Genomic DNA, 143,128 nt, shown 5'->3' with positions numbered 1-143,128 from the left:
CTGATGACTGGTCAGTTCATCTACATCCCCTTTTCATGTTGTAATGTTGGATTTTCCATACACTTATGGTTCTTGGTATCATTCTCAGTTTGCGAACATGCATCTTCTGATGATATTTACTAATTGATGCCCTGCATTTGATCTCAGCTGGGGAGAAGACGTTGAAAATGCAAAGGACTACACGTGTACACCGCACGAGATGCTGCTACTAATTAAGCATTTAAGCTGCATATACATACTGTTATGCCGCAATTGGCCATCACTTCAGCTCTCGAAACATCCCTGCTGGCTGCCGGCCTCTGATATCGTGCAAGGCGAAGCTGGAGGGATCCTGAAATTTTGCCGCTGTGAATGGAACATGAATGCATTGATCTTGAGGCTTCAATGTGGCAGAGGCGAGTACACCATTTTGAGATCTCAGAAGGAGTTTACAAGTTAAAATTGTCGGCCCAGATGAAAAATCGGTTCTTGGGGAACACCATTGAATGGAGTGGCTGATCAACCTGATGAGAAGACCTGCAATTTTGAATACAGAATTGCTCTGTTTTCTAGTACTCTATTGTTTTGTAGAGATGGTGCATTACTCTCCATTTGTTGCTGCAACAATGTACTATGTGTTTGTTTGTAAACAGAGAATGATGACTGCATCAGTTTTTTTTTCCCCTAAAAGGAGGATTACACTCGGCCTTTGCATCAAGCAATGAACACAGCCATAAATGATTGCATCTGTTGTTATCCATTGTCCGCCAAATATGCCTGCTATATATACACTGTTAACTCTGATTTTCATTCTGCTATATATTTTTTGAAAAGGTTCATTCTGCTATTTATACTCATGTATTCCTCGCAAAAACAAAAACTGCGATTTTCATTGTATTAGCTTTAAAAACTACTAGTCGACAATCCGTGCATCCACACGGTCTAGCCTATGATTTTTTTTATACTAAATTAGTATACAATGTATTTTTCATAAATTTTAAATATCCATCTAAGTCAAGCTCCTCATTTATTTTGTCAAAGTGCTCCAAAAAAATAAGTTCATTTGATAAAATCTCATCTTATCACATTATTCATGCAAATACCACAACTGGAAAATTTATTGCATTTATCTATCTAGTTATCACATCATTCATGCAAATACCACAACAGCTTGTCAAAGAGTTTTAGATAAAGTATCATAGACATTTGCGATGGCTCTCAAAATGCAACTGTTTATCTAAATTTTAGAGGAAACAAGATTAAGTATAATACATGGCTACTCCTTAGAAGTAATTGCTTGAAATTAGTTGTGCAACTTATTTCTAGAGATGTTGAATTAATTAGAAGATATTCTGTTGCTATACAATCAACCATTTTTTTAAAACGAAGACGCTGGGTGCGTCCGGCTTTAAATTAATAAAGCCCACAACTAGGCAGCGTAACTGACATGGTCTGAGATTACAAACACCAGCACGGAGGCTCCGGCCAAATGGTAGCGCAAAGTCTGAAGAGTTATCGGGCAGGCCAAAAGCAAAAAGCAGCACAGAGCTAGCATAAATGATTACATGGCTCGCAGCCTGAGCTTAGAGCACGCAGGCTCGCTCGTGCGCCGTCCAAAAGGGCCACTTCAAGTCGAAGAAGAGGCGGGTGGCTCCCTAGCCATCAGGTAGACTTGGCGAAGACGTTCTTGTGCATGTTGGAGTTTATCAGCATCCTTGCGCCTCACCAACGGACTCCACTGCTACAGGAAAAGGTTGCATTGTAGATGATATTAGCAGGGTGTGATGGGAAGATGCCCTCGATCGCTAGTTTGTTCCTCGTGAGCCAGAGGGCCCAGGCCAGCGCGCCCACACAGCTCCAAAGAACGCGTTTGTTGCCCCCTTGAACCGAGTCCATAATGGCCACGAGGTCGGCGGATGAGCTCGGGTTCCATGTGGTGTTGGTTGCGGTGCGAACCGCAGGCCAAGCAAAGCGCGCTAACGGACAGCGAAAGAACACATGGTTCGCGTCTTCCGGGACGTTGCAAATTGCACAAAGGCCGGACAACGGGCCATTGCGTTTGGCAACATTAGCCGAGGTAGGCAATCTGTTGCGAAACAGTTGCCAAAAAAACACCTTAATTTTAAGTGGCAGACGCGCATTCCATAGGCCTTTCGGCACTAGGGAGGACTGGCCCTGACAAAGTTTCCGGTACAACGACTTGACGGAAAACTTGCCGGATGAGGTGAGCGACCAAGTTACTGTGTCCTCGTGTGGGGAAAGCGCGACCGGCGCGATTAGATCAAGCAAAACCGTGAGGTGAGCTTGCTCTGTTCCCGTTAGTTCCCGTTTGAAGAAGATCGCGGGAGGGGAGGAGGCAAGTGCCGTGGCAACATGCTGCTCCGGGTTGACCTCCAGGCTATACAGGTCCTGGAAGTCTTGCCATAAAGGCCGAGTTTCAACCCAATGATCTAACCAAAACAGGGCCGAACGCCCATTGCCAATGCCAAACTTGGCCCCCATAGCGAAAGCCGGCCGGACCGCTTGCAGGTCATTCCAGAAAGGAGAGCCCCTCGCCACTCCTTCGAAAAAATTCCCGGAGAGGAAATACTTAGCACGCAACAGGTCTACCCACAGACCCGTCGCCCCCTGCGAGAGTTTCCAAATCCACTTACACATCAGCGCGATGTTGAGGATTCTAGTATTCGTGATCCCTAGCCCTCCCTGGGCTTTGGGCCGGCAGACCACGTCCCACCTCACCATGTGGTACTTGCGTTTGGGTCCCGATCCTTCCCAAAAGAAACGGGACCTGGGTGTATCCATCTTGGCATGCACACCTTCGGCCAGCAGAAACAGTCCCATGGCGAATTGCGGTAGCGAGGAGAGGCTCGCATTCGTGAGCACCAGCCTCGCGGCAGAGGACATGTACTTACCCCTCCACGGACAAACCCGCCCACCTACCTTAGTCTAGAGCGGAGCCCACCCCTCTATCGAGATGCGCTTAGCGTCTAACGGGAGGCCCAAATATGTAAACGGGAGTTTGCCTAGTTTACAGTTCAGGAGATCCACGACGTGGCTCCCGTCCTGCTCGTCCATGCACATGGGCATCACTTCACACTTGTGAAAATTGATTTTAAGTCCCGACATGAGTTCGAAGCTTATAAGCAAGGCTTTAACAGTGGCCACGCTGTGGAGGTCCGGCTGAAAAAGCAATAGCGTATCGTCCGCATATTGCAGATGTGATATCCCCCCTGGGATGAGGTGTCCCAACACCCCTTTGATGTGCCCGGCTTCCACCGCTTTCCGCAGCATTGCTGCCAGCGCATCTGCGACAAAATTGAACAATATCGGTGACATGGGTTCACCTTGGCGTAAGCCACGTTTGTTCCGGAAGAAGTTCCCTACTTCTCCATTTACCGAGACCACAGTTTGGCCCCCCGAGACCAATTGCATGACTCGATGCACCCACGCCAGCGAGAAGCCTCGACTATTAAGGATTTGTCGGAGAAAATCCCAATTAACGCGGTCGTAGGCCTTCTCGAAATCTAACTTGAGAAGGATTGCAGGTTCGTGCGTGCGCTTGAGCTCGTGGAGGGTCTCCTGTAGGGCTAACGGTCCCTCCAAAATATTCCTCCCGCAGATGAATGCCGATTGCGCACGACTAATGGTTCGATGGGCAATCGGCGTGAGTCGAGTAGCGCAACCTTTGGCGCATATTTTGAAGGGAACGTTAATGAGCGCTATTGGTCTGTACTGGCGAATGTGGTCCGCACCAGGTACTTTCGGGATGAGCGACAGCACACCGAAATTGAGTCGCGCTATATCGACGAGACCTGGCATGAAGCCGTTACACACCTCAAAAATGGTTTCACGCAGCAGAGGCCAGAAATGTTTGAACATTGCCACCGGCCACCCGTCCGGCCCTGGGGCCGTGTCGGATTTCATACCCTGGAGTGCTTTGTCAATCTCCTCTGGAAGGAAAGCGAGCTCCAGCCCCTCGTTCTCATTATCGAGCACCCGTTGAGACGGGAGCCAAACATCCGCACGCAATCATGCGCGTTGGGCCTCCTCCGTCCCCATCAGACATATATAAAAGTCGTAGATGTGACGGGAAATCTCCGATTGTTGAAGGAGCCCCTGCTCCATCTGCAACCTGAGTATCGAACATTTCCTGCGCCGGCCATTCGCGTACGCGTGGAAATACTTCGTATTCGCATCACCCTTGAGCGTCCACTTGAGGCCTCCCCTACACCTCCAGTATTCCTCCTCTGCACGTAGCAGAGCTTCGACTTGCCCCTCGAGGGCATATCGCTGCGCCCATTCTTGTTCAGAGAAGGGGCACGTGTCCGCTTGACCGTCGAGAATAGCAATCTCATCAATGAGCCTTGCCCTCAGGATTTTGTCATCGCGACCCTGATTCGCGCCCCACCCCTTAAGGCTTGCACGCAGGCGGCCCCCTACCGCAGTCCAGAACTCCAAAGGGCCACGTTGCTGGCCTGCAAGCTGGACACATTTCTGCCATCTCTCCCTGGAGATGGTGTCAAAGTTCGGTGTCTCGAACCATGCAGTTTCAGAATAGAAACGCGGGCTGCGGCGCACTCTGTCCTCCCCAGAAGACAAGATTAGCGGCACGTGGTCCGACCCAATCCTTGTTTCGGCAAGGAGTGATCACAGAGGGAACAAAATTTCCCAGTCCGGAGACATGAAAGCACAATCCAGCACGGATCGCACTGGGGCTAGCTGCTTGTTAGTCCAAGTGTATCTTTCCCCGGATCTTGTCACTTCCCTAAGTGCCATAGATGCTATCGAATTGTTGAACATGGCCACCCTTGGCCAGTTGATATTGTCATTGTTTTTGTCCGCCCTCGAACGGATAAGATTTAAATCTCCCCCCACCATAAGCGGGATCTGAGTAGCCGCAAAGGCCATCACCTTGGCTTCGAGTTCGCCTAGGAACTCAGCCGAACGTGAGTGATCTGCAGGTCCGTAGACTTGCACGATCGCGACGACGCTCGCACGCGGAACTTGGCCGCGATGAAGAAGGTGCCACTCTCCCAGTGCAGCACCTCGTACGTGGCAGTGCTTAGGCCTAGCAACAAGCCACCGGAGTGACCGTTGGCCGGAGTATGATGCCACGCGAAACGCTCTAAGGGATCTATGGCTAAGCGATCTTGATGTCTGAACTCAGACTTGATCATTTCCTGGAGCCCAATGATATCTATCGCTTCTTTCCTAATGTACTCCCTTAGATGGGTGCGACGACCCGAGTGGCCGAAGCCACGTATATTCCATAGGAGTGCACGCATCTAAACGACACGGTTACGCATGCGCACCCCCTGGATGTGATCGCCTTGGCCACACGTCTCGCCCTGCCGCGGCGAGGCGAGGGAGGAGCAGCAACCCCTGTTGCTGTCTCCTCATCGGACCGGGTCGTTAGCGCTGTCGAGGCCTCTGCCTCTAGTGCCAAACGATCCGCGTGTTGCACAGCCGCTGCTGTTAGCGCCGCTTGCGCCAATTCCTTTGCGCGAATCAACGAGATAAGCTCGCACATCTCACCTCCTCCCACTGGTTCCACCCCACTCTCCCCCAGAACCACGCTCAAGTGCTCGTCCGAAAAGGAGTCAAGAATCGTAAAGCGGGGTAAGGGATTACCTGAGATTTCCAGATTTTTCTGAGCTTGGAGGAGTTGGGCGCGCTGGAGCGATGGCAAGTTGCCCTTGGCACCCCTAGCACGCGCACTGGCCCGCACGGGGGCCGCCTGCCCTTCCACCACCGCCTTGGAGCGCTTGGCCTTCGGGACCGGCGCCATCAAGGGCGTCTCCAGCGCGACCGTAGCGGAAGCAGTTACGGCCAGCGCCATCACCGCCTGACGCGGCGTCACCGGCGCTCCCAACGTCTCCGCAGCACGCCCAGCCTCCACGTTCACCTTGCGCACCGCCACCTTCTTGATCTGCTTCGTCGCTCCAATCTTGCTGCCGCTGCGACCACCTTGGGCAGGCGAGCGCGAGGGGGAAGTCAAAAGCTTCGGGTCCGCTGACGCCACAGGGAAATTGTCCGTGGGCTCCGCCAGCAGCAAGGAGTCCACCGCGGCCTCCATCCGCACCGGAGGGGATGTGACCGAGCCCAGGTTGGAGCCGTACTGGTTCGGGATGGAGAGCTCCATCTCCGACGTCCCTCCCGCCAGAGAGTTCTCCACCTGGGGCTGTGGCACGCAAGCCCTCGCCCCGCCGATGTCGGTGATGCCCAGCTTCTCCCACCCCGCTATGTCGATGGAGTCGTCCTCCATGCTTGCGTCCGGCTCCTTGTCGCCGTCCTTGTCGCCGTCGTGGCCCTTCCCATCTGGACCCTTGCCGTGGGGAGGAGGGGGTGGTGGAGGGAGGGCAGGCGCCACGGCTTGCTCCGGGGGGAGCTCCGGGTCCACAGAGATGTTGTAGCCCTCATTGTTGAACCAGATTTGGACCGACCCACGAAGCTTGCGCGGATTGCGGCAAGCAAAGTGCATGCGGACCGGCCCTGGGCGGAGCAGAGAGTCCTCATCCACCAGCAGAGGGCGGCCAAGCATGATGGTCGCCGCCATGAGCCTTTCGGAGCAACGATGCTTGGGGGAATCCCACCTAACTTGACCCACACCTCTGGCATTTCCATCCCTTTGGGCGCCTCGAGGACCACATCGCGTATGTCCACCATGAGGTTGTTGAGGGACAGGAAGAGCTTGCCGCTCCTGGTGGCCATCCGGAGCATAGCAGGATCGGGGAAGACCACTGAGAAGGCCCCGCCCTCGAGAGGGGAGATCTGCCAATCCCACTCTCCCTCAAAGAGATGCTGCAGCTCCGCCTCGAGGATCGGAAGGGAGAGCGCGCCGGATGGCATGGAGAGCACCGCCGTGTTGGCCCCCAGCTGGACCGGAGCCTCCTCCCGCGCGTCGACCGGAAACTGAAGGCAGAAGAATCCCTCTCCGGCGATAGCGTGGCCCATGGTCTGGAGAAGCAGAGGCTTGCCACGGGTTGGGCACTGCGCCGAGGTGTGCCCCTCCTTGCTGCACACCACGCAAAGCGGCTGGAAAGTGCACAGGCTTTGGAAATGGCCTGTACGACCGCACTTGAAGCACTCTGGGCCGCCCGCCTCGTCGACGGGGATCGGCTCCGCCTGCGTGCCCTTGGACGAGCCCGACGCCTCAGATCTGGGCGGGAGGGGAGGCTTGGTGGCCGCCGCCCCCGCAGGCTTGGACTTCTGCTTCTTCGCGAGCGAGTCGCTGGCGCGGTCGCCTCCCTGAACTGCCATCTGCCCCTTGCGCTTGAGCTCGAGGCCTTTCTTTCGGTATTCTTCCTTTTTCTTCTTCTTCTGTTCTTGCTCCTTGAGACACCATGCGGGCGGCGGCCCCCAGCCGCCCTCGTCGTCGGCGCGCCCACGGGTGCGGTCCCGTGGCGGCTCCATGGGTGGTTTCTCCCCACGGCGGTTGGGCTTGGAGCCCATGGCCACCACTTCAGCAAAGGAGCGAAGCAAAGGTTGGGGAGGAAGAGTGGGGTGGAGGAAGCGGGCGGAGTGACCGAATCGCCGCACCTCCGACTTGGAGGCAGGAAACCCTAGTGTGATGTCTAGGGTTCCACGGGGGAGCCAAAGCCATTTATATGGCTGCGCGGTGTGGGCCGGCATTGGCAGGCCTAGCGCACCCGGGCTGGACTGGGTCACGGGCGTAGGCAAGGCCCCCCGCTGCCCAGACACACACGAACCCTTTGGCTGGGCCAGCTGGCGTGGCGGCCCCGTGGGCGGCCTGCCAGGCACCTCAGCAGGCCGGCCCAGCCCGCCACGTGACGCGTCGCCCCCAACCCTAACGAGAGGCAACTCCGAATCCGTCGGTGTCGCCACCACCGCGCCGCCGCCGCCGCGACCGCAGGGCATGGGCGGCGTAGGTCTGAGGGACAACCCCGCGGCGTCCGCCCCCGGCCAACCACGCCCTTCGCGCGTCGGAGATGCGCGTGGCGCTCGAGCCGCAGCCTGAGCAAGCCGCCGTGAGCCACGGCCACCGGGCGCAAAAGCACGCCGGCGCCCGGCCTTGAAGGAGCCCCCGAGCTCCTCCGCGCGCGCCACAAACTCCCCAATGGAGCAGGCCGCGCGCGCGCCTACCGCCGGATCCGGCTCAGCGCAAACCTCACCTTCCTCTTCGTCGTCGGAGATCTCATCTGCCAGAGCCCAAAAGCGACTCCCCGACCCCCGAGCCGCACTCAGGGGGGTGCCGGCCGTCCTCCGAGGCTCCGCCGGAGTCGCCCCCGCTCCGTCCCTCTCCGGGGCCAGAGCAAGGCCGCCACAGCCGCCGGAGGCAGAGACGGACACAGAATCGCCGCCCCTGTCGCCCGAGACCGCAGTCCATACAGGAGCCGTTGGGACGCCCATCTTCCTCATGTAACATCCAGAAAAAAAAACTATGAGGGCGCCCTTTTCAAGACAATAACTGGAAGAATGAAATTGGGACGCAGCTTCAACTTGGAAGGGCTGAGCCAAACATGCTTGCTGCGATTCACATGTTTGTGCACACCAAACAGGAGAACAACAAAGTGTACGTGTAGTCGAATACATCAATAATTCTGTAAGTTCTTTTTAGTTTAAAAACTATGTAAAATTAATAACTTGGTCATAATACTTTACTCTAATTCCCATGTGAATCTAGGTTCTGAGTTCTAAGACAACCATGTTGGCCGACAAAAACATGAACTGCTACCTTTTATGGACCGAGAAAAGAGCAAAATTCATGCCGATGATATATAATTTCCTTCTCTTATGGGCGGGGCGGTCATGTATTTCCTCAATGATGGTTGTTTCTTTATTAACAGAATCAAGTTATTCATTGTTTCTTACAATCCATCCGTCATGGTGATTAGAAACACTTTGTTTCGTAATTCTTGTAGTCCTACATGCCTTGTCATGCAATATATTTACTCCAACTACTGCTTGTCCGTTCCTCAACTATTGTGAACGCTGTCATACCCATGCCCTGCCTTGTTTATGCATTCTAGCTACCTTGCATAATGCATATAGTAGTCAATTCCAAGCAACTAATGAGAAGCGAGTCTTTTCTAGCATTTTTGATCTGCTGCTCGGTATGATTATACTACATATTTTGATATTTGTAATCGACTCCTCGGACTCGACACACTGTGACACATGCATGCTGCTCTTCATCATGGATGACTTGAGAGAATGGATGATCAGTGCTTCATATTTTTGATCCAATTGAAACAAATCCTTAGATAATCCAATATTTTTTAGTGCATTGCTCTTGTTTTTTTCCACCTGACTTTAGGTTCTTTCCTATGCTAGCACTTGCTTGTGAGATGCTCCATCAAGACCCTCCTTTCCCAGGATATGGCATGCCAGGTTGGGTCGATCATGCAAGCATGGCTAGCATATGGAAGCAGTGCACCTGATGAAATCTCAAGAGCGAGAGAAGAACCTTGAGAGTATATTGAAGGGGCAGACGTGGGGAAGCCACTGCTTGCCTGCTTGGCACCCCTGGTACCCTATTCCATCCCATTGGTGCTCGCTATTGGTGCTTCCCTTCTCACGTCCGAAACTAAAATCGAAAGTAGCTAAGCCCCTCACCTCAACAAAGGCAGTAAAGGAAGCTAATTGTTTCAGAGTAGGAGGCTTGGATCGTGGTCACCGTCGCCGCTGCGTGCAAGATTTTGCGATGCTTGTGGCCCGCCCAGCTTCGAGCATATGCAACACGGTCGAACTGCTCTCGTGGAACCCGGCCACAGACGACTCTGTGTAGCTCCCACATTGCACACCCACCTACAGCATCAACTGCGTCAGCTGCCACTGGTTTTCTTGGATGAAACTTAGATCTTTGTTGTATTCGAGGAAGAAAAGAGGAGGAGGTACCATGTATTCTGGTTGTGGAAACGTGGCAGGGGCGCACCAGATTGAATCTATACGTCAAAGGAGAGGAACGTGGTTTTTTTTTTTGAGGGAAAGAGAGGAACGTGGTGATGGTCTTCTTTTTAGGAAACGTGCTGATGTTCCTGTCTCTTGTGAGACATGGTCTCTTCTAAGGAAACTATTTTTTTCTGATGCAAATTATGTGCAGGTTGGGTCAGGTTTATGTTCAGATTGGACCTTTTTTCGCGACTGGGGTAACGTACATCGGATGGTTAAGAACTTAAGATAGATCAATCGAACGACCAAGAATGATTAAGATATTTTTAATGATGTGGATTAACATGGAGCTTCGTATGATGCCTCCAATTAATAAATATAAGATAGTTTGTCAGGGAAAACGTCTCCCGGCGGTTTCTTTGGTCGAATATCCCTCAGCTTGCTTTTATTTCCTATGATCCATTTCGTAGGAGAGAAAGAACATACTGTTTGTTTGCTAAAGAAAACCTCCTTCAGTGTTCAGTGTCCACGTGGTACCATTAGTTTTAAAACGTCAGAAATGTTGATACCTAGGAGACACTGGAGCGACACTGCTTGCTAGGTGAGATTTGAGCACGGAGCGTGTCTACCTGAAGTACATCATGTGCCGCCAAGGACAATAGTAATGGAGTGAAGTCGGGAGTCCCTGGATCTTTTTCTGATCCAGGAGAGAGCTAGTTCGTGGTGGCTCACAGTCCAAGCGCCTCTGCAGCGTGTCAAACATGTTCTGTGTATACCTACAAACATGTGATGCTGTTTGAGCTTGAAAGCACATGATACATTTGCTGACGAAGTAAACTGATGCATACTCTGTTTGTGCATTTCAGCTGAAGACGTGGAAGATGAAATGGACTACACCACACCGTATGCTGCTACTAAATGGTGGTGGTCTCTATATGCCACAATGTGGAGCTAGCTGAGACAGACCCAGGCACCCAGCTGTTCCTACACTGCGAATCTCGAATTGTGCATTACTCTTTGGTGGCTCAATAAGAAATGTTTTCTAAGTTTGACCAAGTATATAGAAGAAAACATCAACAACTATAATATCGAATGAATATATTATGAAAATATATCTGGATACATGCAATTTTGTCTGAATACGGATTCACTTCATTTACTAGTACTCTCTGTTTTTTAGATGATTTACTACTATATATCCATTTGTTGCTTTGCTGGCACTATATTTTTGCTTGTTCATGGACAAAGAGTGAGGGTTGTATATGTTTGTTCATGGACAAAGAATGAGGCTAGCCAATCGAAAGAGGGACCACCACGACAACTGGGCCGATACTGTAGGCCCGAGTTGCCCCAAGTACAAGTGAGCCTTCTGGTGTAGTAGGAAAAAAAGCGGGCTATTCAGTTCTGGAAATGTTAATTTGCTCCTCTGCTGTACCTTTGGCTTTCTGAGACGCTTCTTCAGTGATGCAAACTTGCAGAGTTAATTATAAGATGGATTCCTAAGAGCATGTTCTTGGAAAGAGAAGCAGCTGTTATTAAGGTGATGTTGGTAAGTACATACTTGGTAATTCAGACTTTCAGAGTTTAGAGTGCCACACCGAGACAGATATAGGAGCAAACTTGTGTATTTGGTCAGAGTATTGTCAAGTTTTGTCCGTCCATCCATCGGCCCAAATGAATCTAGGTCCAACTATGTATACAAAATTGTTAATTTCAACTTATTTTTTAAAATGAGGGCATTAATACTATGCCTGCAATTTTTCATGTTGTTTTCAGCTTGCAAACACATAATACTTTTGTTGTTCAAGTAAACTCATATTTGTAAAAAATAAGAAGTAAACTCGTGCATGCTCTGTATGTGTATTTTAGATGGCTGGGGAGAAGGCATGGAAAAACAGCAATGCTACATCGACGGGGACGTTCACGGGCTTAATACGGGGTGGATGTGAGGTGGCAAACTGTGATTGGATTAAGGGGGAGGGCTGGGCCCCACCCAGCTGAAATTAGGGGGGCATGCTTAATTAGTTGGAGGGTCGGTTAAACGCCCGTAGTAATCCCGTGCGTCTAGCATTCTTGACGGAAAAATGCAAGGGACTAAACCACACAAGATACTACTGCCAATTAGGTTGCCCTGTTTTTGCAGCAAAGTGAAGCTGAGACTTTGAAGAAAGGGTGAACTATTAGCTTAAAATGGAGCATCAAGAAGATACAAAAGTGAAGCTGAGAAAAAAAATCTGATGTTTGTACATGGCGAATGACAGAGAGATGCATTGCCCTTGTAGTTTACGAGTGGCAACTACTCGCAGAGATGAAAATCAAGTTTTTCGAATACACCAAGGAATGTATCAATCTGGTTGATGCAAATACGTACGGTTGTCAACGCAGACTCACTTTGTTTATTAGTACTCTCGGATCTGTTTTTTTTGTTCTTAATAATGTAACTAATTGATCTCATGTTTGTGCTTGTTTGTAAACGAAGAATGAGGACGCATACCGGCATACGGTGTTGGTATTCAAGTTCAGAAAATTTGAGCGGTTGAAGCATATATGCACCAAAACGATCAACTTTCAGGGTTTGGTAACGCGTGAAAGCTGCAGTTTGTGTACGCACTTCTGCTTCTTCTTGATCTGTTTTTGACCAACATACATATAGCACACAGTGTGCGGTGGCAAATTCCTGCAAAAACAAAGGAAAAGTGTACCGTGGCAAATTAATTCCAGCTGGTAAGTAAAATAAAAAAGGGAGTTAACCCGTCCTGAAGCACATTTATTCATGCTTTTTTGCTTTGCTTTAGACCTTGTCATACATGCATGGATATTTGCCTTGCGTGGTGACGTTGCAAAAGGGGTTCTCCTCTACTGTACTTTAGCTTTCTGGGGTTACCCTCCTTGGTTAAAAGCTGATGCCTTGCCGACCATGTAATCCGTTTGCGTGTGTTGAGCCGAAGCATCTTTTCTTTTCGTGTCGTGCAGTGTCGGCCAGCAGCCCGGCTCGGTACCTGCATGCGTAGCTAGGCTGGTTTTCCAAAGAATATTTAACGAGGTACCAAATATGGCTATATATACACGGCTGAGGGCAACCTGCAAGCTACACCAGCGCCTAACAACCAAATCCGACTCCACAGCTGAGAGCAAAACCGTGCGCGGAGAGAAAATGGCGGAGACGGTGCTGAGCATGGCGAGGTCCATGCTAGAAGGCGCCATCAGCACGGCCGCCTCTGCCGCCGCTGACGAGATGAGCCTCCTCATGGGTGTGAGGAAGGATATCTGGTATGTTTGCATTCACTTTTTTTTTCTTGGAGAAAGGACCTTCACTTGTTTTGTTCGGGTCACAGACTTCGCACAGCGCCTCTTACATATATCGGGAAAATGACACCCAACGTTCTTTTTCTCTTATATTGGATCAATGATGGCTGGATACATTAATGCCTGAGACAGAAACAAAATGTTTTACTCAACTAAAACATAAGAATGGCACCGGGTATTCATGGTAGGCTTGATATCTCTTCATACATGTGCATTTTACTTTATTTTTGCATGTATCGTTGCAGGTCACACGCTGTGGGAATGGCACCCAGAGCGTCGTAATTAAGTTTCTCTCGAACCTTTGTTTTGCAGGTTCATCAAAGATGAGCTAGAGACGATGCAGGCATTCCTGGTGGCCGCTGAAGGAATGAAGGAGAAAGACATGCTACTAAAGGTGTGGGCGAATCAAATAAGGGACCTCTCCTACAATATTGAAGATTGCCTTGCTGAATTCATGGTGCATGTGGCAAGTCAAAGCTTGTCGCGGAAGCTGATGAAGCTCAAAGACCGCCACCGGATAGCCACCCAGATCCGTGACCTCAAATCAAGAGTTGAAGAAGTGAGCAGCAGGAACACACGCTACAATCTGATTGAGAAGAACCAAATCACTAGAGCCATTGATGAGAGGGACTCTTGCATGGAAGATATTCGCAACCAGTCAGCGAGCAACATCGATGAAGCCGAACTTGTGGGGTTCTCCAATCCCAAACAAGAGTTAATAAGGCTTGTAGATGTGAATGCCAACAATGGCCCTGCTCGGGTAATATGTGTGGTTGGCATGGGTGGTCTGGGTAAGACTACTATTGCAAGGAAGGTTTATGAAAGTATGAAAAACTTTTCATGTTATGCTTGGATCACTGTCTCGCAGTCATTTGTTAGGATGGAGCTTCTCAAAGTTATGATCAAAGAACTCTTCGGTGATGAAGCACTCAAGAAGCAACTTGACGGCAAGGTGGTGCGAGAAGAGTATCTCGCGAGCTACCTCAGAAAAGAGCTACTTGAGAAGAGGTACTTTGTTGTTCTTGATGACTTATGGAACATAGATGATTGGAAGTGGATCCAAACTATTGCTTTTCCAAGTAATAACAACAAAGGTAGTCGTATAATGGTAACAACAAGAGATGTTGGCTTAGCTAAGGAGTGTACCTTGGAATCTTCTGGAGCATTTATCTACCACCATCAACCCTTAGAAACAAATGATGCCATAAAATTGCTATTAAGGAAGGTGAGGAAAAGTGAGGAAGACATGGAAAAATATGAGAACATGAGGAACATAGTTACTAAGATAGTAAAAAAGTCTGGCCGGTTACCTCTAGCTATACTCACAATAGGAGGCATGCTTGCCACCAGAGAGGTTAGTGAGTGGCAAAGTATTTATAACCAGATCCCCTTAGAGCTAGAGAGCAACCGAAGCCTTGAAGCAGTGCGGAGGATGGTTACAATGAGTTACAACCACTTGCCCTCCCATCTTAAGTCATGTTTTCTGTATTTAAGCATATTTTCAGAGGATTTTGAAATCAAAAGGAGGTGTATTGTGGAAAGATGGATAGCCGAGGGGTTTATCATTGCCAGGAGTGGGGTGAGTGCTGAGGATGTTGGGAATAGTTACTTTAATGATCTAATCAGCCGGAGCTTGATCCAGCCATCAAGAGTGAACATAGAAGGAACTGTGAAGAGGTGTCGAGTTCATGATATTGTTCGTGATGTCATGGTCTCAATTTCTAGAGATGAAAATTTTGCATGTTCTACATGGGATAATGTAACCGGCATAGCGGGGGGTAACTTTCGTCATGTAGCATACCAAGGCAGTTGGAGCCCAAATAAAGGCTTGGATTGGAACCATGTCCGTTCATTGACTGTGTTTGGTGAGAGACCCATAAAGCCGGCACCTTCAGTTTGTTCGCCTGACTTTAGGATGCTTAGAGTCTTGGATCTACATGATGCCCATTTTGTAATCAAGCAAAAAGATATCAGCACCATAGGGTTGTTACGTCATTTGAAATATGTCCATGTTCGTGGAAGTGAAAATTATATTTACAAGCTCCCAAGAACCGTAGGGAAACTACAAGGCTTGCAGACTTTGGACATGAGAGGTAGTCGAGTTGCATCACTACCAACTGAGATCACTAAACTCCAAAGCCTTCGTAGCCTCCGTTGCAGCAACGATAGTGCAGATGCTATTTTATATTTAGTTTACCCTAAGGCCCGGTCCCTGTCTATATTATGTATGCCTGTTCTGTTCACTGCTGCTTTACTTAGTCGGGATGAGCGTCTAGAAATTATGATGGGCATTCGCTTGGCCTGGACTGGTCGTTTGGCGAACTCTGAAGGTGTGAGGGTGCCTAAAGGGATCAGCAACCTAAAGGAGTTAGAGATACTAGAGATTGTGGACATTGAACGGACTAGTAGGAAAGCAGTTAAAGAGCTCGGGGAGCTTATAAAGCTAAGAAAGTTGAGTGTCGGTGTAGGTGTAAGCAAGCAAAAGAGCAAGATACTCTCTACATCCCTTGAGAAGCTCACTTCCCTCCGCTCTCTTTGTCTCCGTGTGGATGATGGTACATCTGGGAGAAGCGGTGCATCACTCAAGTGGTTGCAGTCTGTTTCCTCCCCTCCCCCTCTCCTGAGGAAGCTGACTTTGGATGGAGATCTTGAGGAGATGCCTATCTGGTTTGGGGATCTGGTACATTTGGTGAGGATTGACTTATGGTCGAGCAATTTGAAGGATGGAGATAAAAGCATGAAACTACTAGCCGCACTGCCCAAGCTCATGCTCCTTCGTCTTGGTGTGGATTCTTATGTTGGGGAGAAACTGGTTTTCAGATCAGAAACATTCCCAAGTCTCAGGAGAATTAATATTTGGGGCCTGACGCAATTGACAGAGTTGACATTTCAGGTGGGAACCTTGCCCCAGTTGGAAAAGATAGAAATCAGAGGATGCAGGTTGGAATCAGGGATTAGTGGTATCAAACACCTTCAAAGACTGAAGGAGATCGATCTGCGAGGTGCTAGAGTTGCCAGGCTTTGTGTGCTGGAAGGTGAAATCATTGCACACCCTAGCCATCCCGTGCTGCGACTTTCTGAGTACCGAAGCTACCATGACCTGGATCAGCACATCGCAGAAGTATCAGGTGTACAATTGGAAGCAACGCGGGAGCGAGAGGGAGAGGGCTCACAACAAGAGGCGGCCATGCCGACGACGAGCGACAGGTCAGCTGCTAATCCCTCTTTTGTTCAAGCAGTAGGTGAAAACTACCAGATGAGATGTACGTGCGTTATACACATGTTTTGATTCATCTCTCTTTTCTTGTCTCTTACAGCGAAGATGACCTGCGCTGATAATCTGATAGTCTCTCGCTCCGGTCGCCGCTTGTAACACCTTGCCTTCATGTAAGTACCTCTAGATCGAATCTCTCCCTTTCATGTAAGCCCTGCTGATTTATCAATCTTTTTTTGCACACCAACTGCTCGTCTCAATATCTGCAAGGGGTTATGTTTGCGCTAGTGCCATAAATTTGACCTGCTTACCTGCCGCTGTTTGAAGATATCAGTTCAATGTTGTGTCACATTCCTGTTTACCTGCTTGACATGTACAAAGTGTCTGATAGTATCAAGTTTCCAAGGCTGAAATCTTCAAGTTAACGCATTTTTTTGTCCATAGTTTTCTGCCTCGATTCTCCTTTCAGATTTTATTTGCTGTGGTAATGTACAAAACAAAAGAAATCACACTTTTCTTTAGACTCGGTATGCATTATAATTTGTTACTTGTCGTCTTCAAACAGAAGTAGTTCTCTTAGACTCTCACCATTACCGGTTGGGCTCCACTAGTTTCTTTTAAATAATTTGAAGCACCCTTGTTGCCAAAATTTACAGGAAGTTGAAATTTGGCAAACCTGGAACAAGGAGCATGGCACAATCACGCACATGATGCAATTGATGCAACTCATGGTGGCGCATTACCTGATTTTCTGCTGAAGGCTGTATAATATCAAGGAGCCAACTAGAGGAAGCCAATACCCATGGAAGTACTTACTAGAGTTGGGCACCGGCTAATGTTCGACAGGTCAGTTGTTCAGATAGTATGCAGCTACCAGCTGAGATGTATGTACCCTATATTATGCGCATGTTTTGATTTATCTTACTTTTTGTCTTACACCAAAGATCTCTGCACAGATGATCTCGTCTTTGTTTCATTCGCTTCTAAGCCCAGATTGGCTGCATATATGTCCTCCATTTTTTTTCCTGTTGTCGAGCCCCCTACTTCGCTTATCCAACGTGATTGCCACCGCCTTCTGAAACCATATAATGTTTGTCTGTAAGAGGTAATGTTTGTGGCTTCGCGTTACTGCCTTTGGATTTTACCTGGTTCCATGTTGTGTCACATTCCTGATTATCTGTTTCATATCAAAATAGTATCTTATAGTATGAAATTTCCATGGCTGCAGTCTGCATGTGACTTCTCTTTTTATCCATGTTCTTCTGCTTACATTGTCCTCTCAGCTTTTATTTCCTCTGCTATTGTACAGAAGAAAAAAAACACTCTTTTTTAACATAAACCTGAATTTCATAGTTGTTACTTGTCCTCTTCACAGTCCACATGTAGGTAGTACTTTTTCATACCAGTTTGATCTTAGTTTTTTAATAATTTGATGAAGCACCATTCATTTCCACACTTCACAGGAAGTTAGAATTTGACAAACCCAGGATTTTCTGCTGAAGGTTAATAGCAAGGAGCCATCTGGAGGAAGCCAAAATCCATGATGCAGTTAATGCGACTTATTTAAGGTGGGCCGAGGTTAAGCTCATATTCCTTCTCTATCTCAGCATATATGCTAGGGAGGAATTAGTGCTTACAATGTGGTACCATTTCCAAATGTCAGGAATCTTGATATTAAGGAGGACCTGGAGCAACTCTGCCAGATGAGAATTGACCTGGACTCATGCCTCTGCAGCTGAAGTAAACAGAACATTCCAGACATCCGGTTCTTGAAAAGGACATTGAATGTTCTGAAGTATGGACTGTGATCACACCGGTAAGTGCTCAATTCATCTACAACTCCTTTTTGTTGTTGTCATGTTAGATTTTCCATATGAATATGTACTAATTTCCATTCTGGGCACCATTTTCAGCTTGCGAACATGCATCTTGTGATGAAATGTACTAAGTAATGCCTTGTTTTTTTATGTCAGCTGAGGAGAAGACGTGGAAAATGCGTCCAGCTCTCCAAGTTCTCTGCTGGCTGGTGGCCTCTGACATGTCTCAGCTGTGAATGGAAGAAGAATGCATTGATCTTGGGGCTTCGGTGTAATGGAGGGGACGACTAGCAAGCCGCACTGCTACTCAGAAGGAGTTTACAAGTTGCAACTGTTGGCCTAGATGAGAAAACGATTCTTGAGGAACACCATGGAATGGAATGGCCGATCAACCGGACGAGAACACCTGCAATTTTGAATACAGAGTTACTTTGTTTTCTAGTACTTTGTTTTTCCAGAGATGTTTAGCTCCTCTATGTTTGTTGCTGCCACTATGCTTGTGCTTGTTCCTAATCATAGAATAAGTATTGCATATGTTATCAAAATTCCGCAAATGTAAGAACATGTTCGAAATCTCTCAACTCTGGAACCGCAGTGAACGCTCCGACTCCACGGGTCGGCAGTGTGGAGCAGAGCAGTCCCGTAATACAAAGTCAACCTGATTTTGAATACAGAATTACTCTGTTTCTAGTACTCTGTTTTCTTGAAGATGATTAATTGCTCTCAAAATATTGCTGCCACTACGTATGTGCTTGTTTGTAAATGAAGAATGATGATTGCATCTGCTGTCATCCATTTTCCGCAAAATTTGAGTTGGTGAAACAATGCGCCTGCTATATATGCCATTAAAGTTGCGATTCTCATCGGTTTGGCCGGAAAAGGCCACGTGGCGGCATACAAAACCCATAGGTTTATTTTGGGAGCAGTCTTTTCCATCTGTAATTTGTGACCATGTTTCCCCATTTCACCTGCCCATAGTTCCATGAACCTGCAGGCTAAATTCAGCAATCAGTAGACTGACTAAGACAAAGACCAGGAGACTGACCGCCGCTCGCCTCACCAACCTCATCACGGGACGCCATGCATGCGCACCTGACTTGGTCCGTTGCACGCTGCTCCGCCGAGCGCAGCAACCGCGCCGCCATGGATGGGCTTCCATGGGCCATTTTATGTTCTAGATTTTTTATTTATTCAGTGCCTTTTTAACAAATTTTGTTTAGTCTATATATATTTTTTGCATTGCTATAAATTCAAAAACATCTAAATTTTGTTTTTGCATGGAAGATGTTTGAGTGCAAGATGTCCGTGCCAATTTTCAGCGTACTAGGACCTCTGGGTAGCTCTAAAAAAACAAAATTGGGGCCTGTGAAAAAGTTTACTACTATTCATGCATAGTTCGGACCGATTTTTTCAGAGCTACTCGGATGTCCGAACGCGCGGACAATTGGCATCGACCTCACACACCAGAACATCTTCCATGCATGAGAAATTAAGAGTTTTTATTTTTTTTCTAGTATTTTTAATTTAACCGTTACCAAAAAAGGCTTTCGCCTCGCTCTATATTATAAAGCAAATCGCCCGAGCCAAACATTCAACAAGGTTCACACACACACACAAGTCTCGCACACAAATAAGGTAGCAAAAGGGTTAATGCAGAGGGCACAACTCAACAAGCCCTGGAAACAAAGCAACACACTCGGACACAGCAACACGTGCAGCATGTCTAATCGGGCTCCGGCAGATAATTTAACTGTTCACCAAAATTTTATGGGTTCGAGTGTAGAAAATGGATATGCGTGTTTCCCACGCCCTCCATCTTACCACGAATGCAAACTACAAATGTTCCCGACTAGCATGTAACAAGACTCTAGCTTCTTCATAGGACATGACATGCTATTTTTTGGAGTTAATTTGCCAAACAAGCCGAAGCTCTGCCATTCATGTAAAAGGTTGAAGTTTTACAACCTAACAAGGATCGAAAGAGGAAAAGTCTTTCCAGAAGAAAGATAGCATTACGCTACTCTCCTGCAAGAATCAGGGGAGCCACACCTCAGTTGCAATCTTGAAAGCCGATGCAATGGGGCTGGAGGCAGGATCTTGGAGATATCCAAGAATTTCACTCCTTCCCCAAAATGCAGATGGCGTGTGAGGTTATAATGGGAGCATGGCTCTTGTATTTTGCACAAGATCCAAATGCACCATCTCCCACAAGAATTGATATTCAGTATTGAGTGTACATGCCAAGGTTAGATGGAGACAATGGAGCAGAGCACACATGTGTTGCGATACCTGTCTAGAGAAAGGGAAATAAAGGTTCGAGTACAACATAGAATCCAAGATTTGGTCATCAATTAGCACACGTGTGTTGCGATACCTGTCTAGAGAAAGGGAAATAAAGGTTCGGGCACAACATAGAATCCAAGATTTGGTCATAAAATTAATTGATGGATAGCTAATGTGCTCAACAACATTTCTCTCTATAAGCATGAGTTACACTTATAAAACGCGGAGTCTCTACTTCTTGTAGCCTCTACCTATGTTATAAGGATTGTACTAGCAGTCAAACAAACATGAACAGAGTCGTAGCGCTAAAGAGGGGACATAGTAGTGAGAATTGTGATGGGTTGCATATGTAATTTGTTGAGAAATATGGATGAGAGGCATATGGAAACACATCTTCTCCAAAAATCATATACCCCCTCCATCCAGCTCAAACGATTGCAGCAATTTAATTGGCTGCATGCACGCTCTTAGCTATAATAGCTTGCATGCCTGGTCGGGTGTATTGACCAGTGCTGCATAATTATATCCTCTGCGTCAAGTCTCATCTACAGATTGCATCACACCATTGAACACAACCACCGCATTTGGAGGGGGAACTTTTACGAAGATCTTTCGGTGGCCACTGTAATCAGCAAATTGTTCGCCGCTCAATTCGGTGTGGTCACCGTTGCCGTCACAGCTAATACAGACTACAAATTAGTACCAAAATTTGGAGTATACATGGAAACCAAAATAACTTACTCACTCATATATTCATATTCATAGTTCATAAGAATCAAGGAAGCTACCCGCAAAAAAAAGGAATCAAGCAAGCTGGATCATTTCAACTCAACTATAAAATGCGGTGGCTTCTCCAACAGATATCTTCCTTGGCTAAACGGAGCCGATCAAAGTTTAACAAGCACCTCAATCATGCGTTCGGTAGTCCCGTGCTGTGAACGGTGGCAGACCGTGTGAACCCAAGGACACTGAAGTAAAGTTGATGTGAAGTGAAGTGAAGTTGAAAGCTAGCCACTACGCTCTGAGCTGAGCCACACGGCTCACGAGTAAAACAGTAAGATTCCCACTAGGCTCAATGCTGCTTTTTTGCCCTGCAGCACATAATTTCGCTTTCCAAAGAATAATATATGTACTACATAGAACTATTTGCAGGAGGAGACAAAGTGACGGCTACAATTTGAGCTTGCAACAAGAAAAGGGGAAAGAGAATGGAAATTGATTTTGGAGGCCGATCTACATGGAGGCCTCCAAATGCAAAATTCTAAATTCATGAAAATTCATATTTTTATATCTTAAAAATATTTTGAAAAAAATAAAGACATACATGAAGGCATAATGCACAAGTGTGTAAATTTTCAGGACGAAATGCGTTGAAATGAGGGCTGTGAAAAAAAAAGCAATTTTGAGTTTTTTTTTTGCATGGCTTTTTAACTGATGATACTATTCATCCATCCAGACCATGAGTTTCTATTTTTTGTACAGGTCACATTTCAATGTATTTCATCCTGAAATTTTACACAAATACACCTCACATCCTTGTTTACTTGTTGATATTTCACACATGGTTAAACTGGTGCGTCCTCTTGTTTCTTTGAACTGCAACCAACATAGCGCTTTTGCAGGTTTCGTTTGAGATGACTTTTGTGGAGTCAGTTCAAGCATGCACCAAAACGATCAACCTTCAGGCTTTAGAACAGTGTAGGATGGCAAATCAATTCCAGCTCGTAATTAAGAATTAGGGAGTCAACCTTGCCTGAAGCATATTCGTTCAAGCTTATTTGCTTTGCTTTATATCCTATGCTCTACTTTTGCTTTGGGGACGCTTTTTCAGTGATGCAAATGGCAACCCCTCACGAGCATCCAGCTTTGTTAAAGGCTTAAAGATGATGCCTTTGCCTTCCATCTTGTCAGTGGAGGATTGCTCTCTACGCTGGGCTGAACATGTACTCATTCTGCGTGTGCGGTGCTCAAGCATCTTTTCTTTTCGTCGCGTGCCTGTGTAGGCCCAGTACCAGTGTAGCTAAGCTGGTTTTCCAAATACTCCCTCCGTCCCAAAATAGATGACTCAACTTATACATGGTTGAGTCATCTATTTTGCAATGGAGGAAGTAATATTTAACGAGGCATCAAAATAGCTATATATACACGGTTGAGGGCAACCTGCAAGCTACACTGGCACGGCCTTGTGATCTAGCCCCCAATAACCAAATCCCACTTATCAGTTGAGAGCAGAACCGGCGGGATATGGGGGAGACGGTGCTGAGCATGGCGCGGTCCATGCTGAACGCCGCCATCAGCAAGGCTGCCTCTGCCGCCGCCGACGAAATGAGCCTCCTCATGGGTGTGAGGAAGGATATCTGGTATGTTGGAATTGACCTTATTTTGTTCAGGTCATAGACTTCCATATAGCCTCTCTTAAATGTATATTGCAAAAATAACATCCGACATCCTTTATTTTTTGGTTATCATGGAAAATCTCTCTTGTCGGATGAACACTGGTTGGTTATATTAATGCCTGAAACAGAAACACGGTTTACTCGACTCACATAAGAATGACACCAAATAGTCATGGTAGGCTTGAAATCACTTCATAGAGGTGCAGATAATTTTTTGCGTCTATCGTTGCGTGTTACAAGCGATGGGAATGACAGTAATCATGTTCTTGATTAAGTTTCTTTTGAACCATTGTTTGGCAGGTTTATCAAAGATGAGCTAGAGACGATGCAGGCATTCCTGGTGGCAGCTGAAGGAATGAAGGAGAAAGACATGCTACTTAAGGTGTGGGCGAAGCAAGTAAGGGACATGTCGTACAATATTGAAGATTGCCTTGGTGAATTCATGGTGCATGTGGCAAGTCAAAGCTTGTCGCGAAAGCTAATGAAGCTCAAGGACCGCCACCGAATCGCGATGCAAATCCGTGATCTCAAATCAAGAGTTGAGGAAGTGAGTAGCAGGAACACCCGGTACAACCTTATTGATAAGAACCATATCACTAGAAACATTGATGAGAGGGATTCTTGCATGGAAGATATTCGCAACCAGTCAGCTAGCAACATCGATGAAGCCGAACTTGTGGGGTTTTCCAATCACAAACAAGAGCTAATAAGGCTTATTGATGACAACGTCAACAATGGCCCTGTTCGGGTAGTATGTGTCATTGGCATGGGTGGTTTGGGTAAGACCACTATTACAAGGAAGGTTTATGAAAGTACAAGAAACTTTTCATGTTGTGCTTGGATCACTGTCTCGCAGTCATTTTTCAGGATGGAGCCTCTCAAAGTTATGATCAAAGAACTCTTCGGTGACGACGAACTCAAGGAGCAACTTGACGGGAAGGTGGTGCGAGAAGAGAATCTTGCTAGCTACCTCAGAGAAAAGCTACTTCAGAAGAGGTACTTTGTTGTTCTTGACGACTTATGGAATATAGATGATTGGAAGTGGATCAAAACTATTGCTTTTCCAAGTAGTAACAACAAAGGTAGTCGGATAATGGTAACAACCAGAGATGTTGGCTTAGCTGAGGAGTGTATCTTGGAATCTTCTGGATCACTTATCTACCACCATCAACCATTAGAAACAAATGATGCCATAAAATTACTATTAAGGAAGGCGAGGAAATGTGAGGAAGACATGAAAAAAGATGAGGACATGAGGGTCATAGTTGCTAAGATAGTAAAAAAGTCTGGACGGTTACCTCTAGCTATACTCACAATAGGAGGCATGCTTGCCACCAGAGAGGTTAGTGAGTGGAAAAGTATATATAACCAGATCCCCTTAGAGCTAGAGAGCAACCGAAGCCTTGAAGCAGTGAGGAGGATGGTTACCATGAGTTACAACCACTTGCCCTCCCATCTTAAGTCATGTTTTTTGTATTTAAGCATATTTCCAGAGGATTTTGAAATAAAAAGGAGGCGTCTGGTAGAAAGATGGATAGCCGAGGGCTTTGTCATTGCTAGAGTTGGGATGAGTGTTGAGGATGTTGGGAATAGTTGCTTTAATGACCTAATCAACCGGAGCTTGATCCAGCCATCAAGAGTGAACATAGAAGGAGTTGTGAAGAGTTGTCGAGTTCATGATATTGTTCGTGATGTCATGGTCTCAATTTGTAGAGATGAAATTTTTGCATGGTCTACATGGGACAATGTAACCGGAATAACAGTGGATAACTTTCGCCATGTAGCATACCAAGGCCGTTGGAGCCCAACTAAAGGCTTGGATTGGAACCATGTCCGATCATTCACTGTGTTTGGTGAGAGACCCAGGAAGCCGGCACCTTCACTATGTTCGCCTGACTTTAGGATGCTTAGAGTCTTAGATCTACATGATGCCAGTTTTGACATCAAACAAAAAGATATCAGCACCATAGGGGCGTTGCATCATTTGAAATATGTCAATGTTGGGTCTTCAAATGGAAGTGAAAACTATATTTACAAGATCCCAAGAACCATAGGGAAACTACAAGGCTTGCAGAGTTTGGACATGAGACATGGTAATATAACATCACTACCAACTGAGATCACTAAACTACAAAGCCTTCGTAGCCTCCGTTGCAGCGGAAATGGAGTATGTGCGAATTTATACTTAGTTTACCCAATGATCTGGTTCACGTCAATATTCTGTATGCCTATTCTGTTCAATCCTTTAGCTCGTCCGATTGATCTTCCATTCCTTATGAGGGGCATTCACAAGGCATGGACTGGTCGCTTGTCCAATTCTGATGGTGTGAGGGTGCCTAGACGGATCAGTAACCTAAAGGAGTTAGAGATACTAGAGATTGTGGATGTTGAACGGACAAGTAGAAAAGCAGTTAAAGAGCTCGGGGAGCTAATAAAGCTCAGAAAATTGAGTGTGAGAGTTGGGGCAAGCAAGCAAAAGAGCAAGATACTCTGTACATCCCTTGAGAAGCTCACTTCCCTCCGCTCTCTTTGTCTCAGTGTGGATGTTAGTACATCTGGGAGAAGCGGTGCATCACTTAAGTGGTTGCAGTCTATTTCCTCACCTCCCCCTCTCCTGAAGAAGCTGAATTTGCGTGGTGATCTTGGGGAGATGCCTGACTGGTTTGGGGATCTGGAACATTTGGTGAAGATTGATTTAATGTTGAACAATTTGAAAGATGGAGATAAAAGCATGAAACTACTAGGCGCACTGCCCAAGCTCATGCTCCTTCGTCTTTCTTGGGATTCTTATGTCGAGGAGAAACTAGTTTTCAGAGCAGAAACATTCACAAATCTGAAGAGACTTAATATTTCATACATGGAGAAATTGACAGAGTTGGTATTTGAGGAGGGCACCTCGCTCCTGTTGGAAAAGATAGAAATCAGAGGGTGCAGTTTGCCATCGGGGATTAGTGGTATCAAACACCTTCCAAGACTCAAGGAGATTGGTCTGGAATATACTAGAGTTGCCAGGCTTGGTGTGCTGGAAGGTGGAGTCAACACACACCCCAACCATCCCGTGCTGCGACTTTCTGAGGATCGACGCTTCCATGACCTAGAAGCTACAGAGGAGTCATCCGTTCAAGGGCCTGCAGCGGGAGAGAGCTCACAAGATGCAGCAATACCGACCACAAGCGACAGGTGAGCTGTTGATTTCCCTTTGTTCAAGCAGTAGCTAGTAGCTACCAGATGAGATGTTTCGGTTCATCTCTCTTTTTATTGTCTCTTACAGCGAAGATGATCTGCGTTGATATATGCTGGCACCAGAGTCTATTTATCGCACCATGCTTCTGCACCCAAATCATCCGCATACATTTCCAAGGCTGCAGCCTGCAGGTGACTGGCTTTTGTACATCCATGGTCTTCTACTTAGATTTTCCTTTCAGCCAATATTTCCCCTCTTTTTGTACACAAGAAGAAAATAACACTCTGTTCTTTAAACATAAACCCCAAATTATTAGGGCATACAATCTGCCATGTAAGTTGTTGCATGTCATCTGCAAACAGAACTACTACTTCTTTTTCAAATGGTCTGTTTGGTCTCGTAGACTCTCACCATTACCAATGGGGCTACCTCCTCTTGTCTTTTATAATTTGAAGCACCCCTTTTGTTTACACACTTTACAGGAAGTTAGGATTTCTCAACCTGGGACAAGCTGGAGCATGGCATGATTAAGCTCATGATGCAATTAATGCGACTTATGGTGGCACATTACCTGATTTTCCGATGAAGGTTGTATAATAGCAAGGTGCCAACTGGAGGAAGGTATAGTCCAATGGAAGTACCAGAGGTGGGCCGTGAGCACCGGCTAACCTCCTTTTCTTTCTGTATTTCAGTTTATAATTGTATATGCTGGGGAGAAATTAGTGCTCTCAATGTGGTAGTATTTCAAAATTTCAGGAATCTTGATATAACGGGGGAGCTGGAGCAACTCTCAGGTATATGAGGTCTGAGCAGGGTGCATGCCTCTGCAGCTGAAGTGAACAAAACATTTTAGCCATCCGGTGCTTGAAAAGGAAACTGAATGTTCTAAAGTGTGAACTGTGAACACACCATAAATGGTCAGTTCAGCTCCTTTTCGTCATTGGCATGTTCACCATAAATGCTGCAATTGACCATCACGTTCAGCACTCCAAGTTCTCTAAGGGCTGCTGGCCTTTGAACTTTGATACGGTGCAAGATGAAGCTGAGAGGGACCTCGACGTTTCTACACTGCGAATGGAAGATGAGTGCATTGATCTTGGGGCTTTAGTGTAACGGAGGGGATTACCAAGTTGTGATGCGATTTTGAGCTCTCAGAAGGTTTACAAGTTGCAATTGTTGGCCCAGATGAAAATTTTGGTTCTTGGGGAACACCATGGAATGGATTAGATGATCAACGTGATGAAAAGACCTTCAATTTTTAATACAGACTTACTTTGCTTTCTAGTACTCTGTTTTTCTAGAGATGATTGATTGCTCTCCATTTGTTGCTGCCACTATGTGTGTGCTTGTTTGTAAACAGAGAATGATGATTGCATCTGTTGTTATCCATTTTCTACAATTTCGAGTTGATGAAACAGTATGCCTGCTGCCCTATGGACTCTGCGATTTTCATCGATTCCGCTTTGCAAAATACAGTTTTGCAGCAAAAAAGGCCTCGAGCGTTGTGACGGTATCCGACATCCACAGTTTTATTTTGGAATGAGCAGTACTATTTTCCATCCATAGTTAATGACCATGTTTGCACACTGTCGGCTGTTTCTTAGACCGCGGGGAGCCTGCAGGCTGAACGGAGTAGTCAGTAGACTGAGTGAGATACATTCTGGGATGTTAGTGCCTATCCGAGGCAATCGCCGGATCATTTATGCGTCCCTCAAGCTCTATCCTCATCAGTATGCCAACAGCATGAACATAAAAGAGCAACAATCAAAATGCTCGAGAATTTCCCAGAACCACTCTTAGGCAGAGATTTGATGGTTTAGAATTTAAAATCGCCCGACGTACAGGCCCTGTCCAATAAGGCGTGCATGCTCATGAGCCAAGTGCCATTAGGGGTTCAGACTTGTGAAGAAAATCAGCAGCTACACGAAAAAGTGGGGACTTGCTGCAGCAGGATAGCTGCAAGCCTGCAACCATGAACATGAGCAATGCCGACCGAGCACTAGCTTAGATTGTTCCCTCAGTTTAAAAAAAGGTCGGTGGGTGAGCGTGCAGACCTCATGCCGAGACCGGCTGCTGGTGCTGCCGCCGAAGCCTTCTCGCTACCGGCGGCCGTGCTCTTCAGTGGCTGTTGCTTCCTCCGGCTATGGAAGCATGCCGCGTCTGTCGCCTCTATTCGTCGCCGGGAATCGCCGCGGCGTTGGTCGATCGATGCGTCCGTCTTCTTTTTTAGGCATCGATGCGTCCGACTTAACCCGGGCCTGGCACAAGTTTTGTCTTTTGAGGGTTGGACCTGGTACAACTTGACATGGGCTTCCCGACTGAAGAAGAGCCACCATACAACCAGGCTGGTACTATAGGCCCAAATTGCTCCTAGTACAGATGAGCCTTTTCAACGATAAACCTCCTCGGTTGCAGAGCAACTAATTGAAGAATGCTCGTTTGGGCTAAGAGCGCATCACTTGGCGCGTTCTCAGCTGTCGCTACGTCTCGCGTTCTGGGCGCTCAGTGGCGGAGCTAGCAAATTGTCGAAGCCTGGGCACGACGCAAACTAAAATTTACTTTGGTCTATCAACACCAGAAGTATCATATATTTAGGTAAACATCATGTGTAATATGCACACCAATATTTCATACATCATATCAATAAATTAAAACATGAGATACAATTTACCAAATAAAATTCCAATCTCCGATGTTCATCCTTGTGCACAGATGAGAATCTACAAGATACAACTCATTATCAAATAATTAAATTTCCATTGAATTGAAGTGCAAAAAAAAAGAGAATCTACAAGATACAACACATTACCAGATTATAGAATTTTCATTGAATTGAAGTGCTGATCATGACGAATACAAGCACCATCCGCCGGAGCCGAAGTGGAATTTACACAAGGGGCTGCCGCTTTGACTTTCGCGCTTAGCCTGATTAGGCCCAGGCGTGCATCATCTCTTGCGGTCTTGCTGACCGCCAGTGCTCCGTCAGTCCACCTCGCCGGTCGCCGCGTTCAACCGCCAGAGTTGCTAGGGCACGTCGTGCGGCGTGGCGCACAGACGAATAGGCGTGCGAGGTAGCCGCCCAGGCGAGGCGAGCGATGAGGCCACCGGCCTCCTCATCGATGGATTCACATGCACGATCTGATTACCTATTATTATGGCCCATGTAGGGAAATTAATGGATGGGCCTTTGACGTGGGTAAGCCCAAGAGGCAAAAATAACATCCAAAGTAGTCCAATTTGTGAACCAGATGTATTTTTAGCGTATATTGTATGTATTCACAGATTGTGAGTCTGGCGCTTGGAAAATTGGCAGCGCTTGAGCCCGGGCACGTGCCCGGGGTGCCCGGACGGTAGAATCGCCCCTGTGGGCGCTACCTCCGGATTTTATTTTTTCTATTTTTTCCGAACGCGTTTTCGGCCTTTCAGATGTTTTTTTTCGGTTTTCACCGGTCTTCCTTAGCTTTTCGACAAAAAATATAAAAAATTGCACGAATTTGTTTTAGAAAACATTTGCGCGAAACAAATGTTCATGTTTTTTTTTAAATGTTCGTTCATGAGTATCAAAAAGTATTCGTTTTTTCAAAAGAAAAATCAAATTTTCAGATATTACTCTTTTCTTCCCATAATGTTCACGGTTTCGAAATTTTTTGCCTTATAAAAACATTCTCCTTTTCATAAATGTGTTTCAAAAAAGTATTGGGCATTTAAAACATGTTTACGTTTTCGAAAAATGCTAGGTCACCTTATTGCGAGATAGTAGCAACTCTCGTCTACACAGTTTGCTTCGGTTGGCCAGCCCAATAATCTGTGTTCAAGGCTCTACGAGTGGGGATCGATTTCACGAACCTTTTGTGTGTGTTTTCTGTGTTGGTTTTTCACCATTTTTGTGTGTGTTTTGTTTTGTCTTTTGTCTTTTTTAAGGTACGTGTGTCTGAGCAAGTTTGGCAAACTGAATATCATTCACATATCTGCTATATACGATGGTTGAATGTTTTCCATGTAACAGACTGTGGGCCTCACCTCCTGTGGTCTTAGGGCCATGGAGGCACGGTGGATCTCAGTTTTTGCCAGCGGGAGGACTTCGTTTTTCGATGCATATTATTATAATAAGTTTGTATTTTGAAAAAAATACACCATTAAAATTATAAAAATCACATGTATACATATAAATATATATTTTTTGGAAAATATTATTGAGCTATATTTTTGGAAATATACCCCTAAAATATCAAAATAAGTCTAAATATTGTTTCAAGAAATTATAAATTTTAGATGTATTTGAGAAATGTTCATCACATATTAAAAAAGTTTTCATCATGTATTTAAAAAATGGCCATCGTGCATCGTGTATTGAAAAATACTTACTTAGAAATGTTGTCATGTATTAGAAACAAATTATTCATGTATTTAGATAATATTCATGCGTACATAAGTATTATATTTACAAAATGAAGTAAAATTGGAAAAGGAAAATAAAAAAGTAAATGTAGAAACGAAGAGGAAAAGTGGAAAATAAATGGTAGGAAATGAGAAAATGTAAAATAAATCCGAAGTGAACTATGGAAAAAAGGAAGAAAAAGAAAGAAACACGTGCTTGAACCGGACTGTGAAGAAACATATTTTTTTATGCAACTGTGAAGAAACAGATGCTATTAGGTTTTGGATTTCCACAAAAACCGGTCTGCCAGTGGTGATGGGCCGGCATGTACAACGCTCACCCTGCGGGGAACGTTTTTTTTTCGATAAAAGGGCCACATGGCCCCCATTTTCATTAAGAAAATAGAAGTCTAGATACAACCACCACACCACTTTTTCCATCAGACCTGATACATCACCTCATCAACTGATAAGCAACCTACATCCTGGACATATAACCATATCTATAGGATGCCAAATCACCCACTACCGGAGAGAGAACAGACTTTTAAACATCTTTTACAAATTGCACATCAGCCAAGACAATAGGCAAATCTAAAACCAGAACATACTACAGAACCGCCCAATTTTAGGTAGACACAAAACCCAGTCTTAGAGCAGAAGGATTCCACCCATATGTTCTTCTGTAGACTTCATTTGCTACCCGAGATAGCCTCTTGGAAACCTCCCTAAGCATTTTTTGCACACCTTTTCTCTGTAGAATCATCCATGAATCCAACAAAGAACACAGGGTAAATATTACATTGATAGGATTTGAAAGGAAAACACGTTGAAAACAGGATTTGTTCCTTGTTTTCCAAATTGTCCATATCAAAGCAGCAGCACCAATAGAAACAATAGCCCTATCCTTTCCAGAATAGGATGGTATCCAGTTTTGACAAAGATCAAAGAAAGATAAAGGTAATTTCGGGTTACCTAGTGTACCACATATCACATTCCATAAAAACCTAGCACAAGAGCACGAAAAGAATACATGATCAATGCTCTCAGAAACGCCACAAAACTCGCAGAAATTTGGTCCTTTCCACCCTCGTCTAGATAAGTTATCCTTGGTTAGGATCCTCCCTTTGATCACTAACCATATAAACGCTTTTACTTTTAGAGGTATTCTCAACCTCCAAAGAAGTTTAAAAGGAAAAGCAACAACTCTAGCTATAAGGTAATGATAAAGCGACTTAACCGAGAAGGATCCAGATTAGGTTAAAAGCCATTTAACTCTGTCAGGCTCCTCCGACAGAGTAACCTGACTACACATATCAAGTAATTCATTCCACATTGTAAGAGTTTCTCCATAAAGACATCTCCTAAATCTAATACAATCAAAATCCTGGTTAAAGACTTTAGCAACAGTAACATGTTGACAGAAAGTTAAATTATACAAGCGGGGGAAAAGTTGACAAAGTGGCTTTCTCCCCAGCCGTGTGTCCTCCCAAAATCTCGTCTTACAACCATCACCCACCACCCTTTGACAGCAAGAATAGAAGATATCCTTTATACTCAACAACCCATTCCAAAAATGGGAATTACCCCGAGATGCTTCACATTGAACCAGAGTTTTCCTACTCAAATATTTGGCTCTAATCATTTCCTGCCAATCCCCTTCCTCATTCTCTAATCTCCATAACCACTTACATAAGAGGCTGATGTTTTTAATCTCCAAATTAGTAATCCCCAGACCCCCCTGGTCTCTAGGTTGGCATACGTCCACCCACTTGACTAAGTGATACTTTCTCACTCCATCCCTTTCTTGCCAAACCATACGAGCACGAACAAAGTCCATTCTCTTGCCTACACCTTTAGGTAGTTTAAAAAAAGAAAGCAAATGGCTAGGAACATTACTCATACAAGTCTCAGCGAGTGTAATCCTATCACCCATTGAAAGCAAACCCCCTTGCCAGGTTGCTGCCTTCTTCTCAATTTTCTCTTCTGCTGGTTTCCAATGCGCATTATGCAACTTTTTAAAATGTAAAGGAAGGCCTAAATAAGTAAAGGGGAAGTCCCCGACCGCACAAGTGAAAATCTGAGCATATTCTTCTTGTTTCAACAAAGCAGCACCAAAGCAATGGATTTCACTTTTTAAGAAATTGATTTTCAAACCCATCAAGTGCTCAAACACGCATAGAATGACTTTAAGGTTTCTAGCCCCTTCTAATTCATCTTCAAAGCAGAAAATCGTATCATCAGCGTATTGTAAGACAGTAAGACCACCCTCGTACAATCTAGGCAGAACTCCTTTAATAAATCCTTGTTCTTGCGCCCTTTGAACCAGGGTAGCAAGAACATCAGCAGCAAGGTTAAACAATAGGGGGGAGAACGGGTCCCCTTGCCTCAATCCTTTCCTAGTAACAAAATAGGGGCCAATCAAGTCATTTAAAGTAATAGCTACTTTCCCATTATGAATAACCGCTTTCGTCCAACGAATAAATTTATCAGGAAACCCCTTCATTTTCAGCGTACTAAGCATAAAGTCCCAATTAATTTTATCATAAGCTTTCTCAAAATCAACCTTAAAAATAACAGCAGCACATTTAGACTTATGTAGTGAGTGAAGCGTCTCATGTAGAACAGCGACATTATCTAAAATATAACGCCCTTTGATAAACGCAGATTGCACCTTAGAAATTGTCTTGTGAGCAGTAGCCATAGCTCTATTGTTTAAGACTTTGGTAAAGATTTTAAACGGGACATTGAGCATGCATATAGGTCTATACATCTGAATCCTATCCGCCCCTTGACCCTTAGCTAACAATGTAACTACCCCATAGTTTAGCCTAGAAATATCAATCATATCATCATAAAAATCTTGAAAGAGACTCAGCAAATCATTGCAAATGAGGTGCCAAAAGGTTTGGAAGAATTCAATAGGCATACCATCGGGACCGGCTGCTCTATTATGCCTCATAGAAAAAACTGTTGTTTTTATCTCATCCAAAGTAAATTTACTAGCCAACTTACTTTTGTCCTCATCGGAAAGCATATCAGTTAGAGGAATGTTTAAGGAGACGGGAAGCAATTCAACAGGCCCAAAGAGCTTCTTATAAAAATCAGTCGCATATTTAAGGAGCTGCTCATCCCCTTGGATGATCCCCTCATCCTGGATGAATCTGAAAATTTTACTCCTACGCTTCCTACCGCTAGCCTTAATCATGAAGTATTTCGTATTACCATCACCCTCCTTAATATCTTTTTCTTTAGACCTCTGGTACCACTTAATCTCCTCTTCCCTAAGGATCTTATTCAAATCATTCTGCAACTTATTTCTCAAAACATAGTCAGCTTCTGAAACTCCAGAGAGCTCACTTTTCTTATCCAAAAAGTCAAGCTTATTGGCAATCTCATCTCTATCTCTCCTATATCTACCCTCTACATTAAGGTTCCACCCTTTAAGGGTTCTCCTTAATTTTCGCATGAAATCCTGCCACCAATCAAGACTACTACCTCTACGTACAGTGGAACTCCAGACTTTATTAACAATATCAGGGAGCTCTTCTCTAGACAGCTAGCATAGCTCAAATTTAAAAGGCTTGCGATTAATAGTAGACTTAATACCTGTATGTAATAGAAGCGCTGCATGGTCAGAAACCCCTCTCACCAAGGTTCTGACAGTTACCAAAGGAAATTGCTGCTCCCAAAGAGAGCTAACTAAAATTCTATCCAACTTAGCAAAAAGCAGATCCTCCTGATTATTCGACCAAGTATAGCTCCTCCCCGACAAATCTAATTCTTTTAAGCCCCAATGCTCAATAATAGAATTAAAATAAAAAGACCATTTTGGAAGCTTTTTAATTTTGTTTCTCTCGTTAATTCTCCTAATTAAGTTAAAATCGCCCCCAAAAACACAAGGCAATTTATTGTACCCCAGAGCTTGAACTAGCTCCACCAGGAACTCCTCCTTATTCCTCACATGAGCAGCTCCATAGACATTGATCAGATTCCACTTGAATCCTGATCTTTTATCCATAATAACCATTCTGGTCATGTATGTCCCTGTAATACAGACGTCTACCTCAAATAGATCTTCCCGAACCCCCATAAGCAGCCCTCCAGAAGCACCTTTAGAGGGCTGCCATAGCCAAATATAATTAAATCTACCACTTACTCCAGCCAACCAAGAGTCATCAAAGTCCTTCTTTTTTGTTTCTTGCACACATATAAACTCTAAACTATGCTCCGAGATAGATTCCCTCAGAAATCTTCTCTTTTCAGGTTCACCCAGCCCTCTTGCATTCCAAAATAGACCCGCCATAAAAACGATCAATTATTTTGTGTAACATTTGTTACATCACATCTAACCCTTAGGCTTAACACTAAATCCCCCAGTGCCAGTCTTTCTATTTCTTGATTTATACAGCGAAGATAATAACACTAATTCATCTCTAAGCTCCTCATCCTCCTCAACATCAGAATCTGAGTCGGATAATAAATTTCTAATATCATCTGGATCAAAACTCTCTAGTTTTGATTCTAAATCCACGTTTCTAGCATTTTCTTTTCTCTTATTAGCAAAGAACAAGTCACTTCTGCTTTTCTCTAAACTCTTGATCATAGAAATAGTACAATCTATTTCCTCAGGAGTTTTACCTAGACTAACACCAATACATCGCGTGATGTGAGAAATGAAACTAGGCATTGTATTTAAAACAGTAGGTGTATTAGTACCTGGTGCCATTTCCAGATTTTTCTTCTTTGCCATTTCAGTAGCCTTGTCCATAGTCTGCCCCTCATCTTTATTCTTATGCCTTTCACTCCTTCTCCTAGCAGCTTCATCAAGCGCCGCCTTGTCTTTTGCTTTCTGAACTCTGGCTTCAGCCTCCCTCATTTTCTACTTGTTGACTACATCGACACCACACAGGTCTTGTAAGGGGTATTGTAAACATACGTCAACTTTGTCAAAGAAGGGAGTTTGCTTCTGATTCACTTCTCTCCCGGGAGCGGTCACGGCCTGAGTGGAGCTAATGAGAGAAGGGCTCCTATTTTCCTTATCTTGTGCTAGTAGCAGATTCTCATTTTCCTCCGCAATCATCTCCCTCTCAACATCGGCATTGATTTCTTTAACTTTTTGAGTGCTAATCCCAAGCCTCCTAGCAAAGTCATCTGGGTCTTGAGTGCAATCAAACTCTTCTTCCTTTTGGCTGTCAGGCACTTCTGTGAAATCTTCCAACATAGCAGCGCTACTAACAAACTCAGCATTAACCTGTTCCACACCAGAGAGAACTCTTTCAGCATCCCGCTTTTTGTCAAGTAATTTTTGTCTCACCTCATTTTCAGCAACCATGTTCTTATCAAGTTCGTATTGACTCGGAATCACAACCTCTGATGAAACTGAAGTGTTTCCTTTATCCGACTTTCCAGCCCCGGTACCATGTTTGGGAGATTTGCTACATCCCACCTCCTCATTGTTACTTTGCTCTCTCGGTCTTTTCTCTGTAGCGTTATGAGATGAATCAGGACCACTAGGATAGCTAACCAAGATACCACCCTCCATAGGACCACCCTCCTCCACTATGTCTTCCAGTTCAAAGTATATGTTGAAGATAAAACCACTTTCATTCAGGGGAGCGCTAGAGGGTATTTTCCTAGGATCCATAACTCCAATCTTAGCCCTGAGAACTCCACATTGCCTATAGAGCTCCATGTCCAGTTCCAAAACTGAACCAATGAGAGAGCCAGCTTCACAAAAACCTTGATAGTGCTCCAGTGTCTCGGGAACCCCTGTTATTCTAACCCAGCAAACATACAGTTTGAAAGATGCAGTTGAAGAGTTGGTCCATCTGTCTACTTTGATATTAGCTGTTGTTCCAATCAGACCAAAGAAATTGTACGCCTTCATTTCATCGATTTTATTCACGGAAGGGAATTTGACTAAAAAGCTGTCTCTGAGGTAAGGCTTAGCCTGCCACTCCCATCCCCACTGGAACATCATGCTGAGAGAGTTAACAAGCTGTAACGCAGTCAGGCTTGCATTTTTCACAGTAACAATAGCTATAGCCTGCTTGTTTTTATCTGGCTCCGGCTTCTTTCCGGTCCTTGCTGAGAACATCTGCAAACCATCAGCAGCACTACCAACCAGACTGGCAACAGGCTTAGGTTGTGACAGGAAAGAGCACTTGCGCGAGAGGTGTGAATCCTTGGTGCAGTTGACGCAAAATAACACAGTCTGACAATCCTTAACAGCATGACCAGTATTCTCACATTTATAGCATGTCATCTGTGATCTGCTCCCAATACTTGCAGGCCCAGCGCTAGTACCAGATTGATTTGAATTGAAACCAGTATAACCATACCCCTGTCCTTGTTGATTAGGTGAGTTGCTAGTTCCAGAATACTGATAACTACCCAAAGCATCATTGCCCATCTGACCAAACTGAACTGCTCCAAACCCAACAGCAGGATGTGTCTGAAAGTTACCTGAAGGAGGAATTGGAGGTTGCTGGTAGAACTGTCCTTGCTGTCCGGAGACAAAACCACCGCTCCCATGTTTCCCAGATCCATGTCCACCACGGCCAGCTAAGTACTCCCCATGACCATGTTGACCACCTCCAAATCCATGCTCCACGCCATAAGCACCCCCAACCAGAGGATTGGGCTGAGTGGAGAAAGTTGGAGGAGTGGGCGGTCTCTGTTGCGTTGGTCCACGCCAACCAGCACCGCCACCACCTGCATCACCTCGCCCTGCCGCCCAGAATCCCCCGCCACCAGCATCTCCGCGGCCCTGCACCCAGGATCCGCGGCCGCCGCCCGAGTTGCCCGGCTTCTGCCCACGCCAATCGCTTCGCCCCGCCATCGAAGTATCAGATCGGATGAAACTAGAGGAGGAAATCCTGCGAGGAACGTTGACAAATAAGCGCGGTATTACCTCAAAAAAAATAAGCACGGTATTTGTCAAGACAAAAAATCAAGCGTGGTGAGCGCCAAATAAAATTCCGCGTGTGAGGAAACAGATGCTATCAGGTTTTGTATTTGCAGACCCCTAAAGAAAAGGTTTAGGATTTGCACAAATTTATTAAAGTTGATACAAACTAAAGGTTCTCGTCCTCCGTGATACTTTTAGCTTTCGGGAAGGTTCTTCAGTGATGCTTTCCTTGGCGATACTCTAGAAGTGATGCTATTGCAATATTTCCATGTGGGACACGCATGCCTCCTTCGTCTATGTAAAATACAGTTTTCTAGATGTATTTGACAACTGTTCATTCCGTATGAAATAATGTTTATCAAGTATTTGAAAAATGGCCATCACACATCGTGCATGGAAAAATCATTAAGAAAACGGTTGGCGTGTATTAAAAAAAGCATCACGTGTTTAATTGATATTCATGTGTACGCTAGGATTATATTTATAAATGAAGTAAAACAAAGAAAAAGAAAAAAACTAAATAAAAAACTAAATGAAAAAAGGAACAAATATAACACGAGGGTACCTAGAGCCAGGGCTCCGCCTCCTCCTCCTCCAAGAAATTAGAAAATGTAAAATAAAATCCGAAGTGAACTATGGAAAAAAGGAAGAAAAATAAAGAAACACGTGCTTGAACCGGACTGTGAAGAAACAGATTTTTTTGTAGGCAACTGTGAAGAAACAGATGCTATTAGGTTTTGGATTTCCACAAAACTGGGCTGCCAGTGGTGATGGGCCGGTTTGTACAACGCTCACCCTGCGGGGAACGTTGACAAATAAGCGCGGTATTTCTCAAAACAAAAAAATCAAGCATGGTGAGCGCCAAATAAAATTCCGCGCGTAAATTTATCAAAAAAAAAAGATTCCGTGTGTGAAAAAGCAGATGCTATCAGGTTTTGGATTTGCAGACCCCTAAAGTGACGCTTTCCTTGGCGATGCCCTAGAAGTGATGCCATTGCAATATTGCCATGTGAGGCACGCATGCCTCCTTCGTTTATGTAAAATACAGTCGTCTAGATGTATTTGACAACTGTTCATCCCATATTAAATAATGTTTATCAAGTATTTGAAAAATGGCCATTCACATCATGCATGGAAAAAAATCATTAAGAAAATGGTTGGCGTGTATTAAAAAAAGCATCACGTATTTAATTGATATTCATGTGTACGCTAGGATTATATTTATAATGAAGTAAAACAAAGAAAAAGAAAAAAAACTAAATGGAAAAAGGAACAAATATAAATGGAAAAGAAATGGATTTTTTAAATGAAATTCCAAAGAAAATGAGGGAAAAGGGATGAAAACCCAAAGAAACACATGCAGTTTGGGATTTGCATAAATGTAAAGTCGATGGAAACTAAATGTTCTTTGGTGCGGTACTTTTAGCTTTGGTAATGCCTCTGTAGTGATGCTTTCCTTGGCGATACAAGAAAAAACTGCAGGCAGGAAAAGCAGTTCGAAGAGCTAGTAATCATATGCACAGATAAACTGTAAGAAGTAAAAATAACCCCTTGTTATAACGTTGGAAATTTGCCTACACTATTTTCATCTCAGAAATTTCTGAAAGATTTAAGGGAATTTGCTTTCGCAAGCTATCCTGAATGAAGTGAATATTTCTCGGCAGCCGATAATGGAGGGAAACCCTGTATCACCATATCCAAGCAACCTAGCATATTTAATCTCTTTTGAGCATGAGAAGATTTTTCCCACTTCTCCTTGCGCCAAAGATCCAGGTTTGTGATTAATGACATAAATGAACAAATATTATTCCAAGTTGAATGTACTCTTGCTGAATAAATCAGGCAAACTTAGTTTTTTTATTAAGAAAGGAGGATTACCCCCGGCCTCTACATCTGGGCAATGCATGCATCCATTTTATTAATTATTCACAAAGACCTTACAAAGTAGTACATCAGGTGGTCTGAAGCCATCATCATAGCAATATCTGTCGCTGCACCTACTTGATGAAGGGTTGCCGATAGTCTGAGCCTAATACATAACAAACATCGCGCAAATGCGTAACATCTAAAACTGAAGGCCCCAACCAAGCCACATACCAGGTTTGGGGCACAAACTGGTCTGATGCAATCTCATGGGTCGCCGCCGCCGTGTTCCACCAATCCATCTTCAAAGGAGGTACTGATGAAACGACCTTGCCAGGCCTGTCGTCAATGCTGCCACGGCACCAAACAGCACCACCGCCCTGCGCTCGTCCATCCAGACACATCTGTCGTCAAGATTCAGCTGCACCATGCCTCCAATACTCGTCGTCGTCGACGCGGTAGATCCAACACCGCTCCTCTTGCCAACCTCCACGCCGTCGCCGCTGCTGGAGCTGCCATGAAGAGCCCACCACCCACAGTAACTTTCCGCCAAACACCCAAGCTTCCCAAGACGGCGCCTCCATGGAGGACAGGATGCGCAGGACGCCACCGCAGCCCAATCCAAGACGGATTTTGGACTTCCCTCCGGGAGTGGGTTAAAGGTGGATAGGAGGGAACCTCGGCTTCGCCTCCAAGGAGGGAAACGGCGCCAAAGCCGGTCGAGCAAGCCGACCAAAGTTTCCTCCAGTCCCCAACCTGTACCGCCAACCTCGGTCTACTCCGGATCTTGCCACGAGGCGAGAAATGAAACCAACGGGAGAAGTAAGCACCATGGGGCTCAACCCACCAAATGGAAGATCGAGGAGAGACTCTGGTGCAGATCCGTCCAGCCGCCAGATCCAAACAATCTGACTTGGGCAACGAAGAGTGCCACCACCCGCACTGGCCATTAGCATCCTAGCGCCAGATTACGAAGGATCTGACCCAAACACGACGACTCATGCAGACACCAACTAGGAATTATACAACTAGGGATTTTCACTTCCCGGATAAACATGGTCCTTAGAATTTGCACTCATATCCAAAACTGAATGTGAGTACAAAGAAACACATTCAGTTTTGGATTTGCATAAATTCAAAGTTGATGCAAACTAAAGGTTTTTAATGGAGTACTTTTAGCTTTGATGATGCCTCTGCAGTGATGCTTTCCTTGGCAAACTAAAGGCTGCACAACCGCATGTCCAACCACTAAACCAAGGCTCTCTTTGCAGGTAAAATTAGTTGAACATTATTGTGCTTAGATCATGTCGTTTTGCGGATATACTCCGTCCGTTCCTAAATATAAGTTTCTTAGAAATGAGAAATGTAATCTGAAGAAAACAAGGGGAAAAGGAAGAATAAACAAAGAAACACATTCAGTTCTGGATTTGCGTAAATTTAAAGTTGATGCAAACTACAGGCTTTTTTCTTTTTTGATGGAGTACTTTTAGCTTTGATGATGCCTCTGCAGTGATGCTTTCCTTGGCGGTAGAACAGATGCCATTGCCATGTGTGCATGCGTGCGTCTTTCGTCTCCGCAAAATGCAAATTGCCCTCGCGAGGACTACTTTCCTTCTTTGCGTCGTTTTATTCTGTTTACAGGCAGAGCAAGCTATGGTGCCATGCCATCCGTGTCTCCTTTTGCTTTGCATCTTTATTTGATCGTGTCATGTCGGCCACCAACCTAGCTATTCTCCTAAGTAAGCAGCCGACCTACCAAAGCTACGAACATCACGCGGCCGGCCTTCTAAGTTGTAACTTAGAGTGGAGAAGGGAAGGAGAAGCGGCCAGAAAGAGCTAGAGATGGCGGAGACGGTGGTGAGCATGGCGAGGTCCATGCTTGGGGGCGCCATCAGCATGGCCGCCTCTGCCGCCGCCACCGAGATGAGTCTTCTCATCGGAGTCCGCAAGGACATCTGGTATATACTTTATGTAGTTCTGAATTCCCCGGCCGGTGCTTCCTTTGTTCAGGTCGATTTAGTTTTACTGGTCCATGACCATGAGAGAGGCATGTTTATATGCATCACAATATGTAGGAGCGGATGGACCGCTAGCTTATTTGTTTTGCACAACAACTTGATTGGGTGAATATTTTAGCCCTCGTAGGATTATACTATAGTTTATCTGTCAAAAATACTTGCCGTTTCCAAATCTAAGTAGGAGTTGTTCCCCTCATGCACTGCACTGTGGCATCCTATATGTGAGCTGTAAAATGGCAGTAAACTCAGTTGTTCTAAGAACCCGTGTTAATTAGGTTCATAAAAGACGAGCTCAAGACGATGCAAGCATTCCTCGTGGCTGCCGAGAAAACAAAGAAGAAAAACATGCTACTGGAGGTGTGGGCAGAGCAAGTAAGAGATCTAGCATATGGTATTGAGGATTGTCTTGATGAATTTATGGTGCATGTGGGAAGCCAGAGCCGTTCTCGACGGCTGCTTAAGCTGAACGATCGGCATCGGATTGCCAGCCAAATCCGTGATCTCAAAGCAAGAGTTGAAGAAGTGAGCAATAGGAATGCACGCTATAACTTGATCAACGCTGATGCCTCCAGCAACATTGACGAGGTGAATGCCAGCATGGAAGATGTTCGTAGCCACTCAGCTGGTAACATTGATGAGGCAGAGCTTGTGGGCTTTGTTAAGCCTAAAGAGGAGTTGATTAAGATGGTGGATGTTAACTCCAGAGATGGTCTTTCCAAGGTGATATGTGTCGTTGGCATGGGCGGTTTAGGCAAGACTACTCTAGCAGGGAAGGCATATGCTAGCAAGGAAGATATTGTGAATAAATTTGCTTGTTGTGCTTGGGTATATGCTAGCAAGGAAGATATTGTGAATAAATTTGCTTGTTGTGCTTGGGTCACAGTCTCACAGTCATTTTCGAAGATAGAGATGCTCAAGGAGATGATAAGTCAACTTTTGGGTACCGAGTCACTGAGGAAATGCTTGAAAGAACTTGAACAGAAGGCAGTGCAAGTAGAGCATCTCGCCAACTACCTCAGAGAAAAGCTAGAGGACAAGAGATACTTTATTGTTCTTGATGACCTGTGGACCATAGATGCTTGGAATTGGATCAAATATATTGCTTTTCCTATTAGAAACAATAAAGGTAGCCGAATAATAGTAACAACACGAGATGTGGGCTTGGCTGCACAGTGCACTTCAGAATCACTTATCTACCACCTTAAGCACCTGCAAATAGAAGATGCCACAAATTTGCTACTAAGAAAGAGTGGGAAAACACGGGAAGACATGAAAAATGATAAGAAAATGATGGCAGTGGTCAACAAAATAGTAAAGAAGTGTGGTGGTCTACCGCTGGCTATACTCACTATAGGAGGCATGCTTGGCAACAAAAAGGCAACAGAGTGGGAAAGTATCTATACACAAATCCCATCAGAGCTTGAGAGCAACCCTAGCCTAGAAGCAATGAGGAGGATAGTTACTCTAAGCTACAACAACTTGCCGTCTCATCTCAAGTCATGTTTTCTTTATCTAAGCATCTTTCCTGAGGATTTTGAAATCAAAAGGAGGCGTTTGGTAGATAGATGGATAACAGAGGGGTTTGTTAGAGCCAGAGGTGGAGTAAACATCGAAGATGTTGGAATAAGTTATTTCACCGAGCTAATCAACCGAAGCATGATTCAGCCCTCAAAAGTGAGCATAGAAGGACATGTTAAGAGTTGTCGAGTCCATGATATCATGCATGATGTGATGGTCTCGATATCCAGGGAAGAAAATTTTGTGTATTTGGCAGGAGATAATGCAACTACTGTATCAGAGGGGAACTTCCGTCATGTAGCATACAATGGTAGTAAGTGCCAAAAATTAGGCATGGATTGTAGCCATGTTCGTTCATTAACCATGTTTGGTGAGAGATCATTGGATCCATCACCTTCAGTTTGTTCATCTGACATGAGAATGCTCCGGGCCTTGGATCTAGAGAATGCACAGTTTCAAGTCACACAAAAGGATATCAGCAACATAGGATTGTTGCGGCACTTGAAGTATGTGAATTTTTCTGATCCTCAAGGATATTCACATATTTACAAACTTCCTAGATCCATAGGGAAATTGCAAGGCTTACGTACTTTGGACATAAGAGGTAGTTATATTACAAAACTGCCAACTGAGATTTGTAAACTCAAGAGTCTACACAGTCTCCGTTTTACCACAAATGGTTCCTACGAATACTTTGACTTGGATGACCCCAAGAATTGCTTGCTGGCCACATCTTGTCTACCCATATTTTTCACACCTTTGTTTGATCCCAGTGATCGTGCTGAGGTAATTGCCGAGCTACACATGGCATGGTGTAGCCATTGGTCAGAGTCAGATGGTGTGAGGGTGCCAAAAGGAATCAGCAAACTGAAAGAGCTGCAAGTACTAGAGGTTGTGGACATCAACCGAACCAGTGGCAAAGCAATTAAAGAGCTAGGTGAGCTTGTGCAGCTGAGAAAACTAAGCGTGGTAACACAAGGGGCCACCAAGCAGAAATGTGAAGTACTCTGTGATGCCATTCAGAAGCTCACTTGCCTCCGCTCCCTTGAAGTGCATGGTTCACTCGAGTGGATGCATGTTGTTTCCTCTCCTCCACCCCTGTTGAGGAGTCTGAAGTTGGAGGGATGCCTCGGAGAGGTTCCTGGCTGGTTTGGCAATCTGATGTATTTGGTAAAGCTTCACTTATGGAGCAGCGAGATAAAGGAAGAAGGTAAAATCATGGAAATACTAGGGCCACTTCCCAACCTCATGCATCTTCGCCTTGAAAAAGGCTCTTATATTGGGAAGAAGTTAGGATTCAAAACGGAAGCATTTCCAAATCTCAAAAAGCTTGATATTTTGTATCTCGAGCAAGTGAGAGAGTTGATATTCGAGGAGGGCACCTCGCCCCAGCTGGGAAAGATAGAAATCACTTTCTGCTGGTTGGAATCAGGGATTAACAGTATCGACAACCTTGCAAGTCTCAAGGAGATTTGGCTTAATTGGTATGCGCAAGTGGCCAGGCTTGGTGTGTTGCAACGTGAACTGGACGCGCACCCCAACAATCCCGTGCTGCGGCTGCAGAAGGAACGGAGCTACCACGACCTGGATGAAGGAACGGAGGGGGAGGAATCATCATATCTCCATCCCGAGCATGCAGCAACGGGGGAAGCCTCCTCCTCGCAGGTGGCGATCGTGACGACGGGGAGCCACAGGTCAGTAGTTATTTTCTCTTTGGTTCACTACTACTCCCTCCGTTCTAAATTACTTGTCTCAGATTTGTCTAGATACGGGTGTATCTAGACTCATTTTAATGCTAGATACATCCATATCTAGAGAAATCTAAGACAAGTAATTCGGAACAGAGGGAGTAGTAGGCAGTAGCAGATTCATATAAGTATGAACTGAACTGATGATGTCCCTTAATTTGTTGTTGGTGTAGCAGGCAAGACCCTGACATAAGGGAGGTCCAAGGCTCTACTTTGGTGGAAGACGATTTCTGGTCCTGCAATTCCGACGACGACGACGCTTGATGATTGGTCGATGCTGCTCCCTTTGTTCAGATCCATTGCTGCTTCTCGAAGACTCCCGTGTGCACAGGCCGACGCCTGCGCTGGTACCCATAGGTGTAGGATTTATGTCTGTTTATTTCTTCCCATATGATCCCTTGACAGTTCCATTGGGTATCTGACGATGTTTGTCTCTCTCCAACAGGAGGTGCTACTACGGATGATTTTCCCTTCGCGTTGCTTCTGAATTTCTGATTGCTCCCGCAGTCTTCTGATGCCATGTTGGTGCAGCTCAAACCTCCTTCGATTTTGTTTGATTCCATCTGATTTCTGGTGATATTTGTCAGACTTTCTTTCGTGCACACCAACCGTTCATCTCAACGTCTGCAAGAGATTATATCTGAATGTAAAACCGATCACAATTATCTTTTAGATGCATAAAATCTGCTTCAGTGCAATGTCTTTACTTCCATTGCTATTTATCTGGAGGACATGTGAAGCTTATATGTTATAGTTCCCTGACTCCAGCCTGCAGGTTGCTGCTTTTATCTTCCTGGTCTCTATTGTTTATCTGGAGTTTTTTTTTTCCTTTGAAAGCTAATCCACTTTGTAGCTGAGATGAAGATCATATTGTTTCTTTGTTTGTTTGTAAAAAGATATATTTCAGTGTTCACTCTTCAGAGTAAAAATAACAGAAGTCTTGATATCTAGGAGGAAATGGAGCAACTCTGCTAGATGAGGAGGAGCAGGGAGCTTCGCAACCATCCTGTGCTGCCAAGGGATACTGAATAATATCAAGCGAAGTCGGAAGTCATGGGATTTCTTTCTGATCCAGGAGGGAGTTAACATGCTCAACACTGGACAGTCCGACTCTGAAGTGTGATAGCTGGTCAATTAAGCAACTAAACAACTCCTTTTCTTTCTTTGTAGTTAGTATCATGCTAAATTTGTTCAGCGTGATTTCTCATGTTGTTTTAGGCTTGAACAAATAACAGATTTGCTGATAAAATGGCGTTATGCATGCTCTGTATATGTATTGCAGTCGGGGAGGGAAATGCAATGGACTATACAAGAAAATATACCACTATCAATTAAGGTGCATTGTTATGATGCAATTGGTCATCGTGTTTAACTTCCTTGTTCGCTGCCAATGTCAGAGCAGTAGTCTTTTGTTGTCTCTTACAGCAAAGATGACATTGGCTGTAGCCTGCAGGTGAACTTTATTTCTTTATATCCATTGATTTCTGCTTTGAATTGCTTTCAGTTTTTTATTCATTCTGATACTGTACCAAATAAAAGCATCGCACTTTGTTTTTGCAAACTAAACCACAACTTCTCAGAACAGAAGCAGTTCTTTATCGTATCAGTTTAGTGTCTTAGACTCTCAACATCCATTACCAGTTGTGCTCCTCTTGTTTTCTATGATTTGAAGCACCTCTTCGTTGCCATGCTTTATAGGAAATTAGAATTTTGCAAATCTGGGAGAAGATGGAACGTCGCATGATCAAACTCATGATGCAATTACTGCGACTTATGGCGGCGCATTACCTGATTTTCTGCCAAAGTTGTATAATATCAAAGAGACAACTGGAGGAAGGTATAAGTATAACCCAATGGAAGTACTAGAGGTGCGCATCGGCTAACCTTCTGCTCCTTTTTTAGAGTAAGCTACTCAATGGAAGGATTACACTGTTCTAACCTTCTGCTCCTTCTTTGTGTCTGTATATGCAAGGCAGTAGTTGGTTTTCATAATGTGTAGCATTTCATAATGTCAGGCATCTTGATACTTAGGAGGAGCTGGAGCAACTCTGACAGATGAGATTTGAGCGTGATGCATACTTCTGCAACTGATGAAATGTTCTGAAGTATGGACTGTGATCGACCTGATAACTGGTCAGTTCATCTACAACTCCTTTTCGTTGTTTCCTTGTTAGATTTCCAATATACGTTCAGTTCCTGGTATTGACAGCTTGTGAATGCATGCATCTGCTGATGGAATGTAATGGGCTACACCACGCAAGATGCTCTGTGTTTGTATTTGATCTCAGCTGGGGAGAAGTCGTGGAAAATGCAATGGGCTACACCACGCAAGATGCTGCTACTGCTTAAGGTGCATATACGTACAGTTATGCCGCAATTCGCCGTCGCGCTCAGCTCTCCAAGTTCTCTGCTGGGTGGTAGCTTCCGATATGGTGCAAGGTGAACCTGAGAGGCGTCTTGACATCTCTGAACTACGAATGGAAGAGAAACGCATTGATCTCGAGGCTTCAGTGTAATGGAGAGGAGTAGCAAGCTGCACTGCTCCTCAGGAGTTTACGAGTTGTTACTGTTGGCCTAGATGAGAAAACGCTTCTTGAGGAACACAATCGAATCGAATGGCTGATCCACCTGATCAGAGCCTGCAATTTTGAATCAGACCTACTCTGCTTTTCCAGAGATGTTTAGTTCCTGTCTGTTACTGCCACTATGCTTGTGCTTGCTTGTAATCAAAGAATGAGGATTACATGTGTTGTTATCCAAGTCCCGCAAATTTAAGAATCTGTTTGAATTCTCTCCAGTCCTGAACGGCAGCGAACGCTCCGACTCCATGGAGTCGGCAGTGCGGACCGTAGCAGTACCACAGCACAAAATCAACCTCATAAGAATACTGACGTACTCTGTTTCTAGCACTCTATTTTATTGAAGATGATTAATTGCTTTTAAATTCTTGCTTCCACTATGTACATGCTTGTATGATTGAACCATCAAGAGTAGACGTAGAAGGAAGGTTTAAGAGTTGTCGAGTCCATGATATCTTCTCCAGTATAATGGTCTCTGTTTCAAGAGATGAAATTTTTGCGTACTTATGAAACGACATTGTAAGAAGTGTACCAGAGGAGAACTTTCGCCATGTAACACACCATGGTCAGAATTGCCCCAAGATCAGCATGGATTGGAGTCATGTTCGATCATTTACTGTGTTTGCTGTGAGCCTCATGGAGCCAACATCAGCAGTCTGTTCAGTTTACCTGAGGATGCTAAGTGTTTTGGATCTTCAAAGTGCAGAATATAGCATCACACAAAAATATATGAACAGCTTAGGGTTGTTGTGCCGCTTGAAATATATGAATGTTCGAGGACATGCAAGTATTTGTGTGCTTCCAAGATCCATATATAGGAAAACTACATGGTTTACAATATTTGGATGTAAGAGATAGTTCCATCACATCATTACCAATTGAGATCACTAAACTTTATAGTCTTGTAAGTCTTCGTTGTAGCAGTGAACCTGCTCCAGATGTCCCACGAGAAGGCTCAACGCACACATTGTGCATTTGTGCATGCCCATGGTATTCACTCCTTTTCTTAATCCTGGATTCCATGTTGAGTCAGGGGGTGTGAAGGTGCCAAGAGGGATCGGTGACTTGCATGATTTACAGATACTAGAGGTTGTAGACATCAAGCGAACTAGCAGCAGAGCAATTAAAGAGCTGGGGGGGCTTATGCAGTTAAGAAAACTAAGTGTTGTAACAGCAGGAGCCAACATGCGAAAATGTAAGGTACTTTGTGCAAGCATTGAAAAGCTACCTTCCCTCGGTTCTCTTCGTGTAGATGCTGGCACAAATTCTCTCCAGTGGTTACATTCTATTTCATCTCCTCCCCCAATCTTGAGGAGCATCAAGCTGGTTGGATTTCTTGTAGAGATGCCAGACTGGTTGGAAAATTTGATTCATTTGGTGAAGATCCAGTTACAACATAGCGGACTGAAGGGAGGTAAAACCATGGAATTACTAGGGGAACTGCCCAAGATCATGTTTCTGGGTCTTCATGCGAACGCTTATGCTGAAGAGCAGCTAGTCTTCGGAGAGGAAGCATTCCAAAATCTCAGACAACTCGATTTTAATGGCAGTACTGGAGTGAGAGAGGTCAGATTCGAGGAGGGCACCTCGCCCCACATGGAAACGATGCAATTTGGCCATTGCGAGTTGGAATCAGGGGTCATTGGTGTCAAGCACCTTCGAAGACTCAAGGAGATTTCACTTGGTTCCGCTGGTAAAGTTGCAAATCTTGGTGTGCTGCAAGGTGAAGTGGACGCGCACCCCAACCGTCCCATTCTGCGACTCAAGGATGACCGGAGGTACCACGACCTGGGTGACATCGTCCAAGGATCCACTGCTGCAGTACAAGCCGGGGAATCATCTCCCCATCCTGACTCAGCAGCCGGAGAGAGCTCATCCTCTCAGGTGATAGTCCTGAGGACGACGGAGATCGAGATCAACAGGTCAGCTAACTATTTTTCGCTTTCGTTCTGTAGCAGTAGATAGTTATCTGATGATGCACCTTTGTTTTTGTTGTTGTTGTTGTTGTTGTTGTTGTTGTTGTTGTTGTTGTTGTTGTTGTTAGCAGCCAAGACTCTGACATAAGGGAGGTCCAAGGCTCTGCTTTGGTGGAAGATGATTTCTGGTCCTGCAATTCCGACAACGACAACGATGCTTGATGATTGGTCGACGCCTTCACTGGTACCTAAAGGTAGAATTTCTGTCTGTTTATTTCCTTCCACCTGATGTCTGGCAGTGCTTCTTCAGATTGGGTTTCTCACCGTGTTTGTGTCTCTCTCTAACAGGAGATGTTGCTCGCTTACACTTGTTGCTGCTACTGATGATATAGCCATCCGTTTCCTTTCCCTTTGCTTGTTCTGATTACTGCCGCCATCTTCTGACGCCATCTTGGTACAGCTCGAACTGCCTTCGAGTTTGTTTGATTCCATCTGGTTTCTTGCAATGTTTGTCAGACTTTCTTTCACGGACACCAACTGTTTGGCTCAACGTCTCTAAGAGGTTATGTGTGTGCTACTGAATTTATAATTGAACACAATTATCTTTTAGATGAATATTTCATGACGTGCAGTTTATTATGTTGGTTGTCCTACACTCTTATTCTATTGCTATTTAATTTACCTGCTGGTCATCTAAAGCTTATAGTACTCCCTCCGTCCGGAAATACTCGTCGGAAGAATGAATGTATGTAGACGTATTTTAGTTATAGATACATTCATTTTTATGAATTTCTCCGACAAGTATTTCCGGACAGAGGGAGTATGTTGTAGTTCCCTGACTGCAGCCTTCGGGTGACTGCTTTTTATGTCTATGGTTTCTACATGGATTTTTATTTGAACTTTCATTTCCAATAATCCTAATTTACTTTGTAGCATAGAAGAAGATCCTATTGTTGTTGTTGTGGTTGTTGTTGTTAAACAAATCTTTCGGTGTTCAGAATAAAAATAACAGAATTCATGATATCTAGGACGAACCGGAGCAACTCTGCTTGCTAGATGGGAACTGAGCAGGGAGCTTCTCAGCCATCATGTGCTGCCAAGGGGTACAGAATAATGTCAAGGGAAGTTGGAAGCCATGGGATTTCTTTCTGATCCTGTAGGGAGTTCACACGCTCGACACTCAACAGTCCATCTCCAAAGCGTGATAGCTGGTCAGTTAAGCAGGCAACGATTCCTTTTCTTTATTTGTAGTTAGTATTGTCTTACATTGTTCAGTGTGAATTTTCATGTTGTTTTCGGATTGAACATATAATAGATTTGCTCATAAAATGAACTCATGCGTGCTCTGTGTATGTATTTCATCCGGGGAGAAGATGCGGAAAATGCAATGGACTATCAAGCTCATGATGCAATTAATGCGACTCGTGGCGTCGCATTACCTGATTTTCTTCTGAAGGTTGTATAATAGCAAAGGACAAACTGGAGGAAGGTTTAATCCATGGAAGTACCAGAGGTGGGCATCGGCTAACCTCATGTTCCTTCTGTATTTAAGTGTATAATTGTATATGCTGGGGAGAAATTAGTGCTCACAATGTGGTAGCATTTCCAAATGTCATGAATCTTGATATTTAGGAGGAGCTTAAGAAACTCCGACAGATGAGAATTGAGCAGAGTGCTTGCGAAGGACACTGAATGTTCTGAAGTGTGAACTGTGATCATGCTGATAACTGGTCAGTTCATCTACAGCTCCTTTTCATGTTATGTTGGATTTCCAACACTTATGGTTCCTGGTATCACTTTCAATTGACATGTACAAATTAATCAATGCGCTGTATATGCATTTCAGCTGGAGAGATGATGTGGAAAATGCAATGGACCACACCACTTGAGATGCTGCTGCTTCATAAGCTGCATATACGTACTGTCATGCTACAAAGGGCCATCACGTTCAGCTCTCCAAGCTCTGTGCTGCCTGGTGGCCTCTGATATGGTGTTTCAAGGTGAAGCAGACAGGGATCTCACCATTTCTGCACGGCGAATGGAACATGACTCCATTGATCTCGGAGCTTCAGTGTAGCAAGCTGAGGAGTTTACAAGTTGCAACTGTTGGCCCAGATGAAAAATTGCTTCTTGAGGAACACCATGGAAAGGAATGGCTGGTCAACCTGATGAGAACACCTGCAATTCTGAACACAGAGTTGCTTTTTTTTTTCTAGTACTCTATTTTTCTAGAGATGTATAGTTCCTCTCTGTTTGCTGCTTCTACTATGCTTGTGCTTGCTTGTAATCAAAGAATGAGGATTCATGTGTTGATATCCAAGTTCCGCAAATTTAAAGAATCTGTTCAAATTATTTCCACTCCGGAACGACAGGAACGCTCTGACTCCATGGAATCGGCAGTGCGGAGCGGAGCAGTCCCATAGTACAAAATCAACCTGATGAGGATACACACTTACTCTGTTTTCTTGAAGATGATTAATTGCTCTCCAATTCTTGCTGCCACTACGTCTGTGCTTGTTTCTAAACGAAGAACGATGACTGCATCTGCTGTCATGCATTTTCTAAAAAAAAATTGAGTTGGTGATATAATGCGCCTGCTATATACGACATTAAATTTGCGATCCTCATCTGTTTGGGTTTGCCAATTACTGTTTGCCAGCAAAAGGCTGCACGGTGGCATATGAATTGAGTAGGTTTATTTTGGGAGCAGTATTTTCCATGTGTAATTTGTGACCATGTTTCCCCATTTCAACTTTCGATGGTTTCACGAACCTGCACGCTACATTGAGCAATCAGCAGAATGACAAGACAAAGACCAGGAGCCTTCTGAAGAAGAACAGGAGACTGACCGCCACTCGCCTCACCAATCTCCAATCTCATCTCCGGACGCCATGCGCGCGTCGCTGGCAGCCATGGTCCACGGAGAAGTGCGCAGGACTTGGTGTGTGGCACGCTGCTTCGCCGAATGCAGCCACGGCGTCGCCATGGATGGGGTCGCCGGACCAGCAGTTGAATCGCCCATGGAATCGCCTCTCTCGTCCGGAGAGACGAAAGTTTTGGGCACCGGCTGCTGATTTTGTTCTTCTGGGAGTCGTCCGGAACCGTTCGATTGTGATCCAACAGCTTTTTCTAGCGGATTGTGATCTAACAGCTTTTTTTTTAGCGGATACACAGACGGGCCTTCTGGTGCTAAATGGGCCAAAGCTGGCCATGGGCAACGGCCTAGGTAGTCCTGGACCAGAAAAATAATGTTTTGTTTTTTGGTCTTTCTACGGTGGGCTGTGTGTCCAATGGGCTTCCGTGGGCCTTTTTATGTTCGGGATTTTTTAATTAAAAAAGAAATTATGTTTATTCTGTAAATATTTTTTGCACTACTATAAATTCAAAATAACAGGTATTTTCATGGAAGATGTTTGAGTGTGTAATGTTTGTGCCAATTTTCACTACATTCGGACATTTGAGTAGCTCTCAGAAACAAAATTATGTATTGTTCATGCACTATTCGGACTAATTTTTTTTTCTGAGAGCTACTTAGGTATCCGAACGGGTTGAAAATTGGCACAGACCTTACGCACTCAAATGTCTTCCATGCCAAAAACACAGAAGTTTCTTTAAAAAAAATCTAGTATTTTTTTAATGTTCACTGGGATCAGATGAGCCCGAGTGGAGAAATGTATATTTGTGCTTTCCACGCCCTCCATCTTACCACAAATGCAAACTACAAATGTTCCCTGACTAGCATGGATCAAGACTCTATCTTCTTCGTAGGACATGGCATGCTATTTTAGTTTGTAGTTAATTTGGCAAACAAGCCAAAGCTCTGCCATTCACTGTAGTAGCGAAAAGTTTTACAACCTAACAAGGATCAAAAGTGGAAAAGTCTATGCAGAAGAAAGATAGTTCCACGAACCTGCAAGCTAAATTGAGGAATCAGCACACTGACTAAGACAAAGACTAGGAGCCTCACCAACCTCATCACCGGACACCATGCGTACGTGCTTGACTTGGTCCATTGCACACTGCTCCGCCGAACGCAGCAACCGCGCCGCCATGGATGGGCTTCCATGGGCTATTTTATGTTCTATACTTTTTTCCTTTTTTTCAGTGCCTTTTTAACAAAGAGATCTCTTTAACAATTTATGTTTATTCTATATTTTTTTTGCACTCTATATATTCAAAAACATCTAAATTTTGTTTTTGCATGGAAGATGTTTGAGTGCATGATGTCCGTGCCAATTTTCAGCAAACTCGGACTTCTGAGTAGCTCCCAGAAAAAAAATTGGGTTTGTGAAAAAGTTTAATACCATTCATGCACTATTCAGACCGATTGTTTTAGAGCTACTCAGATGTCCGAACGAGCGGAAAATTGGCATCGACCTCACAAACTAGAACATCTTACATGCAAAAGAAATTACGTTTTTTTGAATTTTTCTAGTATTTTTTGAATTTTACTTTTCAACGAAATTAGATGGGTTCGAGTGCATTCCCACGCCCTCCATCTTACCACGAATGCAAACTACAAATGTTCCCTGACTAGCATGGAACAAGACTACTCTAGCTTCTTCGTAGGACATGACATGCTATTTTTTGGAGTTAATTTGCCAAACAAGCCGAAGCTCTGCCATTCATTCACTAGTAAAAAAAGGGTCAAACGTGAAGCACATTAGTGACGGTTTGTATTTGAGCCGGTACTAATGGTACCATTAGTGCCGGTTCGAACGGATTTGCATTAATGCCGGTTCGTGTTGAACCTTTAGTACCGGTTCGTGGCACGAACCGGTACGAAAGGGGTGGTGGCAGGCTGGCGTCAGGCCGGGGCCCCACGATCACCTTTAGTACCGGTTCTTGGCACGAACCGGTACTAAAGGGGTCTAACCTATAGTACCGGTTCGTGCCACGAACCGGTACTAAAGGTCCCATTTTCAAACTCTACCCCCCCCCCCCCCCCCGATCGCCTTTTCAGTTTTAAAAAAAATAAAAGAAAATAATGGAAATGTCAAAAAAATAAAAGAAAATAGGTTTCTCATGTGATATGTGGTCTAGTTGTTGGGAAAATTTGCAAATGTGAATTTTGACTTTATTTGCAAAATCTCTCTGAAATTTGTAAAAATGGGCATAACTTTTGCATACTAACTCGGATGAAAAAGTTTTTTATATGAAAAATCATCTACTCGAAAAGTTACATCCGAATTTAGAACCCCGTTAAACATATGCAAAATCCTCAAAAACCTAATAGAAAAAAAGTTACGGGGCTTTTAAGATCTAGAGTGGAAAAAATTGAAAAATATTCAAACAGTGGGCAAACTGTGGTCAAACAATGGTCAAACTAATTATTCTAGAATATTAGTGTTACTAAATAATTATTTTAGTTATTTCAATTTTGGTCAAATCTGGTCAAACTGTGGTCAAACAATGGTCAAAGTAATTATTCAAGAAATATTAGTGTTACTAAATAATTATTGTTTTTTAGAACAATAGTTTCAAACTCAAACAGTGAAATGTGTCACTTCATGCTCAAGCAAAATTAAAAATAAAAAAAAACAAATTTTTTTCCAAAATTTTCAAAAAAAAAACCTTTAGTACCGGTTGGTGTTACCAACCGGTACTAAAGGTCCCCCGTACCAGGGCGCGGGCTCACGCCGCGTGGTACCTCTCTAGAGAAAGGGAAATAAAGGTTCGGGTACAACGTAGAATCCAGGATTTGGTCATAAAATTAATTGATGGATAGCTAATGTGCTCAACAACATTTCTCTCTATAAGCATGAGCTACACTTATAAAAAGCGGAGTCGCTACTTCTTGTAGACTCTACCTATATTATAAGGAATGAGTGATCCACACTTGAGCAGTTAAGAGAGGTGATTAGAGACTAAATCATCAAATAATTCAGAAAAATTAAAAATAAAAAAACAAATTTTTTTCCAAAATTTTCAAAAAAAACAATTCAAAAAAAAACCTTTAGTACCGGTTGGTAACACCAACCGGTACTAAAGGTCCCCCGTACCAGGGCACGGGCTCACGCCACGTGGTACCTCTCTAGAGAAAGGGAAATAAAGGTTCGGGTACAACGTAGAATCCAGGATTTGGTCATAAAATTAATTGATGGATAGCTAATGTGCTCAACAACATTTCTCTCTATAAGCATGAGCTACACTTATAAAAAGCGGAGTCGCTACTTCTTGTAGACTCTACCTATATTATAAGGAATGAGTGATCCACACTTGAGCAGTTAAGAGAGGTGATTAGAGACTAAATCATCAAATAATTCAGAAAAATTAAAAATAAAAAAACAAATTTTTTTCCAAAATTTTCAAAAAAAACAATTCAAAAAAAAACCTTTAGTACCGGTTGGTAACACCAACCGGTACTAAAGGTCCCCCGTACCAGGGCACGGGCTCACGCCACGTGGTACCTCTCTAGAGAAAGGGAAATAAAGGTTCGGGTACAACGTAGAATCCAGGATTTGGTCATAAAATTAATTGATGGATAGCTAATGTGCTCAACAACATTTCTCTCTATAAGCATGAGCTACACTTATAAAAAGCGGAGTCGCTACTTCTTGTAGCCTCTACCTATATTATAAGGATTGTACTAGCAGTCAAACAAACATGAACAGACTCGTGGCCCTAAAGAGGGGACATAGTGGTGAGAATTGTGATGGGTTGGATATGTAATTTGCTGAGAAATATGGATGAGAGGCATAAGGAAACACATCTTCTCCAAAAAAGATATACCCCCATCCAGGTCAAATGATTGCAGCAATTCAATTGGCTGCATGCGCGCTCTTAGCTATAATAGCTTGCATGCCTGGTCGGGCGTATTGACCGGAGCGATTTTACTAGATGCATGCTCCCAGTTGTAATTAACTCTGCAAACTGGAGTAAAATCGAGGCAAAATACTTTTGATGTAATTGCTGCGGACAAGTAAATTCAAACGGTTTACCGTAGCTCATGGAGGAAGTAAGATGTAAAAAGTGGTTTATGTCACGTATTTCTGAGGAGGGCATGTAGTGGTAATGCTATGGTAATGGCAGAAGACATCAATATTCTGGTACAAATCAGGGACAAACTACTACAAGGTGGCTAAATTGAAGAGGGAAGAAGAGAAATATCACGTCATAAAAAATGGCTCGATATTTTCCTCTCCAATTCAAAGTGCAATAATAGTTGATGGCCAAATTTTAAGTTATGTTCATAAAAAACAATTTGAATTGTAATTCATTGATACATCTCAAAGGTAACTATATTTTTTTTCATGTTCATGCCATATTTCTTGCACTTATACACACTTCTATACAACATTTTTCACTTTTTTAGACCAACCTATTATTGAAAGAGTGTCAAATGTTGTTTTTTTGCTTTGCAGAAAAAGGTATTTTACAAAGCGATAAAAATCAAATATACTCACTGAGATTGTCATAATAAGGAGAACACTGTAGAGCCAAGAACTTGCAAAGACGGGCCTTCAGGACTAACAAGTCGCTAATGCCCCACGGCCAGCTCTAGGGAAATCTACTAGGGTGTGTGGGACCTACTGGTACCCTTTGAACACATATTTGCCCTCCGTCTATATACTCCCCGAAACAACAAATCTATTGTCGAATAATTTTTATGCCTTTACCTCGACTGGAACGAGGCAATCCTATCTATAATCCTTTTCCGATACTCCGCGGTAGGGAAAAATATATCCAGAGAACATCGACCTTGCTATGTCATGGACCGCATTGATGGGCTTCCTCTCTCTGCCAAAGCAAACATGAATGGCTACAAGCGACGAACAATCAGAAGGTTGTAGGCCACATTCTTTTCTGTAATCAACGATGAAATATCTTGAAGGCCAGCTCACTAAGGGGCAGTGGGTAGCGTTGATGTAGATTCGAGGATGTCACTTCCTTCCAAAAATTTCAGATGGTATATGACGCTATAACATTGACCATTGTGTTGGTTTTCAGTGTATTCTTGTCTCCCACAAGCTTGGCAACTCAGTGTTGAGTGTAGAGGCCTGGGCGAGACAAAGATGTGGTGGCAGAGCACATGTGTAGCCATCCCTATTTCGAGAAAGGGCAATTAAGGCTTAAGTACGATGCAAATTCCGAAAATGAGTGAAATAGATAATGTGCTCACCAACCTTCACATTATCAGGATAAAAGACACACTACTCTTTGTGGTATTTCTGTAGCCTTCACATATCAGGATAGTAGTAGGAGCCGAGCGAACACACATGCAGTCAAGGATCCCAATCGAGAGATCAGTGAAAAGAAAAACAATTGGTTGGATCAATGCAATCAGTCGGGAAATATGAATGGGAGGCATTTGAAAACACATCATCTTGAAAAATTATAAGGCACATATGGATAGGTGTAGGTCACGTATTTCGAAGGAGGAATGGTAGCGTCAACATTGAGATAATCACAGAAGCAGCGAAGGAGGTGGCACAGTTTAGCAAACAATGGGTCTACTACAAAGTGGCTACGTAGCTAGAGAAATTGGAAAGGGGAGAGGAGGAATTTCACATTCTAAAAACTGGATCAATTTTTGCCTCTGTGACTCCTCAACCCAAAGTTTGGCCTACTAGATTGATCTTTCTTGCAATGAGAGAAGTGCTTACCTTTGGGTTCAATCTTGTGGTGTCCTTTCGCAGTGACAGCAGGGGCAGCAAGGCACGTATTGTATTGTTGCCATCGATGATAACAAGATGGGATTTATATCTTATTGCATGAGTTTATCCCTCTACATCATGTCATCTTGCTTAAAGCGTTACTCTATTCTTATGAACTTAATACTCTAGATGCATGCTGGATAGCGGTCGATGTGTGGAGTAATGGTAGTAGATGCAGGCAGGAGTCGGTCTACTTGTCACGGACGTGATGCTTATATACATGATCATACCTAGATATTCTCATAACTATGCTCAATTCTATCAATTGCTCGACAGTAATTTGTTCACCCACCGTAATACTTATGCTCTTGAGAGAAGCCACTAGTGAAACCTATGGCCCCCGGGTCTATTCTTCATCATATTAATCTTCCAACACTTAGCTATTTTTATTGCCTTTTATTTTACTTTGCATCTTTATTTCTCTTTATCATAAAAATACCAAAAATATTATCTTATCATATCTATCAAATCTCACTCTCGTAAGTGACCGTGAAGGGATTGACAACCCCTTTATTCCGTTGGTTGCGAGGTTCTTATTTGTTTGTATAGGTGCGAGGGACTTGAGCGTGGTCTCCTACTGGATTGATACCTTGGTTCTCAATACTGAGGGAAATACTTACGCTATTTTACTGCATCAATCTTTCCTCTTCAAGGGAAAAACCAACGCAGTGCTCAAGAGGTAGCAGGGGCCGTACACTATGGAGATCGAGAAAGGACGCAATATTTCGCAAATTGGAGGAGACGGATGGGCCCGTTTCCTCGCCCGCATGCGTGTTACTGGTGGTGAGTTGATCAGCTTCTCCTTCAGAGCAGAAAGACCCAAACTGGCTGTCATTTATATCAACCTGGTGGAAGATGATGAAGATGATGGAGATGATGAGGACCCACTCAATGAAGATGATGAGGACCCACTTCATGAAGCCATCATAGCTCAAAGAATGAGGCTGAGCGAGGAGGTGCAACCTATGGGACATAATTCCGCCACGTGATGACTTTGTCGGGGTGCCATTCGTGACCCGCCTGACAAGTATCATGGTCGATCGGCATGATATGGTATGTTATACTAACTGTAATAATTTGATGATATATATATATGCTTTATTGTTATACTTACAAATGCAAATTATCCGATGATATGCTTAGTGTAGAGTCCAATGATATGTTGTGTGAAATCTAGTTGATGATATGCTTTAGTGTAGAGTCCGATCACATGCTTATTAGTGTAGAATCCAAGGAACTATTGATAGTGTAAATAATCCGTATATACTTATTAGTAGAATTCATATAAATGTGTAGTACTGTATCTTTTGATAGTGTAGAAATCTATACTTAATAGAAATATATTTGCAAGAATATGTGCGAGGCTACTTATTAATTGATATATTTTTCTTATTCAGAAAGGGCCAAGAGCCTGATGAAGAAGTCTCAGCTGGACTACGCCTTACCACAAAGGGCTTCGTCATCATGTGTACTTACCGCATGAACACAGATGGTCGCACACACTTAAGCTCGGTTGGATGGAAGAGATTCCTCGTCGGCAAGAATCTTCGTGTTGGACAGGCCATCCTAATTACTATCAGGAACACCCACCGCACAGGCTTGAGGATGATGATCGTCGTTGATATCACCTAGAACTATATATATGTGTGTGGTTGTATGACTATATATACCTAGTAGAACTGCTATATATGTGTGGCTGTAAGACTACCTAGTACTGCTTGAGGATGCATATTGACTATATATAAAATTGTTATCTAGTACTACCTAGTACCTATAATACTTTATGAAATTGATATCTAGTATCTGGAAATTGCAATTTATTGAAACGGCGTAGAAAGCAGGGAAAAATGATGAAAGATACAACAATAGCGCGGGGATAGGAAAGCTCTACAGCTAATTAATAGTAGCGTATTCCTGAAAAGCGGTGCTGATATAGTCAATAGTAGTAGCGCGAGTATAGACCGTGCTACTACTAACAATTAGCTGTAGCGCCGTAGTAGTAGCGTGGCCACCCGCGCGCTGCTGATAGCCTCAAAACCAGCGCTACTACTAGGGTTTTCCCTAATAGTGTCTGGGCGGTGTCTTCAGGTGGCGGCGGTCCTGCGCGGCGGCGGGGGTTCCTGTCACGGGCAGGGGTGAGCTTTGGGCGGCGGCGCATGCTGGCGGCACCCGCCCAGCCCAGACCTGGGTCCTTCGGGCCCCATCTGGGTCGGGGCAGGGCGGCGACAGGCGTGGCGTTAGCGTGACCCTCAGGAGGCGGTGGCGGTGCGTCGGGCTGGTGGCAGGCGGCGGCTCGGCTGCCGGCGAGCAGCAGCACGGTGGTCGGGGCTTTGCGGTCCCGTTATGGGCCCGGCCAGGCCCGGGTGGCATGGTTTGCCTCGGCTGTAGCATCCGGTCGGCAATCCGCGTCGGTTCTGGAGGCAGAGGCCTCTGGCGTGACGGCGGTGGAGGCGGTTCCCTCCTGTTCGGGTCCGGTGCCTCCGTCCGTGCCATCTAGGCGCATCTTGCCTCTGCTCTCTTGACCTCGTGGTGGTGTTCGTAGCAAGACGGCATGGATGGGTCCAAGATCGTGGTGACGCGTGCTTGCGGGTGGCAAGATGGTGGATTGGCTCCGTTCTAGTGGGGGTCGGGGCATGGGGGTGCGGGAGAAATCCCTGTCGGTTCTTCCGGCTCCGACGTGGTGACACCGGTGAGTGCCGCCATTCCTTCTTGAAGGGCGTCAGTGCTACCCATCCCTTGCTCTTCTTCTGCGTGCCGGGGGAAACCCTGGAACTTGTACGGATAGCAGCGTCGTTGGCGTCGCATTCCTTCTTGGAGGTGTTGTTTGGTACGCGGCGGTCCGGTGCCATGGTGAGTGGTGGGACGTAGATGGAGGGCGCAGTGGTGGCAGACCATTCGTGCTTGTCGAGCTGCCGTTGTTGGCATTTTTGTCTTCTTCTTTTTCCTTTTGGGCTTGATGTGCCGTTCGCCCCGGCAGTTACCTTGTGATCGGTGTTCGTGCTTTATAATATAAAGCGGGGAACCCTATTTCGTAACACATGAGTTCACAATTTCAAGTTGTTGAATTTTTTCAAATTAATCAAACTAAGTAATAAACACATGTATGCGTTAGAAAAGAAGTACTCCCTCCGTCCCATAATATAAGAACGTTTTTAACACTAGTGTAGTGTTATAAACGTTCTTATATTATGGGACAGAGGGAGTACATATCTTAGCCAGATAATTGTTGACGCTACGACATCCCAAGGTATAAAACGCATGGAAAATATTCTCTCCGCAAAGAAAGAAACCACCCTAGTTCTTAGTTCTTACTAGAATGCACAAATTGGTATTAGAACTTGGAATATGCATGGAACCAAAATAAACTCACCCACTCATATATGTATATACATAGTTCACAAAGAATTAGGCAAGCAGGATCATTTCAACGCAACTACTGATATTTTTCTTGGGTATACCGAACCGATCCAAGTAAACAAGCACCCCAATCACGCGTCCGGTAATCCCGTGTTATGAATAGTGCCAGACCATGTGAACTCAAAGACACTGAAGTAAAGTTGATGTGAAGTAAAGATGGAAGCTATTCATATTAGCCAATCTGAGCTGGGCCAGTTCAGTTCATGATCGCTCCTCTTTGTTTGGTCACGAGTAAAACAGTAAGATTCCCACTACGCTAGGCTGTTTTTTTCTTTTTTTTTGCACTACAATACTGTACTTAATTTGCTTTTTCTGAAGAACCAACTGCCACCATTTGAGCTTGCAAGCAGAAAAGGAGAAGAAAAAGAAAAATAAAACCTAGTTGCAATTACAGCTAGAAATGCAAGCGGCCGGTGGGAGTGACGATGAACAGCTGCACTAGTGCACCCGCTGTTACTGTCCGTTCATGCACAAGCCCCAACGGGAGCAGTATTTTGCAGCAGTGGCTACTGAGTATATTGTCGGCTCAATGCAATGGCAATGCATTGCGATTCAATTATTGGACCAGGACCGGAGGAGACTGGAGAGGTGGATAGTCAAGTAAACGCTCATAGCTATCTCTTCTCTTCCCCTCTCCGATCCAGCGCACTCGACTCTGCTATTCGCGGGCGTGATCTATCTACACAACTTTTGTCCCCATTATGAAGGAATCGAATAAAGTAAGTTTATGTAATAAATGTAAACTCCGTGTCTCACCCACTCTAACTCAAATTAATCTTTTCTTACGCTTCTCTTGATAGACACTCTAACTCAAATTAATCTTTTATTACGCTTCTCTTGCTAGACGGCGGTTTGGCCGACTCCGATCAAGGAGGGACGATGACGGTGGCTCCAGTGCTTGTAGTCGTCTCTATGTGATCTACATATCTGAATGTAATTTTCTACTTCCGCCGTTGAAGATGCCCTTAGTTTACACAAAGAAATGGTTAACATTTTTTTGAGAAAACTTCCAAACTATTCATCAAGTACGGGAACCGATCATCCAACTATGTCCTAATTTTTTCCCAATTTTTCCCTTTAAGTGTGAACCACTAAAAGCAATAGCATATCAAATCTTTGTGTAGGGAAAATATTAAAATGCGACAGCAGTTCAAATGTAAATATTACAATACAACCATGTTTGGAAATAAAATAGTTCAAACTTGAATTCAATTGACATGTATGTTCCCTTTAACCGCCACATATGCTCAATAAGATCTTTCTTGAGTTGCTTATGAGTTGCTCGATGCCGAATTTACTGGTGGATTTGGACAAACTCGACAACCATATGTTGTTGATTTTCTTAATGCTGAATTTATTAATATTATAGTTAATATTATATATTTTATGTTATTTTTTGCGAAAAGGATCGTATCTAATATAAAGATTCATCGAAAATACAAATCACATCAAACATAATGAAATACATCAAGTTCCATGGACCACCGTACGATTAATGTCGCCGCCTGAACGAGCCACCATCGTCGCTCCAATACCAGAGATGATTCGTCGACCTTGTCGATGATAGCCACTTGCCGTGACTGCTCGCATAGAGTTAGTCAATGCTTATTCCTCAGATGGCGTCATTGTTCCTTCTCCGAGAAAGAAGTTGACGACCCGTAGGCCTTCCACCTCCACGCAACATTGCTCCCATTTTCCTACCCTTAGGGGGAAAAGTAAAGGCACTCATCCTGTGGAAGGCTATGGGCGAGGAGGGATTTAATCCCCGACACCGTGGTTCGCTGCCACATGAAAGTCTTCATGCACGTGCCCCTAAGGACCAGCGCCTTAGAGTCGCAATCATCAATGTAGACTCCTTTTATTGATCTGAAGAACTCGACACCCCTAACCTCGCCGCCCAGAGGGGCTGGAAGGAACTATGTCGGATGCCTGTCTTGCCTGTGTTGATGGATGAACTTGAGTTGGATTGGAGCCTGGAAGACTGACTGGAAGAACAATCGCCGCCATCAGTTTGAACGTCGCTCCTGCGAGGACTAAAACCCTACCTATATATCTACTTGCCAGAGCCGAGGCACCAATACTCTTCTACTCGCCACCGGCTGCTGGAGCGGCATGAGGAGGGGAGACGAATCCACAGGCTTGTCGGCGGAAATCAAGGTAAGGAACACTTTCCCTAGTCGCCTTGCGAGAGAGGAAAGAAAAGCTACATCAAGACTAATATTATAAATTTTGGAAGCAAGTGTCTATTTATTCTAAGTTTGAGTGAGATGTGGTTTTTATCAAAATTTGGAAGATATTTGTGATTGTTCTTGTATTCTACGAAACACATGGTTCACAATTTCAGGTTGTTGAATTTTTGAAATTAAGTTAGACTAAGTAATAAACACATATATGCGGTAAAATAAAATGACAAACATTCCCTTAGCCCGATGTTAACGATGTGCAGAACCCGAGGTATATAAAAACATGAAAATTACTCTACACGCAAAGAAAGAAACTAATCTAATTCGAATATCCATTTCTAAGTCTAGACTCATCTAATTCTTACTAGTATGCACACAAATTAGTACAAGAACCTGGAGTATGCATGGGAGCCAAAATAACTCCCTCACTCATATATTCATATTCATAGTTCACAACGAATCAGGCAAGCTAGATCATCATCTCAACACAACTATTAAAACCACGACAAGTACTCCTTCCGGTCCTTTTTACTCTGCATATTAGGTTTGTCTGAAGTCAATCTCATCCAACTTTGACCAAGTTTATATAAAAAATTATTGACATTTACATAACAACACAATATCATTAGATTCATCTCAGAATATATTTTCATATTATATTTATTAGATAGTATAGATGCTAATAATTTCTAATATAAATTTGGTCAAACTTAACAAAGTTTGACTTTCGGCAAATCCAATGTGCAGAGTAAAAAAGACCGGAGGGAGTATTATGCACCCCAATCATGCGTCCGGTAATCCCGTGCTATGAATAAAGTTGATCTAGTTAGTCTGAGCTGGGCCAGAGAGGTTCAGATCATTATTGACCCTCTGTGTATGGTCACGAGTAAAACAGTAAGATTCCCACTAAGCTCTATGCTTGTTTGTTTTTCTTTTTTGCCCTAAAATACTTAATTTATTTTTCAAAAAAGATCAACAGTATGTAAGTAATATTATTGTTATTTGAAGCAAATATTGTTGTTACTTTGTATGGGGTTGCAGGACGAGACAAAATTGTAAAAGGAACAGCTATCATTTGAACTTGCAACCAGAAAAAGGAGAAAGAGAAGGAATCAAAACATAGACTGCAATTAGCACTAGTGCACTCACTGTTGCTGCCCGTCCAGTCCATGCACGAGCCCCAATGGGAGCACTATTTTGCAGCAGCGGCTACTGTCGGCTCAATGGAATGGGAATGCAGTGCGACTCAATTATTGGATCAGGAGACCGGAGAGGTGGAGAGTCAAGTAAACGCTCGTAGCTATCTCTTCTCTTCCCCTCTCCGATCCAGCTGCACTCGACTCTGCAGTCTGCATTCTAATCTAGTGCTAGATAGCAACGCCGGCCGGAGATCATGGCGAGCACGGTGGTGAGCATGGCGAGATCCATGCTGGGCGCTGTCATCAGCGTGGCCGCCTCCGCCGCGGCCACCGAGATGAGCCTTCTCATGGGCGTCCGCAAGGACATCTGGTATGCCAAATCACCCACACACTCACAGTGGCGTCCGCATGTGTTCCAACCAGCTGTAGATTGTTCTAATGAACTTAACTCGTTTGGCAGGTTTATGAAAGATGAGCTAGAGACGATGCATGCGTTTCTGGTGACCGCCGAAGCAACCAAGGAAAATAACAGGCTACTGCAGGTGTGGGCTAAGCAAGTGAGGGACCTAGCCTATGGTATTGAGGATTGCCTTGATGAGTTTATGGTGCATGTGGGAAGCCACAGCCGGTCTCGACGGCTGCTCAAGCTGAAAGACCGCCATCGGATTGTCAGCCAAATCCGTGATCTCAAAGCAAGAGTTGAAGAAGTGAGCAACAGGAACACACGCTATAACTTGATCACCGCTGATGCCTCCAGCAGCATTGATGAGGTGAATTCCTACACGGAAGATATTCGCAGCCACTCAGCTAGCAACATTGATGAGGCAGAGCTTGTGGGCTTTGCTAAGGCTAAACAAGAATTGATTGCGATGGTGGATGTCAACTCCAGAGATGGTCTTTGCAAGGTGATATGTGTCGTTGGCATGGGCGGTTTAGGCAAGACTACTCTTGCAAGGAAGGCTTATGAAAGTAAGGAAGACATTGCGAATAATTTTTCTTGTTGTGCATGGGTCACCGTCTCACAGTCCTTTTCCAAGATAGAGATTCTCAAGGACATGATTAGGCAACTTTTGGGTACCAACTCGCTGAGGAAATGCTTGGAGGATCTTGAAGGGAAGGAAGTGCGAATAGAAAATCTCTCTGAGTATCTCAAAAAGGATTTAGTGGATAAGAGGTACTTTGTTGTTCTTGATGACTTGTGGACCATAGATGCATGCAAGTGGATCCAAGATATTGCTTTTCCTAGTAGAAACAACGAAGGCAGCCGAATAATAGTAACAACACGAGATGCTGGCTTGGCTGAGCAATGCACTTCTGATTCTCTTATCTACCACCTTAAGCACTTGCAAATCGAGGATGCCACACATTTGCTACTAAGAAAGAGTAGGAAAACACATGAAGACATGAAAAATGATAAGGAAATGATGACTGTGGTCAAGAGAATAGTAAAGAAGTGTGGGGGTCTACCGTTGGCTTTACTCACTATAGGAGGCATGCTTTCCACCAAAAAGGTAACAGAGTGGGAAAGTATCTATAATCAAATCCCCTCAGAGCTGGAAGTCAACCCTAGCCTTGAAGCAATGAGGAGGATAGTTACTCTAAGCTACAATCACTTGCCATCTCATCTGAAGTCATGCTTTTTGTATCTAAGCATCTTTCCTGAGGATTTTGAGATCAAAAGGAGACGTCTGATAGAGAGATGGATAGCAGAGGGGTTTGTTAGAGCCGCAGCTGGGGTGAGGATTGAGGATGTGGGCACATGCTACTTTAATGAGCTAGTCAACCGAAGCATGATTCAACCATCAAGAGTGAACATAGAAGGAATTGTTAAGAGCTGTAGAGTCCATGATGTTGTGCGTGATGTCATGATCTCGATTTCTAGGGGTGAAAATTTTGTTTACTTGGCACAAGATAATGTGACTAGTGTCCCAAAATACAGGCATGGACTGGAGCCATGTCCGGTCATTAACCATGTTTAGTGAGAGACCATTGAAGCCATCATCTTCAGTTTGTTCATCTGACATGAGAATGCTCCGGGCCTTGGATCTAGAGAATGCACAGTTTCAAGTCACACAAAAGGATATCAGTAACATAGGATTGTTTCGCCACTTGAAGTATCTGAATTTTTCTGATCCTCAAGGATATTCACATATTTATAAAGTTCCTAGATCCATAGGGAAATTACAAGGCTTGCGGACTTTGAACATTAGAGACAGTTATATTACAGAACTGCCAACTGAGATTTGTAAACTCAAGAGTCTACACAGTCTCCGTTGTACCAGAAATAGATTCTACAGATACTTTGACTTGGATGACCCCAAGAATTGCTTGCTGGCCACATCTTGTCTACCCATATTTTTCACACCTTTGTTTGATCCCAGTGATCGTGCTGAGGTAATTGCCGAGCTACACATGGCATGGTCTAGCCGTTGGTCAGAGTCACATGGTGTGAAGGTGCCAAAAGGAATCGGCAAACTGAAAGAGCTGCAAATACTAGAGATTGTGGACATCAGACGAACTAGTTGCAAGGCAATTGAAGAGCTAGGTGGGCTCGTGCAGCTGAGAAAACTGAACGTGGTAACAAAAGGGGCCACCAAGAAAAAGTGCAAGGTACTTTGTGATGCCATTGAGAAGCTCACTTGCCTCCGCTCTCTTGAAGTGGTTGGTTCACTCGAGTGGCTGCATGTCGTTTCCTCTCCTCCTCCCCTGTTGAGGAGTCTGAAGTTGGATGGATGCCTTGGAGAGGTTCCTGGCTGGGTTGGCAGTCTGATGCATTTGGTCAAGCTTTACTTAGTGGGCAGCACAATAAAGGAAGGAGGTAAAATCATGGAAATACTAGGGCCACTTCCCAACCTCATGCAGCTTCGTCTTGGAAAGAGCTCTTACATTGGGGAAAAGTTAGTGTTCAAAACGGGAGCATTCCCAAATCTCAAGAAACTTGAAATTCAGGTTCTGGATCAACTGAGAGAGGTGAGATTTGAGGTTGGCACCTCACCCCAGCTGGCAATGATAGGTATCAGTTGGTGCAAATTGGAATCAGGAATTATTGGAGTCAACCAGCTTCCAAAGCTCAAGGAGATCTCACTCTGTTTCCTTGGTCAAGAGGCGAAGCTTGATATGCTGCAAAGTGAAGTGGATGCACATACCAACAGTCCCGTGCTGCGACTGGAGAGGGACCGGAACCATCACGACCTGGGGGGTGTCGTCGTCCAAGTGGAAGAAGCAATGGAGGAATCGTCATCTCCCCATGCTAAGCCTGAAGCAGCGGTAGTGACGCCAAACATCAGGTCAGCTAATTGATTCTCTTTCGTTCAACTAGTAGTACATAGAAGATATGGAGTGCGATGTGCTAATTAATCTGTACTCTGTCGGGTTTTTGTGTGTGTGTGTGTGTAACAGCCAAGATGACCTGCTCTACACTTACAATTCATGCTGACTGAATCCTGCCAGTTCCACCACAAGCTACACTCTGCAGGTACGCCTCAAATCTTGCTCTGTTTCTTTTTTGTGTTGGCTCGATTTGGTTTCCTTTCAGTACGTGCCCACGCATTTTTAAGCCGCACCTGATTATATATGGGCATAGCAGACAGCCAGACACTTGGATTTAAGGAGGCGACTCGGAAGAGATCATACTTCAAAGTGGTCAGCACAACACGCCACATCTCGTTTTGTTTATGTAGCCATCATGTTACATTTTCAATACTTACAGTTCCTGGCAATATTTACACATACATTTACAGTTCCTGGCTGCTACATCTCAGACTGATGGAATGAACTAGTTCTCTGTATTGTATATGCATTCAGGTTCAGCTGGAGGTGCAGGAAGATACAAATGGAGGACTCAGGAGGGGTGGCATGACAACTGCAAGAGACGCCAGAATATCCTGGTGCGTGTTTCCTTTTAACCTCGATGCTAGACAGTTTAATGAGTTGAATCAATTCTCCTTGATCACTTGGCATTGAGACTCGCGAGATGACCCCTACCTCCTGGGAATAGTGTGGTCCAAGAGGTATGCACGGAGACGAATTTTGCTTCATGTTATTGATAGTTTTTGTAGGTTGTCTGGTCTGTATTGTAGCATGATATTCTTGTGCTTGGCTTTTCTTTGCTCAGACTCCTATCATTTGGAGCAGCTTATTATTCTACGGCTGACTTTAGCCAACAATGGACTCTTGGTCCACTGGAGCACTTTTCCTGCCATCAATAGTTTTATTATGGGCATTGCATAACTGGATGCCTTTCCTTGTTTTACATTGGAGATTAGTCTGCTGGAAAGGATGAGATACAAATAACGGAGGGTAGATTGTGGCGGGTAGCAATGAGATTGGATGATATGAAAATTTTCCTGTGAAGTCTGTACGGTTTCCTTAGGAAACGGAAGGTTTTTTTTATGGGAAACACTACATCCACCAAGACCAAAGGAAGCCTGTAGGGTTTCCAGTTTGCATTCCACCCAATTCCTATGCCTTTTTCTGTTCCTTTGTTCAACTTTGCTCAAAGTGATTTCCTTCTGAGTATTTCATCATTTCGTAAACATGATGGATGTTGATCTTATTGGTTGATATGTTCACTGGAGGCATTTTTACATAGTTGACTAGAGGTCTTGATCTGAAGGTCTTGTTATTACTACTTTCTCTGAACTTGCGACTTTCTTCCTTCACGCAGAGAGGTTTTATTAACTCTTGGAATATGTTGGCAGAGAGGTTGGTTGTAGAGAACAACCCAGTATCTCGGAAGCATAGGCTACACACAATGTTTGCAACTGCTCCGCCAACCCGAGGGCTTCAAAACGGGTGTTGGGGCACCTGGGAAGGTCTCAGGTCGGATGCAACATGTTAGGTCGTTGCCGCCGCCACGCATCGATACCTATGTTGTGACTATTCATCCAAAGAGAAGAATGACAACACAAGGAAGGAAGGGCCAGCGGTGGGTAGTGGAAGCTTTTCTTTTTAGTTTGTGGCGGTGTTGGATTAGCTTGCTCTAGATGTCTGTGTAAATGATTTGGTAGGGGTAAGGGCCATCCACTGTACTGGCTGACTTGGAGGGCATGAACAAATTTTGAAATGAATATTGACATCATCATTTCTTATTGAATTGGATGCTTCCTCACCAACGCGTTATGCTGCCAAAATTTCTGGCCGAAATTCCCCCGACTTGTCCAAATTTTGGCCTTGTTTGTAATGAAACAAAACCTTTAGGGTCTCTCCTGCAAAATGCTAGGGCCTATTACAAGTGGCTTCTGTAAATTTGGGGCATGATGTAAGTTTCATCACCTAGAGGATTCGAATTTGATGCATGGATGGACACTGGCTTAATCAAGATCTGTGATCCTTACTTGCTGTGATCATCTTGGTGCCGTCGGCTTAATCAAGATCTGTGATCCTTACTTGCTCTGATCATCTTGGTGCCGTCCTCCGAAAGCCACCTATGAATAATAAGGCCATCGAGCTAGTGAATGATGGTGAAGTGAACCTGGTGTTCTTGTGAGTTGTGTAATAATATGCGCATGTTGTGACTTGTGAGTTGTTATGGTGACTCATGTCAAACTTCATTTGACTTGTGAGTTGTTATGGTGGCCTGAAGTCACCACGGCCTTGCTGTGAGCTGCCTCCAACAGTTGATTTCGCTGCAGAACGGCAATGAACGCTCTGACTCCATGTGGTCAGTAGTGCGGAGCGGACCAGTCCCTTACATAGTACAAAATCAGCCTGATGAGACTACAGACTTACTCTGTTTCTAGCACTCAGTTTTCTTGAAGATGATTAATTGCTCTCAAATTCGTGCTGCCATTACGCCTGTGCTTGTTTGTAATGCTGATTGCATTTGCTGTCATCCCATTTCCTCAAAATTTGAGTTTGTGAAATAATGCGCCTCCGTTTCGCTTTGCCAATTACAGTTTGTCAGCAAAAGGCCACGCGACGGCACACGAAACACATAGGTTTATTTTGGGAGCAGTATTTTCCATCTGTAATTTGTGACCATGTTTCCCCATTTCAACTGTCGATAGTTCCATGAACCTGCAGGCTAAATTGAGCAATCAGCAGACTGACTATGACAAAGACCGGGAGACTGACCGTCGCTCGCCTCACCAAACTAATCACCGGACGCCAAGCGTGCGCGCTTGACTTGGTCCGTTGGACGCTGCTCCGCCAAACGCAGCAACCGCGCGCCATGGGTGGTCTTCCATGGGCCATTTTATGTTCTAGATTTTTTTTTCATTTTATTCAGTGCCTTTTAAACAAATTATGTTTGTTCTATATATTTTTTGCACTGCTATTAATTCAAAAACATCTAAATTTTGTTTTTTCATGGAAGAATTTTGAGTGCATGATGTCCCTGCCAATTTTCAGCACACTCGGACCTCTGAGTAGCTCTCAGGATAAAAGAAATGGGGTCTGTGAAAAAGTTTACTACTGTTCATGCATTGTTCAGACCGTTTTTTGAGAGCTAGTCAGATGTGCGCAGAAAATTGGCATCCACATCATACACTAGAACACCTTCCATGCAAAAGAAATTATGAGTTTTTTGAAATTTTCTAGTACTTTTAAATTTTACTGTTCACCAAAATTAGATGGGTTCGAGTGCTGAAATGGATATTCGTGTTTCGCGCGCCCTGCATCTTACCACGAATGCAAACTACAAATGTTCCCTGACTAGGATGGAACAAGACTTGAGTTTCTTCGTAGGACATGGCATGCTATTTTTTGGAGTTAATTAAGAAAAAGGGTTTCCCTCCGCTTTATATTATAAAGCACCACATCCAGCATACAACAGACATACAACAACAGAAAGAAAAGGGCAAGAATGGTAAAGAAAAGAACTGCTAACTCGGCTAACCCGATCCTGCCTACGACACGACAAAGACAAGGAAGTAACCCGCAGCCGGAGGAGGCCACGCACTGTCAACTCCACCGAGGCCCAAACAATGCCGATCCACTAGCCGTCTCTACCTCCGAAGACGCCGTCAGCAGGTAAAGCCGCTCACCCGAGCGGAAGGCCAGACCAACAAGATGCCATGGAGAGGACGCAAGCACGGCCGCCTCACCTCGCACCGCCACATCCCATACTTCATCACCACCGCAGCCCGGATCAATGTCGATCGAAAGCAGCCGAGCCGGAACACCACTGAGGAAGACATCCCTCCACCTGTGAAGCCTCGACCACCCATCCGCCGACCAAAGGTGGCGCCTTCAAGAAGGACCACGACGCCAAAGCGCCATCACCACCCAACCGAACGGTTTGGGCTTTCGCCCAGGTCACGGAGGAAGAGGGTGGGGGAGGACCTCGATGTCGCCCCTAGAGGAGACGCCGGAGCGTCGCCGGCACCGTGGACGCAGCCGCAGACCAAGGGTTTCCCCCGGTCCAGCCCTCCAAACCCTCCATCCCCAACAAGCCGTGAGCACCGGGCACATTGAGGCCCGCCCCGCAGACCGGCGAGGCAAGAAGAGGCGCAGGGGAGGGGGCCGCCGTTAGATCCGCTCCAAGGGGCCAACGGGGAGACCCCCGGAGCCAGCTCCGAGCCCGCCGCCAACGCGGCCAGGCATGGCGGCCTTCCGCATCAGCATCGGCCACCCACCGCAGGGGAGCCGGTGCGCCACCCGTCAGTGGCCGCCGCCACAGATCCGGCGCCGCGCGAAAAGGAACCCCCGCCCGCGCACGCGCAAGGACCACCACCACAGAGCCCTTCGCACGGCCGCCAAGCACCAGTCCCGCTGCCGCCGCGCCCTCTGCTCGCGCTGCGCCACCACCCGTCCACGCCGGCCCCCGCCAGCCCGTGATAGAGCAGGGGAAGAGATGCCCCGCCACCGCCGACGCAGACAGGGCTTCGCCCGTCCGCGCGAGCCGGCGGTGGCGAGTGGGGAGGAGGGAGGGGAGGGGGTCGGAGGCCGGCGACTAGGGATTCCCGAGTTAATTTGCCAAACAAGCTGAAGCTCTGCCATTCATTGTAAAAAGGAGAAGTTTTACAACCTAACAAGGATCAAAAGTGGAAAAGTCTTTCCAGAAGAAAGATAGCACTACGCTACTCTCTTGCGAGAATCAGAGGATCCACCTCAGTTGCAATCTTGAAGGCCGATGCGATGGGGCTGGAGGCAGGATCTTGGAGATATCCAAGAATTTCACTCCTTCCCCAAAATGCAGCTGGTGTGAGAGGTTATAATGGGAGCATGGCTCTGGTATTTTGCAAAGGATCCAAATACACCATCTCCCACAAGAATTGATATTCAATATTGAGTGTACATGCCAAGGTTAGATGGAGACAATGGAGCAGAGCACACATGTGTTGCGATACCTGTCTAGAGAAAGGGAAATAAAGGTTCGAGTACAACATAGAATCCAAGATTTGGTCATCAATTAGCACACATGTGTTGCGATACCTGTCTAGAGAAAGGGAAATAAAGGTTCGGGCACAACATAGAATCCAAGATTTGGTCATAAAATTAATTGATGGATAGCTAATGTGCTCAACAACATTTCTCTCTATAAGCATGAGCTACACTTATAAAATGCGGAGTCGCTACTTCTTGTAGCCTCTACCTATGTTATAAGGATTGTAATAGCAGTCAAACAAACATGAACAGAGTCGTAGCACTAAAGAGGGGACATAGTAGTGAGAATTGTGATGGGTTGGATATGTAATTTGTTGAGAAATATGGATGAGAGGCATACGGAAACACATCTTCTCCAAAAATCATATACCCCCTCCATCCATCTCAAACGATTGCAGCAATTTAATTGGCTGCATGCACGCTCTTAGCTATGATAGCTTGCATGCCAGGTCAGGCGTATTGACCCAAGCGATTTTCCTGGATGCATGCTCCTTGTTGTAGTTAACTCTGCAAACTGGAGTAAAACGGAGGCAAAATAGTTTCAATGTAATTGTTGTGGCCATGTAAATTCAAACGGTTTACCGTGGCTCATGGGCCCTTTACTCCTAGATGCAGAAAGTAAGATGTAAAAAGAGGTTTATGTCACGTATTTCTGAGGAGGGCATGTAGCGGTAACGCTATGGTAATGGCAGAAGACATCAATCTTCCGGTACAAATCAGGGACAAACTACTACAAGGTGGCTAAATTGAAGAGGGAAGAAGAGAAATATCACTTCATAAAAAATGGCTTGATATTTTCCTCTCCAATTCAAATTGCAATAATAGTTGATGGCTAAATTTTAAGTTATGTTCATAAAAAACACTTTGAATTGTAATTCATTGATACATCTCAAAGGTAACTATATTTTTTTTTGTCAAGTTCATGCCATATTTCTTCCACTTATACACACTTCTATACAACGTTTTTCACTTTTTTGGAGCAACTTATTATTGAAAGAATGTCAAATGTTGTTTTTTGCTTTACAGAAAAAAGGTATTTCACAAAGCGATAAAAATCATAAAATATCCTCACTGAGATTTTCATAATAATGAGAATGCTATAGAGCCAAGAACCTGCAAAGACGGGCAGTCAGGGCTAACAATTCGCTAATGCCCCGCGGCCAGCTCTAGGGAATTCTACTAGGGCGTGTGGGACCTACTGGTACCCTTTGAACGCATCTTTGGCCCTCCGTCTATATACCCCCCAAAACATCAAATCTATTGTTGAATAATTTTTATGCCTTTACCTCGACTGGAACGAGGCAATCCTATCTATAATCCTTTTTCGATATTCTACGGTAGGGAAAAACACATCCAGAGCCATCTCCATCAACCTTGTTGTGTCATGGACCGCATTGTGGGGCTTCCTCTCTCTGCCAAAGCAAACATGAATGGCTACAAGCGACGAACAATCGGAAGGTTGTAGGCCACATTCTTTCCTGTAATCAATGATAACATGTCAATTGGAATCTTGAAGGCCAGCTCACTAAGGGCAGTGGGTAGCTTTGATGTAGATTCGAGGATGTCACTCCTTCCGACAATTTCAGATGGTATATGACGCTATAACATTGACCATTGTGTTGGTTTTCAGTGTATTCTCGTCTCCCACAAGCTTGGCAACTCAATGTTGAGTGTAGAGGCCTGGGCGAGACAAAGATGTGGTGGCAGAGCTAGCTCATGTGTAGCCAGCCCTATTTCGAGAAAGGGCAATTAAGGCTCAAGTACGATGCAAATTCCGAAAATGAGTGAGATAGATAATGTGCTCACCAACCTTCACCAGTCTATAGAAGACACACTACTCTTTGTGGTGTTTTTGTAGCCTTCACGTTATCAGGATAGTACTAGCAGCTGAGCGAACACATATGAAGTCAAGGATCCCAATCGAGAGAGCAGTGAAAAGAAAAATAATTGATTGCATGAATGCAATCAATCGGGAAGTATGAATGGGTGGCATTTGAAAATACATCATTTTGAAAAATTATAAGGCACGTATGGATAGGTGTAGTTCACGTGTTTCGGAGGAGGAAAGGTAGCCGCAACATTGAGATAGTCGCAGAAGCAGTGGAGGTCGCCGTACAGTGTAACGAACACTAGCTCTACTATAGAGTGGCTACGTAGCTATAGAGAAATTCGAAAGGGGAGAAGAGCAATTTCACATTCTAAAAACTGGATCAATTTTTGCCTTTCTGACTCCTCAACCCCGAGTCTGCAACCCATTTTCATTTCATGGACGGGGAGCACGACCTCGCTTCAGGCTGTCATATTGATCGAAATCACTAATTAAGGAGTACACGTTGCAAAGAACACTCCACTTTTCCACGTCGTGACAAGTGGCGTGCAGCGCGCCACTTGTCGCAACTTGAGAGTTTTTCCTTTTTTCGTAGATCCGTTTATTCAAAATGTTTTTATCTCTTAAACCGTGCGTCCAAATCTCGAACTGTTTTCACCATTGGATTCCCTGCGTCGAGATCTTCAAAACTATATACCATGTTGATAGGTTTTGACAAACTTTTTTTCACAAAAAACCGGGGGAAAAAACCGAACCGGGAGCAGGGTATTTTTTCCCTTTCCGAAAGAGGCACACCCGTGCCTCTCGCGAAATCACAACCGTGCCTCTCGTGGAAGCAAAATCGTGACTCTCATGGAAAGAAAAAAAAATAGAAAACGCGTTTTTTTCCGTTTCCGAGAGGCACGGCCGTGACTCTCGCGAAAGCACAATCGTGCCTCTCGCGAAAGCAAAATCGTGACTCTCGCGAAAGAAAAAAAAACAGAAAACGTGTAGTTTTTCTCTTTGCGAGAGGCACGGTCGTGACTCTCGCGAAAGCACAACCGTGCCTCTCGCGAAAGCAAAACCGTGACTCTCGCGTAAGAAAAAAAATAGAAAACGTGTATTTTTTTCTCTTTCCGAGAGGCACGGCCGTGACTCTCGCGAAAGCACAACCGTGCCTCTCGCGGAAGCAAAACCGTGACTCCCGCGAAAGAACAAAAAATAGAAAACACATTTTTTTCCGTTTCCGAAAGGCACGGCCGTGACTCTCGCTAAAGCACAACCATGCCTCTCGCGGAAGAAAAACCGTGACTTTCGTGAAAGGAAAAAAACACGTTTTTTCGCGCAAAGTTTTTTTTTCAAATTTTTTTTATTGAAAAGCTAGGAAGACCGGGGAAAAACCAAAACGTCAAAAAAATTCGAAAAAAAAACTGTTTAAAAAGCCGAAAACACATGCGGAATAATAAAAAAACAAAATCCGGAAGGAGCATCCAAAGCGCGACACGTGGCGAATGACTGAGAGCGCGTCAAGTGGTGCTAATCGTTGAGAGAGGAAACCCGGATGCTGTAGGAGAGCGCGAGAGCTATATCGCGCCAACGAGGCAGATATAGCTTTCTCCTTTAGCAATGCCGCAAGTGGGCCGGGCCGTCGAACAGGGTCCACTCGCTCGGTTGTGGCTGTACGCATGCTCGCCACGGGTTGTATGTACAGTCGCTCTTTTGCCGTAAGTCGATTTTCTTCATCTTGCCTATTGTTCCTCATTCGCTTCTACAACTCCAGCTTCTGAGGCTAACTCCACCGTGCGACTCTATCCTGTCCGGTCGCCTCCGTTTGGGATAAAACGGACAAACGAGGCGGCCCAGCGCGTGACAACATGGACCTATCTTATCCGTTTTGTGTCCGTGCCGACCCATTTCGAGCGCAAACTTGCGGCAGGTTTGGGTCGCGGCGGACACCAAACGAGCGCGCAACTCGTCCGCATCGGGGCCGCGTGGCAGGCGGCCACCTACCTCCCACCCGCCCACATCAATGCGCACCTCTATGAACTTTCCCTAGGAATTATTAAATATAATAATGGGCTAAAGTTCAGTAATTCCAACAGTTATATAGATATGTTTGTAAGGACCTATGATACTTAATATATAGGCTTTTCGTCAAGAAAATCTACTATGTGAGAGCGATACTTTTCTTCTTTTGCACATGGAGAAATACATGCAATCATCAGAGAGATACTTTCTTTTTACTTGGAGGGATAAAAACAGAATTAAGGAAATTAAAAAGAAATGCACCTTACATTATGAATTTTATCGAAAAAATACATGTTATATAAAGGAACGGAGGGAGTATGATACATGTTATCTTGAGAAAAGTTTTAATTTAGTCAAGTCGATCCTTTTCTTGATCTCGATTTGTGATCCGAGAGAGCTGACTTTCATCGTTAAGATTCTGATTCATGAAGGGGATATTTTATATGCTCAGTGGAGATGCGGCGAGCAATCCCAGATCTAGTTAAGAGATTGTTTTATCTTAGTAAATATTATAGAAAGACTTGAGAGAAGTTTTAATTTAGTCAAGTCGATACCTACTTTTCTTGATCCCGATTTATGATTGAGAGAGCTGACTTCCATAGTTAAGATTCTGATTTATGAAGGGAATATGCCTAGTGAAGATGCAGTGAGCAATTTCAGATCTAGTTATAGATTGTTTTTCCTTAATAAATATTATACAAAGGCTTGAGAGAAGTTTTAATTTAGTCATCATCCAGATATGGGATCCGAGAGAGCTGACTTTCATAGTTAAGATTCCGATTTATGAAGGGGAGCGGCCACAGCGGCGTGTCGATTACTGGTCGTTCGGTGATCCACAGATCTCGATGCAATGTTTTATTATGTTTGAGGTATTTTGTACTTCTGATAAACTTTTGATGTGAATCTGCTTTGCAAAAAAAACATCCGATTAGTGATCCGAGAGAGCCGACTTTCATAGTTAAGATTGTTTTTTAACACTCATAGTTAACGTTGTTGAAATCTGAAGAATTATTAATGGACTGTACGAACAGCTTGCTATATACTCCATCCCATCTTGTTCTATGTAGTTTGCCAAGCCTTAATTAGGTACGTACAACTCTGGCTCAGTAAGCCAATAAATCGAGCTATTAGCAGTAAGCACACGCATATTGGAGTGGTAATGGCCAGCTTCGTCAACAAGGGCCATGATCTGAATATCCGAGTCATGAGCCGGCGCCTCGTTTCGGCCTCCGACTCTTCAGTCAATGAGCACGTCCTTGGCGTGTCCAACATTGACCTTCTCCATGGGGCGTTCCCGGTGTCACTGGTGTGCATATACCCGAGACCTCCAGCCGGCGGCTTCCACGCCGTCGTTGCCGCCTTCGAGTCCGGGTTGCCGTTCTTGCTCGACCACATTTTCCCCATGCTGGGCGCATCGTGGCTAATCCCCACACAGGCCTCCCGGAGATCCTTTGCAACAACCAAGTTGCGGAGCTCATCGTCGGCGTGGCCGACGTCGCTCTGGCGGACCTGGACTTTAGCAGCATGGACTTGTCCGTAAGTAAGATCCCGCTGCCCTACGGCGGCGACGTCCCGCTGTCGGTGCAGCTGGTGTCGTTCGCGTGCGACGGCTTCTCTGTGGCGTGGGGCCACAACCACCTGCTCGGTGACGGCCACGCGATGCTCGGGCTCGTCGGCGGGTTGTCGGAGCTCGCGCGGACGGGCAGGCTCGCCCCGGGAGCCCGGCCGGTCCACGACCGCTCGCTGTTTCGCCCGAGCTCCACGCCATGGAGACCAAGGAGGAGCTCCTCGCTCGCCGCGTTCAAGCCGTTGACCCCCGATCGCATGGTCAACGTCCTGACGAGCGAGGCGAGCTCCGTCCACCGCTTGTACTACCTCGAGGCACAGGCCATCTCCCGGCTTCGAGATATGGCGAGCCAAGACGGAGACGGCCGCCGCGCTACGCGGGTCCAGGCGGTGTCGGCGTACATCTGGAAGACCCTAGCCGCCGTGGTTGGGGCGGCCGACACGCGCTGCCGCATGGGCTGGTGGGTGGACGGGCGGCGTCGACTCACGGCGCCAGAGCACCGCGCCCTCGCGACGACCAGCTATGTGGGCAACGCGTCCATCTTCGTACTGGGAGAGGACGGCGTGGAGGAGATCCAGCGGAAGCCTCTGCCGGAGGTGGCGTCCATGGTGCGCGAACTGATCGATGCGCCGGGGTACGGCGACCGCTTCCAGGAGGTGGTTGACTGGGTGGAGCAGCACAAGTCCGGCGCCACCTACATGGACGCGTCCAACATCGGGCTGGGCTGCCCGACGGTGGCTGTGACGGCCATGACCTCGTTCCCCATGGACACGGACTTGGGCTTCGGCCACGCCGCGATGGCGATGACGACAACGCGCGGCAGGGGGCTATGCTCAGGGTTCGTACAGATGGCGGCTACGCCTCGAGGCGACGGGGCCTGGATCGTCAGTGCAAGCGTGTGGCCGAAGCTCGCCGCCACGCTGGAGTCCGACGAGCTGCGCATTTTTACGCCGGTCACAGCCGAGCACCTTGGTCTCAGGCTCAACGAATCAATTGTTAAGGACAACGGCAGCCCGCGTAGCCGGTTCTAATGGGCGAGAGGGCGGCGAGGGCAGAGGGTGGTTTCTGTTGTTGGTGCTCAGAAGATGTCTGGGTTCTCAATCAAGCTGGTGGCGATCTGTTGTGACATCATAAGAGAATCAGAAGTGCATTGCTCAGCCAAGCCAGCATCTCGCGTTGTTACTATTATTCGGCTGCCTTTGTTGTTTCTACTAGGAAAAGCAATATCTTGGATCCACTTGCATGCATCTATGGTCCACAAGTCATCAAGAAGAACAAAGAACCTCATATCCACTAACTCCTTTGTGAGATACTCAGAAAGGTTTTCTATTCGCACTTCCTTCCCTTCAAGATCTTCCAAGCATTTCCTCAGCGAGCTGGTACCCAAAAGTTGCCTAATCATGTCCTTGAGCATATCTATCTTGGAAAAGGACTGTGAGACGGTGACCCATGCACAACAAGAAAATTTATTCACGATGTCTTCCTTACTTTCATAAGCCTTCCTTGCAAAAGTAGTCTTGCCTAAACCGCCCATGCCAACAACACATATCACCTTGCAAAGACCATCTATGGAGTTGACATCCACCATCTCAATCAACTCTTGTTTAGCCTTAGCAAAGCCCACAAGCTCTGCCTCATCAATGTTGCTAGCTGAGTAGCTGCAAATATCTTCCGTGTAGGAATTCACCTCATCAACGCTGCTGGAGGCATCAGCGGTGATCAAGTTATAGCGTGTGTTCCTATTGCTGACTTCTTCAACTCTTGCTTTGAGATCACGGATTTGGCTGGCAATCCGATGGCGGTCTTTCAGCTTAAGCAACCATTGAGACCTGCTCTTGCTTCCCACATGCACCATAAACTCATCAAGGCAATCCTCGATGCCATATGCTAGATATCTTACTTGCTCTGCCCACACCTTCAGTAGCAAGTCTTTGTTCTTCGTTTTGTCAGCAGCCACTAGGAATGCCTACATCGTCTTGAACTTGTCTTTTATGAACCTGCCAAACAAATTAAGTTCATCAGAACAACTCTTGGTACCATGCTGGAATTCTGCAGTGTGGTGGAACACATGCAACAAAGCAGAGCACATATAGGTTGGATGCCATATTTCTTGTGTATTACGTACATTAGTAAACGAATGGCAAGACCTAGAGTCTAAAGCACACATCAGAACCAAGAACCCCAACAAAGGATGCACAAAGATTCGGCTGTTTTTCTGGATCCACAAAAGAATTTCTTGGCTGATTTTTAATTTATACTATATTTTGTTGCCTCACAAATCACAAACAGAGCAATAATTTTGCCATTTCCTATTTTCATGAGGAAAGAAACATGCAACAGATCAGAACACATTACATGCAGATCTACACAAAGATTCGATTATTTTTCTGCTCCCATGAACTATTTCTTGGGTGATTTTCCAATTTCTTTTCTGTTGCCTCGCAAACCACAACTTATGTGTGCTGATGGGATGCATGATTTGTTATTCCCAGCAACGAGAATGGCTGAGCAATTTCTACTAGAATAGTAGCTTATCATACATACAAAGTGAGAAACGACTTTGGGGTTCGTTTCGCCGAACGTCTACAAGTTCATGGTTTAAAATGGACTTTTTCTTTATAAATTAAGGGAAACGTTTGCCTACGGCAGTCTGGCCCAAGCTTCGGCCAGACTCTTCGCTCGCTCCCAACACCCCTCGGACACTCACCAACCCTAGGGAGCCACGCGTCTTTGCGGGCCCACGCATATCGCTCCTCCTTATCCTATCTTCTTCTTCCTCCCGCGAACTCTCTCTCTCTCTCCCGATGCGTGCAGCCATGGCCGCGCTCCGCCTCTCTATCTCTGATCCTCATCGCCATGGCCGCGCTCCGCCCCTCTCTCTGATCCTCGTCGCCATGGCCGTGCTCCGCCCCTCTCTCTGATCCTCGTCGCCATGGCCGCGCTCCGCCTCTCTCTCTCATCCTCGTTGCCATGGCCGCGCACTCTCCTCTCATTCTCCCCATGCTCGCCCCATGGCCTCCTCCTTCTCCACCCGCCCCCATGGGCCCGACTAGTAAGCTTTTCTTTTCCAACAGTCCACAAATGTCGCATCCAAGGCTCACATTTTTTGCTGGAACACTCGTAAACTGCGTGTTGCATCCATGGCCATGGCTGTGAGCAATTGTTCAGGGAGGAGGCCATGTTTTCTTTTCTGTTAATGAAACTGCACCCCCCACGGGTCGCGTGTTGCCACTGGCATTATGTTTTGCTGCAACCAGCAACACCATTTGCTGGAACCATCTATAGATTTTGCTGGAAGACGAGGTCGACGGCCGACGTTTTGCTGGAACCAGTGAATACGGATGCTACAACCAGCGACGAATAAAGCTACTACCGATCACTCTGTTTGCTGCAATCATTCATGGTAGCTGCGACCCTTCGACTACGGCAAAGTCGTTTTGGTTGCAACCATCATCGTTTTTTGCTACCAACAAAGATGTTTTTTGCTACATCCATTTACGACCTAGCCGTGAGTCAGTGACCCGCCGAGGGGGAGACGATGTTTTGCTGCAAGCAAGTGGATTATTGCTACTACCTTTGATTTTTTTGCGACATCCGTTCTTCACAATGGCGAGATGCCCGACGGTGGTTTACTGTGAATCCCGGGGACGGGATACAGCGCGGGCCAGGCGCAGATGTTTCAAGAGGTCACCGGCGAGCTACAACCGGCTCACGGCGAGCTGCAACTCTCGACCGGCAATGTGCGTCGGCAACCACGCAATGCTACTACAACCATAGAGCTGGGCGACCTGTAGCCTGACTCATTTTTTTGGCTGGAACAGGTGACCATGAGGAGAGCGCGGCGAGCGCGCGGCGACCGCGACGGCGAGCACAAGGAGCATAGGGTGCGGAGGGGTGGCGCGGACGAGATTCAGATCGTGTGGGGATTTCTGACCATGCGGGAGGAAGGAGAAGATAGAGATCGTGCGGCCCTCCCCGCTCAAATCGGATGGCTGGTAGCACACCGGCCGAAATTTCAGCCGAGGCACCGGCGCCTATCGCTCGCCTTAAATTAAAGCGGACACTATATTTTTTTTACATTACTCATATATTTGGATTTTTTTATATAAAGAAGTAAAACTAGCCTAGTCTACTCATCGCCGTCCGTTGTCCGTGTTCCACGTCATGCTCTTCGCCGGGCGTGGGCACGTCCGTATCCCACCTCCTACTTTTCCTTCGTCTGGCCATCAACATCGTCGGTGGAGGTGAGGTCGATGATCAAGCAAGACGAGTCAGCCTCGTCGTCGTTGTGGCCCGGCGCATACAACGTGCAACTGCCGATGTTGGCAGTGTTCCTGTCTGTCATACCTGTGTTGCCTCCGCGTCTGCCTTCATCGTGGTTTCCTCAAACAGGCGGTTGCGTGCTGCCTCGTTGACGACTACCGCTCGCGGTGGAGGCGCATGAGCCATGCATGGATTCGCACCGCGCCAGCTGCTCATCCTCGATGCCCCGATTCTCCGCGACCATGGTCATTACTTGCTCGCCAGCAATCTGGCTCTCCGCAAGCTGGTGCTACTCAAGGAGCTGCATGTTGTACCCTTATTCCTCCCACAACATCCGGCACGTGGAGGCCGACGGTACTGCTGCTCCTACTCCTCCCGCAACATCCGGCACGTGCAGTTTTGCAAAGGAGAGAACAATTGTCCGCAACAATCTTTCCTAAGAGTAAAGTAAGGATCATATACCTCCACGCCATTCACCATGCGCAAGAACAAGGGCTTTTTCAATCGGAAGCAACACCAAATAAAATCCATCATGGGATGTTGCTCCAGGTTGAAAGTGGTCCTTTTAGAGCTGCCATGCTTCATCCATCCTAACTCAATGTACAATTCTCATCCCCTTGATCGAAGCCTGAAGTTGAGAACATACTCACTTTCTTCTCCATTCCGTCCTGGATGCTCATCATCATCATGAACCCACCATGTTCATCATCCAAATCCGACAAACTCTTTTTGAATGAATTCATCAAGGTCCTTATTTTGATACTCCTCATCTGACTAATCCATCGTCTTGCCTACAAAAGAATGATGGCGGGGAGGGTTTTGTATCGATGGTGGTTGCGCTGTGCGGTTAGGGCGGCAGCAGAGCTAGGTTGCTGCCGAAGCTTGGGGGGGGGGGGGGGGGGGGGGGGGGGGGGGGGGGGGGGGGGGGGGGGGGGGGGCTGTGCGGACGAGACAGAAGAGAGAAGAGGAAGAGGTCATGTCGGGCTAGGTTGTAGAGGATTTAGGGGGATTTGAGGTGTGTTCGGTGTGTCGGATCCAACGTGGCGGGGGGGGGGGGGGGGGGGGGGGGGGGGGGGGGGGGGGGGGGGGGGGGGGGGGGGCTGTGCGGACGAGACAGAAGAGAGAAGAGGAAGAGGTCATGTCGGGCTAGGTTGTAGAGGATTTAGGGGGATTTGAGGTGTGTTCGGTGTGTCGGATCCAACGTGGCGGGCGCGTCAGAGCCTCCCCATATCCACTCAGACATGGTCTGGGCTTGGAGGGTACCAAACAACCCAAACGTATAGGGCCGGTTTGAGGGAGTCCATTGGGTTGTATTTTTGTGACTGGTCACCAATTGGGTCCGATCGTGGAGATGTATAGGGACAATATGACGCGTGTGGCTGTATATGCTCGTAGAGAACATTTAATGCTACTCACCGGTCGTGTAGTAAAAATGCAGTGGGGCACCGCGTAGAAGATTTCACCACACCTCATTCACTATTCTTCTTCCACTCAACCAGCCGTCACATGCAGAGTGCTGTTGTGCAGCTCTTGCCACGTGACGCAGATTGTCCTCCGACAGTCCGACGCACAGTCCGCCTCAGCAATGGGGTCGAGAATGCATGTGTTTCTAGATTTTCAAATGTTCATCGTGTATTTTTTTTAATGTGTATCCAAAAAATGCTTAACATGTGTTTGGAAAAATATTCAAAGTGAAACCAAAAATTGTTTAATGTATGTTCGAAAAAAATATTGAACATGCATTGAAAAATGTTAGACGTGTATCAACATGAATCTAAAAAATGTCAACATGGGTTTTGAAAAATGGGAATGAAAAGATAAGAAAATGAGTAGGGAAACAAAAAAGCTTGCCATGAGACACCGCGGATCGCACACGAGCGATCCACCACCTCCTCTGTATGCCGCAACATCATGTGTGCTGGAAATTGCTTTCCGCAACAACAACCATGTTGCAAAAAAAAATGAAGACGAGAAAAATGGCAAATATTTTCTGTAACATCATTTCTGTTGCAATTTTTTTCCACAACAATACCCATGTTGCAAAACTAGTGAAGAAAAAAATTTGAACGTCACCTATGTTGCAAAAGGTATCTGCAATATAAGCTTTCACTAGTAGAAAAAGGGTCTTCTGTCCCGGTTGGTAAGGGCCTTTTGTCCCGGTTTTTGAACCGGGACTAAAGGGTCATTACTAATGCCCTAGCCCTTTAGTCCCGGTTCTTACACGAACCGGGACAGATGGGTCTCCACGTGGCCGGTACGCCGAGCCCAGACAGGAGGGCCTTTGGTCCCGGTTGGTGGCACCAACCGGGACCAAAAGGCATCCAGGAGTCAGCATTTCAGGGGCTGGGTTTTTTTTTGAAAGGGTGGGGGGTTGGGGGTTTTGGGGGGTTAATTTAGGTGTTTCATATATTGTGTTAGCTAGCTAATTAACAGAGAGAAGTGTCCTCTCTTATGTCCGTGCTTGGTCGACACTACGTACTATACATAGAGAGGCCCTCAACACGCTAGCTAATAAGAAAATGAAGGAAACCATTAAGTACAGAAGTTCGTCATGCATACCGAGAGAAGTGATCGACCTCTCCTTCTCCGAGAGATTGGTCGAACAACAAGTTTTCGTATTATCTATCCGACGCTACTGGCTACATACATATACAATATGTAAGATCTCTTACAATCCCCTAGCATTTGAAATCAACTTCCACATGGTATTCTCCGGCTTTATTGATGACGTGGTCAAGAAAGAATCGCGCCAATTCCTTTTGAATTGCTTTCATGCGATCTTGTGGTAGGAGTTCATTCCGCTTCTGCCACGTCTAATTTGAAGAGGGGGGTTAATACATATATATGAATGAAACTCAACAGAAATGATGATATAATAAAATGAAATTGTGAATATTATTGCTTACGCACTTCATATTGTCTTTTAGAGTAGCCCCACTTATTTTTCAAAGTCACGTTGTAGATGAACTCGCACACGTAGTATCTACAGTAATCATTCCCTTATTCCTGCCACAAGCACTTTACGAGAAATAGAGGTCAATCAAACTGATAATGAAGCATTATAAATGGCATTGATGAAAGTATAGCTATAGAATCAACGGGAGATGCGCGCAACTAGCTAGCTAGTAGTACTTACTTTCGGGTATGTATATCGCAGCTCCTTCGGCAGTCCCGGAGCTTCTGCGGTGAACTGTTTCCAAACCGTTCAAGACAAAGAAAATAATTATTATTACTTGAGATATCAGGAAATGAACAAAAAGTTGCCGACATGGTGCGATAATGATCGATTGAACTTACTTGTTGAGCATTTTAGTCATGTCCGCATAGGTTTCGGGATCTTTTCGTTTCGAGTCTAAGACGGTTACTAGTCCCCGCTCAAGCTTAATCTCCAGAAGAACATAGTGGAAGCTGCGCACGCATGCATAACTCATCAATTACATTACTATAACCTCGCTCGAGTAATAAGGGAAACCGAATATGCACACGACAGTAACACTCACTCGAAGTTGTAAGGAAAGTGTATTAAATCTTTGTTTTGATTTTTGAGCAACGATTGTAGCAAGTTGGCCTCGGCCTCTTCGGCGTTCTTTTTAACCTGAAATTCATCTATGAGATTTGTGTTAATGAACCCAATATCATACATTTCTGCTTGTCTGCACTCGACGATTTTCAATCTGCATAATATAGTGAGGATAATTATAAATGCATGCAATGAAAGAGCTGAGCTATATATAGAGACTTAATGACAGAAGTAGTACTTACAGACAGTAGCAAGTGACCGTTAATTTATCGAGGGCCTTTTGATTGAAGAACTGGAAGAACTCCTCAAATAGAACATGCTACAGATCAGTTCCAACGAGGTCGTGCTCCTCTTTAATTCTCAGATACAAAGTATTCGTCCCCCCAGACTCTCTGCAGGTTTTCATGTACCAATTATGGAATCTTCGCATCATCATTGTTAGAGATTTTTCATCTTTGACGAGAGGCTTCCTGTACTCGTATCTGTGTTCGTCCACCTCCAAGAAATCATAATGTACATCGTTGGGCAGGTAATATCCAAGATTGCTATAACCGGGCACCATCCCCGGAGCATTAGCGACGATGTCGCTAGACACATTGAGCGGGGGGCATGATTGCTTTGCTTGTTCGCCGAGCTGGGCAATTTTTTTCCCAGCTGCTCATTCTTTTAACCTTTGATCACTGACAGTACTTCCGCGACCGCTCCGCTCCGAGATATGCCTTTTCAGTAACGCGCTCATAGTTGGTTTTCGGCGGAGACTTTGGTGGTTTCCTCAGGGCATCGATAGTGGGCTTTGCTTTCACCGGATCTACCTTCTGCTCCGGAGGTGGATGTCTCATTGCTTTCAACCCTTCAAAGAAGTCCTTCACTTCGGTCCGCACGATCTTCGTGTTTTCCTCCACGGTCATCTCGTACGGTAACTTCTCTAGAGGCTTGAGAGGTGGACCATATCTGTATTGCCTCCCACCTCTGGCTGTACTGCTAGACGCCGGAGCAGACGGTGCGGCTGCGGCTGTCTTCTTTCGTGCTTGCTTACGAGGCGGAGGAGAAGGACTACGATGCGCCGGAGCAGCCGGGGCGGCGGCGGGTCTCTTCCGCCCTTGCTGGCAAGGGGGAGAAGGAGGAGGCTGCTGGCTGCTCGGGCGCGCCGGCGCAGGCGGAGAAGGAGGCGGAGTGCCGCCACGCGCCGGAGAAGGAGGCTGAGTGCCCTGATCGTCACTCGCTGGAGGAGGAGGCGGTGGAGGAGGCGGAGTGCCTTGACTCGCCGGAGGAGGAGGAGGAGGTAGAGGCGTCCAGTTCGGAAGGTTGATGAGCTCCTTCCGCCATAGGCATGGAGTCTTCAGAGCAGAACCCAGCCGAGTCTCCCCTTCACCGGTAGGGTGGTCAAGCTGGAGGTCCTCAAATCCCTCAGTTATTTCGTCCACCGTCACCCTAGCTTATCCTTCTGGAATCGGACGACAGTGAAAAGTTGCGCCGGGTTCAGGAGGTCGAACAGAGTCGACAGCCGCCTTGACTTTGAAGTTATGCCATTGCGTCATAAGGTGGCAATTTTGAGACTCCGTGATAGCATCCACGGGGTAGCTAGCAGGAGCCGTCAAGACATGCTCCGGCTGAAGCAGCTCGGTGGAAGCCACGCTGCTTCTCCGCTGAGATGGCGGGGTAGCTTTGGGGGAAGCTTCGGCAGTTTGTTTGCTATGATTTGCTTCTCGTTCCTCTATCGCTTGTACCCTTACGTGCAGCGCCTGCAGTTGGGTCTGCTGCACTTTCTTCCTCCTATCCTGGCATTTGTAACCGCCTATGTCCGGAAACCTAGCCTTCCACGGAACGGAGCCTGGGGTGCCTCATGTCTGTCCAGGGTGCTCAGGATTCCCGAGGGCCATTGTGAGCTTGTCGTTCTCTGTGTCTGGAACGAACGTCTCTTCCTGGGCTGCAACGATATAGTGCTGAAGCCTCTTGACTGGTATTTTCATTTGCTCGTCCGTCCAAAGGCACTTCCCTGATACAGGGTCCAAGGTTCCGCCAGCCCCGAAGAACCTAGTCCGGCAACGGTCTGGCAAGTTCATTGTCTCTGGTTCGATCCCTTTATCAAGCAGATCATTCTTAGCCTTGGCCCACTTAGGCCAGGCTTTGAGGTAGCCACCTGACCCCGTGCGATGGTGAAGCTTCTTCGTCGCAGCATTTTGCTTGTTTGTCACCGACATCTTCTTACTCTTCTCCGATGTCTTGTGGGCCACAAATGCGGGCCAGTGATCTTCGATCTTCTCATATTTGCCGATGAATTCTTGTGTCTCTTCTTTGTCGACAAAACTTTTCAGCTCATTCTTCCACCTCCTGAATAGGTCTGCCATCTTCTTGAGAGCATGAGACTTGATTAATTGCTCTTTAACTGGCTTCTTCGGAGCCTCCTCTGGCGGTAGGGTAAAATTTTCCTTCAGCTCAGTCCAAAGATCATCTTTCTGCATATCATTGACATAAGACACCTCAGGGTCTTCTTTAGCCAGCTTTAACCATTGGTGGATGCTGATCGGGATCTTGTCCCTAACAAGAACCCCGCACTGAGCAGCAAATGCTTCCTTTGTCCGGATGGGTTCAATCGGTTGGCCCTCACGCGCGATTGTTGTGATCTCAAACCTTTCATCGGAGCGCAACTTTTTCTTCGGGCCTCGTCTCGTTACCGAAGTTGTGCTCGATCCAGAGGGCTAGAAAAAAGAACAAAGACGAGAGTTAATTAATATGTGTACATACCAAAACAATGAATGCATCAATTAGCTAGTCAGCACAGGCTTAACTAATATATACACCTGGCCGGACTCGGTTCGCACCGTTGGCGGATGGTAACAGGAGACAAGGGACATGATGTTTTTACCCAGGTTCGGGCCCTCTCGATGGAGGTAAAACCCTACTCCTGCTTGATTAATATTGATGATATGGGTATTACAAGAGTTGATCTACCACGAGATCGGAGAGGCTAAACCCTAGAAGCTAGCCTATGGTATGATTGTTGTTGTTGGTCCTATGGACTAAACCCTCCGGTTTATATAGACACTGGAGGGGGCTAGGGTTACACAGAGTCGGTTACAAGGAAGGAGATCTACATATCCGTATGGCCAAGCTTGCCTTCCACGCCAAGGAAAGTCCCATCCGGACACGGGACGAAGTCTTCAATCTTGTGTCTTCAGAGTCCAACAGTCCGGCCAAAGGTTATAGTCCGGCTGTCCGGATAACCCCTAATCCAGGACTCCCTCAGTAGCCCCTGAACCAGGCTTCAATGACGATGCGTCCGGTGCGCAGATTGCCTTCGGCATTGCAAGGCGGGTTCCTCCTCCGAATTCTTCATAGAAGATTTTGAACACGAGGATCGTGTCCAGCTCTACAAAACAAGTTCGACATACCATCGTAGAGAGAATAATATTTTCACAAATCTAATCTGCTGACGTATTCCGTAGCGTGACATCGCACCACAGCCAAGCCCTAATTCGAATCGTTTTTCACACCCCACCTCAGCGCGTTTTGCGAGGCGGTTTCCTTGGTACGTCTTGTCGATTCAGAGATCATGTCCTGTTATCACGGGATTCTCATCAATACGGACGTGGGTAACCCAAGCGCGCCATTTATTATGGCGCTTGGGGGATAAGCGAGTTTTACCAGGCTGGTGGGGACGCACAGTTTTATCCGCCCATATAAAGGGATAAGGATTCACCTCTTTCTACCCACGCCTTATTCCCCCTCGCTCATCCATTCTTTCACGCACTCGAGCTCCAGCGCCCAAGTCCACATTCCCATCCTCAACCTTCTCCAACAATGTCCGGAGCGGGAGGCAAGTGGATGGTCTCCTCCGTCACGGAGGGGTACATCCATAAGCTGAGGGGAGCCGGATACCTGTCCGAAGATATCACACACCGGCTTCCAAATGAGGGGCAGCTCATCCCCACCCCCAGGCCCCATGAGAGGGTAGTGTTTCTTACCCATTTCCTTCGCGGACTGGGATTTCCCCTTCACCCATTCGTCCGGGGGCTCATGTTCTACTACGGCTTGGATTTCCACGATCTGGCCCCGAACTTCATCCTCGACATATCGGCGTTCATCGTCGTGTGTGAGGCCTTCCTCCGCATCAAACCACACTTCGGCTTATAGCTGAAGACCTTCAATGTCAAACCGAAGGTTGTGAGTGGCCAGCAGGCGGAGTGCGGAGGCGCCATGGCGGGCAAAATGCCCAATGTCACATGGCTCGAGGGCTCCTATGTGGAGACCATAAAGGGGTGGAAATCGGGGTGGTTCTACATCACCGAGCCGCGTGACCCCAAATGGGTGGCAGCCCCCGAGTTCCGATCCGGAATCCCCACGCGGCTCACCTCCTGGAAAGAGAAGGGCCTGCCCTGGGGTAGTCCGGGAGAGCTGACCGGACTCCAAACCTGTATCCAAAACATGGTGAACAAGAAGCTCAAGCTTGTCAACGTAGTCCAGGTCATGCTCATCCGCCGGATCCTCCCGTGTCAACAACGGGCGTTCAACTTGTGGGAGTTCGACCCGGCCCAGCACCAAGCTCTGAGCGAGCTCTTCGACACAACACACGAGGATGCTTGGAAGGTGCTATTCAAGGGCGCCGAGGTTCCCCCTCCCCTTACCGAGGATCGCGGATTCAGCGTGAAGCGCCAAGCCAGCGCGGTAAGCCCTTTTATCCCTTATAGGGTATTCATTTTTCACAGTTTAACTATGTGCGGGATCTGAGCTTCCATGCCTTTGACAGGAATGGGTGGAGACATCGGGGCAGATTGATTGTCCAGCCCACCTGCCCGAAGACCCCGCCAACGCTCTCCTGACGGAGATGCTGACTCCGGCTCCTTACGAGGTGCCGGAGAAGAAGATCAAGAAGAAGGCCACGGGAACCCGAGAGAGTTCCCGACGCCAGGTGTTATCGGACTCATCGTCCGATAACTTCGAGACGCGCTCCTCCCGAGGAAACGAGGAGGAGGCTGATAAAGGTTCTTCCCCTCCAGCCGAAGATAAGAAGAGGAAGGCCGCCCCAACTGGGGAGGCTGGAGGGTCCAAGAAGGGAAGGACTCTCCCTTCGGACTACTCCGCCACCGCCGCCGACAGCGAAGACGAGTGGCCATCCAGGGCAAGCCCCTGGCGAGATCGTAAGTATTCGGACACCAGAGTAATTCGTGGCACCATTTAATTGCACAGCTTCTTCTAACGCCGGACACGGTTATGCAGTCCGTCCCGAGCCCGTATCGATGTATCCTCGTCGAGCGGTTCTTTGGACCCGTCGGCCATGAGCAGCGAAGGATCACTTCCGACCGCCTCCACCCCTCGCCCTATGGGCAACGCTGAGGTGTTATCTTAAAGGGCACCAAGCCGAGGGGAGGTAGTCCTGGAGGCGCCACAAGGCGACCTTTCGGACTACAGGCGCAAAGGGAGCAAGGCTCCCAAGGGCTCCAAGTTCGTCCCTAGGCCGGATACCGCACCGGAACCTCCAGTGGTTGCGGACTCCGGCAGGCGGCCCCCCACTAAGAGGGGCAAGCCTACCGTGCCGGTGACCTCCGTCCAACCGGAGGCACCGGATAATTTGCTGGAGGTGCTTAACGGCGCCTCTATCGACGAGGAGCACCGCACTATTATGAGTGCGGTGATCCAGAAGGTTCAGTCCGCCAAGAGCGGACTAACTGAAGCCTGTGCTAACCTTCTAACAGGCTTTGAGGTATGTGTTTAAAAATATATGAAAATATTACCGCATAGACAGTAGCCCCTGATGCTTTGTTCGGTGTTCACAAAGAAAAGCCGAAGACAGGATCTAAGAATATCCGCAGGAGTCTAACATAAGTATGTTGATATGCGTATGCAGGCGTCGATGCTGACCTCTACCGCACTGACTGCGGAGGTCGATGCGCTGAAGCAGAACCTCGAGCGGTCCGAGAAAGAGCTCGGCCTTGCCCGAAGCAGCTCGAGGAGAACAAAGGTAAGTAATACCTTGTGTACGGATATATAAAAAAAGGATGTAGTTGCAAAAAATCACAGGATCATTGTTGATATACCAGGGGCCACGACTGAGGTGGCGACCCTGAAGCAAGCATTGTCCGAGGCCGAAAACAAAGCGGCCACGGAGCGCACCGAGCGGGGGAAACAAGAGGCGCGGGTTGCGGAGGTGCAGCAAGAGCTCCAGGCTCTCATGAAAAAACACGAGAGTTTGGAGCTTGACTCGAAGACGCGAGAGTCCGAGCTTGCCTCAGCCCTCGATAGCGCCAAGCATGCCAAGGCCGAAGCCCAAAAGGCCCTCCGGGAAATTGAGGCGATGAAGAAGATAGCAGCGGGTAAGGCATCCATTATGCAAAGCAAGCACGTGAAAGTGAATTACTTGTTACTTACCCGAGTCCAGAGCTCTCCAGGAGCATTCACAGATTTGCCCCGCAGTGTGTCGGATGCCGCAAAGCACTACCGAGCCGAGGAGGGGAGCTCGACGGAGAAGGTGTTCTGGTCTCAGTATACTGAGGCCGAACATCCGGTGCCCTTAAGCGACCAGCTGAAGCAATTGGTCGAGCTCCATAAGGCGGCGGAACAGGCCATGAAGGGTCTGATAGTCCGGCTGTGGCCTGGAGAGGCCATGCCAGGGAGCTACTTCGGGCTGGTGAAGCGGCTTGTGGATGCCTGTCCTTGGCTTGAGGTCATCAAGCGCTCCGTCTGCATCGAGGGTGCCCGCAGGGCGCTTGCCCGTGTTAAAGTACACCGGGGCAAGATGGACGCTGAGAAGCTGGTGAAGGATGGGCCACCGCAGGGCAAGGAGCATCGCCGCCCTAAAATGTACTATGAGGGCGTCCTGAAGGGTGCCCGCCTTGTGGCGGATCAATGTTCCAAAGATGTAATTTTTGAGTGAACTCGCACGTGAGATCCTATACGCTGAAAACTTGTTCATATGCGCTATGCAATGCTTGTTTGAATTTAAAATATTACCTTCTGTGCGGCCGTTTATTAAATCTGAGAGATGGCGAGTCGTCGGCTTCTGCCCGCAAGCCACGAGTGCTGGGGTGTTCGGGATAAACCTGAGCACTCTTTTTCCCATTCTTGGGTCCTTCGAGGGAGGTGCTCAGCACAACGAACAAGGCAATCAAACTGTAATGCTTTATCACTCTCACTTAGCCAGAGAATTCTATAGTGAGTCGTATTACAATTCACTGGCCGTCGTTTTACAACGTCGTGACTGGGAAAACCCTGGCGTTACCCAACTTAATCGCCTTGCAGCACATCCCCCTTTCCTCGCCCTAAGAGGCATAAGTCTTTAGGGAATCGAAACCGCTCGAACAGCGACCAATTCTCGCCTTATCATGACAGTCAGTTTTAGCTTTCTCTACCGAGGTGCTTAGCCCAGCTGAACCGGGGCACAATCGCAGTAGTTCTCCCAGTGCTACCTTAGCCGATATAGCGGAACGTAAGGTACCAAAACATGGGAGCCGGGCAAACCCAACTATTGACCCAAGACATGATTCAGAGCCGATGCATATAATGCTATAAGTTCGGGGTGCCGCACTTGTGAAAGTGTTCGGACTTCTCACGCCGTATTATGGGGTACTTAAGCCCCTGGCCGTACCAAAGTGTATGGGTGCAAGATGTCATTAATGAACATATATACATAAAAAGGGAAGGAATAGAGAATGCGGAGATAGACTAGTGCTGTGCATTGTTTAGTCAAAAAGTGGTGCATTAAAGCGGGATGATACAAGTAGTGCGATAAGCAAAAAATGGGACTATTTGACATGTCTCCTCCAAGGGTAAGCTGAGGAATGGTATTTAAAGCAGGTATTTCGCTCGTTATAGAGACCACCTGGGAGTTCCATGATGCGACGTAGCTTTCGGCCCCCCTGGTCCTTGTTTCGTGTGTTCAGCAATTATGCTGCTGGACAGGGCTTCCAGAGAATAAAGTCCTGAAAGAGAGAAAAAAATAACAAAGTAGGGAGCCCCTAGTGCGGTTGAGCCACATTTCGGGGCGTGCCGTAGTCGTGCCCCTCCCTCTGTGCCCATGGTATTTCCAATGCGTAATTATGTACGCGTGGCACGTATGTCGCCGTTTGTCTGGGGCTGGGGTAGGGGCCGCATTGCTATGCGAGCTCGGAACGTGCCAAGGGGTCTTGTTGCAGATTACTCCGGGCGCGCTTGAAGGTGTTCGGGCGTTTGATCGCCGGACTGGAGAATTGCCTTGAGAGGCTGCTTTGTATTTCTGCTACGAAGGCCGCAGTGTGCTCCTCCGTTCAGCGAGAGCGCTCTGTGTTTCCATTAACTGTGATGACCCCCAGAGGTCCTGGCATCTTGAGCTTGAGGTATGCATAGTGCGGCACTGCATTGAATTTTGCAATGCGGTTCGCCCAAGCAGTGCATGATAGCCACTGCGGAACGGGACTATATTGAAGATTAACTCCTCGCTTCGGAAATTATCCGGGGATCCAAAGACCACTTCCAGTGTGACTGAGCCTGTGTAATGGGCCTCTACACCTGGTATGACGCCTTTAAAGGTCGTTTTTGTGGGATTAATCCTTGAGGGATCTATACCCATTTTTCGCACTGTGTCCTGGTAAAGCAGGTTCTTGCTGCTGCCGCCGTCCATAAGGACTCAAGTGAGGTGAAATCCGTCAATGATTGGGTCTAGGACCAATGCGGCGAATCCGCCGTGGCGAATACTAGTGGGATGGTCCCTGCGATCGAAAGTGATCGGACAGGAGGACCATGGGTTGTACTTTGGGGCGACTGGCTCCAACGCGTATACGTCCCTTAACGCACGCTTCCGCTCCCTCTTGGGGATATGGGTTGCGTATATCATGTTCACCGTCCGCACTTGTGGGGGAAACCCCTTCTGTCCTCCGATGTTCAGCGGTCGGGGCTCCTCCTCGTCGTCGCTATGTAGCCCCTTGTCTTTGTTTTCGGCATTTAACTTGCCGGCCTGCTTGAACACCCAACAATCCCTGTTGGTGTGGTTGGTTGGCTTGTCGGGGGTGCCATGTATCTAACACGAGTGATCGAGTATACGGTCCAAACTGGACGGGCCCGGAGTACTTCGTTTGAATGGCTTTTTTCGTTGACCGGGCTTGGAGCCTCTGAATCCGGCATTGACTGTTGTATCCTCTGAATTGTTGCTGTTGATGCGGCGCTTGTGATTGTTGCGACGTGACCTACAGTTGCCGTCCTTGGTATCCGAAGTACCAGGGTTTGTTGATATGTTATTGCTGCGAGCCAGCCAGCTGTCCTCTCCCGCACAAAAGCGGGTCATGAGCGTCGTGAGGGCTGCCATGGATTTCGGCTTTTCCTGGCCAAGGTGCCGGGCAAGCCACTCGTCGCGGATGTTATGCTTGAAAGCTGCTAGGGCCTCTGTGTCCGGACAGTCAACGATTTGATTTTTCTTGGTTAGGAACCGCGTCCAGAATTGCCTGGCCGATTCTTCTGGCTGTTGAATTATGTGGCTCAAGTCATCGGCATCTGGTGGTTGCACATAAGTGCCCTGGAAGTGGTCGAGGAATGCGACTTCCAGATCTTCCCAACAGCCAATGGATTCTGCTGGCAAGCTGTTGAGCTAATGCCGAGATGGTCCTTTAAGCTTGATTGGGAGGTATTTGATGGCGTGTAGATCGTCACCACGGGCCATGTGGATATGCAGGAGGTAGTCCTCAATCCATACCGCAGGATCTGTTTTACCACCGTATGATTCAATATTTACGGGTTAAAAACCCTCTGGGATTTGATGATCCATTACTTCATCTGTGAAGCATAGGGGGTGTGCGGCGCCTCTATACTGGGCTATATCACGACGCAGCTCGAATGAGTCTTGTCTGCTGTGTTCGGCCCGGCCGGATTTACTTTTATTGTATCCGGCGTGACGGTTATCATCTCGTGTGGTGGGGCGCCCTCGCGATCCGTAGATCGATCTTGCTTCCTTTGCTTTGTCCTCCAATATGTCTCGCAGGTCCAGCGCATTTCCCCATGCCTTGGTATTTTTTGAGTGACGCCGGGGTGCGGCTTGAGCTATGGGCCGAGAAGCCTTTCTGTCGCGGCCACGAGGTGGCCGATCAGCCGCATCATACACTGGAGATGTAGGTTTTAATGCTTCCTCCTCTAATGGGGGTAGCAACCTGCGCTTTGGGTAGCTCTTGGAGGGGCGTTCGAGTTCATATTCCTCGGCCGCAAGGACTTCAATCCATCTGTCAGCTAGCAGGTCTTGATCAGCTCTAAGTTGCTGCTGCTTTTTCTTAAGGCTATTCGCCGTGGCCATAAGCCAGCGCTTGAAGCGCTCTTGCTCGACGGGATCCTCAGGAACAACAAATTCGTCGTCGTCGAGGCTTGCCTCGTCTTCGGAGGGAGGCATGTAATTATCATCCTCTACCTCTCTATCTGCCGCTCTCTCAGGAGGGCTGGCTTCTCCATCCTCCTGCGCTAAATCCTGCTGGAGGGAGTTGTCTTCGGCATTGTTTGGAGTGTTATTACCTCCTGTGCCGGTATCACCGTTTTTGCTTTGGTGGGACTTAGAGCGGCGCCGCTGACACCGACGCTTGGGTTGCTTCTTGGAGGGGTCATCCTATAGGGTAACGCAGCAGAAAACAAAAATTTCCGACCTACGCACCAGCCCACAGGACCACTATGGAGACTGCATACATGGTTTGATCTTTTTCATTACCGACTCGTAGCGTAGCGGGAAGTAGAGTCGATGACGATCGGCGGTGCAGATCCCCGCAGCTAGGATTTACAACCTCCCAACCGCGAGGATGTATAACCTCATCTGCTCCTTAGACAGCCCTCCGGGAGGCGGTCAAACAGTCCCTCGGACGGTGTTGCGGACAGCCCTTCGGGAGGACCTTCGAAACTCGGACGGTCACTCGGACAGCCCTTCGGGAGGACTCACAGAACTCAGACCGTCACTTGGACAGCCCTTCGGGAGGCACTCACGAACTAAGACCGAAACAACGATATCTCTACAGAGTTGCACACATACGGTGTCATCTATCCGGCAGGGCTTCGCCGTCAAGAAGTAGTTCCCACCGGATCCCAGACAGCCTTTCGGTTTTACGAAACTATTTCACGGGGAGGGAGAGAGAAGCCAGATCATTGCAATGGCACTTGTATGTGAGAAAGGGGAGAGTGTGGAAGGCTGCCCCTCCACCTCTATTTATAGGAAATCCCAAGGGGTAGGGTAGTTTAACACAAAAACCCAAAATGCACATGAATGAAGTCCTTCCTCAAGGACATAAGAGTGAAACCAAGCAACAAGAGGGGCTCCAAGGTGGAGCCCCAAGTGTGGCCGGCCACATCCCTTGGGGGCCCCATGAGGGCCTCCCAATCCATCCATGTCATCCCTAGATCTTTTGGGCAAAGCCCTAAAAGGTGGCTTTCCATAAAATATCCCAAAAAGCACTTTCACTATTCACGACGACATTTTTCAGCATCCGAACGAACTGAAAATATTTATGTGGGCTTAGAACATTTCCAGTACCCACCATAATAATTTTCAACGTGTTCTGGAACAATTCCAGTTTAGTGATTTTCATCTGCGAAAAGCATCTGAACCAGTTCCTGCAGCTCCGGAACATTTCCGGTTTTTATTTCTGAAAATTCGAAAAAGTTTCCAGAATGATTCTGGCACCCTCCAAGAATTATCAGGCATGTGCCGAAACCATTTTGACTTAATGGCATACCCCGAAACAACCATTTCGATTTCACCGAAACTCATCCGATGACCTCTCTCTGCGGAGCTTTTCCACTGTTCGAAACTTTTCGGTGTCCGAAACTTTTTCGATGATTTTCTCTCAGACTCCCTGTCTAGTATTCAGCAGATAGATGACCCTTAAGCGTGTGACCCTATAGGTTCGGTGAAGTATAGACATGACCCGGAACCCCTTCCGATCAATGATCAACATCGGAGCCGTGGACACCCATATTGACCCCTATACCCACACAAATGAATATTCGAGTGAACCTCCAGTTGCCGTGAGCTATTCCTGTTGCTTCGTGATATGTCACAAACACCCCAGGTGAGATTTATTGCATTCATGTGGATCAACAATTTGTCCACCATGCAAGTTACCTCGTTACCGGTTTTGTCCTCTTTTCTCGTTTCCGTGTTCCGGCATCCCAGTGATCAAATCACAATGTGTGTGGCCAGACGATGATGGATACCGCTACACCGAGAGGGCCCGAGTATATCTCTCCATCGTCGGAGGAGAAAATCCCAATCTTGAGCTATCTCGTTACTTGCCATACTTTTCCGTGAACCCGTAAGCCGCCGTAATAGCCACCCAGTTACAGATGACGTTTAACAAACCCCAAAGTTCACGAAGCAAGTATGAAGGAACTCGATATTCTCATGGTCTAAGGAATTATGCAAACATTAACTTCTCTATGTTATTAACCATTAACTTGTGACGAATGAATCTCATAGCATAACATCAATCCGGGTCGATTCAACACAAATGTTCTCTTAACATTGTGCCCTCAAAGTTGCCGGCATTGACATGCCCATGATCAGGAAAACAGAACCATCATGCAACACTTGAGCTAGTCTTAGAGGCCAGACTAAGAATACTTCTTACCGTTTATTATTCCACACGTGCATATGAGTCTTCCTCCGAGCCTCGTGGATATTGCAGACTCGAGAATCATTGCAGTTATAGCATGGAACATAAACATAATTATGAACTTGGAGATAAATAATATCATTTATTATTGCCTCTAGGGCATATCTCTTACAGACTCCCACTTGCACTAGAGTCAATAATCTAGTTAATGCTAATGCACTTTACACCTATGGCATACTGGTGTAAAAGATGCTTCGCATGTGGTATAGCCTGATGTCCATCGGATCTAACAATTTCAGCTCCGTGTCTATCTTTGCATATCGTCGCATTTTCATGCTTTCACAAAATTCATATTTTGTGTGGACTTGGCGTTGTATGTATGTGAATCATAGGTCGAACCTGGATTCCTCAGGCTGAGTTATGGAGCAACTACCTGCAGTAGTGTCCCGTTGACAAAAGCCATCTTGGAACCATATTAAGTTCATGAATGAACTATATGATTCAACATCTTCTTTTTTCGCTTCTAAAGCGTCAACATACTTAGTCATTTGTTATAGAATTCGCCACAGTATCCTGTTGGGAACAATTTCCAACTACCGTGCCACCATATTGTGTATTACACAAAACCCTTAACTTAAATCGAAAATCGCATGGAGAAAAGATGAAGACTGTATTGATGTAGGATTTTACAACGAACTCTTCATGATCTCCGCTTGTGAGAAAACATATCCTCAGTACTTACTCTAGTACTCAATGACATCTTTCACTGTTGTCCCACGATCAGTACTTTGATCACTTTAGTATCCATACTCGCAACACCTTGGGAGTATCAGACATATCTGGTTGTTTTACATACCATGGAATACAAGATTAATCCAAACACAAAAGTGTGTGGAATTTGCATCATGTATTTTGCTCATTAGTGTTTTGGGACACCGAGTCTTGCAAAAAACTCTTCCATGTGACTCCGGCAAGAATCACTCCTTGGCGGTTTTAAATGCTAAAAGGTTTTAGCACCTTGTCAATATGTATTCATTGCTTAGCCCTATTAGGTAAATCTATCTCCATAGATCATTATGCCTAATAATGAGGCTATTTAGCCTAAGGACTTCATCAAAAAACTATTTTCAAATGAAGTCCTAATTCGTGTCAAGAAATTTATTTCCAATTAACAATGTGTCAAGCACACAAGGTTTTTAGAAATATTATTATGCTCCCACTTACTTTCTTGAATTACAAGCATCTTCGTTACCCATTGATGAAGTCAAACCCCTTTGAACATTTCATCAAAGCACGGAGATTCCAACTCCATTTTGCTCTGTTCTGTCCATCGCTGGAACTCTGAAGTTTGCACCCTTACTAGCATCCTCTGGATAGACAAAATGCCTTGGACTGTAACACATGCAAGTCCTTGGTTTCATTTCCATCAGATGGAAATCCTATTGTCATCCATGTTTCATATCTCATGATTGAAATATGTATTAATTGGTAGTTCAACCCGAACCGACTTTAAGCATCGCTACGATGAAAACAACCTCATCGTAGTCAACTTTTGAACTTGTTATTTCAACAAGTCGAGGTTTATGGATAAAACATTTTTATCCGTATCAGTTTTAAGTTCCATAAATATTTGTTAGACTCTAAGTCTTCCGAAAGGTGTATCAAGGTTTTAATCTTGAATCACTTATATGGAAACTAACTCGGGTTGTATTGGCATTTAGCCAATTCCGGAGTCAGGGCCCATCAACGCTTCCTTGTGTATTGTAGGTATAATGTTGTCTAACAACAATATCTCGTTTGCACACTTGAGAGGTTTGCACGATCCTTGCCTACGTGGTTCAGCTGCAAGTTCGACCGAAGTTCATACATTTCATTGTAGAGACTTCCGTATCAGTCGCAGTAGGAAACTCTGGAATTACATCCAATGTCGCTTTCCTTTGATCTGATGACGAAGATACTGTTTATTTCGTCGAATTGCACTATTCTCCCACTCACCTTTTTGAAAGAACCATTCTCTTTAAAAGCACACCGTTTCGCGGCAAAACTATTTGCCTCGGTATAGTGAGGGAGGAATACCCAACATTTTGGTATAACCTACAAAGTAGCACTTGTTTGATTTGGAATAGGTTTGTAACCTTTTACACAAGCCCCATATTCCAAATGTTAAGAAAAGATATAACATAGTTGGGCGTACCATACCATGGCTTCATTTCAACAGACCCGATGTAGCTCTTTTCAGTGTAAAAGCCGCAGTCTCTAAAGCATCACTTTAAAAGGGATAATGGCAAATTTATTTATGTCATCTTTGACCTTACCATGTCATAAATAGTTTGATTACATCTTCACAGACATTCCACTCATAGTGGTGTTCCGGAAGGTGTAAGTTATGAAACTCTTGTCACAACTCATCAGACATTCACTAAACTTGTAACTCAGATATTCCTTTCTGCAATCAAATTGTAGAAACATAATTTCCTTGTTACAATAACTTCTACTTCATTTTTGAAAACCTTTCGAATGATTTCAAAAGATCCAGACTTACGTCTCATCAAGCAAATATCCATATATCTACTTGAGTCATTTCTGAAGATATATAAATCCACTACTTGCAACAACATTTATTGAACTACAAACATCAAAATGTATGATCACCAATAAGTTTGTTGCTCATTCCTTATGGCCTGTGAACGGTATTTCAGTCACTTCACTTTTCGGAGGAAAGTTGCAAGTGTCAGATGATTCAAAATAAAAAAAGACTTCAAAATCCATCATAATGGAATTTTCCATGCGGGTTTCTCCAATATGACCAAATTTAGTGCCACACTTGTCTGGTATTCTTTTAGTCTTGCGACATTTAGCGTCAGTGTTACGGATGTATCATATTACCATCAATATTCATAACATACATCCCATCTTGGATGGAAGCATGGCCCTTCATGTTATTCATAATACTTAACAGCAATTGTTGTTTTTATGAACAACTCTTTTGCAACAAACATTGGGCAATGGGCTAGAGTGTATGAAACTCTAAAATGAATTATGAAAGTAAACCTAGAGGTATTGTATTATTATCAATATTCAGAACATACATCTCATTCATAATGAAAGTATGGCCCTTGTGTTATTCATAACATCGAACATAAAAAGTTCTTTGATGAACAACCTTCTTGCAAGATACCTTATGCAATGGGCTAGAGTTTGTAAAACTCTAAATGAATTATGAAAATAAATACAGACGGCAATACACCGATGGAAGGTATAGTAACATTTACTATGTTCCCTGTGTGTACCTTAACCTCTTTTCTGGCTAGTCTTTCAGGCCATAGTAGCTCTTACATTGATTCGCAACAGAATGCAATCGAGCAGGTATCTTTGTGATTAACTCACAATACCCAAGAATTAGTGATTAACATGTTTAACCCTAATTCCCAAGAACTATATCTTTGACTAGCCTACTATACATCAAAAACTTGTATGACATTCATACATGAGCTGGTTATTCCAGTCATCTTTCTTTCTGCCTTTATACTTCTAACAGTTTAACTTTTAGTATTTCTCCTACTCGCAAAAGAAGCACCCAACTTAAGAGTGGCGTTAGCCCCAGATTTCCTAGGCGTGTAAGTCATACTAACACCCTTTTGACACTTCCTTTCTCTTTAAGTTGTTGTTTTATTCACCTTTCATTATATGACAGGCGTTCTTCTGGATCCCTTTCCCAACAGTCAAATGCATAGTAAACACTTTTACTAATACTTGGAAACAAACATTGCTTTGTTTGTATCTGAAAATAATTTTCAGTTCCATGAATAACATATAACTATCCCAACTTTTGAAGTTTGGGTTTCATGGAAGCAAACATATTCCACTTGACCATAATAGAATTCTAGCTTTTGGATCGAAGGACGAGAGTCACATGATCCATAGCATTAGCGGGAGGATACGGAAAGCATGCGATAGGACAAAGTCCTTCTCTGCACTTTTGAGGACAATCCTCATATTATGTTACCAATCGTAAAGTTTTAACCTGATATTTAACAACTATTCAATTTTAACAGGGAAAGTGGAACCGCGAGCCATTATTCTACAACTATTTTGCAAGAAACACTTAGACAGTGTTCATAATTAATTGCACTAAGATTTAAACATGTTAATTCAACAGTGCGCTCCCACTCAAATCAATATCTCTCATAATTAATTTTGAGTGATACAAGATCCAGACTTCAATTCATCGCCATAGAATCATCATCTCATAACGGGAATTTTAATCGGTAGGCCAACATGCCGATCACATCTCTATGTGACTCTTGCTCATCTTTCGATGCGTGTGTTCCGAGCTCAGGACGATCCTGCCATGAACGTCAAGACAACCAAGTGATCTTGCAGCGAGGTCTGACCTCACCCGCCTCACACTTCTCTAATCGTTCGTACCCATGCATCCATGGCGCACCCCGAAAAGATAGGTGCCGTGACAGTGCTACACTTGGGAGAACACTAACTACTTGATATTTTAGTGAGAGATCACCCTAATAAAAAGCGACTACCGCGCAATCAAAAAGGGTGCATCAAAGGGATAAACATCTCAGGCAATTCATAATAGCATGATATGGTATAGCCCTTTATGACGGAGAAGTCTTTCATTCCTTCGTCTTCGGCATTCGCGTCGGTGTTCACCTTCACGAAGATTGCCACCACCTTGTCGATGCACCAGATAATATTGCTATCTCTATAGCTAATAAAATAAGTGCATTACTTAAGGTTGACACGCAGTTCATTAAAGTGACAATCATATGGCTCCAACCATCATGCCGAATCATGACACGCGGGTCATGTTAATTACATCATATAGTCATCTCATACATAATCAAATTGAATATGAGCATTGCTATACCACATCACATGCACATCCTGCAAAACCAAGTTAGGCACCTCTAATCGGTTTATGCAAAATTTTATTTTACGTGCCTTCTAAGGTTTTGACTTAAACTGCAGCTACCAACGTTTTATCATCAAGTATGATTATTCAAGTTGCTAGATTAACATCTCGGGGTGTATGAAACACGAGATAATTAAATCTTGAGCCCCATACTAAACTTCGTCATACGCATGACCCCCGTGCAGATCATATCTGCAATGCCCTTTCATCTGCGAATTTCATCTTTCTTTTGACTACGGCAGAACCCAAAGAACTGATAGCACTTTCATGATCAATCAGGATCACGGATTGCCAGAACTTTGTCAAATTCCACCATGCTGTCTCGAGATTGAGCAAACGCAAATTCTAGGGAAGCAACAAGAACGTCGGGTAACAGATTTCATCTGTCACCAACATAAATAATTTTTAGCAATAGATCTCATCTACTACCTAATTATATTATGCAATACCCATACATCTCCATGCATTCTAGATCGAGACCTGCATCTACGCATAGCACGGCTCTTGATGCCACAGTAGGGTAACGCAGCAGAAAACAAAAAATTCCGGCCTACGCACCAGCCCAGGACCACCATGGAGACTGCATACATGGTTTGATCTTTTTCGTTACCGACTCGTAGCGCAGCGGGAAGTAGAGTCGATGACGATCGGCGGTGCAGATCCCTGCAGCTAGGATTTACAAACTCCCAACCGCGAGGATGTATACCCTCATCTGCTCCTCAGACAGCCCTCCGGAAGGCGGTCGAACAGTCCCCCAGACGATGTTGCGGACAGCCCTTCGGGAGGACCTTCGAAACTCGGACGGTCACTCGGACAGCCCTTCGGGAGGACTCACAGAACTCAGACCGTCACTTGGACAGCCCTTCGGGAGGCACTCACGAACTAAGACCGAAACTACGATCTCTCTACAGAGTTGCACACATACGTTGTCATCTATCCGGCAGGGCTTCACCGTCCAGAACTAGTTCCCACCGGAACCCAGACAACCTTTCGGCTTTACGACACTATTTCGCGGGGAGGGAGAGAGAAGCCAGATCATTGCAATGGCACTTGTATGTGAGAAAGGGGTGAGTGTGGAGGGCTGCCCCTCCACCTCTATTTATAGGAAATCCCAAGGGGTAGGGTAGTTTAACACAAAAACCCAAAATGCACATGAATGAAGTCCTTTCTCAAGGACATAAGAGTGAAACCAAGCAACAAGAGGGGCTCCAAGGTGGAGCCCCAAGTGTGGCCGGCCACATCCCTTGGGGGCCCCATGAGGGCCTCCCAATCCATCCATGTTATCCCTAGATCTTTTGGGCAAAGCCCTAAAAGGTGGCTTTCCATAAAATATCCCAAAAAGCACTTTCACTATTCACGACGACATTTTTCAGCATCCGAACGAACTGAAAATATTTATGTGGGCTTAGAACATTTCCAGTACCCACCATAATAATTTTCAATGTGTTCTGGAACAATTCCAGTTTAGTGATTTTCATCTGTGAAAAGCATCTGAACCAGTTCCTGCAGCTCCGGAACATTTCCGGTTTTTATTTCTGAAAATTCCAAAAAGATTCCAGAATGATTCTGGCACCCTCCAAAAATTATCAGGCATGTGCCGAAACCATTTTGACTTAATGGAATACCCCGAAACAACTATTTCGGTTTCACCGAAACTCATCCGGTGACCTCTCTCTGCGGAACTTTTCCATTGTCCGAAACTTTTCGGTGTCCGAAACTTTTTCGGTGATTTTCTCTCAGACTCCCTGTCTAGTATTCAGCAGATAGATGACCCTTAAGCATGTGACCCTATAGGTTCGGTGAAGTATAGACATGACCCGAAACCCCTTCCGATCAATGATCAACATCGGAGCCGTGGACACCCATATTGACCCCTATACCCACACGAATGAATATTCGAGTGAACCTCCAGTTGTCGTGAGGTATTCCTGTTGCTTCGCGATATGTCACAAACACCCGAGGTGAGATTTATTGCATTCATGTGGATCAACAATTTGTCCACCATGCAAGTTACAACATTACCGGTTTTGTTCTCTTTTCTCGTTTCCGTGTTCCGGCATCCCAGTGATCAAATCACAATGTGTGTGGTCCAGACGATGATGGATACCGCTACACCGAGAGGGCCCGAGTATATCTCTCCATCGTCGGAGGAGAAAATCCCAATCTTGAGCTATCTCGTTACTTGCCATACTTTTCCGTGAACCCGTAAGCCACCGTAATAGCCACCCAGTTACGGATGACGTTTAACAAACCCCAAAGTTCACGAAGTAAGTATGAAGGAACTCGATACTCTCATGGTCTAAGGAATTATACAAACATTAATTTCTCTATGTTATTAACCATTAACTTGTGACGAATGAATCTCATAGCATAACATCAATCCGGGTCGATTCAACACAAATGTTCTCTTAACATTGTGCCCTCAAAGTTGCCGGCATTGACATGCCCATGATCAGGAAAACAGAACCATCATGCAACACTTGAGCTAGTCTTAGAGGCCAGACTAAGAATACTTCTTATCGTTTATTATTCCACACGTGCATATGAGTCTTCCTCCGAGCCTCGTGGATATTGCAGACTCGAGAATCATTGCAGTTATAGCATGGAACATAAACATAATTATGAACTCGGAGATAAATAATATCATTTATTATTGCCCCTAGGGCATATCTCTTACACATCCCCCGTTGTCCTGTCACCATTGCCTTCTTTGGGTGTCTCCACCATATATATATATATGTGTGTGTGTGTATATATATATCATTTGATGAGGTGGCTGTCCAGGGCCCTGTGGGCAGTGGTTCCTATCTGTCTCCTGCATCGTCGTCCATACCGTCGATGTCTTCGGAGTCGAAGTCGAGCATTTCGGTCAAATCATCGATAGTGGCTACGAAGTGGGTGGTGGGTGGGCATCGAATTTCTTCGCCGTCCGCATCCCAATCCTGCCGGTCATAATCCGGCCAGGACTCTCCTGACAAGGAGAGAGACCTTAGTGAGTTCAGTATGTTGCCGAAGGGCGAGTGCTGAAAGATATCCGCGGCGGTGAACTCCATGATCGGCGCCCAATCGGATTCGATTGGCAGGGGCGCGGGTTGTTCGGAGTCCGGAGGAGAGTCCGGCAATTTGGAGTCACGGGCCTTGCGAAGGGTAAGGCTAGTATTCGGCTCAATCGCCGTTGAGGCTGCGGCCTTCATGGCGGTGTCTAACCACCTGTCCACGGATGGCGCAATTGGCTCTGAATTGAATGTCGAAGAAGTTGCAGGTGCGATCTCCTGGACATTGTCCGGCGGCAGAGCTAAATCATGCCCATCGTGACAGTGCGACACACTCGGCAGGGGCTCGGATCCGGTGAAGATCAAGTCTCAGCGAATGTCGTCCGTGTAGTTTAAGCTTCCAAACCTGACCTGGTGGCCAGGGGCGTAACTTTCAATATGCTCCAGATGGCCAAGCGAATTGGCCCGCAGTGCAAAGCCGTCGAATACAAAAATCTGTCCGGGGAGAAAAGTCTCACCCTGGACTGCATCGCTGACGATGGTCGAAGGAGCCATCAAGCCTAGTGATGACGACACAGAGGAACTCTCAATGAAAGCACCAATGTCGGTGTCAAAACCGGCGGATCTCGGATAGGGGGTCCCGAACTGTGCGTCTAGGCGGATGGTAACAGGAGACAAGGGACACGATGTTTTTACCCAGGTTCGGGCCCTCTCGATGGAGGTAAAACCCTACTCCTGCTTGATTAATATTGATGATATGGGTATTACAAGAGTTGATCTACCACGAGATCGGAGAGGCTAAACCCTAGAAGCTAGCCTATGGTATGATTGTTGTTGTTGGTCCTACGGACTAAACCCTCCGGTTTATATAGACACCGGAGGGGGCTAGGGTTACACAGAGTCGGTTACAAGGAAGGAGATCTACATATCCGTATTGCCAAGCTTGCCTTCCACGCCAAGGAAAGTCTCATCCGGACACGGGACGAAGTCTTCAATCTTGTATCTTCACAGTCCAACAGTCCGGCCAAAGGTTATAGTCCGGCTGTCCGGATACCCCCTAATCCAGGACTCCCTCAACCGTCATTGGGTCACCGGAGCCGTCATCATGGTCTCCTTGCACCGGCATTGGGTCACCGGAGCCATCATAATCATAGCCTGCTTCTTCACCCTGTCCTTCCAGACCATCGGTGCCGTTGAGAAACGAGAAGACGACATCACTTCCTTGTGCGATTATGTCCCCCAACACCGCTTCTGTTGCTTCCTCTCGGGGGTCCATAGTTTCTACAAATATTTACAACATGGCAATTATTATTCAAACATGACAGATGGATATATTAGTGGCAAACGTAGAACTAGCTAGCTAATCACAATAAGGAATCATATTAGTGGCCTCGACGCTGCTTCTCTAGGGTTTGGGGTGGCCTCGACAATGCTTCAAGGGTTTGGGGTGGCCTCGAGAGAGTTTGTCGGGTAGGGGCGCGGCGGGAGGGGTAGGAGACCGACATCATTTTTTCTAGGATTTGGGTGTCCTCGAGAGTTTTGGTCGAGCGAGAGGGTCGGGGGGTGCTCCCGCGGTATAAGTTATCACAGTCGAGAGGGGGTAATATCGACAACGACGACATACATACACGGGAAAATAATGTTATCGGGGAGGGGGTATATCGACCCCCCCCCCCACGTGTTGAAGTTATCGGGAGGGGGTTATATCGACAACGACGACATACGTACATGGGAAAATAATATTATCAGGGAGGGGGTATATCGACCCCCCCCCTCGTGTTGAAGTTATCGGGAGGGGTATATCGACGACGACAGGCCTGATAAAACATACGAAAACGAAGAAGAAATAAAAAGAGGAGAAGAAGAAAGGAATAGAGGAGAAGATCGAAGAAAAAAGAAGAAAAAAAGAGGAGAAGAAGAAATCATCTCCTCTTCTTTTTCTTCTTTTTTCCTCTTATTATTTATTTCTCCCCTTCTCCTCCTTTCTTCCTCTTCTAACTTTCCTTTTTCCTCTCATTCTTTTTCTTCTTCTTCCTTTCCTAGCTAGATATATGAAACTTTTCTAAAAATATAACTTTTGCATATGTAAAACCTTTTCTTCTTCCTTCTTCTTCCTGCTATTCCTTCTTCCTAAATATATAAAACTTTTTAAAAATAAAACTAACCTAAAATGTACTAAATCAGAGAACATATGTAGATAAAACTTTTCTAAAAATCTAACTTTTGCATATATGTATTTTTAAAACATCATTACAATTGAAAAAATACATACATACATACAAAAAACATGTAAAAAATACATACATACATAAAAAAATACATACATACATATATATATATATATATGAAAATCTAAAAACATGTAAAAAATAGCATGTACATAAGTAAAAAAATTGCACGGCGGCGGCGGGGCCGGCGAGGCGTGGTGCTCACAGAGGGAGGAGCACGCTGCGGGCGGCGTCGGGGCGAGCAGGGGCGCGGGGAGTGGCACGGCGACGGCGACGGGGCAGGGGCGGCGCGCGTCGGGGCAGGGGCCAGCGGCGCGCGGCGACGGTGTCGGTTGTGGGCGCGGGCGACGGCGTTGGGCGAGGGCGCAGGCGACGACGGGCGGGGGCGGCGGGCGCCGTCGGGGCAGCCTGGCATCGTCGATGTGCTCGGCGTCGTCGGGGGCAACTGGCGAGGGAAATGTGAAAATTTCCTAAGTGCTGGCTTATATAGCAAAGGCATTGGTCCCGATTCGTGGCATCAACCGGGACCAATGCCCCTCTTTAGTCCCGGTTGGTGCCACCAACCGGGACCAAAGGTCAGCTTTCGGCAGCCCAAAGGGCGGGAAGCGGCGGCCTTTGGTCCCGGTTGGTGGCACCAACCAGTACCAAAGGCCTTGCGCTGCCCGCGGCCAAAATTTTAGTCCCACCTCGCTAGTTGAGAGGGGCTCGGAGTGGTTTATAAGCCCCCACTGCGGTTGCCCTCTCGAACTCCTCTCAAATGCAGGCTTACGGGCCTAATGTCACACTGTGCTGTTTGTGGGTCTATTGGGTCTTCTGCGGGCCTGAATCCTGGCCCAGGTTGGGTTTCTAGTCGTATTCAGGCCGTGGTGGCCCAATAGGTGGCAGTTTTTTTTAAATTTTTTTCCATTTTTTTGTTTTGTTTTTTGCATTATTTATTTTCTTTTGTTTTTTGCTTTCTATATACCTATACTAATCACAGACTCCCTAAAAATTACCACATTAATTAGAAATTACCGGCTGTTAATTTGGTGGGGCCGAATTATAACGGTGTAGATCCACTCATACAATCTTTGCAATCTAACAAAAAAAAAACGTAGTATATCTGTAAAAAAAACTGGGTACGTGTAAAAATAACCTATATGTCGTACTTTCTAAAACTTGAGGCTTGCGACCTAAGAAAACAACAGCATACATCGTAGCTGTTAAAAAACAATCTATCGTACTTCCTATAAACATCAGGATCGATCCTACCTTTCCCAAAGAATCATCACGCACTATATCTCCCGATATGCCTTCTTCTTCCAATCGTCATTGGATCAGTCTCCCTCGGGGGACGCCCAAACTCTTACGTGTGTGGTTGCATCTCTCCTGTAACACGACGATTGTGCTAGAAAAACAACGACATAGCTAGCTTCTCGGTCAGCCCATGGATTCTCCTCCAAGTAAAAGAGGATCCGTCGAGGATACCTCATCGTCCTCTCCTCCGCTACTTGCCCCGTGTGCGGCGCCTCGGCCGCATCATTATGGCGAGCGAGGTGTTCTTCTCCTTGCCAGATATCCATGGTCTCCCTCATTTCATAAGAGCAGCCCCAGGCGAGCTTGACGGGAAACTGGTCGTCGCTGATATCAAACTCTCCGTGGGATCACGGTCGAACAACAAGTCCTTCCAACCATCTCATTGTGGACTCTTCTCTCTGCAGCGTCCGTCACAACCAAGTAAACCATCAGATAATTAATTCGATCTCCTCGATCTGATGAAGGCGCCCTATTTTGTGTGGAGTTCATGCATGATGAAGATGATCTTGAGCTTTGACTGAAGTTGGTTGGCGTCTTGAAGCTGAGAAGATCGAGTTGTGCTGATCTTTTAAATTTTTATTGTTTGTGCAGCCGAGTTCATGGTCACAGAGGTCATCATTGAGCAGGAGTATTGAATGTTTTTCCAATAGTATGAGCGCCCAGACTACAGGTTGCTTTAGGTTATGATTTCTCCCTTTTTTTCTTCAGGTAGTATAATTAGTTTATTATATGGTTAGTTGATACGTGAAGATGTTTTACTAAACAGATTGAAGTTGCCATCAGGTATCCTACCTGTCAGTTGGTTTGTACAGCGAATGCTAATTGAGTGATTAAGATGCATATGTCATTTCACCATTTAAAGATTGCTATATTGAGTGATTAAGATGCTGGAAGGTAAGTACAGTTCAAGCTTCTCATAATGAGAAAGACAATACTACATTTTGTTTATATTCTAATTTGTATTTTTCGTTCAAATATCATTACAAAGATTTCCTCATTTTCTTCTAAATTGTGCGGGGCGCACATCATTGCTGCCATCATTGAGAATTAGCTCGGATTCCTCCTAATCTGTCTCACATCATTGTCATGCTAAGAAATACAACAAGGAGGAGAGTTGGTTGGCAAGATGTTATTTGAAGTGCAACCAATGACGAACATGTGAGTTGTGACAAGCTTTGTTATTGCTCATAGTGGATTCATGTTGGAAATTCAGTTAATTAGTAATACCCCACTCCCCACGTACTGATAGTCATGTATTTCTTGATGTCTTAGGCTTGGAAACTGGTCATCTCATGACTATTCTACTGTTATGTTTTCTAATGCTTCATCTATGTCATTGGAGGGATCTTTCATTTTATAGGCATTGCCCTCCTTTTTAGGCCGTAGCCAATGGAACATAAATGTTGATGTGCTGTCCATCTAGACATCTCAAACATCATCTTGCAAGGCTGCAACGTCAAGATTATGTATGGTTTAGGCCATTGATTTTGCCATGTACAGTGGTCTGCAGCCAAGAACAGCGATTCCATTCTCAACTGATTGTTGTCACATTCCAACTGAGATGCATGAAGCCATGAAATCACATGATACAAATTATCACAGGATGGCATTCAAGTGGCGTCCATGTTCTTCATTACGCCGATGGTGATTATCCTCATGGCGCTCCTCATACCCCATGGAGTCTGGAAAATGCTCAATGCCTGGAGTTCAAGATCAAGAAGGTTACAAGGATGTTAGCATGTCGTCTTCAACAAAACAGGTAGCAGCGATTTCATGGAGAGCGGCGGCTGTAATGAGGTTAGACATGTCGTGTTTGGCAAAAGTTTTCCTATATGGTTTAGAACTTTCTTAGTTTTGACAACATAGTAAGATACACCCTCGCTTCCATTATTCCAGTATATTTGTTTGATGTCAACCGAGGAAGAGGAACTAGGGATAGATGGTTGCTAGCTACCACCTACTGTAACATGAGACATGGACTTACCTGGAAACAAGGTATGAAAAATTCTGTTTCCCCATAATTAGTCTACAAATGGATGAGTGGGCCTTTCATTCATGAGCATTTTTCAAGGTTCACGTACAAAGAATGAAGAAACCATAATAAACATTATAGCCACATGCGTAGTTGGTGGAGCATTCTCCCCGGACATACCAGGCTAATTGATTTTCAAAAGTACTTACGGCAAATGACTTGATGGAAGTAAACAACATGGCAGCAAGGTGATTCGATTTTCCATTAATTTTGCAAAGTTCACTTACGTCTATTTGAAATAAGTAACAAATGACATGTGAAAAAGAAGTGCAAATCTTATGTTTGCTAGCTACACACGTTTTTCATGCTTTGGTGTTTTTTTTTCTTTTGCTTTATTGAGTGCCAGCCGTGTGTGCGTTGGGACCAGTTTGATTTCAATCTAAAAGGCAACATGTTCCAGCTTATATCATTATCAATTATGTGCTAAAACAGAAAAATCACCAAGTATATCTGTTTTTAGCAGATTGAAGCCCTTCTGTAACCACCTGAGCCTAGACATATATCTTCCTGCAGATATGACGCACCCTACTCCAAGTTTCCTGTAGAGTGCTATCTTTTATTCCTTTTGCACCTTTTTTTTTATGGAAGTTGTCTATATTCTCCATGATCTTATTTTTAATTCGATGGGAGAGAGGAAGAAAGGATGATGACCCAGGCCAAGTATAAAAGATTTGGAAAGCATAATAGTAGGTACTCTGGCGCAAGGTAAAATATGCTTCTGGTGTTATATGTATCAATTCCAAAGATATCCATGTCTCAAATTACTAATAAGATGAAATATACATTCCAATGGTACATGTGGCAACCCTAAAAAAATCTAACAACTCATGTGGCATAGATGAACCAATAACCTCCAACGAGTAATGCTTAAAATAAATAAATAGAAGACAACTCATAGATGAGCATACAAAAACAAGTTGCAATGCATACATATATCGTTCAATCCATTAACTATTGTAGCAAATATTCCCTAGAAAATCTATCAGTATAACTCCATACTTCAAAGATATATTATATAGCTTCTCTCCATTTCATACTAACGTGGACGACTAGTATTTTTTAATTCTTTTTGCTTTTAGGTCAGAAAATTATAAACTTTCTGTTAGTGCCATTAGTTTTCAAATTTGAATTCTTTGAAATTTGTGTGAATCACAAGTTTGTGATTAATTTTACTATAAAAATAGTTTTTTTTTTCATTTTTTTGTTTTGTTTTTTGCATTAATTTTTTTTGTTTTTGGCTTTATTTTTGAATTCTTTTTGCTTTTAGGTCAGCAAAATTATAAACTTTCTGTTAGTGCCATTAGTTTTAGAAAAATCATAAACTTTCTGTTAGTGCCATTAGTTTTCAAATTTGAATAGTTAAAATTTGAATTCTTTGAAATTTGTGTGAATCACAAGTTTGTGATTAACTTTACTATAAAAATAGTTTTTTTTGTTTTGTCTTTTGCATTATTTATTTTATTTTGTTTTTTGCTTTAATTTTTAATTCTTTTTGCTTTTAGGTCAGCAAAATTATAAACTTGCAGTTAGTGCCATTAGTTTTAGAAAAATTTTAAACTTTCTGTTAGTGCCATTAGTTTTCAAATTTGAATAGTTAAAATTTGAATTCTTTGAAATTTGTGTGAATCACAAGTTTGTGATTAACTTTACTAAAAAAATGAGCATAGATGCGCCTGTAGAGAGAATTCAACCTGAATTCATAATAAATTTCTATGAATTTCAAAGAAATTCACTATGAATTAAGGTCAAATTCCTTGTATAAGGGCATCTATTTTCACTTTGAGAGGAGCTCAACAAGGCAGAGAGGGACGGGCTTATGAACCGGTGTGAGCACCCTTCGGTTGGCGATGTGGGACTAAACTCTGACCGCAATGACGACCAACCCTTTAGTCCCGGTTTGTGGCACAAACCAGGACTAATGGTCATGGGCCAGGTGCGAGGCGCATTGGTCCCGGTTCGTGCGTGGAACCGGGACCAAAAGGTCTAGACGAACCGGGACCAATGGCCCACATGGCTGCCCTCTTGAGTGTTCTTGGTGAGAACATACTTGACAAGGAGCGAACCGGGATTAATGGTATTACGAGGGCCGAACCATAAGACATTAAAGCATTTCCAATGAACTCTGAAAAAGTTGAAAGTTGGCATGGTATCATAATTTCACTCACATAGCATGTGCATGTACAAAACGGACAATGGTATCATACTCGTCTGTTACAAAGTTGGCATGGTATCATCATAATAGTTGCGGGAGAAAGTCTTCACTTTTTCTTCGCTTGTGTCATTTGCTTATTGCATCGTAATCATGGATAATCTTCATCGTTTATCAGGATGCTTGGGTCAGCCTTGACTTTGAAGGGAGGAATTTCATGAAACTTTTCATAATCTTCAGACATGTCTGTCTTGCCCTCCACTCCCACGATGTCCCTTTTTCCTGAAAGAACTATGTGGCGCTTTGGCTCATCGTATGATGTATTCGCTTTCTTATCTTTTCTTTTTCTCGGTCTGGTAGACATGTCCTTCACATAGATAACCTGTGCCACATCATTGGCTAGGACGAACGGTTCATCAGTGTACCCAAGATTTTTCAGATCCACTGTTGTCATTCCTTACTGTGGGTCTACCTGTACCCCGCCTCCTGACAGATTGACCCATTTGCACTTAAACAAAGGGACCTTAAAATCATGTCCGTAGTCAAGTTCCCATATGTCCACTATGTAACCATAATATGTGTCCTTTCCCCTCTCGGTTGCTGCATCAAAGCGGACACCGCTGTTTTGGTTGGTGCTCTTTTGATCTTGGTCAATCGTGTAAAATGTATTCCCATTTATCTCGTATCCTTTGTAAATCAATACAGTCAAAGATGGTCCCCTGGACAACAAGTACAGCTCTTCACAAACAGTGTTGTCACCTCTGAGACGTGTTTCCAACCAACTGCTGAAAGTCCTGATGTGTTCACATGTAATCTAGTCGTCGCACTCCTCCGGGTGTTTGGAGCGCAGACTGTTCTTGTGTTCATCGACATACGGGGTCACCAAGGTAGAGTTCTGTAGAAATGTGTAGTGTGCTTGGGACCAAGAATATCCGTCCCTGCATATTATTGAGTCCCCTTCAAGCGTACCTTTTCCAGTCAGTCTCCCCTCATACCGCGATTTAGGGAGACATATCTTCTTAAGGCCAGGAATGAAGTCAACACAAAACCCAATGACATCCTCTGTTTGATGGCCCATGGAGATGCTTCCTTCTGGCCTAGCGCGGTTACGGACATATTTCTTTAGAACTCCCATGAACCTCTCAAAGGGGAACATATTGTGTAGAAATACGGGCCCCAGAATGACAATCTCGTCGACTAGATGAAATAGGACGTGCGTCATGATATTGAAGAAGGATGGTGGGAACAACAGCTCGAAACTGACAAGACATTGCGCCACATCACTCCTTAGCCTTGGTACGATTTCTGGATTGATCACCTCCTGAGAGATTGCATTGAGGAATGCATATAGCTTCACAATGGCTAATCGGACGTTTTCCGGTAGAAGCACCCTCAATGCAACCGGAAGCAGTTGCGTCATAATCACGTGGCAGTCATGAGACTTTAGGTTCTGGAACTTTTTCTCTGGCATATTTGTTATTCCCTTTATATTCGACGAGAAGCCAGTCGGGACCTTCATCCCGAGGAGGCATTCAAAGAAGATTCCTTTCTCTTCTTTCATAAGAGCGTAGCTGGCAGGACCTTCATACTGCTTCGGAGGCATGCCGTCTTTTTCGTGCAAACGTTGCAGGTCCTCCCGTGCCTCAGGTGTATCTTTTGTCTTCCCATACATGCCCAAAAAGCCTAGCAGGTTCATGCAAAGGTTCTTCGTCACGTGCATCACGTCGATTGAAGAGCGGACCTCTAGGTTTTTCCAGTAGGGTAGGTCCCAAAATATAGATTTCTTCTTCCACATGGGAGCATGTCCCGCAGCGTCATTCGGAACAGCTAGTCCGCCGGGACCCTTTCCAAAGATTACGTGTAAATCATTGACCATAGCAAGTACGTGATCACCGGTACGCATGGCGGGCTTCTTCCGGTGATCTGCCTCATCTTTGAAATGCTTGCCTTTCTTTCGACATTGATGGTTAGTCGGAAGAAATCGACGATGGCCCAGGTACACATTCTTCCTGCATTTTTCCAGGTATATACTTTCAATGTCATCTAAACAGTGCGTGCATGTGTGGTATCCCTTGTTTGTCTGTCCTGAAAGGTTACTGAGAGCGGGCCAATCGTTGATGGTCATGAACAACAAGGCCTTTAGGTTAAATTCCTCCTGTTTATGCTCATCCCACGTACGTACACCGTTTCCATTCCACAGCTGTAAAAGTTCTTCAACTAATGGCCTTAGGTACACATCAATGTTGTTGTCGGGTTGCTTAGGGCCTTGGATGAGAACTGGCATCATAATGAACTTCCGCTTCATGCACATCCAAGGAGGAAGCTTATACATACATAGAGTCACGGGCCAGGTGCTGTGATTGCTGCTCTGCTCCCCGAAAGTATTAATGCCATCCGCGCTTAAAGCAAACCATGCGTTCCTTCGGTCACTTGCAAACTCATCCCAGTACTTTCTCTCGATTTTTCTCCACTGCGACCCGTCAGCGGGTGCTCTCAACTTCCCGTCTTTCTTACGGTCCTCACTGTGCCATCGCATCAACTTGGCATGCTCTCCGTTTCTGAACAGATGTTTCAACCGTGGTATTATAGGAGCATACCAAATCACCTTCGCAGGAACCCTCTTCCTGGGGGGCTCGCCGTCAACATCACTAGGGTCATCTCGTCTGATCTTATACCATAATGCACCGCATATCGGGCATGCGTTCAGATCCTTGTACGCATCGTGGTAGAGGATGCAGTCATTAGGGCATGCATGTATCTTCTGCACCTCCAATCCTAGAGGGCATACGACCTTCTTTGTTGCGTATGTACTGTCGGGCAATTCGTTATCCTTTGGAAGCTTCTTCTTCAATATTTTCAGTAGCTTCTCAAATCCTTTGTCAGGCACAGCATTCTCTCCCTTCCACTGCAGCAATTCCAGTATGGTACCAAGCTTTGTGTTGCCATCTTCGCAATTGGGTTACAACCCTTTTTTGTGATGCTCTAACATGCGATCGAATTTCAGCTTCTCCTTTTGAATTTCGCATTGCGTCCATGCATCGACAATGACCCGGCGGAGATCATCATCATCGGGCACAGCGTCTGGTTCCTCTTGATCTTCAGCAGCTTCCCCCGTTGCAGCATCATTGGGCACATCATCTGGTTCCTCTTGATCTTTAGCAACTTCCCCGTTGCAGCATCACCGTATTCAGGGGGCACATAGTTTTCGTCGTCCTCTTCTTCTTCGCCGTCTTCCATCAAAACCCCTATTTCTCCGTGCCTCGTCCAAACATTATAGTGTGGCATGAAACCATTGTAAAGCAGGTGGGTGTGAAGGATTTTCCGGTCAGAGTAAGACTTCGTATTCCCACATTTAGGGCATGGACAACACATAAAACCATTCTTCTTGTTTGCCTCAGCCACTTGGAGAAAGTTATGCACGCCCTTAATGTACTCGGAGGTGTGTCTGTCACCGTACATCCATTGCCGGTTCATCTGCGTGCATTATATATAATGAAGTGTGTCAAAAACCATTATAGAACATCATGAATAAATACCTGATCAAATTAGTAGAAGTTCATCATCACATTAAAACCAAAGTACATACATAGTTCTCATTGAACAACATATAGCTCTCCAGACCATCCACTTAAACCATACATTGAAACTATGTAAAACATTTCAATGCAACAACAAATGCGATCATAATCGCAACCAAGGTAACAATTTATCCAACGGCATAATGATACCAAGCCTCGGTATGAATGGCATATTTTCTAATCTTTCTAATCTTCAAGCGCATTGCATCCATCTTGATCTTGTGATCATCGACGACATCCGCAACATGCAACTCCAATATCATCTTCTCCTCCTCAATTTTTTTTATTTTTTCCTTCAAGAAATTGTTTTCTTCTTCAACTAAATTTAACCTCTCGACAATAGGGTCGGTTGGAATTTCCGGTTCACATACCTCCTAGATAAATAAAATTTATGTCACGTTGGTCGGCATAATTTTCATAAACAATAAATGAACCAATAGTTATAAAGATAATGTATACCACATCCGAATCAGAGGAGAAAGCTTAACTAGTGTGGCTCGGGCATTTCATCGAACACCTCATGTGCATAGGAGGTGAGCTAGAGCACCACAAAGCCCTTCCCTCGCCGGCCAGAGAAAAACAGAGCACTGGAGTGCTCTGCTCGCGGGCGAGGGGTATATATAGGCACCTCAATGGTCCCGGTTCGTGGCATGAACCGGGACTAAAGGGCACCTTTGTCCCGGTTCAAGCCACCAACCGGGACCAATGGTGATGGGCCAGGAGCCAGGCCCATTGGTCCCGGTTCGTCCCACCAACCGGGACCAAAGGGTCCAGACGAACTGGGACCAATGGCCCACGTGGCCCGGCCGGCCCCCTGGGCTCACAAACCGGGACCAATGCCCCCATGGGTCCCGGTTCTGGACTGAACCGGGACTAATGGGCTGACCCGGCCTGAACGAAAGCCCTCTTTTCTACTATTGTTTGTTGCAAAAGATTATGCAACACAAGCCTTGTTGCAATGATGAGGACAGTGTTGGACGTTCTATCTAACGGTCGTCGAGGTGGTGGATCTTTTAAAAAGATTGGCCGGCCGACATGTAGCATGGCCCAAATAGAAAGGTAAATGAAAAAAAATGAATAGGAAAGAAACATAGAAAAGTAAAAAACACAAAAGTAGATAACTAAAGGAGAAAAAATACAAATAAAAAAAGCCATAGAAGAACAACAAAACAAAAAATAAAAAAATAAATGAAAAAATAGAAAAGGAAAAAGAAAACAAAAGAACACTAAAATCATAAAAAAGGGGACCAGTCAAGGCTAATAAACAGGAAGGTGAAGAAAATTGACCTACGGCAAACGAGTGACCGTACATACAACGACCGAGGAGAGCATCCGTACAGCCACAACCGAGTGAGAGGAACCCGTTCGATGGCTCGGCCCACATGCGGCATTGCTAAAGGTGAAAGCTATATCCGCCTCATAGGTGAGATATAGCTTGGTGCTCACCTATTTCGACCCGACTTCCTCTCTCGACCTGACTTACCCTTCAGCCCGATGGCTGGCACATTGATTCCAGCGACCAATATGGCGGCCTGAAATGAGGTAATACTCCCCGTCGGGGTTGAGGAGCCAGAGAGGCAAAAATTGATCCAGTTTTTAGAATGTGAAAGTCCTCTTCTCCCCTTTCCAGTTTCTCGAGCTACGTAGCCACTTTGAAGTCGAGCTAGTGTCCCCAAAATTGTACCGTCCCATCCACTGCTCCTGTGATTATCTCAATGTTTCCGCTACCTTTCCTCCTCTGAAACACATGAACTACACCTATTCATATGTCCCTTATAATTTTTCAGGATTATGTGTTTCTAAATGCCTCCCATTCATATTTCTCAATGGATTGCATTCATCCATTTTCATAGCTCTCTCGCTTGGGATCCTTGCAGTCATATGTGTTCGTTTGGCTGCTAGTACTATCCTGATAACATGAAGGCTACAGAAAGACCACAAAGAGTAGTATGTCTTTTATAGACCGGTGAAGGTTGGCGAGTACATTAGCTATATATTAATTTCACACTCTTTTTCGGAATTTGCATCGTACTCGAGCCTTAATAGCCCTTTCTCGAAAGAGGATTGGCTACACATGTGTGCTCCGCCATCGCTTCTCCATCTCACCCTGGCCTCTACACTCAACACCAAGTTGCCAAGCTTGTGGGAGACAAGCATACACTGAAAATCAAAACAATGGTTAGTGCTATAGCGTCATACACGATCTAAAATTTGTGGAAGGAGTGACATGCTCGAATCTACATCAACGCTACCCACCGCCCGTTAGTGAGCTGGCCTTCCATATTCCAAATAACATGTCATCTTTATTTGCACTAACCAAATAGTCTAATGATTATAGGAAAAATTGTGGCCTACAACCCTATAATTGTTCGTTACGTCTAGCTATTGCTTTGGCAGAGAGAGGAAGCCCATCAATGCGGTCCGTGACATAACAAGGTTGATGAAGATGACAAATAATATGAAAAGGATTATAGATTGGATTGCCACGTTCCAGTCGAGGTAGCGGATAATATTCTTCGATAGTAGTTTCGATGTTTTGGGGGGTTTAGAGACGGAGGGATAAAGATGGGTTGGAAGGGCACCAATAGGCAACACACGCCCTAGTAGCATTCCCCGGACTTGGGCGCTGGGGAGTTGCAACTTCTTAGCCCAGATGACTCCTCTTTGCTGGTTCTCGGCTCCGCATTTTTCTCCTTATTATGAAAATGTCAATGGAAATATTTTATGATTTTTATCGCTTCATAAAATACTTCTTTTGTAAATCAAAAAACAACATTTGACACACTAGCAATAATATGTTGGTCCAAAAAAGTGAAAAACGTTTCGTAGAAGTGTGTATAAATGCAACAAATATGGCCTGAACATGAAAAAAAAATTACAGTTACATTGGAGACGTATCAATGACTTACGATTCAAAGTGTTACTAGTTCAATACATGTGTGATGTGTATCCTCTTCCTCCGCACTCACTTACTCATTCACTCCCTCCCTCTCTCTCTCTGTGTCTGTGTGTGTGTATTTGTTTTCCCCTCTATCTATTTGTCTCGCACTCCACTGACTCTGCCCCAGAGTCTAGACAGTGAGGCGGGCGATGGCTCCTCCAATAGCGGCCAAATTTCGCGTTTTGACCCTTTTGTCAAACAAAATCGAGATCTGACCCCAATTTGATTTTTATTGACATCTGTCCCGTTTGCTACCGCCAAAGGACAAGGCGGTTTGTTCACGTAGGCTACCGCCAGGGCTTCCGGCGGTGGCATGGACGGCCCACTGCCGTTAGCTAACGGCTAGCGCAACACCCTACCGCCGCAGGTCTTGGCGGTAGGGTCCTGTGGGTTTAGATTTTTACAAGTTTTATTGATTGTTTGTTTTGTCAGGAGTTTCACATAGTTTCACAAATAGAAAAATATGATCTCACACATTAATAAAGGTTCCACATAGCAAATATCAAACAGTTTACACATAGATTCATAAGTACGAAATAGCAAATAGCAAACTTGTCCACATAGTTTGACAACCCCTACTAAAACATAGATGCATATGCAATAGACATGTTTATAGGGTGGGTAAACCTCCCCCCCCCCCCCCCCCCCCCCCCTGGCCGTGGAGACAGATACGGCAGCGGATCCACCGGTTCAGGCGGAGGCGGAACGCTGGTCGGCGTCCGACCGTTCAAGCACTCCCACCTTGCCTTGCCAGCTGGAGTTTTCGCCTCCGCCCTTCCCCCGCTGATGATATCGAACGCCGATGCACTTGTGGGCGGCATCCTGGCTCTCTCCTCCGCATTGCTCTCGAAGTAGATCCTCCGGCCCAAATTGTGCAGCTCCCAGTTGGAGTGCTGCTTGGCAGCTTCAATGGTCCCTTCCCGGCGTTCACGGGAGATAGCTGGATCTCCCTCCATCTCTGCAGTCACTCTCTTCCACTCCTTCACACTCTGCGACCAACACTTCACATCGTCGGCGATCCGTTCTGCCCTCTCGTGCCACCGCACTGCCCTCGTCGCCTGTAGGAACTCGTCTGAAAAAGCGGTCACCGGTTGCAGAAGCTCGGGGAAGGGCTCGTACACATACGGAAGTGGCAAGCCGGACAGGTGCTGTTGGAGATGAATGGGCGATGGTAGCACCTCTGTTGCAGACCTAAACATATGGATGAATAACAAAAGTTCATCATTAACTAAATAAAATACATATATCAAGATGGGTCAAATGCAATATCATATCATATCATATTTACTCCACTACTTGCATCATATAAATTTTTCTTACTCCAATATTCATCATATCATAAATTTTGTTAACAAAAAAATTGAGAAGTTGATGGTTCAACATTTGTTAAAAAAATCTAAGCCTAAACCTAGGGTTCATCAACTAGGGAGGGTTCCTCATATGGTAAAAAAAACTAAACCTAGGGTTCATCAACTAGGTTCATCACATTGCAATCATCTAGGTTCTAAGGTTCATCATATCAACTAGGGAGGGTTCCTCATATGGTCAAAAAAACTAAACCTAGGGTTCATCAAGTAGGTTCATCACATTGCAGTCATCTAGGTTCTAGGGTTCATCATATCAACTAGAGAGGGTTCCTCATATGGTAAAAAAACTAAACCTAGGGTTCATCAACTAGGTTCATCACATTGCAATCATCTAGGTTCATTATATTAACTAGGGTTCATCATATCAACTAGGGATCCTCATGATTTTGAACATGAACATGAACCTTTTTAGGCTATAAGAAAGCAGATTGATTTGACTCAAACTAATTGGGGGATGGGAGGAGCTTACCTTCCTCTTTCCGAAGCCATCTCGGTCCGCAAAATTCGTGAATCAACGAAGAAGATCGGAGGGGGGAAGTGGAGGAGATGAGAAAATGGGTGAGAGGAAGAAGAAGGTGGCAGGGTGGGTGAGGATAAGGGGTTGGGGTGGGGTGGGTGGGGCGGTTCGGTCTATAAATGCCCAAACCCTACCACCATAGGGCGCGGCGGTAGGAGACAACAATCTACTGCCATAGGGCGCGGCGGTAGGGCGGGAGCATGTTTTAAGTTTCTGTGACCAAAAAATCGAACAGCTCAGCGGTAAGGTTGCACACCCTACCGCTGAGTTGTTCGATTTTTTGGTCGCAGGAGGGGGGCGTGGGGGGGGGAGGCACCCTACCGTCGGGTGTCATGGAGGTAGGCTGTACAGACCTACTGCCTTAGTGTCTAGCGGTAGGGTGGCCCAGTGTGCATTTTTTGCACCTCCTAACTTCTTTTGTTTTCAATTTTTGGCAGACAACATTTAAACAACATATGTATGATATATGAAGCACACAATGTATGATATATGAAGCACACACCATAAATCTATAAATAAGGTAGGTTGGATACATAGCAAATAGACATCCATAAAGGTTTTCACCGAGTTATACATAGAAAATTAACGAAACAGTTTCACGAGCAAATCCATATGGTTCACGAAGCAAATATGCAAGTTTTTAGTTCAACGAGACGGCAGCAACTTCAGTCCTTCCTTCCCCTCTTCGATGTTCGGTCCTCGTTATCCTTGTATCGCTTCTCGGCCGCCGTCTTCTTGCGGGCGGTAGGACGTGCTTTCTGAAACGGGGATGAACTCTTCCAATCCTTCTTCGGCACATTCCTCTTCTCACGCTGTGTTGGCTGAGTTGCTGGAGGTCCGTCGTCATCATCGTATTCCTCCTCCTCATCGTCCTCTTCCTCTTCCTCACCATGTTCTACTTCTGCGCCCTCTTCTTCATCTTCCTCTTCATCATCATCATCCTTGCTCTCCTCCTCGTCATCTTGAACCGCCCTAGACGACGAGGCTGCATGGCTCGATGAAGCGAGGCTACGCATCGGTGTAGGAAGAAAAACATCCTCGGTGTTTGTAGCGCACCCAAGCAGGCCCACAAGCCAGCGTGCTTTGTTGACGTATTTCTGCAATGATAACGAAACAATATGAACTTCTCGAATGTCCAATGGTAACGAAAATGAACTCCGTTTTACCTTCACCGCTTCCCTCAACTTTTTCTCACTAGCTCGAGTCCCAGGGATAGCACTAAGCGCATCAGAGGCATGAAAAATGCTTTTGTTCAGCTCCGAAGACTGCAAAGTAATAAAATGAGTCAATAGCACTAAAAGCTGATTTCATCCAACCGTTGGTTCAAAAGAGGTAAAAACAACATACCACTCTGTTCATGAGGGGTCCGTACTCCCTAAACCCTCCTTGAAGCTCTCTGATGCTCTCGTTGTAGGCTTGATTCTCAGAGGCGTCATCGAACAGGTGTTCGGCATCTGCTGTCGTCCACTGGGGCCTCAGACGCAGACGATGCCTGATGCCATCGTCGTAACACAGCATGTGATCCTCGTACTCGTCCCAGTCAATCACTCTCCTCTCCGTGTCTTTGCATCCTTTCCACTCATTCCATTCCTTCACGTATCTCGCATGCTCGGCTTCCCAATCCGTGATTGATTGATTCTTCTGCCTGCTCATCCTGCAATGCATAAGAAAGAATGTAAAACACCCTTCTTGTATGAATGTAAAACATCAAAATAAGAACTTAGAATCGATGAGGATGGCTTGTGGTACTCACTGGTGTAGGTCGTAGCCATCGGTATCGTGGCCGGCTGGTGGTGTGTGTTGCGCCTTACCAAATTGTGCGGCAACGCGCTGTGGCAAGTGGTACTCCATGGCATAGACACAAATCATGGGCACGATGCACCGGAAGAGAAGCCGGTCCTGCTTGCAGATGCTGTTCAGCTCGAACCCCCACTCTCGATCATCACTATACGGCCGCCAAGTAACCTATAACCAAACAATGGTAAGCTCAAGTGAAAGTGTTATCGAAACAATGGTAAGCTCAAGTGAAAATGTAGTTCTTATACCTGGAAAGGCGTGAGAGCATCAAGCTCGTTGCTGAAGACCTTGTACAAGGCCTTCGATTCGCCCGTGTAGACACGCACCACGTCCCAAGCGTATGCGACGGTCAGGTTCCGATCATCTTCGTCATCTCCGCCATAGTCCATCCATGCACGCGAGCGTAGCTTCTCCGGACGGCCCACCGGGATTTGCTCCCACATGCAAATGGAGAGGCCCCATACACATCCACACATGCCGGACGTGACTTCCGCTCTCTGGGTCGCGTCGTCAAGCTACAAACCAAGTATAGATGATAAGATGTCAAAATCTAAAGCACCACACGTCTATGATATTTGAAAGAAAGTGATATTCACTTACCGAACGGTATAGGTAGGCGAGTCCGGCGGCTCCCCAGCTGTACCCCGCATCCCAGTCCTTTAGGAAGTCGAGATACATCCATCGGGCAGAGTTCCCGGAGCAGTCTGGAAACACTACCTCCATGAGAATGTACCACAGGTAGGCCCTAGCGTACTGCTCCACCACCCAGGGCTCGGTATCTTCTGGGCACTTTCTCCGGTGCTTGAGGAGCCATGGCAGCGGTATGCCGGAAGTCCGTTTGCTCTTAGCGGGGGGGGGGGGGGGGGGGGGGGGGAGGGGGGGCAATCGCCGATGAGGCTGAAAACCCTATCGTGCCAGTTTGCCCTCTCCACTCTTCCTCTGAGAGCACGACCCTCGAGCGGTAGTGCCGTAATCATCTCCCAATCCTCGAGGGTCACCGTCATCTCCCCACACATGGAAGATGAAAGTTGTGCGTCTCCGTCCGCCACCGGTCGATCAAAGTCGTGAGAGCTGAGTGGACGAGCGTCGACGGCTTACGCTTGAACTGCAAGATGAAACCCAATAGTCGGGCTCTCCTGAAGAACGGTGCGTACCGCTCGTCGTACTCCATCTTAACCGTCGTCTTGTGAGCCCTCATCCGAAGTGGCGGCAGCATCTGTGATAATCAATAACTAAAGCATAATTAGCATGGACATAATAGTTAGCAACTTGTTTTCATCAATTTCGAAAGATTTGGTTTAAAATGGTAATTACCACTCCATTCTCAATGAAACGGGCACGGTGATGCTTGTCGAACCTAGGGTCAAGCATTGTGTACTTCATGCCGATGTCGTCCGCAAGAGGTGGCCTCCTAAAAGAATTGCATAAGCATATCAGAAGATTTTTCAACATGAACTAGGTTTCATCTTTAACTACGAAACATATCGATGCATAACAAAGGTTTATCACATCCAAAAAAACCTATGAGTTCAATCTTTGAATAATCATATATCAAGATTATCATGAACATGAACTAAATACAATACATATATTAAAAAACTAATTAAAATACATATATCAAGATACAATCACCATGGTTCAAATGCATCATATTATCATATCATATCATATCATATTATATCATATCATATCATATTTCTCCAACAACACCCAACATGCATCATATCATATTGTTTTTCAAAAACAAAAACCATGAACTAGGCTTCATCTTGAGGATTTTTTTAACACAAAAATTTATGAACTAGGTTCATCTTGAGGGTTCAACATTTGTTTCCAACCATATCCACTACTTGCATCATAGCATATCAACATGCATCATCATATCACAATAAATTCCTCCAACATGCATCATATCAAAAAAAAAACCTCCAAAAATAATATGAACTAGGGTTCATCTTCACATAACCATACCAACTAGTGACTAGAGTTCATATCTAACAAAATATAGCATCTATCCTCAACCTAAATCAATCCTAGGGTTCAAAAAATTTAAATCTAGTTCAAGAAGGGGGGTGATTTGAATCAAATAATGTGACGAATCGGAAGCTATTTGACTAAAACTAATTGGAGGGATCGAAGGAGCTTACATTTATTTCTTCGGGGCCATCTCGATCCGCAAAAACGGTGAAGAAACGACGAAGATCTAAGGGGGGGTGGAGGAGAAGAGAGAGGGGCGAGAGGAAGAACTCCTCTGTTCTTGGGCGGGTGGTTGGGGGAGAAGGTGAGGGGTGGAGGGCGCCCAGCGGCTTATAACTGCGCGCACCCTACCGCCGGGTCCCTCGGCGGTTCGATCGGATAGGCGGCCGCCAGGACCAGCTGCGGTAGGGTGGGAGGAGGGGGGACGGAGGCCGTTTACGCTGCTGACGTGGATAAGTTCCCTACCGCCGCAGTTTCCAGCGGTAGGCTGTGGCATCCTACCGCCGGGCCTCGTGGCGGTAGGAGAAAGGGTCAAGTGTCGAAAAAATTTCAAACTGGGGTCAGATCTCGATTTTGTTTGACAAAAGGGTCAAAACACCAAATTTTGCCTCCAAGAGCCACACACCTTTTTTCAGCCAAGACACACAGATTCCAATTTCCAACCATCAATGCGGCCTGCATCAGATATAGACTGAAAGTCCCCCCGCCCCCCTTTTCTTGTATCCTGTAAAATCCTATGTCTTGATTTCCATTTGTAGCTATCATAGGCTTTCGTGAGATGAAAATACATTGCAACCTACGGTTTGACACAGAGAGGAAAATACTGAGCCATTTTTTATGAAGTGATATTTCTCTTCTTCCCTTTTAATTTTAGCCACCTTGTAATAGTTTGTCCCTGATTTTTACCAGAGTCTTCACGTCCTCTGCCATTACCTTTAGCATTACTGCTACATGCCCTCCTCAGGAATGCGTGGCATAAACCCCTTTTTACATCTTACTTCCTCCATCTGGGATTAAAGCACCCATGAGCCACGGTAAAGCGTTTGAATTTACATGGACGCAGCAATTACATCGAAGGTATTTCGCCTCGATTCTGCTCCAGTTTGCCGCGTTAATTACAAATGTGAGCATGCAGCTAGTAAAATCGCTCCGGTCAATACGCTCGACTACGCGTGCAAGCTATTATATCTAAGAGCATCCATGCAGCCAATTAAATTGCTGCAATCAATTAAGCTGGATGGAGGGGGTATATGATTTTTGGAGAAGACGTGTTTCCGTATGCCTCCCATCCATATTTCTCAACAAACTACATTGATCCAACCCAACACAATTGTCACTGCTATGTCCCCTCTCTAGTGCCACAACTCTGTTTATGTTTATTTGTTTGCTAGTACTATCCTTATTATAACAAAGGTAGAGGCTACAAGAAGTAGCGGCTCCGCGTTTTATAAGTGTTGCTCATGCTTCGAGCGAGAAATGTTGTTGCCTACATTAGCTATCCATCAATTAATTTTATGATCAAATCTTGGAGTCTGCATTGTACCCCGAACCTTTATTTCCCTTTCTCTAGAGAGGTGTTGCTACACATGTGTGCTCTACTCTATTGTCCCAAGCTAAGTTTGGCATGTACGCTCAACACTGAATATCAATTCTTGTGGGAGATGGTGCATTTGTGTCTTGTACAAAATACCAGAGCCATGATCCCATTATAACCTCAACACCAGCTGGATTTTGTGGAAGTAGTGAAATGCTTGGATATTCAAGATCCCGCCTCCAGCCCCCTTGCAAAGACTTTCAAGATTTCAAATGAGGTGGCTACCTTGATTCTTGCAAGATAGTAGCACAGTGCATCTTTCTTCTGCAAAGACTTATCCACTTTTGATCCTTGTTAGGTTGTAAAACCTTTCCCTACTACAATGAATGGCAGAGCTTTGGTTTGTTTGGCAAATTAAGTCCAAACAAAAATAGCATGCCATGTCCTATGAAGAAGCTAGAGTCTTGTTCCATGCTTGTCGGGGAACATTTGTAGTTTGAATTCCCGGTAAGATGGAGGGCGTGGAAAACACAAATATCCGTTTGTGCATTCGAGCTCATCTGATCTCGGTGAACAGTAAAATAAAAAAGACAAGAAAACTAAAAAAAAACTTTAAATCTTTTTGACATGGAACATGTTTGAGTGTGTGAGGCAAAAAAACTCAAACATCTTTCTTGTAAAAAGTATCATATATTTTGAATTTATGGCAGTGCAAAAAATATTTATAGAATAAACATAATTATGTAATAATGGCACTGAATAAAATGAAAAAAAGTCCCGAATATAAAATGGGCCGCGGAAGCCCATTGGACACATAGCCCACCATATAAAAATCGAGAAACAAAACATTATTTTCTAGGCCAGGACTACCTATGACGTTGCCCATGGCAATATTTAGCCCGCTTAGTTTCTGCTCCAGTGCCGGCCGTTGGATCAGATGGATCTACTCCGAACGCCTCCCAGAGGAACATAATCGACAACCGGTCACCAAAACCTTCGTTTCTCCCCCCAAGTTATCTCCTCTCGACGAGAGAGGCCATTACATCCATGGCAGCACGGTAGCTACATTCGGAGAGGAAGCGTGTGACGGACCAAAAATCATGCGCCCTCCTTCGCCGACTATGGCCACCGGCAACGTGCGCATGGCATCTGGTGATGAGGTTGGGGAGGCGAGCGGCCGTCAGTCTCCTCGTCTTCAGAAGGCTCCTGGTCTTTGTCTTAGTCGGCCTGCTGATTGCTCAATTTAGCGTGCAGGTTCGTGCAACTATCGACAGTTGAAACAACAAATATGATTACAAATTACAGATGGAAAATACTGCTCCCAAAATTTTGTATGCCGCAGCGTGGCCTTTTGCTGACAAAATGTAATTGGCACACCCAAACCGATGAGAATTGCAAATTTATTGGCATATATAGCAGGCACAGTATGTCATTAACTCAAACTAATTGAATATCATAACTATACGCTTTTTTATTAATTGCCCAACAGTAATCTTTTTATCCATCGTATGTTTTGTGTTCGAGAGAGGTGCCTCTAGTGAAAATTATGGCCCCGGGTCTACTTTTATCATATATAAAATCCAAAAATAGCTTGCTCTGAAATTTTATTTCTTTTATTTTGTTTTTCAATTTATTTTATCTATCTACCACTACGAGATTTGATCCTTACAAATAACTGACAAGGGGATTGACAACCCTTTTGATCGCGTTGGGTGCAAGTATTTTTCTTTTGTGTGTGCGGATGCTGCTAATGAGGTTCTATGTGGTTCTCCTACTGGATTAATAACCTTGGTTCTTAACTGAGGGAAATACTTATCTCCACTTCGACAAACTCCCAACGCAGCTCACAAGTAGCAGGCCCGTTCAGGAACGTGCTAAGGCAAATGATATCCTGCTGATGTCCTCATGTGAGAGGGGTGACTGCCGCCTGCTCTGCCCTTGCTCCTAGCGCCATGGCGTTGACACCCAAGGTTCCGTGAACTCTGCAAATAGGTTCTTCGCCATCCCGAGGCGGCCGATGAAGATCTACGTGAGCCCGTCAAATGTCACCGCGCGTGTGCAGAACACACACGAGACACCAAGGAATGGAAAGGTCCCTTTGCCGATTCGTGGAAGGGGCGCAACAACGAGGAACAACATCATCTGAAATCGTAAAACATGTGAGGGTCTACCCAGGTTCGGGCCACATTGTAGTGCAATACCCCTACTCCTTATTTGTGTTGTTTATGCTATGGACAGAGAGCTACAAGTCTTTCCAGGGAAAAGAATACTACTCCCAAAATAAACCTATGGGTTTCGTATGCCGGAGCATGGCCTTTTGCTGACAAACAGTAATTGGCAAAGTGAAACTGATGGGAATTGCAAATTTAATGGCATATATAGCAGGCGCATTATTTCACCAACTCAAAATTTGCGGAAATGGATGACAACAGATGGAATCATCATTCTTCGCTTACAAACAAGCACAGACGTAGTGGCAGCAGGAATTTGAGAGGAATTAATCATCTTCAAGGAAACAGAGTACTACAAACAGAGCAAGTCTGTATTCAAAATCAGGTTAATTTTGTACCACGGGACTGCTCCGCTCCGCACTTTTTTTTTAGAGAGGAGGCGTCTGCCCGGCCTTAAACTGAGTCCCTTAGAGTACAAATAAGGTTTAAGGAAAGTAAGTTAAAGGGATACAAGACCGTAGCCAACAAACCGCGACGCAGCACGCAATGATAAAAGCAGCGTGCTGTCGAGGTAGCTGGAGATGTCCATGCCGTTGCTCTCTCTCAAGAAGCTCCGCTCGGCACTGCAGACTCAACGGCACAGGCATATGCAATACTCATTCTTTGATTACAAACAAGCACACGCACAGCAACAAACAGAGAGGAACTAAACTAAACATCTCTGGAAAAACAGAGTACTAGAAAATAAAGTAAGTCTGTATTCAAAATTGCAGGTCTTCTCATCAGGTTGATCAGAAGCAATTTTTCATAGTGCAGTTGGCTACTCCCCTCCATAACACTGAAGCCCCGTGATCAATGCATTCCTCTACCATTCGCGGTGGAGAAATTGAAGATCCCTCTCAGGTTCACCTTGCACCATATCAGAGGCGACCACTCAGCAGACAACATGGAGAGCTAAACGTGATGGCCGATTGCAGCATGACAGTGCGTATATGCAGCTTAAGGAGCAGCAGCAACTTGGAGAGCTAAACGTGATGGCCATTTTCCAAGTCTTCTCGCCAGCTGAAGTGCATATGCAGAGCATTCATTAGTTTATTCAACACATGAATTTTGTGTTCGCAAGGTAAAAACAACATGAGAAATTGCAAATATATGAAGACCGTGTGACATGATAACTACAAAACGATAGTTGGTGCTTGTTGAGCTGACCAGTTATCAGGATGATCACTTCATGGTACATGTTTCAGAGGCGCTTGGACTGTCTGAGACATGGAGAACACCTCTCCTGGACAGAAAAAGATCCAACGTCTTCCAGTTTCGCCCAAGATTATGCAGTTTCCTTGATTGCAGAGGATAGTTGGGATGTTTGCTCACTTCGGACTTTGGGTTAGGGAGCTCCGTGTTCAAATCTCATCTAGCAAGCAGAGTTGCTCCCGTTCCTCCTGGAAATCAACATTTCGGTTTAAAATGGTACCGTTCTGAGCAGTGAACGCTGAAGGAAGTGTTTATCTTTAACAAACAAACAATATTGTATACAGAGCATGCATCTCGTGTGGTGTAGTCCACTGCATTTCTCACGAATTCTCCCAGGCTGAAATGCATATAGAGAGCATGCATTAGTTTATTCAATCAACATACGTATTATGTTTTCGCAAGATAAAAACATGAGAAATTGCAAGTATATGAAGACCATGTGACACGACAACTACAAAAAAATATGAGTTGGTGCTTGTTGAACTGACCAGTTATCAGGATGATCACTTCATTGTTCATGTTTCAGAGGCATTTGATTGTGCAAAGAACGAGAACACTCTCCTAGATCAGAAAAAGCTCCAACGGCTTTCAACTTCACTCGAAATTATTCAGTGTCCTTGGAGGCATAAGATGTATGGATTTCTGTTTGACTTGAGATGAAGGAGCTCCCTGCTTAAATCTCAGCTAGCAAGCATTTTGCTGCAGTTCCTCCTAGATACCAAGATATTTGACATTTTAGAGTGAATTCCGGTTTTTACCCCCTATTTTGATATTTTTGACACTAATTACCCCATTTAGCAAGATTTCATCCATTTTACCCCATTTAGCAAAAATGTTGCCACAGTTTACCCCGTTTAATTTTTTTGAGCATTCTGACTGGTGGGTCACAATTGTCGGGTCCAGCTGCCATGCCACGTCAGTGGTTTTTCCTGGCTATTTTTCTCACTGCTGAACTGGGCAGCGCCACTTCTTCTGACCGGCTCAGCCGATGGAGGTCGCTCGCGGCACGTCCAACGTCCAAGTCGGCCGCGCGCCACGCTCGCCTCCCATGGCTTCTCGTTTGTGTTGCTCTCCCCCAATTAACATTCAAACTGATTTTCTTATAAGCATCAAGTTCCTCTAGCATGTTCACCATGCCTGCATCATCTGTTAACTCAATCATGGAGTTCCCGTTGGCCCCCTTCTTCTGATAATTAGCGCTGTCCCAAGGGTTGGAACCCAATTCCTTCACCTTCTCCTTTATATCAAAATAAATAATGAAATACCTCTCAATCATCTCTGGCTCTGGTTTCTTGTATCCACGGACATGTAAAATATGCCTAACACTCTACATCTCCGTTGCCATCCGCTTTGTGAAAGAAAAAGAAAAATGAATTAGTGGCTGCAATCATAATATACTCTAATACGGTGAACGAACACGTTTCAGCATGCATCATAAGATACAAAGATCCAAACTTCCTTTACAGCTAGCAAGTAACAACACATACTCTTCAGTCAACATATTTGCTACCTAGATATTTAGATATGTAGGTGCATCAGAGTTAGTAAAGTAGTATATTTACACCACTTTAATCTAATCTACAGAACCATCCATACTTAAGGCCATATATGATTACTGAAGAAAAGCATACATGATTTTAGATTATATTGGTAACAATTTCTCTTATAATTTATTCAATGGTAATATGACATGCTGATCAAGTACAATCGTTCCATCAGAATACTTCAAACCGGAAATGAGTTTAGTAGGGAGAAAAATAGACAAAAAAAACCCGTTGACGTGGCATGCCAGCTAGACCTGACAAATTGTGACCCGTAGGTCAGAACGCACGCAAAATTTAAAAGAGGGTAAATTGTGGCAACACTTGTGCTAAATGGGGTAAAACAGATGAAATCCCGCTAAATGGGGTAATTAGTGTCAAAAAAGTTAAAATAGGGGGTAAAAACCGGAATTCACTCACATTTTAAAATACCATCATTCTGAACATGGGTTTTTTTATCTTAAAAAAACAATTAAGTCTTTTTCCTGCTGCAGAGTAGATTGTTGGAAATAAAATATCAAAGGAAAATTAGCCGAGAAAGATAGTCCTCACATCTCCAGCTGGTAAGTAGCACTGGAATTGACGACTTCACGTTGGACCAGAGTTTAGGAGAACCAACTAACCAAGTATATATAGGTCACCAAAGATACATCGAAAAGAAATTCTGTTTGATTGTAAATCAGTAAAACATAATCTCTTAAACACATTAAGAGAAATATTTGTGTGTGCACAAAAAATCTGAAAAAACATTGCAAGAAATCAGATAGAACCAAGCAAATGAAAGAAGTTTTCAGCGGTACTAACATGGTGTCAGGAGGTGGAGCAAAAAACATTGAAGAAGCAAAGGAGAAAGGCCGGGAAGGTACCAGAGGGCCATCAATGCCATCAGCAGAGGAGAAGGAGCGTCACCATCAAGTGGAAATGAGCAACATCCTGTTAAAATATCGTGAGAAACACAAACTGAATCGAGTGAAACAAACTAAAGGTGGATTGATCAAAGAGGTGCGTGCATGTAGGCATGGTGTTCCGAGGCGGGTATAGTTCCATTGTCTGTCCAAAAATAACACCATGGCAATTCTGCTGAAAACAGCGTCAGTCCGGGTTAGTTCCATTCAAATCATGCAAGTTAGAGTCCAAAACAATGGCAAAAGTGTTTGGAAAAGTAGATACATTGGAGACGTATCATCCTACCATCGTACGATTTTCCGAGGATTTCAACAGTTGCACTAGGAATGACACCGAGGTACTTTCGGTAACCAGGTGGAATGGCATGCCCCTCCCTCGTCTGTGCAAGGCGTAGGCATGCCACAAGGACATCACAAATGATTTCCCATGCCGCTACCTGACATGATTTCATGTGTCGCCTTGCTGATCTGCAATTCCCGGCGATGAAACCCTAGCAAAGTAACAAATTTCTCGAATATTGCGCGCGCCCCCGAAAAATGCGAGGCCGTGGCACGTGCCATGCGATTGCCCCCTCTTAGAGCATGAGAAGTTTTGAGGCCAACGGAGCAAAACCGGCGTCAAGGGAGGTTTACTCGAAACGCGTCCAAACTTTTACCACACCCTACAGAGGCCCTGCAATGACACCGTGCCAGATCCCGAGTAATCGCATCAGGAATGACACCGAGGTACTTTCGGTAACCCGGTGGCAGGGCATGCCCCTCCCTCGTCTGTGCGAGGCGTAGGCATGCCACAAGGACACCACAAATCACTAGTAGAAAAAGGATCAAACGTGAAGCACATTAGTGCCGGTTTGAATTAGAGCCGGCACTAATGTGTACATTAGTGCCGGTTCGTGGCGGCGATCAATAGTACCGGTTCGTGGCGAAGCTTTAGTACCGGTTCATGCCACGAACCAGTACTAAAGAGGCTGTGTCATCCTGCGGTCAGGCTATGGCCCCACCATCACGATTTAGTGCCGGTTCGTACCACGAACCGGCACTAATGTGGTTATGGTAAGCTGTTTTTAGTCCCACCTCGCTCCCCAAACAAGGCTTTTACCACCTTAAATATGTTACTTCTCAAACTATCACAAGCACTTGGTCTTCATTGAACTCTATGTGTAGAATTTGTGGCCGCAATATGAGTCTTCACCAGTTCCTAAACTGGTGAGGACTCATATTGACAAATCAGATTGTACACAAAAAGATCATTAATGATCAATGTATTTTTTATGTATAAGAGATCATATTGACAATTTAGACTGTAAAGAAATATAAGATCATGATCTAAATGCTCTTATATTTTTTGCGTTCAGTATGCATCAACTTTCAACCGTTTATGCCTTCATTTGCTATTTTTCATGCATTTAATGATTTGTTTTGAGCTAAATGACACTAAATTTTGTGCAGGCAGCGCACCACCTTTAGTACCGGTTGGAGCCACCAACCGGTACTACAGTTGCTTAGTAAGCTGTTTTTTAGTCCCACCTCGCCAAGAGAGAGGGACTAGGAGCGGTTTATAAGCCCTGAGTGCAGAGACGATGAAGAAGAGGCTCAATGCTCACGTTGCTTAGCTTCAAGCCTTCAGGAATATGGTACATTGCACGGAGGTATGCACAGTGCAGTTTACACTATTCCGAAAGGCTTCAAGCAAATTAACGAGCATTGCACCTCTTTTTTATTTTTAATAACTTATTACAACTCCGGACTTCTTCTGTTATGGCAAAAACTAATTGCACGTCGGCATTTCTTTGAAAATCACTACAAAATGAACTCTGAAAATGTTAAATTTTGGCAAACTAGATGAAAAACTACTCACAAATAAATAGAAGAAAATAAACATAACAGAAAAGAAAAAACTATACAAAAAACTACGTAGAAATAAATAGAAGAAAATAAAGCAGAAAAGAAAAAAACTATAAAAAAATTGGGGCGCTGCCCTGTGGGCCTGGTAGGACACGGGCGTGCAATTATAGGCCCTTAAAGGCCCAGCAGACTCACAGGGCAGCGCGCAGAATTTAGGCCCACAAGCCTGCTATATAGAGGAGTTCAAAGAGGTGGCCGCGGCTAGGTTTATAAACCAGTGCGGCTGCCCTTCGCCCGGCGAGGTGGGACTAAATTTTGGGGCTGTTAGCGCGAGGCCTTTAGTACCGGTTGGTGGCTCCAACCGGTACTAAAGACCACCCTTTAGTACCGGTTGGAGCCACCAACCGGTACTAAAGGCCTGCTCTTCCCGCCTCTTTGCCTGGCCAAAGTTGGCCTTTAGTACCGGTTGGTGGCTCCAACCGGTACTAAAGGCCTCTCCTATATATATAGCACTTACGAAAATTCAGTTAGATCTCCCCACTTCTTTCGTCTCAACCTCTCGCGCGCCGCTCCCGTCGTCGCCGCCCGTCGCCCGTCGTCGTCGTCGTCGTCCCCGCCGCCGCCCCGAAAGCCGCGCGCCGCCGTCCGCCTTCGTCCCGCGCCGTGGTCCCGTATACATACGTATCTCGCTCCCCTCTCGCGTACCCGGCCGCCGCGCCACCGTCCGTCGTCTCGTCGCACCCGGCCGGCCCGTACGCCGCCGCCTCCGCCCCGTACGACGGCGCCCCCGCTCGTACGTACGGGGCGGCGGCGTACGGGGCCGCACACACACACATACCACACACATACACACACATACGTACACACACATATATACGTACACACACATACACACACACACACACACATTTTTTTACTTATTTTCTGTTTTTTAGAAAAGTTAATTAGATGATCGAATGTTAGATTAATGTCGAATGTTAGATGAATTAGCTAGCTAGATATAAAATTGTCGAACTAGAGATTTGAACTAGTTGAATAATTAATATAACTAGTTTATTTTTAGTAAGAAAATTGTCGAACTAGTTTATTTAGGTATATATGAGATTTGAACTAGTTCAATAATTAATATAACTAGTTTATTTTTAGTAAGAAAATATAGGTATCTGAGATTTGATGATCTAAGTAAAATATTATTTGTTAATGCGTTTTTCTGTTTATTTAATTTTTTATATATTTTGAGTTTATATGAATGTTAGATTAATGTCGAATATTAGATGAATTAGATAGAAAAGTTAAATATATAGTAATGTCAATTGTTAGAGATGAATATAGTTAGATATATTAATGTCAAATGTTAGATGAATATATATTTGGCTAGATATTAATTAATGTTAGATAGTAATAGGTGTTTAATGTTTCACCTATATGAACATAGGAAATGTCATCTGACAACGAAAAGGATTTCATTATGTGCGAACACTATGAAGACCAGCGCGGCCTGTGCGACAGAAATTTCCTTGTTGATGGTAGGCGCTTCAGCATCAAGCTGAATGAGACATTCGAAGTTGATACAGTAAGTCACTTTGGCAATTATTATTTGAATGCAAAACTTATGCTTCATTTGCTTCAACTTATAATTTTAAATTTTCACTATTCTACTAGCGCATCCCCTGCCATGCAAGAATTTTTGTCTTGGATAAGATAGGTTTTAGTGCTATAGATGATATGGAGGTAAAGAGAGTTTACTTGAAGACGGAGCATGGGTATACTTTCAACGTCAAATTATATAATGGAGACACATACACCCATTTTGAATGCAAAACTTGGCAAGCACTATGCAAGGCTTATGCATTTGAGCCTGATATGGTTATCACCTTTGATATTCGTCCGAAAGATGATATTGAAGGTAATATAGACATCTGGGTCGATGTGCAAACGCCTCCAGTTCTACCATTATGTGAGTTTTTATCAACCATGCATGCATATGTTTATGTCTTTGATACAGTTTATTCAAAAATAGTTGACAACTAATTTGTATTGTCAGCTTATTTCGGTTCAAGCAAACATGTCCCGCGCTTGGTAGACAGGACCTACTACTGCCCCGGGGCTCAACTAAACTGCGAGGAGATAAGTCATTATGTTTCATGGCTTGAGGATCTTAATACTGTCAAGACAAATTTTTTTCCTGAACTTAGAAATGTTAGTACTCAAAACGTGCGACCAATGGTGATCGTATTGAACTACGGTCACATCTATAATCGAAAGATGGTAAGATTTTAACTATTTGTCCTTAATTAGTGCATCTTTTGCATACATTATTTTTGAAGCTAAACTTTCATTGCTTAGTATATTAATTACTATACGATGTTCTTCAACGGGGACTTCCGATGACAGTTGTGCCTCAGTGGATCGAGACTAAAGGTCACATGTCAATGGTTAGCTTACGACCAAGATATCCTACATTGCACATGAGTGCATTCAGGATTTTTGAAAGCGAAGAATGCTTGATAGTGAAAGGTTGGAGCAAAATTGTTAACGATCGCAGAGAAGTACTAGGGGGCAGCAAGGAGAAGCGCAACCCAAGATTAGGAGATAGATTCATCTGCATGCTCCAGTATGATGAATCAGGAGAGCTATACATGTTCTATGCTATTCTACCTGAGAGGGAGCAGCAGGAGTAGCTAGCTACTAAGTTCATGCTCTTAATTAATTAGTACTTGTCGTCTCATGTCCGTGTCCTGAACTTCGATGTTGGTGATGATCATTATGTTGAACTCGATGATATCTTTGCTTCTGTTACAAAGTGAATGTTTCCTCTTTAAGCTAGCCAGTGTTGGTGATGATTAGATAGCTAGCGGTAATGACTATGATGATTAAATAGTGGTATATATAATTAGACGACTACGATGATTTTTAGCTAGCTAGAGTTTATTTATTTATTAATATGCGATGATGATGATGATTATGACGACTACAACTCATTATAACGTAAAACAATCATAAATTAAATTGATAACCCAAATTTAATTGAAAAATAAAAAATAAAACAAAAACATTTTAGTACCGGTTGGTGTTACCAACCGGTACTAAAGGGCTCCTGGCCCCCGGAGCTGGTTCGTGCCACGTGATTGCCCTTTAGCACCGGTTCGTGCTGAACCGGTACTAAAGGAGGGGGGTGGTGTGACGCCCGGATAATCATGCTACAGTAATCCCATGCTAATCATGCCACGTCACCTCGGTTACTGTTGCTAATCTATCGTTAGGTCAAAACCGGTCCAAAATTCAAATTCAAAGTTTGGTAAATAATAACAGTTTTCAAAAATTAAAATAAAAATGTTCGGTTTGTACTAAATATTGCATATATAAATATGATGTAGTAAACACATTTTTATAAAATGCCTAAATAATTTAAAATGAAATAAAAACATAAAAGGAAAGTAAATAAAAGAAAGAAACTAACAAAACAAAAAAGAGGGAACCCCCTCCCACGGCCTACTGGCCTAGTTGGCCGGCCCATTCGGGCGCAGGCCCAACCAGCCACCCCCCCCCCTTATCCCTCCCCCCGAAACCCTAACCACCCCGTCCCCCACCCCCCCCCCCCACGACGCCACTCCCTCTCCCCCCTCTCCTCTCGATCCCATCTGGATCGGGGAGAGGCCCGACCCCGTCGCCCGTCCCCGCACGCCTCCTCCCTCCGCGCTCGTCCCCTGCGCGCCCATGGCCGCAGCCGCCTGGCGTTGTCCCCTGGCGCCCCCTGCTCACGATGCTCCCCGTGCCGCGCCTGCCGAGCTGTTGCACCGCCGCTTGCCTGCTCCCGCACCTCGCTCTGCCCCCGCCGCCAAGCATCACCGTCGTCCCCGCGCCGTGAGGCCATGTCCGGCCACTCCGTCGTCGTCCACTACATCGTCATCGAGAAGAAGAACGAGCTGGGATGTGCCAAGTCAAGCAGATCGACTTCAGCTACCCGCTTCAGCCGCCGGCGTTCGTCATCGACTACTCGAACCCCTCCTGCTCCTAAGCTTTCGCAGAGCCTCCATGAGCTCCCTATGTGAGCTTCGTTCGTTTTTCTTCTCCCTACTACTTGAACCCCTACTCCTGCTTGCTGTTGACGTTGCCGTCGCTCCGGTCATCGCCTCGCCCACTGGACCTCACCGCTGCCCGCATGGCACGCCATCGCGCGCGCGCACACACGCGCCACGGTCCCGCTGCTCGCCCGTCTCCAACCTCCTCCGCTCAGGGCCGCGGCCCCGCTCCTCGCACCCGCATCGCCTTCGCTCGGCCACCTTAGCGCACGCGCGCCGCCGCCCCTGCATCGCCTCCGCTTGCCCGGCCAGCCGGCGAGCCACGCCGCCGACCACGCGCCCGGCGCCGGCGCTCCGGCACACACACGCGCCCGCCCAGTCGCCTCGGGTCCGCCCCGACGGGCGCCTCGCCCGCAACGGCGCCCGTTAGCCCGACCCGCCATTGCCCCCTTGGCCCTATGACAAGTGGGGCACACCCCCAAAACGTTTATAAAAAAAAGAAATTAAAATAAATAAATAATAATGTAATTAATTAATTAATTACAGAAATAATTAACTTAATTAATTTTGACTAATTAAACTAAATGAATAATTAAACTAATTAAACATTAGTTATCTATATAACCTGGTTAGTTAATTAGAAAATTAATTAGTATGACCGTGGGGCCCACCCCCCCTAATTAATACTAATTTGGCTAATTAAATTGCTTAATTAAAATGTGTCACTGACTAGTGGGACTCACTGGTCAGGTTGACCAGTCAACTCTGTTGACTGCTGACGTCAGCATGACATCATGCTGATGTCATTAATCTATTTTCAAATTTAATTTAAATAATTAATTAAATTCTAGAAATTAATAAAATCTTTAGAAAATCATATCTTTTAATCCGTAATTCGGATTAAATTATTTTCAACATGAAAGTTGTTCAGAACGACGAGACCAATCCGGATACGCAGCCCGTTCGTCCGCTACACATCCCTAGCATAGCAAACTCGCAACTTTTCCCCTCCGATTCCTCTGTGCGAAAACGCGAAACACCGGGGATAATTTCCCGGATGTTTCCCCCCTTCACCGGTATCACCTCATACCGCGTTAGGGCACACCTAGCTTTACGCTTTGTCATGTCATGCATTGTCATGCATTTGTTTGCATTATATTTATTGTTTCTCCCCCCTCTTCTCTCCCTAGACACTAAGACCGACGTCGCTGCTACCCAGTACGACTACGGAGTTGACGACCCCTCTCTCTTGCCAGAGCAACCAGGCAAGCCCCCCCTTTGATCACCAGATATCGCCTACTCTTCTCTATACTGCTTGCAGTAGAGTAGTGTAGCACGTTACTGCTTTCCGTCATTCCTATCCTGATGTTATAGGAGCTAGTTCTCGACCAATCAAATTGCCGTCGATTGTGCCCCTAAGTCTATTCAACTTATCCATCCTTGATCAGATGCATCTGCTTCTGATCCTTCGATTTGGAATCATAATACCTTTGCATTTAAGCTTCGAATTATTCAGATGATTCCACAACTTGTTGCATTTGCATTATTTCCTCTTCTGGTTGAGTACCGATGCTCACATCAGATCCTTTGAGGACCACCGGATCCTTTGTTGGATTTTATCCGATAGCGTCCTTCATATTCAATCCCTTTTGAAGTTCTTTCTCCATTGGTAAATCCTATCCTCTGATTGACCAACCATGCTCTGTTTTCAAGCTTGTGGTATATGTTTCCACGATACCCTGACGGGTTGAACATATGCCTTTTTCTAATCTGTGTGAACCGGAAATTACTACGGTTCATACTCTACTGGTGTTATGACGGATAAAATTTCAACACCACAACTTCATTGAAGGCGAGAAGTAAATGAAAGGTTATGCATTAAAGAAGTGGGAGTCGACCTTGAACTTTGTGTTCATGCCCATGGAAATGATGTAGATCCTATCATAGAAGCTTCTTGCAATATTAACTATTTCCTTGATATGACATCATCTCGTACCTATGTATTGATCATTTGCAACCATGATCCCGACCACATTTTCTCCTTGATTCCATTTCTCAGACAAGTTAAAGCACTTGTCTTTTGTTGATCGATACATCTCTGCAACCTCTATTTTTGATCTTCTCGAGTATTAACCTCTGGTATCTCGAGTACTGTGTTGCTTCCTGCGAGTCTTCATCTAGTATTGTTTCTCACCGATCTCGGATCCCCCCCCAGGTTCTGAGTTATTAGTCACTCGAGAACACCGATAAGTGAATCGATTCTGCACTCTGATTCAATAACTCTAAGTAATTCTTGTTGCTTACGAGTTTAATAATCCTTCAAGGCATTCCTAGCCCGATCGGCTATATCATTATCGTGCTAAATTTTAACTGTGCTACCTGGTCCTTAATCTCGAAGCACCACTTTCGATGATGAGCTAAGCTTACATCGATCTTCCTCGTCATATCAGTTCACCTTGAGCAACAAGCTTGATTTAAAGTTTGTGTCCTACCCATGGTTCCAATGACCTTCTGCTTCATCATTTCTTTGACTCGATGTCGTTGCTGATTGTTTACATCTTGAAATCTCTCGACAAATGTGTCGTGAACATCGTCAACCTTATGAGGTCTTCCAAGATATCTATCGAATTCTTGATGAGAAATAGCATCCTTTGCCCTCGATGATTTGGGTTATCATCGATAACATTATTGCATTCCCTCCAACACAAAACTTGTTCCTGTTTTGTGTTGTACCTTGAGTTCCTTGCTATCCAACTTATGTTATGTTCTACCGCGGAGTATTACCATCTTTGATGTCAAGAATGTTGTGAGGATTGCTCCACCACTTAAGAATTCTTGGTATAGTGATACTTCTCACCATGACCATTCTTTCTTGGTCCTCGTGTTGATTCCAACCGGGGTACCAACAAGTGAACGGTGCTGTTTGGATTTTGCCCTTCTAGCAACCCTATTGCTTTGGAGTTAATGATCGATAATTCATTCTTAGCCTATCGGTTGCTGAACCACCATTCTAACGTTGATCATGCTACTATAAGCCCACATTTCGGTTGCACCTTTCAACTATGATTGATGGTGTATGTTTTCCTAGAGCATACAAAATTATATCATTTGAATTGACTAGTGTCATCTTCTTGTTCACATTATTGTGGAAAGCCATCCGTTTGAAATTCTCGATGAATTGTCGCTGAGCCCATCAGCCACCTTCTCATCCCCTCCTTGGTTTAATGATGAACTATTATTCCAGGAACCCTCTCCCATGGTTCATTTCCCGAGAATCTTGCAATGTCATTTCGACTATTTGTGTTGCACCTTTTCTTCTCAGACATCCTGAGTCTGAGGTATCATGACACCAATTAGATCTGCACCTCGGTCAGATATGATGGTGAGAATATATTTTCAAGAGTTATAACACTGGTCTTTTATGACCCGGTAAGGTGATGGCAAGTCCAGCACACCTGGCCAGATGACCTGCTGTTATAGTTTCCTTATTAGCAAGGTTAACCATTCTTCCCTGAGGAAATTATAAGACTTATTCTATAAGTTGATCCCGATGGATCCCGTATGTATCCATAGCCCGATTTTACCTGTTGAACATGTCAATGCTATCTCAAAGCATGTCGGTGGTACTCCG

The 143,128-nt window shown here is 45.2% G+C and overlaps 9 protein-coding genes and 1 pseudogene across 27 annotated transcripts in view; 7 read left to right on the top strand and 3 right to left on the bottom strand.

Annotated features, from left to right (window-relative positions):
• The window catches only part of LOC125523852 (disease resistance protein RPM1-like), a 5,967-nt gene extending 5,228 nt beyond the window's left edge, over positions 1-739 (top strand). For all 4 annotated transcript variants that reach the window (XM_048688920.1, XM_048688918.1, XM_048688919.1 and 1 more), the window contains exons 7-8: positions 1-10; positions 148-739. The exon at positions 1-10 is cut by the window's left edge and continues 93 nt beyond it. The gene's annotated coding sequence lies outside the window, so the exon portion shown is untranslated. The remainder of the gene's footprint in view (positions 11-147) is intronic.
• A 12,169-nt stretch (positions 740-12,908) lies between these two features.
• LOC125523771 (disease resistance protein RPM1-like) lies at positions 12,909-18,844 on the top strand. 2 transcript variants are annotated; one of them, XM_048688841.1, is made up of 9 exons: positions 12,909-13,101; positions 13,167-13,321; positions 13,450-16,344; positions 16,455-16,524; positions 17,008-17,197; positions 17,308-17,456; positions 17,815-17,919; positions 18,015-18,167; positions 18,325-18,844. In XM_048688841.1, the coding sequence occupies exons 2-4, from the start codon at positions 13,257-13,259 to the stop codon at positions 16,471-16,473; spliced, it is 2,979 nt and encodes a 992-aa protein (XP_048544798.1). In that variant the 5' UTR covers positions 12,909-13,101; positions 13,167-13,256; the 3' UTR covers positions 16,474-16,524; positions 17,008-17,197; positions 17,308-17,456; positions 17,815-17,919; positions 18,015-18,167; positions 18,325-18,844. The 2 variants fall into 2 exon arrangements, with proteins under 2 accessions (XP_048544798.1, XP_048544797.1); XM_048688840.1 differs by lacking the exon at positions 13,167-13,321 and having other exon boundaries at positions 12,911-13,101.
• Positions 18,845-22,582: 3,738 nt separating this feature from the next.
• LOC125520740 (disease resistance protein RPM1-like) lies at positions 22,583-26,656 on the top strand. Of its 5 annotated transcripts, none has more exons than XM_048685744.1 (5): positions 22,586-22,811; positions 23,148-23,843; positions 25,386-26,027; positions 26,119-26,222; positions 26,514-26,653. In XM_048685744.1, exons 1-4 carry the CDS (start codon positions 22,696-22,698, stop codon positions 26,135-26,137), a joined length of 1,473 nt encoding a protein of 490 aa, XP_048541701.1. In that variant the 5' UTR covers positions 22,586-22,695; the 3' UTR covers positions 26,138-26,222; positions 26,514-26,653. The 5 variants fall into 5 exon arrangements, with proteins under 5 accessions (XP_048541696.1, XP_048541698.1, XP_048541701.1 ...); XM_048685742.1 differs by adding an exon at positions 22,976-23,022 and having other exon boundaries at positions 22,719-22,811; positions 23,148-26,027; XM_048685743.1 differs by adding an exon at positions 22,976-23,047 and having other exon boundaries at positions 22,772-22,811; positions 23,148-26,027.
• Positions 26,657-30,781: 4,125 nt separating this feature from the next.
• Positions 30,782-37,425, bottom strand: LOC125525077. Its single transcript, XM_048690086.1, has 2 exons — positions 35,128-37,425; positions 30,782-31,162 (listed from the first exon to the last, which is right to left on the bottom strand). The coding sequence occupies exon 1, from the start codon at positions 37,250-37,252 to the stop codon at positions 35,291-35,293; it is 1,962 nt and encodes a 653-aa protein (XP_048546043.1). The 5' UTR covers positions 37,253-37,425; the 3' UTR covers positions 30,782-31,162; positions 35,128-35,290.
• A 3,266-nt stretch (positions 37,426-40,691) lies between these two features.
• LOC125522172 (disease resistance protein RPM1-like) lies at positions 40,692-47,248 on the top strand. 11 transcript variants are annotated; one of them, XM_048687252.1, is made up of 9 exons: positions 40,692-41,142; positions 41,478-44,414; positions 44,642-44,825; positions 44,914-44,989; positions 45,420-45,597; positions 45,751-45,921; positions 46,167-46,336; positions 46,484-46,601; positions 46,730-47,248. In XM_048687252.1, the coding sequence occupies exons 1-3, from the start codon at positions 41,027-41,029 to the stop codon at positions 44,730-44,732; spliced, it is 3,144 nt and encodes a 1,047-aa protein (XP_048543209.1). In that variant the 5' UTR covers positions 40,692-41,026; the 3' UTR covers positions 44,733-44,825; positions 44,914-44,989; positions 45,420-45,597; positions 45,751-45,921; positions 46,167-46,336; positions 46,484-46,601; positions 46,730-47,248. The 11 variants fall into 11 exon arrangements, with proteins under 11 accessions (XP_048543209.1, XP_048543211.1, XP_048543217.1 ...); XM_048687254.1 differs by having other exon boundaries at positions 45,420-45,637; XM_048687260.1 differs by having other exon boundaries at positions 44,645-44,825; positions 45,420-45,921.
• Positions 47,249-47,730: 482 nt separating this feature from the next.
• Positions 47,731-49,022, top strand: LOC125522174 (disease resistance protein PIK6-NP-like). The gene has a single exon (XM_048687261.1). The coding sequence runs from the start codon at positions 48,029-48,031 to the stop codon at positions 49,010-49,012; it is 984 nt and encodes a 327-aa protein (XP_048543218.1). The 5' UTR covers positions 47,731-48,028; the 3' UTR covers positions 49,013-49,022.
• Positions 49,023-63,578: 14,556 nt separating this feature from the next.
• Positions 63,579-69,785, top strand: LOC125519997 (annotated as a pseudogene).
• Positions 69,786-77,495: 7,710 nt separating this feature from the next.
• On the top strand, positions 77,496-79,142 carry LOC125519998 (coniferyl alcohol acyltransferase-like). Its single transcript, XM_048684778.1, has one exon. It carries the CDS (start codon positions 78,047-78,049, stop codon positions 79,118-79,120), a length of 1,074 nt encoding a protein of 357 aa, XP_048540735.1. The 5' UTR covers positions 77,496-78,046; the 3' UTR covers positions 79,121-79,142.
• Positions 79,143-79,167: 25 nt separating this feature from the next.
• On the bottom strand, positions 79,168-79,944 carry LOC125519999 (disease resistance protein RPP13-like). The gene has a single exon (XM_048684779.1). The coding sequence runs from the start codon at positions 79,942-79,944 to the stop codon at positions 79,168-79,170; it is 777 nt and encodes a 258-aa protein (XP_048540736.1).
• A 27,629-nt stretch (positions 79,945-107,573) lies between these two features.
• Positions 107,574-122,508, bottom strand: LOC125518162 (formin-like protein 5). The gene is made up of 5 exons (XM_048683092.1): positions 122,404-122,508; positions 121,234-121,758; positions 109,536-109,555; positions 108,724-109,016; positions 107,574-107,624 (listed from the first exon to the last, which is right to left on the bottom strand). The coding sequence occupies exons 1-5, from the start codon at positions 122,421-122,423 to the stop codon at positions 107,574-107,576; spliced, it is 909 nt and encodes a 302-aa protein (XP_048539049.1). The 5' UTR covers positions 122,424-122,508.
• Positions 122,509-143,128: the final 20,620 nt, after the last annotated feature.

This window comes from Triticum urartu, chromosome 7, assembly GCF_003073215.2.
Source record: "Triticum urartu cultivar G1812 chromosome 7, Tu2.1, whole genome shotgun sequence".
Lineage (NCBI taxonomy): Eukaryota > Viridiplantae > Streptophyta > Magnoliopsida > Poales > Poaceae > Triticum > Triticum urartu.
The sequence above is the reverse complement of the archived record's forward strand: the minus strand, read 5'-3'. Positions and strand labels throughout refer to the sequence as shown.

Excerpts from the sequence above, each read along its gene's own strand:
- LOC125522172 (XM_048687258.1), top strand. The coding sequence starts at position 41,027 with ATGGCGGAGACGGTGGTGAGCATGGCGAGGTCCATGCTTGGGGGCGCC. Across the intron at positions 41,143-41,477 it reads GGAGTCCGCAAGGACATCTG|GTTCATAAAAGACGAGCTCA; the intron begins GTATATACTTTA and ends CGTGTTAATTAG. Across the intron at positions 44,415-44,641 it reads GTGACGACGGGGAGCCACAG|CAGGCAAGACCCTGACATAA; the intron begins GTCAGTAGTTAT and ends TTGTTGGTGTAG.
- LOC125523771 (XM_048688840.1), top strand. The coding sequence starts at position 12,986 with ATGGCGGAGACGGTGCTGAGCATGGCGAGGTCCATGCTAGAAGGCGCC. Across the intron at positions 13,102-13,449 it reads GGTGTGAGGAAGGATATCTG|GTTCATCAAAGATGAGCTAG; the intron begins GTATGTTTGCAT and ends TTTGTTTTGCAG.
- LOC125519999 (XM_048684779.1), bottom strand. The coding sequence starts at position 79,944 with ATGGTGCATGTGGGAAGCAAGAGCAGGTCTCAATGGTTGCTTAAGCTG.
- LOC125520740 (XM_048685741.1), top strand. The coding sequence starts at position 22,696 with ATGGGGGAGACGGTGCTGAGCATGGCGCGGTCCATGCTGAACGCCGCC. Across the intron at positions 22,812-23,147 it reads GGTGTGAGGAAGGATATCTG|GTTTATCAAAGATGAGCTAG; the intron begins GTATGTTGGAAT and ends ATTGTTTGGCAG.
- LOC125519998 (XM_048684778.1), top strand. The coding sequence starts at position 78,047 with ATGGACTTGTCCGTAAGTAAGATCCCGCTGCCCTACGGCGGCGACGTC.
- LOC125522174 (XM_048687261.1), top strand. The coding sequence starts at position 48,029 with ATGCCCATGGTATTCACTCCTTTTCTTAATCCTGGATTCCATGTTGAG.
- LOC125525077 (XM_048690086.1), bottom strand. The coding sequence starts at position 37,252 with ATGGCGGGGCGAAGCGATTGGCGTGGGCAGAAGCCGGGCAACTCGGGC.
- LOC125518162 (XM_048683092.1), bottom strand. The coding sequence starts at position 122,423 with ATGGCTTCGGAAAGAGGAAG. Across the intron at positions 121,759-122,403 it reads ATGGCTTCGGAAAGAGGAAG|GTCTGCAACAGAGGTGCTAC; the intron begins GTAAGCTCCTCC and ends CCATATGTTTAG. Across the intron at positions 109,556-121,233 it reads GTGGATCCGCTGCCGTATCT|GGAGTCTGTGATTAGTATAG; the intron begins GTCTCCACGGCC and ends GGTAATTTTTAG.